The sequence below is a fragment of the Fringilla coelebs genome (assembly GCF_963513975.1).
Source record: "Fringilla coelebs genome assembly, chromosome: Z".
Taxonomy (NCBI): domain Eukaryota; kingdom Metazoa; phylum Chordata; class Aves; order Passeriformes; family Fringillidae; genus Fringilla; species Fringilla coelebs.
Genome location: NC_140031.1, coordinates 10,089,358 through 10,204,675, shown reverse-complemented (window position 1 = coordinate 10,204,675; position 115,318 = coordinate 10,089,358). Strand labels below are relative to the sequence as shown.

Sequence of the window (115,318 nt, the reverse complement as noted above, 5' to 3'; positions counted from 1 at the left end):
GAGGAATTAGTGTCTGGAAGACAAAACAGTCTAAATTCAAGTATAGACTAGCCATGTCCACTGCACAGTGAAGAATGTGGCAGATCCTTCCCAAAGACACTGGTGCTTAAGCAGACTTAAGTTTTCACACAGCAGTGTAAGCTCAGCTTCATGAAATGGAGCAGCCAGAGCAACCCCAAATTGCACTGGTGATTTGCAGTCACCTTTAGCCTGGAGCATATGACAAGCACAAAGCAGAGCTTTGTCTGTTGGGCAGAGGAGGGGAAGGCCTCCTTCCAGCAGGAAGTTTAGAAAGCCAGAGGGTATAATCCAAGCTGGTGTTTTTCCAAGGTGCTGGGCTTACCCAGTACCCCACAGCATCCTGACTTCTTCATCCCTGGACCATAAGAAGTGCACACATGCACAGATTTCTCATCTCAAGGGTGCTCTGTGACATGCTTGGTGCTGGAAGGCAGCTATTGCTATTGCACAATCAAACCTGCTGGAGCAGGTTTGGAGCAGCCTTGCTTGGAGAGGCTTTTGCTGAGAGTATGGTGCTTCCTCAGCCTGTTAGTGCCTCCTGCACCACCAAGTCTGAGTCATGAGACCTTATTCTGTAGCCAGGAGCACATGAGGCAGATGCTGGGCTCCCTGGGACACTCCCTAGCACGTGAGGTAGGATGTAAATCCCAGCAGTGTGGCTAGGCAGCTGCTGGCTCTCTGCTGAAAAACTCTTTCCTGGTTCCAGGGAAGCTGAAAACTTGCTGGTTGACAAGCCTTTGGGTTGCTTCCTTGTTCGGATCAGCCAGAGCCGACCAGGCTACATCCTGACATACCGGTAGGTAACAGGCAGAGGAGGCTCAGGGAAGACATTATTGGTCTCTACAACTCCTGGCAGGAGCCTGTAGCTAGGTGGGAAGTCAGCCTTTTCTTCCAGGCAGCTGGCAACAGGACAAGAAGACACAGCCTCAAGCTGTGACAGGGTAGGTTCAGGCTGGATGTCAGGAGGAATGTCTTCACAGAAAGGGATGTCAAGCACAGGAACAGGCTGCCCAGGGCACTGGTGGAGTCACCATCCCTGGAGGTATTTAAAAGATGTGTAGATGTGGCACTTGGGGATGTGGTTTAATGGTGGACTTGGCAGTGCTGTGTTAAGGGTTGAACTTGAGAATCTTAAAGGCTTTTCCATCCTAAGGGATTCTATGAAACTGAGCACTGCATGAAATTCTGTGATCCTGAAATTCTACAGTCATAGAATTCTTGAATTCTGTGATTCTACAAAACTGCTTGACTGGGGGGCATTACCTGCTCCACAGAGGAGTCCAGTGAGGATCGTGTTCAGCCTGTCCTGTAGTGGGTGCCTCAGAGAGTTTGCAGTAGCAGACGGGATACTGCAGAATCTGTCTCTAACTGCAAAAACAGACCTGTTTGTGGGTGGGGTGCTGTGGCTTCTAGGGCAGCGGTCCTGCTTAGGCTGTACTCTGTGGCTGAGAGGGCAAACCAGGTCGGAAGGAGATTGCAGCACCTATGAGCACACACAGTTAGTGCCCAGCACACCTCCTGCCCCTGTGTGGTACTTGTTACTGAGGATCCTGATCACAACTGGCTTCTGGAGCAGGAGCTGGGTTCTGGCAGGCCCCATGTCATGGCTGTTCCTGTCCATCCCTGTCCCCAGGGGCGAAGGGCGCTGCAGACACTACATGATCCAGGTGCAGCCCAACGCTCGCTACGTCATCCTGGGCGAGGGCCGGGCCCACGCCTCGCTGACCGAGCTGGTGCGCTACCACCAGAGCGTGGGCATCCAGCCCTTCCTGGAAAAACTGACTGTCCCCTGCGGGCAGGTGAGTGCCCAGGGTCTGCAGGGGGAAGGGAGGATGGGGATGGCTGTGCCTTGAGTCGGTGCTTAGAGACACTGCAGCAGCATCTCTTTTGTGTTCCTGTTGAGGGGTGCCCCGTTTTGGCCAAGCAGCTTGGCTGCTTCTGCATGCGCTGGGAAATGCTGCTAGCTGGGGAGTCCTGGGATGGGGGAGAGGCACTGGCAGGTGGATGACACCCCACTGGCCCCTGAATATCATCAGTGGACACAGCTGGGTATTTCTCTTTGTTGCGCTGTTCAGTGTGTGTGAGGGGTCTGCAAACCTCTGCTGAATCCACTCCTCCTTTCTGCAGAATAATAGTGAGAGCTTGAATTACAAAAATCTGGAGAACCTCACGCTGAGTTCACCAGCAGACAAGGAGGAGACCCCTCCAGAGAAGCAGTCCTGCCCCTCCATGCCTTCCAGCAGCACACCTGCTCTGCAGTGGTTCAGAAGGACCAGGAATTTCCAAAACCAGCAGACCCCAGAGAAGAGTAGAACAAAGCCTAGCCCTGGACAGGACAGCCAACAAGCCTTCCCTCGCCTCCGCTCTTCCATACGCCTGGCAATGCAGGAAATCCAGCAGGTGAGCTGGGGCATATCCTCTGCTAAGCCACAGTCCCTCTGGGACACATGGAATTTCCCTGCCCAGAGGCAAAAGAGAGGAGGGTTCCACAGCTAGCACTTGGCTCCCGGGTCATAGGTTTTATTTGATGGTCTTGGGATCAAGACTGTATTCCTTGGAATATTCCCTGCCAGCCTGTGCTCCCCCACCAATGCTGTTTCTCTGCTTCCCACCACAGTTCACTTCCAGTCCCATGGGCATGTCCAGAGAGAGGAGCTCACTGCACTGAGGATGTACAGCCCGGGTGACACGGTAAGAGGAGGCGGTGTACGATTGCTCTTCCCTGGGAAATGGAGAATCAAAGGAACTCTTCCTTTCCTGTTCCACCTGCTGCATCTCTTGGCCACCAGCTACATGGAAGTAGAGCAGGGAAAAGAGACAGCGGCAGCCAGCTTTCATCCCAGGCCTCCACAGAGACCAGGGAAACCCGGGAAAATCAGCCTAAGTTTGGTTTGCCAGCAGCTGTGGTGCACGGAGTGCTTGCAGTACAGTGGCCAGGCTGCTGGAGGGAGCTCACAGTTTGTTGGAGGGCTGGGGCTGGAAGGACGAGGGCTACCAGAATTCCAGCCACAGCAGTCAGCTCCAGTGGCTTCCTGGGGTGGAGAGGCAGTGGTGGTGGGGAGCCCTGCGGGGTGACAGAGGCAGCGAGCTGAAGGTGAGACTCAAAGCAGGGGAAAAGGCAGCAACTCTGTTGGTGTAAAGAGGATTTTCAACAAAGTCTCAGCAGTGGGAACACTGCTAGTGACTGAGATTGTGATACAGTGGGTGGGTGACACGGGTCTGGCGTGGGCCAGAAGAGGCCTTTTGGCTGAATTTGCCTTATCCAAAGTATCTGGTGGATGTGCAGCTCCCCTGCCCCACTCAGCTGCTGAAGGCAGCTGGGAGCTGTAGTGGTGCTGTAGTACACCTCTGAAAGAGTCTTGGTATGTGTCAGCTGAGCGTGAAGAGGGATCAGAAGACCATGCTTTTGGCTGCTGACCCACTGCAGGGCTTCCAGCCACACACCAAGATTGCCAAGTTTCCTGCATGGTTCTGCTCCCAAGCTGGAAGTCATGCTGGAGCAAAGCTTTTTAACTGGGACCTGTCTTGTCTTTCTCTTCATAGCTGAGAAAGACAGGATCTCTTCAATAGCTGCAAACATCCCCTCCCTGAAGTATTTGGTTTAATTGCTCAATTTCTCTGTGTCCCGTTCATTGATGTACCCAGGGGATGCTCCCTGTGTCAGAGGTTAGGCTGAAGAAAGATAAAACACGGGGATCTGCATAGATAACTGCAAGCTTGTTGTACTGGGATACCTAAATGGAATCCTTTTGTGTCCCCCAGTGAGCCGTGTTTCTTGACTGTCTTCCAGGTCCAAGTGGCTCAGACCTCTGTCCTCTTCCAGTGTGGTTGGGCCTTGCCTAACAGTGAACACATCCAGAGATACAGCAGACTTTTTCCTTTTTTTTTTTTCTTTTTTTTCTTTTTTACTTTTCTTTGCTTCACCCAGCTTGTCCCTGTGCTTTCAGACAGGGCTGATGCAGAAGTTCACTTTCCTCAGCACTGAGGTGTTTTGTGACTGCAGCATCCGGAGCAGTCTGACCCTGGCAGAGGGGAGAGGATGGGAGCAGTCACACTGCACAGACCCGCAGTGCCTGACAGGCTGTGTGTCAGTACTTAGTGTTCCTGGAGACTCCTCGCCTAGCTAGCACTGTGAATAGTCACAAACTGGGTATCTATCTCCCAACAGCCTGTTCTGTCACAAAGATCTGATTACCTACCTCTTTCTCTTTCAACAGTCTCTGTTTTGGTCCTGTGTATCTGCTGCTCTGGGAGCCAAGGGAAGTTGGGCTTGGGCAGTAAAAAACAAAACTGAAGTGTCCTTTTTGTCGAGTGAAGGAGCACTTGAACAGAAACTGGGACAAGGTCAAGAAAATCTTTCTTGTAAAGGGGATTCACTGCCCTTGCATCAGTGTGCTGGCACACTGCTCCACAGTCCTTAACCAGAGCTAAAGTCAGGGAATCGTTGGTGAAACCCTCTCACTCATCCTGGCTGAAATTTCTACAACTCCAGGCTGGACAATGTGCTGCTTTACACTGAGGGTGGGTAGAGAGCTTGGAATGTAAAGGACCATACTACTTGCTGTTATTCCTACCTTTTAAAATAAATTTTTTTTTGCCTGTGTGGAGAAGCTCAGTGTTTTCTTTGTTGTTGTTACCTGCAGTCAGTTCAGCCACAAATGACAAATGAAAGAGAACAGCTAACACCTCTGAGGGCAGATATGGGATCATGTGAAAGTGGAGAAGCTGAAAGCACATGGGGCACTAACCCTGGCATACAACTGCTACCTGTACCAGCCACTCCTCTTGTACTTACTTATGCCTGAAGTACTTCTGGAGTGCTCCTGTAACATCTCTCCTCTGAGCCAGCCTCAGTTCCCTGTGGCTCTGTTTTCCCGGCTCTGCTCCAAAGGACAGCCAAGGTGCCCACACCACCTGCCCCGTCCCTGGGAGCATGGCTGTGTCCAGGCTGGTGCTGTTATCGCTGTGATACAGGGTGTGGGTTGCAGTGTCTCAGCACTGCCTTTAGTCACGGGGCTGTTTCTGCTCCCTCCCTCTGCTCTGGTGCTGAGCTGTGCTGGATCACAGGGCAGCGCTGCTGGCTGCAAGACAGGGAAGCAGTGGCTGTTCCTGGCTCTCCCCAACACTGCCTTGCAGTTCTAACACTCCTTTTCTCTTCCTCATGTTGGGGTTTGGCAGCTGCTTTGAAGCTGTTCAGGAGAGAACTAGTCCAGGCAGCCAAAGGCTGCTGTTGGCAGATTGTTCCTGGCTGAGCCCAGGGGCATTTTGCTGGGCAGCCCTGGCTTCTTTTCCAGTGTTCTCCTTCGTTTCCTCCACCACTGGGCTGCTGGGAAGCCTGCCTTCTGGGCAGCACATAGAACCACTTGTGGTCAAAACTTTTCTAGGAACTCGTGCACGGAGCTGGGACATGTGTGAGAAATGCATGTCAGTAATGAAGTCCCTCAGTAACTCTTTCCTAGTTCCTGTGCCAAGAATATGGTGCACACCCAGGGCTAAGATCCAGCTGCAGAACAGCTCCTGTAGCTTGGCAGGGATCATGCTGAGCCGAGGAAGGTGGTGAAGAGCTCTTCCCCAGCAGTGCCTCCAGCTCTTCCTGGGTGCTTCTGCAGTCATGGGTCACAAGTGACACAGGAATGACATGAGGTGGGGGGATCAGGATGATTCCCTGGTAGACCTTCATGGCACATCTGGCAAGCGTCCCCAAGGCAGAGCAGACCAATCACAGATTTCTGTTGCCTCTGTTGCAATGGGTGCAAGTTGAATCACAGTGTGTGCAGCCAGGAGCCTGGCACAGACCCAGGCAGCACACCTGTGCTGGCAGGTCAAGTCTCTCTCACATCTGTTACTTCTGCTTTTTCTGTGACAAGGCAGGAGGGAACCAAGGGAAGAGAGGGTGAGAGGCTGCTGGTCAGAGGAGGTTATGCAACACAGGAGACATTGGCATAATTTCTGCAGGGCTCTGGTTTACACAGTCATTAGCAAACAGCCATTGCCCTGTCTACACACAAAGTCTAGCCAAGCTTCTGGAGAGTGGTGTGTCTGGTGCTGGGCTGTCATGGGCACAAATGTGTGCCAGCAGCTGGGAAAAAATGGAGGAAGAGCTGGGAATACAATAGGCTGCTGAAGAATAAAATGCAGATTTGATATCTCTACTGTGGTCTTTGCCTGCATGCCCCCAGCTCATGGCCAAAGTCAGCCCTGTGGAAAAGCTAAGAATTAATTTCATCTTCTCTCCGAAGATGACCTGTCCTATGAAGACAAGCTGTCAGAGTCAGGATTGTTCAGCCTGGAAAAGAGGAGGATCTGGGGAGATTTTGTAGCATCTTCCAATATCGGAAAGGGTTACAAGAGACTTGGAGAAAGACATTTTACAAGAGGCTGTACTGTTAGGACAAGAGGCAATGTCTTCAAACAGACAGAGGGCGGGTTTAGATCAGATATCAGGAAGAAATAATTTGCTGTGAGGGTGGTTGAGGCACTGAAACAGGTTTCCCAGAGGAGCTGTGGGTGCCCTATCTCTGAAAGTGTTCAAGGCCAGACTAGATGGGCAACCTAGTCTAGTGGAATGTGTCCCAATCTATGGCAGGGAGTTGGAACAAGATGATTTTTACGGTCCCTTCCAACCCAAGATTTTCTATGATTCTATGATCCATTTATTCATTGAAGAGCAGCAGGTACAGGAGCAGCCCTACCTCATTTCTCACAGCAGCATCTTACCTCATGGCACTAGGAAAGGAATGTCTCAGAAGTAAGCAAAGAATAAATTGTGTAAGCCAGGGTGGGAAGACCTTTTGTGATACATGATGCTATAGTTCAGCTAGCGTGTGATGAAATGTATTCATACATTTATAGGATTTATGCATTTGCTGTCCCACAGAGAGAGCAAATACCAGGCTTTACAGGGCTGAGTGGGCAGAGGAGGGTCAGGCAGCCTGTGGATCCCTTGATCACTGTATTTCATTCCCCATGGAACATAAGCTGAGCTCTGAGAGGAAGGATAGGAAAAGAAGCACAGGTGTGGGGAGCTGGGAAGAGCCAGCACACAGGAAGAGGGGAAGAGCAGCAAGAAGGATTTGCAATCCACAGGAGTGAGAACTGGAAGTGCTTTTCTGGGCCTGAAGGCTTGGGATGAATTTTATTTCATAATCTGGGCCTTAATAGTCACGCCCCAACACTCCTCCTCTATAACTAGTGTTTCATAGCATCCTTTAGAGAGCTTCCCTAACCCACTTCCTTGTTTTTGCAGAAAGATTCTGTACTCTTTGTTACCTCCCTCTGTCCTTTGCATTTGAATGATCTTGGCTGCAGACCTTTGAGTCAATCAGCTCTGGACTAAGATCTACTCCAGTTTAGTTTTGTCCTGTCCAAACTAAAACTGTCTCACCTTTGGCCCTTGAGGTGTCTGGCCAGCAACTCTCCACCAGGCTGGCTGAAACAATTTTCACTCTCCTTCCATTCTCAACCTTTCCTGTTCTTATTCACAGTTCTGTTTTTTTTCTCCTCCTCTCCTCAGTCTGGCCATCATCTCTATTGTGCATTTGAGTTTCAGGAACGCTTGTGACCCAAGCACTGCTATGGCACTTTCACTCTTTTCACAAAGGCAGCCTTCTTGTTGTTTGCTTTCTTCCTGGACATCTTTATAGAGTATGTTGACATGTTTCCTTCCCCAAATGTGTCTTAAAGACTGATTTGGCCTTCAGCCCAGACAAGGGCTACTCCACACTACCTTTAGCCTCACTCCACCCTGTGTCAAGTGACCATGGAATCACTCCAGCCTGTGTCAAGTCACCATGGAGTGTTGTGACAGCATCTCTTGAGATACAGTCTTTTCCTGTCTTGTAGCTGACTTTGTTACCCATCCCGAGTTCTTGCATGGTGTGACTTTGCTGTATTTAGGACTGGCTTTTTGACAAGGGCTTTGCGTATCAACTTCCTCCACCTAGTGCACCACAAGAGCACAGAAACCACTGAGATTCAGGGGACAAACCAGCACCAGATTCTGGCTGTGAAGCTGGGCAGTGGGGTGTGGTTGGAGCAGAGGGAGGAGCAGTGTAGGTGTAAAGCCATACTTTCTCCACCACAAGTTTTCAGCAATCTTTAATCAAGATTAAGCTCTGCTTAACCTTATTCTGACCAAAGCATCATTTTGTCTAGTGGTCCTTGCTGAGCTGTTCTTCCATAAGAGAATCTGATGGCCTTTGATCCATTCTGCATTGTTTTGCATCCCAGAAATCCTAGTTAATTAATTCCTCAGACTTAACAGAGTCACAGAGTGGGTAAGATTGGAAAAGACCACATTTGGACCAACTCTCCTGTTCAAGCAGGGTCATCCTAGAGCACTTTGCTGAGGATTGAGTCCAGATGGTTCTTGAATATCTCCAATGAAGGAGACTCCTCAATGCATAGTGAAAGAGTACTTAAGTTTGCTTCAACCTGCTATGTCATTACTTAATTAATGCACTTTTTTTTCCTATACTGTAAAACAAAACAAGTAATCATTTCCCTTTCCCCTTTTCCACTTCTTAATTCCACTGAACCTTCTCTGAGAAGGAAGGGAGAAAACCTGTAACTGACACCCAAGCCACTTTCCCAGTTGGGGATAATTGGTCTGAACACCTTTGCACAGTTGGAGCTTCTCCTTGTAAATTACACCTACCCACACTTTAATTTTTCATTTTATTTTATTATTTAATTTGTCATTTTATCCCCCAGCTTTCATTCTGAGGTCTTGCTCATTTTCACTACCCTGCATTCTTCAGCCTCACCATCAAACTTTTCCCCCTCACTGCTCACACACAGACCATTTATGAACACATCAAAAATCACAAGCCATAGCACAGATCCTGGTGGGACGCTGGTGTGCTCCATTTTAAACACTGACCATTTTCCATTCATTATCTTCTGCCTTGCTGTTAACCATGGGAATAAGCAGGTTGTGCAGGAGAGCAATTAAGGACATTTGGTGACGGATCTTTCTGAAAATGTTTTGGGCACCCAGTAACATCCATCTGTACAGCCACATTAATTAAACTGGATTCCTCACTCCTTTAAAGAGTGAGACATGACTTTCTTCTGCTAGAGTGGGATTCTTTCTTCCCGTTTAATCCCATTTCCCTGTGTGCCCACGGATGCTATTCCATGGCACTCTCTTGGAATTCCTCCAGAGTTCTCGGATAAATGTTGTTTGTATCATTTACTGTTTGTGCTATCAATTTCTTTTTAAACATACCCTGCTAACTGCTTTCACTTGAAGCATCTGTCCCTCCACAAGGAGATTGTAGGATGGAAATTTCCCGTCATTCCTTGTGGGTTACTCATTTTGCTTTTGGCTGGGCCTCTACCTTCTCTGAATGGTCTTTCACACCTCTGTTATACTATTTATGGCAAGCTTCCAGGGTGAAAATGTTGGGGTTTTTTTTTCATTTGTAATGGCTTGGTGGTTTGGGATTTGGGGGGTTTTATTTAGTTTTTCAGCTTATCACTCTAACAGACTGTTATGGTTTGTTGTGGTTACTCTTCAGAGAATTGCTGAAGGTGTTGAAATATCCTCAAAAGGGTGAGCTGGCTCTTCCTATATGTCTCATTTTCTCTTTTACATGCTAATTTAATTTTTCAGAATTTGGAGTTTCCCGGGAACCCATTACAAAATCCTATCAGCCACACATTTGCCAACCTTAAACACCACTTCAGATTTCAGTAGCTTCATCCTGAACTCTTTTAGAGCCAGTTTGGGGGAGGCTGGAACATGGAGGACATTTCACAAGGGCACACAGAGATAGGACTAAGGAAAATGGGCTTTAGAGTAAAGAGCACACATTTAGATTGGGTGTTAGGAAGAAATTCTTTACTGTGAGGGTGGTGAGGCACTGGCACAAGTGGCCCAGAGAAACTGTGGATGCTCCATCCCTGGCGGTGTTGAAGGCCACCTGGATGGGGCTCTGAGCAACCTGAGATAGTGGAAAGTGTCCCTGCCCATGGCAGAGGATTGGAAATAAATTATCTTAGTGCCCCTTCCAACCCAAACCATTCTGTGACTTTACAAAGCATGCAGAGAAGGTGCAGAATTAATGTCCCATGCAGCACCACGGACCTGAGTCCAGCAGCAAAGTTTTGGTAAGTCTGCAGCCCCTCCTGTGGTACGTTCATGCTTGCATGAGGCTTTGGGCATTTTTTGCTCTCATCACATGTTGGGAATGCTGCATGTTTCCAGCAGAATCTCTGGAGGAAGCACAGAGCATCTGAGGCTCTCAGCTGCTCTGGACAGAGCAGGGCAGGCTAAAATATTTTCAGCTTGTGTTTTGGTGTGTGCATTGAGTTTGCTTACTGTGTCTGGTCTCAGCTCTTTGTATCACAGATCCTGGCAGCTGACAGCCAGGGGAACCCCCTGCGTACCGCAGGTTTTGTTCCCAAAGCTGTGCTTGGCTTCCAGTCAAGCAAAAACATTTGACAAATTAGGATGTTGGAAAATTAGTAAGAAACACCACACTGTCAGGAGGCCTGCAAGAGAGTTTCAAAGTGTTTCTCCTGCTGCTTTTGTGCTTTGGAGGTGTCTGCCAGCAACTGAGCCCTGCTGTGGCTGGTCTGGCAGGCGTCAGCTCAGCTGCTCAGTCCCTGCCAGAGGCATCTCACCAAATACTGGCTGGAATGACAGCAACAGCACAGCTGAGGGCCTGCTGAGCTGAGAGTGCGCCAGCCTCACCACACGGCATGCACTGTGCTGGGAGGAGAGCAGGGGACAGTGGCAGGTACTCCAGGAGCTCTGCACAGCCCAGGCACAATGAGGTGGCTTCCCTGGAGGAACTGTGGCCATGATTTCATGCAGATCCCAGCTGGGAATAGGCAGTTATCACCCCATCTTAAGGCTGTAAGAGATATCTTGTGTCTCTGTACGCTTACGAGTTTGCTGTTATCCTGGGTGAAGATTGAGGTGGAATGAGCTCCAATCCTGATGAGTTAGGTAATGGAAAATATTTGCCAGTGCAAGACCCAGAAATGCTTCTGTAAAAACCAGCCTGGATCCAGCATTGTCACTGCTGATCCTCAGCTCAGTATTCCTAACACAAGCCATTTCCTCAGAGCTGGTTTGGAGTGCCCACTGTGCTCTCTAATGTCAGAGCTGGGGCGGGGTGTTGTTATCATGGGTGCTGCTCCAGCTCCGAGCCAGCTCTGCACCACACTGCTCTCATCAGCCTGGAGCTACCTGTGTGTCTTCACATCCACAGCAGGGTTAATTTACAAACTCTCCTCAAACAAGGGAGAGTAGGAGTTTTGGAGGGGACTTTGTATTCAAGATAGAGCTGGAAAAACACAACCCTGTGCTGTAGCCAACAGCATTCAGCAACGTTTGCCTTTAGCTTTCACCTGCAGTTCTCTTCTGATTTCATCCAAATTTGGGCGCATCTGTTCTAGTTCTCAGTATCTAAATGCAGGACCTCTATCCCTAGTTCTACTTCTCCTTAACTAAATTTTTCATTCCTCTCTAGCCTGTCTTAGCGAAAGAAGAAATAGAGATACTCTGGATTCATTTGATTTCTTTGATGAAGCACCTCAGGGCATAGGGAGAGGCATGTTTGTGCTGAGGGCTCCCAGAAGAAGTGCCATTTTTCCTCAAGATCAGTGCAGTCAGCTTGTCCAGGGCATGCATGATTTAACTCCGTGTAGCTCCTGTGCTCTGCTGCAAGCAGAGGCCATTCCTCTGGTTCTGGGGCGAAGGAAACCTGGCTGCTTTTCAGCCAGATGGCTAATGGCTGGGGCAGGGGACAGCACTGCTAACACTGCATCAAAGGCTTAATGAATTCCAAAATCATGTGCTCCACGTGACACCACTAATGCCTCCCTTCAGCGGCTCATTTGGGATTTGGTTAAAAACACATTTGCCTGACGAGTTCCCAGAGCCTGTTACTGCTCTTTTGATCCTGTTATTCCCTCCTGGTCCTGCTGCAGGAGGCAGCAGCTGGGTCTCCATAGGGCTGGGCACTCCGTGGGCCCCATGGTTGTCTCTGGGCATTAGCCTTGCCATGGGCACCAGAGCAAGGAGAGCAACACAAGGAATCACAAGGAACATGGGACTCCAGACACTGATGGGAGTTCCTCGGATTTTTTACTGGGGCTTGCCACGTCCAGTTTTTCTCTGACAGATTTTTGCCCTCTGTAGAAGAAAAAGTTTGAGAAAGAGGCTGCTTTGCAGTTTAATAATAAATGGCCCAGGTTTCCCTGCAGCATGTGCAGATGACTTTGCAGTTGTTCAGGTTTTGTAATAAACACCTGGTGTTTTCTGCTTGCACTGGTCAAACTCGGTGTCATATGAAGCTTTTCTACTTCCTCTCCTTACACATGTATTAAATATATGTATATATTTTAAATTATCACATTTTTCTCTGGTCCTTCAACAGTTTTGGTGATTTACATCTTCATTCAATGTTACCTTCCCATTGGTTCACTTCACACTGGCTTGGTACACTCTGTGCAAGGTCAATTTTTACTTGAACGAGTCTTTCCCTGCCTCTCTCAGCCCAAAATTGCCCAGTTGTTCCTCTTTTGCCTCATTGATGTAAACTCTATCCCTTCCTTAGGGACTGCTGCCAAAGGAGATGGTTGATCTAGCTGGGCTTCGGTGGGAGAGGAGAATCTACTGTTTGCAGAGCTTTTCTTTTGTAGCTGTTTGCAGAGCTTTTCTTTTGTCTTTAATTTGTAGCATGAGTTTTGACTTGGCAGAGTCCTGTCTATGTCATCCTCGTAGGGGGTGAAACGTGGAGCTTTTTGGATGAAAGAATGTCAGTCCAGATCAAATGCAAAGGGTCTTCATTGCTCTTGAGACCTTTAGCAACAGGAGTGGATATAGTGCTGAGGCAGGAAGAGGTAGATAAATTGGGGCAGTAAGTCACAGCCCTATGATTGTCCAGCTTAATGACTCTTAATGTGTTATTGCTATGTGTTTTGCTGACTCTCTTTTCCCTTTTAAGAAAATGGGATCTTATGTGTCAGACAAATAATATGCTGCAAGATTATGCGGGAGGAAATTATCTGCATCTGATGGAACTAAAACTGTACTCTCTGCATTCCTGTTGTAATTATACCTGTTAGAGAAGAGTCTCTGCGTAACATGAAGGTCTAATTAAACTGCAGCTAGGAAAGAACTTGTCTGCTCATGGTGTATCAAGTTCACAAGAGACCACAGAACCACTTGGCCAGAAGTCTGTGGTGGCCCAGGGGAAGGCTTTCATGTAGCCCTCACATCATGCAAGGCCTCCAGCCAGGTGGACTCTGAGGGTGTGTTGGCTTTGCTGCTGGATATACCAAGTGTCATTTTCTGTCTTCTCAGACCATCCACTTGAGACTTTGGTGGTGCATCGGCCTCTGCAAATTGCCTGGCGCTGCCCTCCCACATGGGGACAGTCTCCTTTCCTGGTGGCTCTGGTCTGTCCTGGCATCCCTTGAGCAGCAGTAGGAATTGATTCCTCTTTCCTGCCCTGTTCAGAACCTCTGCCCTCCTTCTGCTCCCTGGGCAGGCGGGAGAGGCTGCCTGCTGGCACCTCTCTCTGCTGGGAGTGCATTGCGAGCGCCTGCACGGACTTGTGGTCTGTCTGGTTTGGGCTTTTCCACTTTCCTGGCAGGTCAGGGCAGAGAATGGACACTGGTGTCATGCAGAGCTAGGGGTTTTCTCATGCTGCCCCCGAGGTCTTGCACTTCTGCCTGAGGCAGCAGAAATGGTTGCACTCCATGCTATGGATTAGTACATACATAGTCTGTGTACGTATTATGTTGCAGCACGCTCTGAGCCCAACACACAGCACATCCGCAGGAACTCATGGAATTGCAGGATAGATTAAATTGAAAAGGACATAATCAAGGTCATCTCTGCCATGGGCAGCGATGCCTTCCACGAGACCAGGTTGCCCAAAGCCCCAGACAGCCTGACCTTGAGTAGTGCCAGGGGTGGGGCAGCCACAGCTTCTCTGGGCAACCTGTGCCAGCATGCTTATTCTTAGGAACTTCTCCCTCATATCTAATCTAAATTGACTCTATTTCAGTTTTACACCATTGCCCCCTGTCTTATCACAACAGGCTCTGCCGAAAAGTTTGCCCCTCTCAGATCCAGCAGTCCCTCTAGCAGTGACAAATGATCCCAGGAGAGCCTGGTGCCTTCTGTTAGCTTCTGAACCAAGGGTTGCCTGGTCTGGAGCACGTCAGCAGCAAAACTGATGCTAAAAAAAGCCATGAGAGGTTATGAAGAGTTTCAGGCAAAAAAATACTGGGAGAATGTTGTGCAGAAAGCTGCATGGGGTCAGGTCCCCAGCTGCTAGATGAACATCTTGGGAACACTCCTGCTGCATTTTCCTGCCTGCATCACCTTCCTCAGCCACCACACGTGTCAAAAGCAAATGTGACTGAAGAGGAGATTCAGGAACAACTGGGTCAGAGATGTGCAAAGGCCAGCTTGCTTGATAGCGCTGGTTTGGTGAGCTGTTGAGGCTGTAGAAAGATTTGTTAGGGAATCCTCTATTTCTGCAGGAGGCAAAAATTATAGGTGGTCCGTAACACCACAGTGGGTTATAGGTAGATGTCCCCAGATTGAGCCGCTTGGCCCTGAGACACCCCAAAGTCCTCATGCTCTAGGAGTGCTTCCTGCATCTCAGGGGCAGTGCTGCTGAATAACACCCCTAAGCCTTGTGCTGTTGCCAGCCTAAGGCATGGATTAAGGTAGTGAAGGAACCTGGGGCACATGATACCAAGGTCCTGCCAAGAAACCCAGGGAACAAAATGACTTTGCCAGTGCACCTTCATCAGGCCCCGCTCCCCTCATGCTCCAGAGCTCAATGCAGAACTTAAACCCAGGAAAACCAGGAGAGGAACTTGCAGGGGGAGGCAGAACCAGATTGGGAAAAACAGCAGTTAACTAAGAGATGCTGTGGTGAATTGAGACATCTTTGCCTCCTTTTCACAGTGTCCTCCCAGGAGTCATCAGCACCATCTCCCTTGCACAGCTGTGAGTAGGAGCGACAATAAGGCTCACACATGTCCCTGCTGCCCTACACCTGTGTCCTGCTCCAGCTGCTATCCAAATTCTGGGCTGCCCCTCTGCCTTCTTCGAGGTAGGAGCTCTTCAATAGCTGTGCAAGGGCCTCCCCAGGACCTGGCAGCAGCACATTTCCATAGGCTCTCCCCACGCTCTTCGCCATCTCAGCTCAGACTGTGCTGCCGCTCACGTCCGCCCCAACACCCCGCTGGCAGAGCTATCTGTGGGTTTTATCGCCCAACAATGCGTGCAATGTTATTGTGCTAAAAAGAAAACAAAGCCTAATCCATTTTAAATTAAAACAGTGCCCCAGTGTCATGCATCTGATGCAGACATGGTCTGGCAGCACAGTCCTGCTGGCTCCCCAAAGGCTTCACCCGAGAGGAGCTGGGCTGTTCACTCTGTTCCCAGCAGACATCAGTCACAGCCTTCAGGCTGGGGGGGTTGGTTTTCCCAGGCCCCTCTGGTCTAAAGGCCCTGGGCTGGCCTGTCTCCTAAAATGCTCTGTCACTTATAGGTGGAGCACTGCCATGTGCCACAAGTTAGCAGCAGACAGAAACCAGGGGAGACAGAACTGGGATCTTCCTATGGAAGGAAAGGTTGATAGGACAAGAGGAAATGGCTTCAAGTTGCACCATGGAAGCTATAAATGGGATATTGAGCAAAATTTCTTAATTGAAAGGGTGATCAAGCATTAGATGAGACTGCTCAGGTTAATGGAATTGCTATATCCAGAAGTGCAAAAGCCATGTAAATGTTGGCACTCGGAGACATGGTTTAGTTGTGGATCTGTCAGTACTGGGTTCATGGCTGGACTCAATAGAGATCTTCTCCAGCCTAAATTATTTTATAATTCTATAGTGGTACAAGGCTACAACAGAGGCTTTGCCAGGTCTGGCTTAGGGTTTATGAAGTCTCAAATGGATTTAAGAGGGCATGAGGGTGCTGGTCCTTTCAGTCCAAGAGACCATTTTTCAGCTGTACTACTGCTGTTCTAAGAAATTAGTTTCAGTGATTGTGCCTCGCATCTGTGTTTGTCACGCAGCAGCATTTGGGGCTGCTCAGGAGGCAAGGATGGCTCTGAGGGTGCTTCCCAGCCACAACTCTTTCCCAGCCCTTCTCCACGGTGATTTTGTTTCCAGCTGATGTGTGCATGGATATTGGCTACAGATGTGCACAGCAGCCCCGTGGTGCCCAGATGGGGTTGCATGGTTGAAAACAAGGCTTTCTGGCTGTGATAAGCAGGCTCACCTCCACCTTTTCTTCCTCTCTGATTCTGGCAAGATGATTAAAGTTTCATCCCATTGTGATGAAGAACATGCTGTGCCCCGCTGTGAAGAGCTGTTTGGATTGTTTGATATACAGTTCTTTTATGTTTGCACTATTGTGCAGCAGTCACGGGTGTGAGCTTTGCTTCGTAGCCATCACGTGGCTGCAAGCCCTGCCAGTGGAAGCTCTGGCTGCACATCCCTCCTGAGATCCCTGCCTGTCTCTCCTCTGCTGTTTGTCACTGCGTGCAGCAGAGCCTAGTCCCCGTGTGCAGCTGTGGAAGATGGGGACTGGCAACTGCTGAGAAGACTTAAGACCTGTTTGACTTTTGTAAGCCGAGTGGCCATGAGTAAAACCCCTTCTGTTTGTGTGCTGCAGCCCTCTGCATCTGACCAGCGCCCTTCCGTGCGAGCTGCAGCCCTGCCCCGTGGCTGTGTGCGTGCAGCTGGCACTGAGGCACAGCGAGCTGCTGGTGGGCTGCAGCATCCCTGGGGGATGAGCTGTGCTCTGCTGGGCTGGGCTGCCTTGGGGGTGTCTCTCTGGCATATGCTAGAGCCTCATGATTTCCATGTGTCTTTCTGGTCTCCTCTCCTCTGTCACAACCCTGCAAGAGTCATTTGTGAATCTGACTTCCTTTCCCTCAGCCGATTTTGCCAGCTCATTTGTGACAAGGATGATTCTTAAGAACAGTGGCGAAAGAGTGCATTGATGTCCCTTGACCCTGGGATATCCTGCTCTGTGTTAAAGAGATATATTTTCTGTCTATGGACTTCCACACAAGCAGTGTCAGAGATGCTCAGGATGTGTGAACCCCACAGCTGACTTCCTGGGGACGTTTGACAGCTGAGAATTTCTCTCCTGCTGCTACCCAACCTGCTGGGGTGACTGTCAGGAGTTCTGATGAAACTGGCTCTGTGTGGGGGCAATCTCTAGTCTGGAGGTTAATACCAGGACCCTCTGGCAAAATCCCAGCTCAGTCTCTTCACCTCAAGGTGAGGATTTACTGTGAAGCCTGAGTGACAGGGTTCTCTTCAAAATCACGGCCCATGAAAGAAAAGCATGAGGATAAGGAGAAGGGCAAGCTTAGGAAATACTGAGTTTTCCCTTGGAAATCCAGATGTTAGAAAATAGTATTGAGTATGAAGCAGAGTGGTATGAATTCCTATCAGGATACTGTGCCAGAAGGAGCTAATGCTTTTCCAGACAAGGATGAATTGCAATGAATCACAGAATAGTTTTGGTTGGAAGAGACCTCAAAGATCATCTTGTTCCAGTCCTCCTGCCCTGGGCAAGGACACCTTCCAACCTGGATCTTGGATTAGTATGTGGGAACAGGGAAGGAAGATTCCTCTTCCATAAGCAGTTTTGGTGATGCTGTGGCTCATGTAAAGTGTCCAGTTCCGGTGTCCACAACTTTGAAATAACTTTGATGGAAAATTGGAGAACTCATAGGAAGAAATTATGGACTCTCAGGCTGGAAAAGGGTCCTCCAGATATTAGTTAAAAGGGCTTTGTTATATTAATTTATCAAGGTGGCTATTGAGGGGTACTTCAAGTGAGAAAACACAGGGACAGCTCAGAATCCTGGACTGGCCACACAGCAAAATGAGAAGCAGCAGCATGGTGTTAATCAGACTAATGAAAACCAAATACAAAGTATGCAATTTCAACATCCATTGGAGGAGAGTTCTAAGAAAAATCCTAAGTCCCCTGAAGGTTTATGAGCTCCGGCTATGTGTTTCCCAGAAGTGAACACTGGATCATGTGCAAGCTGCCAGGCTGGGTGCCAGGGTGATTGGGTAAGGTGATGCCTGGCAGAATGGTCTGATGACTCTATTTGCAGCTCTGTGTCTCTAACCGGCCACTGGGATCATCCATCCCAGGTACCTTTTATTTTATTTTAACTGTTTTAGGTCAATAAGACACTGTAACAGTTGTTGAAAGTGAATTTTTGAATGGCTCTTCCACGAATTCCCCTTTTTTTGTATATTTGTCTTGTAGTCTTATGGCCCTAGCAGAGGCTTTGCTACCCGATTCCCCTTTTTGGAGAAGCTCTTAAGGAAGAAAAAGTCATCATGCAGTACACCACACAGTGCTCCACAATGCCAGTCTGAGTAGTCCTAACCAGCATCGAGTACATCTCCTAAGCCGCGAAAATGTGTATGGTTTCTAGAGTATAGAGTTTACAGTGCTGGGGAAATTTCACCAGAAAGCATTTCACAATTTTCTGTAAGTTCCAGGCAAGATCCTCAACGCTGCTAATTTCTTATTCATTGAGACACTGTTTCTCTTTCTCTAATGCCAGTTCTCAGCGGGGGAGTAGCTTGGCAGCTTCCTGTGACTATAACACAACTCAGAGTTTGCTCTGGGGCTGCTTGCACCAGCAGGGCTTGCTCAATTTAAACACCAGCGAACTCGCCTGAGCGGGTGGTCACGGGCACTGTTTCTTATGTGCGTGGAAATTATGTATACAGGCTAGTTACAGAAAATAACCTTACATCCACTGATAAGCGTTTCTTTACAGCCAGTAAAAGGTTACAAATGTTTACAATTATGATACTTAATTTCAAGGACAGAACCTAGAGCAATAAATTGCTGGAACTTGTTAATGAAGTCACCGGGACTGAGGAACACGAGGACTTGGCATGGAACAAGGAGTGGCACGGAATTTTTTAGCTCTCTCGGTACAAAAAACATTTTAAATTTGTGACCTGAATAATGTCTAAATATTTTAGGAGGTGACTCCAGCCCTCTGTGGTTGTATATCTACGGTGAATGATATTGAGGATGAACAAAGAATCTGAGCAATAATAAAAGTGGTTAATAAAATTAACAAAGAATGTGGTGACTCGGGGATCAAGCTGTGCATGGAAAACCTCAAGTTGTGCATGGAAACCCATCTGAAAACCTGCAGAGGAAACTCCAAAGCTCCATGAAAGGGTCTTCAGTAGTCCTTGAAGGAGAACAGCAGAGAGGAAGGAAAGCTGTGTGAAGATTGAAAATCCAGCGTTAGGTGTGACTCCTCAACCAGACAAGCATCCACCTCCATGTTGTGAGACAGGAGAACAGAAAAAGAGGAGAAAGTAAAAAGCAAGTGTAAGGACATGCCACTCCATCAGAATAAAATCTAGAGGTGTTCTAAAATCCAAGGTGTTCAAAGGGCTTGAAAATTGCACCCTGAGACCTGAAAGAAGCAATAGCTGGCCTACAGGTCTGGTGTCTAGCAAGAGGCAGTGCCAGAAGCAGAGACCAAAAAAGTACTTCACTTTCAGTGGAGAAAAGGGATCTGGATGTCTTCAGAGGAAGAAAAGTTGTGGAATAAGCAGGAAGAAGGATTGAAAAAAAAGGAATGCAAATTTTGCTACAATGATTTTTTTTAGCTTACTAATCTAGATTCTTTCTGGACAAAGGAAATGTTCAGGGTTCCTCTACCAGGGTTTCAATGAGTTTTTAAAATAATTTCAAATGTAAGTATTAATTACAGTCAAGATGACAAGGAACGTAAAGATAGAATTTTAAAGGGGAAAAATAATGGGTTATCTTTGTTAAAAAAAGAGGCCCTGCATGGTAAAGAAATGCACTGAAGTGGATCTTAGGACCTGCACTCATAAATACTGTCATTAGGGACAGTAGGGGGAAGAACACCCCGATGAAACAAACTGGGAAAGACTGCTGTGCAGCTGAAAATCAGGTGCTTGCAGCAGAGGTGTGAAGACTGCCTGTCATGGAACCTTGTGTTATCAGCTGCTCATTAGAATTCCTGGTATAAACTGCTGAAGGAAAACAAAAAAAAGAAGAGCATGCAAAACACCTAAATGTATGCTTACTGTGAGTGGGTTCACATGTGGCAGGACAAGGGTTTTCCATGCAGGTTAAATGTATAATTTAATATGTTCAGAAAAGATAACTTGGACCTTGAAGAGGTGCAGTGGGTTAACAAGATCCTGAATAGAAGGGGCTTTTAGTCTCTGACAAGCTAAACTCTTTCAGACTTCATTCTAAACTTTCAAAACATGGTTTGAGAAAGGATAGAGTTGCTGTCTATAAATATACCAGGAATAAATGCTGCCAAAAGGACAGCCTTCATATAGAAGCAAATAAATTCACTTTAAAGGAGAATTCAAAGAAGATTCATAAATTCTGATTTTATAGTACGACCAAGAAAACAGAGCAAGAGGATGACCACTGCTTTCCACATGTGGCTTCATCAGCTTGTGAGGGAGGCCACGAAGCTGCTTTTTAAAAAGAGATATCAAACTCAATGCCCAAGCAAGGATTGTCAGTCATAATTTGGACACAGCTATAGGCAAACTCTTGTTCTGTTCGCTGCAATCAAAAGAATTGATGTATTGACTGCTAAAGAGAGATCATGGCACACCTTGGTGTTCTTGGAAGTGCTGCCAGTTTCAAATCTCCACATTTTTGTCCTGCTGGAACAACACTATAGCTGGTGCTTGCCAGCAGCTGCTGGGAAGATTGCTTTCCTACCTGGAACATACTGACATAAGGATCCAGAGGCTCCTATGTAGAGTCTGCCCAAAGTCAGACTTATTCAGTTTTAAGAAGTTTTGGTATTTTGAGATCTGGAAGCAAGCTTCTTAAAATAAAATTCTGCTTCCCATTATCCAAGTTATTTTTAACCAATAGGCAACAATGATCATGTAAATATTATACATTATAATTGTGTGTAGAAACATAAAATGTGTAATTTAAGCCCACCTCTACTACAGCTGCTAGAATGCATAGTTTTAAGCAGCTGCCATATCTCAGGTTGGCCCAAGTCCAGGAGCTCTCAGGCCAGTTTTTTCCCCTGGCTACCTGCTCCCTACAGTTTGGCCACAGAGAAGAGCAGAGCAGGATCTAGACTGGGTCTAGAACCCCACAGCACAGGTGCTGGGCTTACTCTGAATCTAGGGACTATTACTCTAGACATCCAAGGGAAAGCAACAACCTAATTAACGTCCTTGCCTCAAAATACCCCTTGTCATCCTACCCTCAGGCACTGGAAGTTGGTTATGGGCTGGAGACAAGAACTGTGTTGGTGCAGGGCTTGGGCAGCTGATGGCACCGGCACAACAATTGCACAGATGTGGAAATGACAGTAAGGATACCTGTGAGGAGACACTTCCTGCAGCTTTTGCAATTGCAAAGCAGACTAACATCACCTCAAAGGAGTGACTGTTGTTTAGGCAATTCTACCCAAATCTCAGTAATGAAATACAAACTGCAGGTGCTGGTACCTGGGATTCACTTCAGTAGTGGCATGGATCAGCCTGATTTTGTTTGGAAATCATCCAGGGAACTTAACTCTTAATTGTGAATAGGCACAACAGCAGCACTGATAAAATAGTGTCCACTGTTTTTGCATTAAAAGTAACAAACAAAAAGCCCTCAATAAGCTCAGGAATTCACTAGTATATCCCGTGGGAAAGGATTACTGGTACAATTTTGAATCAGGCCCAGAGTGCCAAAATTCTTCTAGACATCCGAGCCTTTCCTTAACATGAGTTAATTTTCCTGGGAATGACATCCTTTTCCTGAGAATAAACCCTTTTACAAGCATTTAGAGGTCGTCCCTGCCTACAGCACTGGAGCTAAAACAAGACCAGCCAGTGTTTCCAGAAGTACACCCACTCTATCTCAGACTGGTGCATCTTGTGCTGCACAGGACTGGAGAAGTTCCCTGGTACGCCAGTGCTTTGTGCCTGGGGCTGGATCCGTGCTGAGCTGAGCACAAGTTTGGTGCTGCATATTTCCTGATAGCTCACAGCAAAGAAGGGCACAGCGCTGGGCTGTTTGCAGGGGCTGAATTCCTCTGATCAGATCTCCCCTGACATAATTCTGGCAGGGAATCCCAGGGGACAGCTTTTGGTGAGGATATAGCACTGGTGTGAACCTTGCACAGGACGACAAGCCCCTTGTGCCCTTCCCTGTGTGGCCTGCAAGGCTCACGGAATGTGGCTGTGATCTACAAACTCCAGCATTCCCAGGAGGCACTATCCAGACCAAGTGCCCTGATGATGGAGTTACCTTTCATTCTAAGTGTTCACAGCTGCCAAGTGTCATCTCTGTAAAAGAGCTGACAAAGTGTAAGAGATCATAGGTGGAGAGAGGACACGTGCAGTTACAGTGGCCGTGATATGATATCCTCATCCTCAAAGAGCAATAGAGAGGAGGGACAATGAAGCCTAAGAAAGTCAGGACAGCAAAGAGAACGCAGGGTATCCTCCCTGAAGAAGCAAGCAGAACTGAAAAACTTAGGTGTGAGGTGGGAAACTACAGGGTCTTGTCCTGAAAAAAGGGTGGACTGGCATTCCTCTGCTGTACAGAACTGCCTTCTTCATCTCCCTTCAGGATAAAGGCTGTTTAGATAAACCACAGGATCATGAGCAGGAGAGAGCACTGGAATTACAGTTTATGGCTTGTTTTCCTCCCACAGCCCTGCTTCCTTGAGCCTTGACAAACGAATATCTTCTTATCCAATGGTTCAGTTTATGTGGTGTGGGAAGGAACAAGGTGCATCAGAATAATTGGCATTGATCCTACCTGCAGGTCACCCCTGGAGGCAGAGTTCTCTGTCAAGGCCTTCTAGAAGAGAGGGACCATCTCTGGCACAGCCCATGGCAGAAGCCCATACTGCCAGGTAGCCAAAGGCCAGCAGCTTGTGTTCCCAGCTGCCAACTTTTTGGCACGTGTTCCTTCTGCTCCAGAAGGAGCAAAAGGAAAAAATCAGGCCCCAGACAGATCTTCTGTACCGCTTGATGGATCTCGAGCCTTCTTGCAGCAAAGGCAATCCTGTGGATATGGATGTATTCACACAGCTATGCTGAGCACATTCTTAAAGGAAGGTGTTGGGTTGACCAGTGATTTGGGCTGGGAAAGAGCTGGGCAAACTGGTTTAGCAGAGGTGTGGAGCCTATGGGGCATGGCACAGAGCTGGGACTCTGTCAGTGCCACAGAGCAAGGCACAATATCCCACTAACCTGTCCAGTACCTTTTTGTGTATGCACAAATTACATGTTGACAGAAAGGATTTTCCCATTCCCTTTTGCACCACATGAAAAAAACCTATTTGCTGGTTGGACTCAAACTTCCTGCTGGATGATTTTCATTGGTTGTGCTGTAAATCTATCCTGAGAGTAAGTGCTCATTCCCTGCTCTCTGGTGCGATGCAAGCCAGGGTGCTATGGGCACAGAGCTCACTCCACCAGGCAGGGCAGCCATGCCTGCTTTGCTCCTTCTTTACATGAAAATCACTCTCTCCCCCCAAACAGCCCTGGGGCCCCATACATGCTGTTTCTGTTCCTGACCCTTTTGTGATGGGAGAAACAAAACCATGGGCAAAAAATGAGAGGAGGTTTCACCCAAGATTTATTCAACAGCAGGATGGGGTGGACTTTTTGTTTTGGTTTGTGTTTTCTTTCTTTCTTGATAATCTCTGATCTTACTTCACTTTTTTCTTAGCAAGTGGTGAGCTGATATCCCCACAATTCCCTGGTGTCTTCTAATGTGATTCATTAGCTGATTAAAGTTCACTCTCATGTCTTGCATCCTTGATTACACCACGTGTGCAGCACTTTGCATCTACCAACACAAACCACAGTCTGTTGTCCATGTGCTTGGTCACTTTTGGTGCAGGACCTTGTTCAAAGTTTTTGGTATCCAGGTACATTGTATATGTAAACTGAGCAGCACCCAATTCTTCCTGCCACCTCTGAGGAGCAGGAGAAAGACTTCTGCCCAGACTGGAGTTGTGCCATTGTCTAGCCTCCATAGAAATGTTTTTCTTAACTATACATCAGCAAGCAGAGGGGACATCCACCACTGAAGAGTCCCTTACCCACCATTGAGGAGAGGGGACAGTCATGGAGGGGTCTGCACCTCAACAGAGCAGGGTCCTTCTGCCATTGCTGAGGAGAGTGGACAACCACCACTGAGAAGCCCTCTGCTCAGGGGTCCCAACACCATTAGTGAGGACAGGGGACAGACAGCCACTGTTGAAGGGTTCTTCACTCAACTCTGAGGACAGAGGACATCCATGATGGAGGGGTCCCTGACTGACCACTGAGGAGAGGAGACAGTCATGGCCAAGGGGTGCCAACTGCATTGCTGAGGAGAGCAGACAACCACTGCTGAGGAGAGTGAAAACCCATGGCTGTCTGAGCAAAGACTCATCACCGAGGAGAGGGGACACCGACTACTGAGAGCCCATTCACTCATCCCTGAGGAGAGGGGATACCCAATGGCTGAGGGGTCTTTCACCAACTGCTGGGGAGAGGGACCCCCACCCGTGAGGGGTCCTTGAACCATCAGTGAGGAGAGGAAACACCCATAGCTGAAGGGACTGAGGAGCCGACTGGGCTCCCCCGCCCCGGCTCCGCCGCGTGTCCCGGCGGGGGACTGGGGTGCGGTAGGGGCACCCCGGGGGGAGTACCGGGTTCGAGACCCGCGCCGGGCGGCTCACCTGCCTGGACCGTGCGGCGGCAGACTTTGGCTCCAGCCCCTATAAAAGGTAACGGAGGCGTGAGTCAGAGCCGCCTCCTCCTCCCCGCCCGCTCTCACTTACGTGCGGCCGGGCGGGCGGGCGGGCAGGCACGGAGCCGTGCCGTCCCGCACCCGCGCACTTGCCGGAGATGAACCGCGCCGCGCTGCGGGTCTCGGTCCTACTCCCGCTCCTGCTCCTACCCGCCCTGGGCCGTGCCGGCTCCGACCAGGAACACGGCGGCGAAGAGACCCCGCATTCCGCGGGGAAAGGTGAGCGGGGTCCCTCGGTGCGCCGGGCTCCAGGAGGCGTGGGGCACCCCGCTGCTGCCTTTGGGGTCCCCGTGCAGGAGTCGCCTCGGATCTTAGTTTGGGATCGCCAGTGCTTCAGCACCCTGATGCGTGCAGCACCCCAATACTGAGTTTGGGGGTCTCTGATACATGGGGGGGTGGGTGTCCCGATGTACAGGGTTCCCTCCCTTGCTGGGCTGGGGGTCTTTGATGAGTGGAGCGCCCCAGTGCAAGGGGTGCTGGCATTTGGGATGTCTGATGCTTTGTGGAGAGGTATCCCAAATGCCAGGGAGTTCTCCCCTTGCTTGGTTTGGGGGTGGAGGGGCTGCTGTACCTCCTGCTGCGCCCGTGTTAGGGCTCCAGGTGCGCCCCAGGATGAGGAGATGCGTCCCCACAGCATCGCCCAGCTGCGGGCGCTGCACCCCCCAGCACGTCCCTGCCTTTGTCCCTGCTCCCGCCAACTCCCGTGCGGCTCTACTGGCCCGACCCCTGCCCAGGGGCTGGGCCTTCGCTTTGTCCGCAGCCCTTTTCCCTCGCTAAGTCCCTCTTGCATCAGACTGAGGGGCTCAGAGCTTCCTGAGATGGGGCTACAAGGGCTGTGCACCAAGCAGACCCTGCTTGCTCCCGGGGACCTCCCCGAGGTTCCAGCCCTGCACCCGGCGTGGTGAACGGCGGCCGGTCCCCTTTACCCTGAAGAAAGTCGGCTGGGCTGCCCGGCGCCCACCTTGTCCCCCCGCGGCCCACTTAGAACGAGGTCTGGCCCTGCTGCAGAGCTGGAGGGGGGCTGACGATGGGGGACGGGGGACGTGACAGAACGCAGGGCTGCAGGGCTGTGTGCCCCTCCTCCTCCTCCCCATGAGATGTCTTGCTGGTGTTGTAGGGGCTTTCAGAGTTACAGGTTCAGGGAAAAAGTCCTGGGTCTTTGGTCTTGGTCCCTTTCCTGATTGGAGGCTATGGCACTGCCAGCGCCCTGCAGAGATTTTGGGGGAGTGCTGTGGATTTGCTTTTCTAGGGCTGAGTGCTGCACAGGGACGTTGTTGTCCCTGTTCATGCTCCTTGTCCCTGCTTTGCCCACAGGTTTGTTTCCCGGGCTCAGCCTCATAGTGCGTCCTTGGTTTTGCCTCTGGTAAGGAGTTGTCCTGACCTGTGCCACAGGACAGCTGCCCTGTGGTAAGGACCAGGAATTGTTTTGTGCCAGGAGCTGCTTTTGTTATTCCAATGAATCACTTTTCTTACCAGAGACGCTCTTGTGCTCTTGTGGGGCTGAGCCCTGGACAGAGATGGGGATGCAGACAGTTCTTGCCACAGAGATTAAGTAACCCAGGCCACAGGGTGGGAGGGTGTCGGGCGTTCAGCATACCGGTGTGCTGCGCTGGCCAAGGGGCTGACACCGTGTGAGGCTTGGGATGGCTGGGTGGGAGGACTGGGATGGAAAAGGGGAAAGGAGGTGGTCAGGAGGTCAGTAGGGAACAGGCAAGTTAGCCCGTGCTATACCAGTGTTAAGAGGCTGAAAGTCTGGATGAAATCCCGTGAGAAGCAGGTCATGGCTGGAATCCTCCAAGACTCCTACCAGCTGCCAGGACCTGCGTGTCTCAGCACCTCTGCTGGGTGGTGAGCTGGTTCCCTCTTCCTCGAGGCTAGTGCATGAGGTAGGGCTGGTGGCTTCCCAGCCCATGGATTCAGCACATGCTCAGGGATTTGCCATGGGGTTGTTCCCTGAGAAGACTCTGCCTTGCCCAGAGACCTAAATCCCATGCTGAGCATGTCTTTGGGAAACAGTATCTCCCTCTCCCAGTTTCCTCTCCCTCTTAGTCAGATGTGTCTTGCTCTCAGTGTCCTCTTCTTGCTCATTCTCCAGTGTCGTTTTTCTCCAAGTGAACCTATTTTTCTTGCTTAATACTTCTTATTCATCTCTGTCCCCAGCTTCAAGCACTGGTCTGTCCTCTGGGATTTCCCCATTTTTATCCCTTTTGTTGGGATGGCCCTTTCTCCACAGCGCTCTGATTGTTTCCTCTTTCCCCCAACACTTGCTGGGGCAGCTGGGTTTGGAGAGAGCAGGAACACACCCTGGAGTAAAGCCTGTCCTATGTCTTCCTCCACCCAAACCCTTGCCCCTCCTGGGGGGAGCTGGCACAATCTTGGGCTGCACAGCCCAAGCAGTCCTCCACCATGAGAACAAAGAACAATCCCTGCAGCAACCTGTGCTGCCAGTGACAGATTAAAGGCTGATCCCAAAGGCTTACAGTGGGTCAGAGTTTATAAACACAAAGGGGCTTTAATGCAGCCAAGCTTGGGCAGGATCAGTGTCCCCATGGGCAGCACATGGGGTGGTGTCCTGGGCTGAAAGTACATGGGTGCTGCTGCATGGAGGTGGGTTTGGATAGAGAAACCAGGGAGAAGATGGGGCTGGGATGGCACAGCCCTCCCATAGAGACACTTGCTGGGGGGCATGGCAGAAGGATGCTTGGGTCATGCACCCCCATGCCCAGACTGTATGCCTGTGCCGTGTTTGCCACAGACTGGAGAGCTGGCTTTGGGCAGCATGAGCACAGTGGCACAGTCAGCATGAGCACAGTGGCACCGTCCAGGTTCTGCAGTCAGGTCACTGCTTTCAAGGGACATGGTGTTTGGATGTATTTTATAGGCTGGGACCTGGCTGCTGTGCCTGGTCCCTACTTTGGGACCTGCACTCTGTGCATCTCTGCATGGCCTGGTACCTCCTGGCCTACTGACCCTCAGGAATAGCACTCCACTTACTCTCTCTTCTGAGCCGTGAGCTTCACTGATCCCTTCATAGCCTGGGACAGCAAGGTGGTCCTGGTCTGGCATCTGTGAGCTGAACTCACTCCATGGGACTTTGAGCCAGGTGTTGCTCAGGATTTGGTCCCAGTGGGAAGAGGAGGCTCTGGCAGGATGCCAGCACTCCCTGTGGCTGAGCACAAGGCGCAGTGTGCCCAGCTGATAAAAGTGCAGGATGGAAGAGCTAGAAGTGAGCTCACTGTCCTGCGAACTACACAAGAGCCATTGAGCTTCTAGAGTTCAAGGCAAGCAGATAGCACGAGTGGCTGTGCTGCTGTCAGGCAGCATCCACGGTGTGAGCAGCACGTGTTTCAGTGTTATCAAGTGCTCTGCATCAGCCTCGGACTGCATAGACCCTAAACCATGAAAATGTCAGGATGGGAGGTGCAGACCCATAGGGCAAACCCTTGGTCTCCTTCCTTATCGTTTGGCTCTGCTGCGGGTTGCCTCCTGGTCTGTGCAAATGATCCTGAGTCCTTTGGGTGCACAGTCCATCCCTGTGTGCCCTTGGTGAGGTCTCCTGGGTGCAGCTTGCTGCATCAGTGCCTTTTCTACGTGGAATTCGCAGCAGCCAGTGGTTGAGCTGGCTCCTCATGCTGCCAAAAGCTGCTCCTACCCTTCCTCCCGGACTGCAGGACATGCGGAGCAGCACGCTGGTAATGGCAGCGTCTGTCTGAACTCGGCGGGAAAGTGTTGTCGGATGGTGTTGGATGTCAAGGAGGGAAGGGAGCTGGCACTTGCAGCAAAGCCTGTATCCCAGAATGGGAGGGCTGAGTGGGAGCAAGGAACAGCAGGAGAAAGCACAAAGGGAGGGCGTGAAGGGGGGAAGCTCGTGGGAAACTTGGCTGGATCGCGGGCCGCTGGGGAAAGGCGGGCGGCGGGCGGCACTCAGGTGAACCGGCGGGCTCTGCGCGGCTGAGAACGGAGGCGTTTTTCCTTGCAAGAGCAGGCAGATCCTACTGTGTTCTCCTGCTGGAACCCCTGCAAGGAACTCTCTTCTTGCACGTTATTTCCCGCTGTGCGTATCGCACCACCAGGGCTGTATCCCCCCACGTTTTTGGGAGCGCTCTGCAGTCCCTGCCGGGCCAGTGGGTGCTCAGAAGAAAGGCACGGCATGCAAAGAGCTGCAGCACCCGCTGCCGAGGTGCAGCAGTCTTTTGTGGTGAGCGGCAGCAGCCAGCAGGAGGGAGACCTGGCATCCCACGGCTTTTCGAGGGAGAAGACGTGCTCCGGCGGGAGGTGTGGGAGGCAGACTGAATTATGCAAATCGTCACTTGGGCAGGGCAGTGGGTTAATGTTCACGGCAAAGGGATGCGAGATTGCAAATGCCCCCAGGTGGAAGGGATCGGAGTAGTTGGTGCAGGGCTCCTCCGGACCGTGCCGAGGCAGGGGCTGATGCCGAGAGCCTGACCCAGGGCTGGCCTCGGCGCTCTCCTGCAGCGCTCGGTGCGTGTGCCAGGGGGGCCCAACCCTGCACAGCTGCGCTTGAGAGATGCCTGCTTGAGGGGGCAGCTTGGCTGTGCCATCACTGCACCCAGATCCACGGGATGGGAAAACACACTCAAGGGGGCTTCAGTAGGTGGATAAGAGCTCATGGATCCTTTTGGTTTTGATGCCGAGACATTCCTGGGGAAGTCTGTTGTTTTGGGGTGGGTTGAAGTGGCTCCTGGGTGCAGCTTCAGCCTTTGGGGTGTCCAAAGCTGCTGAGCTGAGCTGGCAGGAGGCTGTGAGGAGGGTCCAGAGTCCCCTCAGCTGTGGGAATAGGCATGTGCTGGGATATGTAAGAACCTGAGGTAATTGGTACAGCGCTGACACAACAGGGCAGGTGTCAGCATGGGGCTATTGCTCAATTTGTGATACGATGTTTGAGCTGCTTTCTGTCCAGGCAGAGTCCCTGGAGGTGAGCAAAATGTGGGGTGTCAGGGCAGGCTGTGCCAGCAGAGGCATGTGCAGTGAACCATGTGCCAGCCCTGGGGTGCTGTGCTTGCCTGTGCCAGGACTGCCCCAGTGTGAGTGTTTCTTTGTGCAGGTAGTGCCAGGAGAGGTAGGAGAGTAGGAGCAGTGTGAGAGAAGATATACAGTGTTTCTGGAGAAGGGTCCATGTTCTCTGATTTTGTGCAAAGTCAGTGTCTGGGTAGCAGGTATCCTTTGTGTGAGCAAGGTGTGCAGAGTAAATGAATCTCAGCTTGCTGTAGCACAGCTGGGTGCATCCCTGGGCAGTGCCATGCAAGCAGACATGGAGACGGCACTGCAGTCTGTCTCACAGCCCACATGCCCTGGTGCACACAGCTGAGGTTGCCCAGTCCTCTGCTTGCTACTCCTTCTTCCTATGCCTTTGGGAATACCAAAGAGATTCCTAAGCATTGCTCCTGAGCATCAGAAATGTGACACAAGTGAGTCACCAGTCACACAGGACAGACCCCCAAGATCTGTTCCCTTCTCTGCAATACACAGTGCCCCTGAACACCCTCCAGCCTTTTCCAGCCCAGCCTGGCTGTGATCATCCACTCTCCTGAGCGGCAGATGCACCAAGACCCCCAGCAGTGCCCATGCCTGGATCCTCGCTGAGTGCAGGGCAGGATCCTGCTGGGCTTAGGGCCTTGCATGGGACATCTGGGCCTGGGAAAGCTTGCCTCCTCATTTCTCACCCCTGAGCTGGAATCCACTCCTATTAATAGCAGCAGCGTGTCGATAAACTCTTGTCAGCAGCAGGGATGGGAGCCGGAGCAGCCCCTGCTGAGACCCTCCTGCATCCTGGACAGGCTGGCAGACCCCCACCAAATGGCCCCACCAAGGGACAGAGATGATATTTGGGTTCAACTGTACCTCTCAAATGCTCCTCCATATCATTGCTGCTGTATGAATGCTCCCCTTTGCCCCAAACCTGTCCCATCCTGGCACACCCTGCTCCTGCACTCGCAGGCTGGGAAGTGCCAACAGCCTGTCTCCAGTGACAAGCTTGCTGGTAAGGACAAATCAGAGGAGGAGCCTATGAATTACTGGTTGTGCCAGCCAGAGCAGGCACATTATCCTTTTGGGCCATGTTTTCCTTCTTGGAGCAAATTTGAGCCACACATCCGTTTGCCTGGGGCTGGTTGTTTAGAAGGGCTGGTGATAGCTAAGGTGTTTGGTCAGGGGCATCTGAGAAGAGGTCCTGGTGCACTTCTAAGGCCAGCTCCAGTGATGTGCCAAGAATCCAGGCATTGCTGGCAGCCCTGGAGGAGAGTGACAGTGCGAAGGCCAGCCTTTTAAGTACCGGGTACTCTCAGGACCTTCCCAGGAGGGCTTTTTCCCCTCTAGATCTGCACATTAGATCTAGAGATCTGGTACACCATCAGCTGTGGGAAGCTCAGATCACATCTTGCCCTGCTGTGGTCACAGTGTGACCCATGGGTGACACAAGAAATGCAGAGGCCCTGGCATGGGATGCCCCATCCTCCCTCCTGCTTTTCCAAAGGAAAGGGTTTTGCATGGTAGGACCTTATGAAGCTCTGTGTGGGCATTTGGATGGTCATATGAACTAAAACTGGGGACAAGGGCTGAGCATTTGGCCTGGCACATTTTCCTGTGAAAGTCCATCCCCACTGCAGGGGCACTCGCTGATGTAAAGAGGTTTTGATGCTTGTTTCCTTCCTCTGCTGTCATCCCAGGGCAGCTTTCCCAGGCGGGAGGAGGGTGTCTGCATGGTGCAGTGCATCTTGCTGCCCAAACTCCTCGTGGAGTGCGAGAGCTGCACTTGTGAAGTGCCTTGTCTTTGGGCAGTGGGAGGTTTTGGCTGCTCTGGAGCAGCAGCTGGCACAGCTGCACGGTAGTGGAAGACAGTGTCTCTGATTTTTCTTTCTTAAGGATGATGACAGAATGTCAGCCCTGGGGTTTTTCCTCTGACTGACAATTGCAAGAGACCTCCTACACATGCTCTAAGGAGGAATACCCTCTGGGAACATGCTCTTTGCTGGGACAGAGGGAGAAGTGGGAAAGCAAAGGCCGGGAGGGGAATGGAAGGCAGTGGGAGCCCAGAGACCGGCTGCCTGGCAGAGGTGTGTTTGCTGACAACCTTTCTCTTCCATTCATGTGGTTCTTTCTTTTCTTTTTTTTTCAAGGCCACAGCCACTGGAGCTATGAAGGTAAATACCCTGCAGTTACTTCTGCTTTTTTTCTACTACCTGGAACTGACCCAGCTGTGGTTAATTATTACAAGGCTTCCGTGCACACTCCACAACTCACCCTTCCCTCCTGCCTGACCCTGACACAGTGCCCGTCCTCAGGCATGGGTGGGCTGAACAGCCAGAGGTTGATCTGATTTCACCAGGAAGCAGCAGCTCCAATGAGGGCTTTCCCGGCCCCGTGGGTGTGGGGGGATGACCCTCAGGGAACGGCTCCCCCTGAAAGAAAGCTCCCTGACCCTGTGCCAAGTGGGGGAAAAGCCTGCTCTCCCCAGGCTGGACTTGCAGCCCATGCTGGGACTTTGACCAGCCCAGAGATTAGCTTGTCTTCACCTCTGCCCTCTGTCACCCTCCCTCCCCATCCTGCCTGGCCCTGCCCTTCCAGCAAGGCCTGGGGGGCTTCTGCACAGCACCCATGATGGGCATCACCACAGTGCTATGACAGATACACCCTTTACTACTTACTGCCCCATCACTCTGGGGTTTGGCTCAGCTGCTAACACTCAGCTCCATATTTACAGGGGTCCTGCAAGGGGCTGGCCTGGGGACGAGCCTGGGTTTGTGCTGGCCCATGACATACTAGTAGCAGCCCTCTGTAGTGCAGAGGGAGGTTTCTGAGGCATCAGCCATGCTTATCCCAGCTGTGGCACTGGGAAGAGGTGGCCATTTCAGCATCCAGCCCAGCCATGTCAGCTGGCCCTTTGCCACAGAGCCCAGGAGCACTGTGGTACCTTGCTCTAGCAGCACTGGGGGTGATACCTGCCAGAGGCCAGGCTGTCCAAGGCAGCCAGTGTGTGATGAGCTGCAGGGCAGCAGCTCCTCAGCTTGCCAAATCCACTTGTAAATGATCTTCTTGCACTCTTCCTAAACACCCCAAAAATAGACTTTCCTGGCAGCTCACCATGCTCTGAGACCTTTCCTGATACAGCTGCATTCAGTCACATGTTGCTGCTCCCATAAAGCTGCTCCCAAGCTAATTTCATGGAAGCTAAACTTCTGTGCATGGCTACTTCCCTGGCCAGTGCAACTCCCCTTCCCCAACACCCCTTCTTTCTGGAAGTCTCCTCACCCCGAAGATCTCGCTGACAGTCCCTCCCTTCCTTCTCACACCAGACCTGAAGCACTGGAGTACGGACTACCCGGAGTGTGGGGGCACCAAGCAGTCACCCATCAATGTCGACACAGCTCAGGCCATTTTCACCCCCGACCTGCGGCCGATACAGCTCTCTGGCTACAGCCTGCCCGCCAACGAGCTGCTCAAGCTGAAGAACAATGGGCACACAGGTGGGGGCAGAGGCAACTGCAGGGGCTGGAGCACAAGGAGAGGATGCTCAGACTCTCCCAGCAGAATTGGGCTTCTCTGATGCCCTTCCCCTGGGCTCTGGGAAGCAGATTGTCTTGCAGGCTGCAACCCTGTTTCTCCCTAGGCCAAAAGGGAAGCAACAGGCTGTAGAAATTTTACATGTCCATTTGTTTTCCTGGACAAGGTGAGAAGCCCCAAGGTGTCCAGAGTCTTTGGGAGCTGGGTCCTGAAATTTTTTAACTCCACATTTCCTTTAAAAGTGTGTCCCTGATATTTCTGATGTGCATTTTCAGCCACTGTTTCCTCCCCTGCATTTCACTTTCAAGGGACTCATCAGTCTCTGGATGTGGCTTAGACTTTAAGCTACTTAAACCTGTCTTTTAGGGCAGAACATTGACCACCTTCCTTTGTCTGTACTTAAGGATTCTATCTCAAATCTTAAGAAATTTTCATAGGTTTTTGTTTTCCCTACTCCAATACTAGAACGTTTTTTGTAAACAACTTTTTGGACACGACTTATTCATGTTATTTTAGTATCAGCCTCGGTATTCCAGATATGGAGGAAAACCACATCTTTCCATGGCTGAGGATGGTTGGACCTGGTTGTTACCAGCTTTTTCTTGGAGGAGGCAGAATGTTTTGTGCACACTGGAGTCTGCCAGCCCCTGAGCTAAGAAGGGGTTATGGAGAAAGGGACTTAAGAACTTGCTGATGGTGCGATAAGGCACCTCCTTGCCCTGGTAGCCAACGAGATGGAGCTGACCTGTGTGTACAGCAAACTTGACAGGTCAGGCTTGCTGTGTATGGTCAGATCAGCTGCGTGCTGCATGCACAGAGCTCTATATCATGGCCTCCTGCCCTAATGTGCCTGCAGAGTTAAACTAGTTGAGCTCAGTAGTTGCTATTTTAGACACCCTGGCATCTGGTGTTGCTTGGTGTTTAGAAAAGCAGTGAGAGCATTTTCATTGGGGAGAGGGGAAGTGCAAGTACTTTCTCACAAGGCTTTTAAGACGCCTATTTTATTGTGGCAACCACTGGTCTGCTTTATGAAAACCCATAAATAAATAAAAAGTTGCAAGCCTAGTTAGATATTTGCACAGTTACTCATTTTGGAAACAAAGTGTATATGTTATATAAGCTTTTTTCAGGGCCTGAAAATGAGTCGGATAGATAGGAGAAAGAAGACAATGGTTTACCTCTACAAAAGAAGGGTAAAAGCAGATAAATTCATAGGGAGGGAACAGTTTCTCACTTCCTGTATTTGAGTTTTCTATCTCTGAACCCAGTGGCAGGGAACTTGAGATGGCCAATGACTCATCATAGCCCTGTTACGTGGTTAATCCCAAATCTGTGCCCTATTAGTGATGTTACTAAGGGACCCCCCATTTAATAAAGGAACGAGGAAAAGACCTTACATTAAAAATTAGGAAAAGGTCCTTAAAAGGATAGGACAGCCTTTCTCAGGGTCTAGGCATGCTCCTGATATTTTTGCCACATGTCCAGGTAACTCAGTTTTAGATTTGCCACATTGCTGCATAAGTCCAAAATAGCTGGGAAAACCACACTAAAGTAAAGAAAAAACAAAGTATGAATTTAGGGTATCCAAAGAGGCAAAAATTTTAGCTCTATGTACTTTCAAAATATTTAATGCTTCTGTGCCACTAGCTCCAGTGCTGTCATACACTTGCAGGCTGCTTTAGTTGAAAGGTCCCAGCTCACCAAGAGTCACAGTTCTCTGTCCCCTTGCCCTGCTCTCAAAGATATTCACCACTCTGCCAGTATCCTTCTCTATGAATTTTGTTCACGGTCTCTTTATATTATTCTCACTTACTGAATAAATTGTTGGATAACATTTGGCTTGGAGCTGGCCCCAGGAGTCTTTGTGGAGGGGCTCTTCACTTTCCAGCATTTTCATAGCAGCTCTTTTTGAAGCTGACATATTTACTGCAGTATGCTACAACCTTAGGTCAGAAGCTGAACCCTGCCACATTGGCAGGCTTGCCCACAGCCTCGTGACAAATGTAAAGCAAGGTCTTCTGTTATGACCAGCTTCTAGAAGCCCAGAGCGACTGTTTCCCTTGAGACTCCTCCTTTGCGTACCTGTGGAATGGACTGGGCTTTTTGTTGTATTACTGACCTCTTCCTTCTGCCTCTGCAGTTGTCCTTGAGCTGCCCGACTCCCTGGCCCTCACTGGAGGCTATGCCCAGCAGTACCGAGCTGCACAGCTGCACCTGCACTGGGGCTCCCCGTCAGGACCCGGCTCGGAGCACACCGTCAATGGGCACCGCTTTGCTGCCGAGGTGAGGAGCCCTCGTGGTGCTGGATGCGCCTTTTCCCTCATGGTGCTGGGCACAGAAGGTGCTGGAATGCTGTCGTGCTCCTTGCCCATGGCTCTAGCTGTCACTGGATGTGGGCTGTAACTCCTGGCCAGGATCCTGGGCAGCTCTGCAGCAGTGGAGCTCAGTGTAGCAGGCCACGCTTTGGTGCTGAGCCAGACTCACGCAGAAGCCTGGTCCTGGGCTGATGGAGCAGGAGCTGTGGCAGTCCCCAGGCTGTGGAAGCCAGCTTTTCTAGAGGCTGTGAGCCTGCTTTGGGAGCTACAGGGACTGTTTACTCTGTACACACTGTCCTTTTGCTCTGCCAGCTCCCATCTGGTTTTATCCCTCCTTCTCTAGCTGCTGTCCTCAAAATGAGCCTGGCTCTGCAGTATTAGCCCCATTATGCAGTTCAGAATGCTGATTTGCTGTTCCTGAGCAGGGAAGTTCCTGCAGGCAGAGCTTCATGCTGGCTGCTTTGCACAAGAAGATTTTCTTGGACCCACCAGCATTTTCCCCTCCCTGCAGTGGTACTCATCACACCTGCATATGTCTCACAGCCCTTCTGTCAGCAGGCTGTAGCCCCGTGGGAGTGAGCATCTCCCGGTGGCATCCATCGAGCACTGGGATTGCATTGTTCCCTTCCAGATCCATGTGGTCCACTACAATACCAAGTATCACAGCTTTACAGAGGCAATGGTTCACCCAGATGGCCTCGCTGTACTGGGAGCCTTTCTAGAGGTGAGTTTCATGGATCACCAGGGAGAAGATGGGATTGGGGTGGGCAGAGTTGGACACAGTTTTGGGGACTGACAGAGGCACAAATGTACTTTGGAAGAAGGGGGGAGAAAGGGCAGGTCAGCCCTGATAAGAATGAAGGGGTCACTGGGATAGGGTGCCTCTCTCAAGGAGCAGTACCTCTCTGTTGCCATCACCGTCTTGTCTCCCTTTGTCCCGTGACCTTGCTGTTACCTTGGCATCCTCTGTGTTGCAGGTTGGGCATGGGGAGAACCAATACTACCATGAAATACTTAAGCATCTGTATGAAGTCCAAGAAGTAGGTAAGGTCCTGTCCCACCTCGTACTCTGCGTCAGGGGCTGCAGCCCAGCAGAGAAACCAGCTGCTCAGCAGAGCAAAGCTGCAGAACATGCAGTGCCACACTGCCCATGATCTTCATGCTGTTGTCCTCCAAGGGGTTTGCACCAGTCTCACTCCCATTATGTTTCCTCTCCCAGGACAAGAAACCTTAGTGCCCGGATTCAACATTGCAGGTCTGCTGCCTGCCAACCTGAAGCTCTACTTCCACTATAATGGCTCTCTGACCACCCCTCCCTGCTACCAGACAGTGAAGTGGACAATCTTCAACCAGACCATGCTGCTCTCTCATCACCAGGTGTGTCAGGGCAATGAGCTCTGCATCGGGTCTTTCCCAGCCTCTCCCTGTAAGCTGGTGCAGGTGTCCTGTGCCAGGGCTCTGCAGCTCATCTGCTTGCAAACGCGGGATGTTATTCCCACATATATTATATGCTATTCTGCTCACACTGTTCTCCTTCCAGATGTCAATGCTGGTTTCGACCCTGAGAAGCCCTGAGGACGAGCTTTTGCAGAACAACTACCGGCCAGTGCAGAACCTGCACGGGCGACGGGTGTTGGCGAGTTTCCAGACCACCCCTCTAGTGAAACACACTCCTGGTAAGGAGTGACTGAGTGTGCTCAGGCTGCTCCCAGCGATAGGAGTCAGTGCTTTGTGTATCTTACAGAAACACATCATGGGTTAGACCTGCCTGGCAGGTGACATGTGGCAGCTATGGTCTTAGGGTCCTGCTGTCTCCCATTTCTGCACTTCCTTCACCCTGTCTGGGGAAGACTGGTTTATAGAAACTTATTTTATCCTTAGTCTTGCAGACAGAACAGTAGCAGGACTAGAGGATGCATGGTCAAGAGCAAAGAGGCAGGTCCTAGCACTGCAGCTAGCTACTTCAACCCCAAATGCAATACATAAATTCAGTGGGAGCTGCCAGAGATTCCAGCTTGCAGTGAGCACCCCTCCCCCAGATCCTGCAGGATGGGCAGTGCTGGGGCCCCCTCCTGAAGGCTGTGCTCAGTCAGCATGGCCTCACAGCCATCCTGGCCAGGCACACAGTCCCCGCCTGAGGGGTCCCTGAACGCCCATCCTTTATTTCTCCTTGAAGGTCTTTCTTGCATTGGTGATTTCCAGGCATGAGTAGAAATCACTATTAATCATCAGGTGTGACTATTGCTCTGCATCACTGAGTTTTTGCCCATTGCTGCTCCCTGAGGTCACTGGGGTTTTCTGTTCAACATCCTGTTCCTTTTCTGTTCTGATGGCATTTCCTACACCTTCTGCGAAAGTGACTAATAGGAACAGCACAGGGTTGGTCCCAGGCCTCTGGGCAATGCCTCAATAACCACACAATGTGGCGCAAGGCACTTCCCTCACCGTTCCACCTGCAGCCTGCTTGCTAATGGCTCTAGGCTTTTAATCACTGTGGTCTTCAGCCTGGCTAGCAGTTTCCCATGTGGCACTGCATCAAATGCTTCACTGAAACTGGGAGAGATAAAATCTACCGCATTTTCTTTGTCTAGAATATCAGTTATCAAAGAAGGATATCGGGTTAGGCTGGCATGCTCTATCTTTGGTAAACCTCTTAGATACTTTATCATATTTTCCATTTACCTCCAAGCCTTTCTTTTACTACTTTCTTACAGAAGCTGTTCCAAAGCCTCCCAACACTGGGGCAAGGGGGGAGTTGACCAGCTCTACTTTTTTTTTTTTTAATTATTTGCTATTTCTATACAAAAATCCCCACTGTAACAAAAAGACAAAGGTCTTGTTCCAGAAGTGCCAGGAAAATGTCCCAGTACTCTTGGATGAGGTTACTGGTCCCCTGCCTTGCACGCACAGGATTGTTGTGGGTTTCTCCCCATGTCAGTGATAGGTGCCTGCTTTAGCCCTTGGGGCTGCAGAGCATTGAGATGGAGAGCTGTGGCGTCACATCTTGTTTTGCTCGCTGCTGCACCTTCTGTGCCATTGCTTGTTGATCTTTTTGCCAGTCACCTCCAGCTCAGGATAACCACTCCCGTCCCCAGCTGCTGGGTGGAGGTGCCAGCTTTTCCTGCAGCAGCCATGTAGCTGGATAGAGCCCATAGATAGTGCCACTCTGTGCACCATACCGAGCCATGTACAGATGATAATGCAGCTCTTTAAAAGCCACGCTTTCATGCTGGGCAAACATTTGTCCAGCACAGCTCCCTCCCAGCACGTAGGGCCACCAAGCCATCCCCATGCCAGGTGCCCTACCTGCAATGTGTGGCTGCCTCCTCCCTGGGAGCTGCTGACCATCTCACTGCAGGCAGCCGTCCCCATGGCTGCTGCCTGCTGGGCTCTGCCCAGGTGCCTCTCTGGGGTCTCCTGTGCAGCCATGGGGTGCTGCAGTGCTCAGTGCCCTGCCTGCTTCCTTGGCTGTAGCAACAACAGTGGGGGGAGTTTCTGGCTGGGGTCAGTATGGCTCAAGTGTGAGCTGTGGTTCAGGGATCCTTTTTTCTCCCCTTTTCTTATGCTTCTGGCAGAGTCAGGGCTAGGCTTCCTGCAGCAAGGTGCTGTGAGCTGCTGGGGATGTGGCAGGCAGCTCTCCCCTGCTCAGGGGAGGCTTGTAGGCAGCCCTACTTTGGAAGTGGAAGCCAAAAGCCTTCGGGCTTGAGACTTCCCTCCCCAAATACTTCAAATGCAACCCCCTGACTGTGTTGTCTCTCTTTACAGGTACCGATGATTCAGCAACAGCAGGTAGGTGAGGGGCTGGCATAAAGCAGGGGAAGGTGGGGGCATGGAGTGTACCTGCCTGGGAATCGGGGCCTTGTGCAAGCCACGTGCTGAGTTGGAGGCAGGCAGCCACAGTGGGTTTGTATGGCTGCTCTAGCATCCACGCTGCTGGTTCTCATTTTCCAATCTTTGTCTCCTTTTCAGAAGGACACTCCAGCTCATTTCATGCAGGTAAGCGTGCTCAGCCAAGGTTGGTCCTTTGTGTCCCCTCTCACCCTGGGCTACCAGCCTGCTCCTGCTCCCCTGCAACTACTGGCTCCTCTTACTCAGCCAGTAGTTGCAGGGGACCCCCAGTGTGACATGGCTGTGCTTGGCTTGCAGGAGATGTACTGGCTGTGCTCTTCGGGGTGCTCTTTGCTGTCACAGCACTGGCCTTCCTGCTGTACATCTATAAGCACCGCAGCCACAATGCACGGTGAGCAATGGGGAGACAGAGGAGGACAGTGTCTGGGGGCATAATGGGCCCAGGGCCCCCACAAGAAGGTGGTTTCAGGCAACAAGACCTCCCACTTGGTCTAACAGTTCCCCCCCTCTTTCTTTCCCCACCAGGCTGGACTCACCGACCAAATCCAAGGTCATCTACACAGCAGCCAGCACCGAGAACACTGCGTAAACTCCACACCTCTGAGGCAGTCCCAGCCCCACTGGCTCAGCCTGTCACCCCACCTCCCCTCACACCCACCCCAGGTCAAGGGAGACCAGTGCTCCAGCACGCCTTGGCTGCACAGGCTGCCCACATGGACTGTTTGTCTGGGGGGCAGCATTTGGCCCCAATAGATATTTTTGTTATAAAAAAGGTAAAAACTTAAAAAAAAAAGTAAAATCCTCCCATGGTACCAGCTGTCTCTGCTGCCTTTGTGGGAAGCTGTGGGGCAGGGAAGAGCACCCTGATTCAGCTGGAACCACAGTGGAGAGGGGTGGGCAGGGACCCCTTCCCAACCGGCAAAGACAGCATCAGCCTCTGTGCACCGGGCAGAGCTCCAGAGTAAGCAGCACAAGGCTTCTTCTACAGCCCAGCCCTGCCCTCCATCACTCTGGGACTTCTTCCTCCTCTTATTTGTGCAAAGCATTGGAAAAACATAGCTGTGGCTTGGTAAGGCTGAAGAAAGGCAGAGTTGAAGGTGGCAGAGCCACCGCTTGCTTGCTGGACAGTCCCCACCCAGCTCACCTCTGGCTTTATCACAGCTAGATTAGCCAGAACAACCCTAGATCTGTGGCTACCTCCCACCTTTCATGATGGCTCCTGTGGAGCAGGAGTCAAGTCCCAGGGAGCTTTAGGGCTGTGACAAAACCGAAATAAACTGGCCTTGTTGGGGAGAGGAGAGGAACCTGCCAATCTCCAGCCCTCAGTGGCCTCCACCCCAAAGCTGTAAAATTAGAGCTCAGCCACCGTTAGAGCAGGAGCAGGACAGAGCAGGAGCAAGGCCTGCAGGCAAACAGGGTCTGCAACTGCCAGACTATCCCCCTCCAGCCACACCACCGCAAGCCATTGTTACCACTGCTTGTACCCTCCCCATGAGGGCAGCGCTGCTGGCCACACAGAACCCCGCTTGTCTGTGGTACTTAATTTTATTGGTATAAAAGCCCACTGTGGATAAAACTGCCTTTTCAGCCCGATGGCAGTTTCTCCCTCCCAGCCCTGTGGCACAGAACCAGGGCTGGTACCCGCCTGAAAATCCCCAAGAACAGGAGAGGGCAATGATCCATTGGAATGGTCCCTTGAACCCCCTCCCAAATCTGTGCCGGCAACAGCTGTGGCATTGCATCTCCTCCCAAGCCCTCCACCACCCTCCGTGCCCACTGGGTCCTTTGGATACTGTCTATCTCCCTCTCCTCCTCCCATCCTGCATGGTGTCAGTACCCACGGGTGCCTCAGCACCATCCTGCTGCACCAGGATGCCAGCTCAGCCCTGCCAGGACCGTGGCTCCTGGGGCAGCAGGATTGGGCAGAGAGGTGGAGAAAGGAGCACTACAGCAGTCAGCCACAACCCACGACACGGCAGCACTTTGCAAAGCCCCTTCCTCCACCCTGCAGCGAGGAGGCAATGCGGGCCCCCTGCCCTGGCATGGGGGGCAGCACATCTGTGGCAGCGGGGGGAGAAGCGATGGGTTTCTTTGGGCTCAAGCCTCCGGCAGTCACAGGCAGGCTAACTGGGGCTGAGCTCACAGCAGGGCCAGCAAAGTTGGGTCCCCCAAAACAGAGGTGTTTTATGGGGACTCCCAAAGGGGCGTTGGAGTGAGCCAGTCTCAGCCACACTGGTCGGCTGGCTGCCACAGCTGGACCCCAGTGCCTGCCCCACCAGGGCTGGCCAGGGTCCCCCAGTCCAGGAGAAAAGATATTGCAAAGAAGGTGATGGCCGATCCTGCCGCCAGGATAGGAGGGGAGGGGAGGGGTGACTGGGGACCGGAACATCCTGCAGGGCCTCAGGATCCTGGTTGGGGGCTGGCTCCGCTCCGTAAACCTGCAGGAACCAACAAGAGAAACAGTGAGTTTTCACCAAACTCTACCCCACTTCCCTCAGGAGAGGCAACACCCTCACGATGGCCTCAAAAACCACCTCCTCCTCTACTCTGGGAGACAAGAGGATGACGCCCTTGCTTGAGACATTAGGACAACCTCTCACTGTCCTGGCACCCCATGAGACCCAAAGTGTCCCCCATCCCCTCTCTGGAGAAGCACTTACAGAGCAGGAAGCGACGCAGGTTCTGCGCGGATCCCCCCGAGAGTAGGTAAGCCCAGGCAGCAGCAGCAGCCATCAGCAGGTAGGAGGGCACCAGGCTGCCCACGTACAGGGGGTTGCAAAATGACTGCAGAGAGAGGCACAAGAACAGAAGGGTGAGCAGGCAGGAGAGGACAGGGACAGGATGTGTGGCAGTGTCATCACCTCAGCGAATGGAGTGGGACAGGTGGGAGCGGGACCAACCCCAGGATTTGGTTTGTGAAGGGCCAGCTCCTTTACTAGTGCCAATGGCTATTCCCTCCCAGCACAGGGACCAGTACTCCAGATACAGACCCCAGCAGAGAGCCCTGCTCCCAGTTACTCACCAACCCCGAAACAGTGAGATGCATGATAACGACTGCTGCGATCTCCCACCAGCGCCGGTGCTCGCAGCCATGAAAGAAGAGGATCCCCCAGAAGGTGTGAAGGAAAATCAGCACCATGGTCATAAAAGCTGCAGGGAAAAGCAGAGGTGTCACCAGGGAATCACCCACTTGACCAAGCCAGCAGACTTGGGGAAGGGATGGAGATGAATCTGTAAAGGGAGGGTAGAGAAACAGTTTGGCTGGACTGGGAGGTGCTGGGCCAGACTCCACGTGTGGGAGACATGAAAAGAAGAGCAGGGAGGGCCACAGGGAACAGCAAGAAGGGCTTGCCACAGAGATATGTGACAGGGGACTATAAGGGGCTCAGGTAGGTGAGGGTGCAGCATGGACAAGAAAACGTTAAGAGGGAAAACTCCAGCAAGTCATCTGCTGCATCTGAGGTGGGCCAGAGATGTGAACAAAGGGTGCTTGTTACTCACCTGAGGTCAGGAAATACAGCTGTGAATCCCCATGGATGCCCACAGTGCCAGGCCCTAACGCATCTGCCAGGAGATTGATCATGGAGAAGGCGCCACTCATGAGACCAAAGCCGACGCCAGCCACTGCCGGGACAGGGACACTGTTAAACCCTGAACCTCCCAAGGGTCACCCCATGCACCTCTGAGCAGGATTTGGCATGAGAAATCTCCCTTTACTCCCAGTACCATCCTCAGCCCCACCCAGCCTTGCCCCCTGCCCCAGGGTCAGGGTGTTCTACTCTGCACAGCACTCACCATATGCCATTTGCTGAATGGAAATGGGGGAGCAACCGTCCTCACTGAGGGCCACCAGCCCCTCAATGGCCTTCCTGTGGAGTGAGAGTACACTGGAGCCCAGCACAGCCAAGCCACCTCCCGAGGCATGGTGCAGTGTTCACTCTGCACCATGCCACCTTCCTGGCAACCTCCCCCTCCACAAAACAACACCCACCACGGAGACTGTCTGTGTGACTGTACCACCAGACAAACCAGGCATGTGAAAATCATGTGAGGCCACAAAGAAAGATTTTCCACAGAGGAATGTAGGTGCCAGCCAGCCCGGGAGAGCAGGGCTGGTGTGAGCAGGACGTTGGGTGTAAGGCAAGCAGCACCCCCGCATGGAAAGCAGCCCCACTGCAGGCGTGGGAGGCTGTACCTGATCTCTGCACTTAAAGAAGATGTTGACTAACAATGGAGGAGATGCAGGGAGAGCCAGAAGAGTTAGAAAAATTCAATGGGGAGAGAAACTGTGAGAGGAGAGGCTTCATAATTTGTACTAACTAGAGGTGTGACAGGTGAGGGGGATGCCAGGCAGGTCCTCAGCCTAGGCAGGACAGCAGTGCTTGGGACCAGAGATCCGTAAGGCAAAGGAAACGCAGTGGTTTGATGTCAGAGGCTGCTCCGTGGAGCTCTGCTACCCTCTGCCTGCCTGCCTCTGGCAGTGCCCTGCCGCAGGGAGCCTGTCGACACGGCTCCCCCCCTGCATTCTCCCAGGAAGAGTATGAAGGACACCTCCCTGTGCCTGCCAGCCCAGCCCAAGCACAGTGTCTGTCCATTCACAGGACAAGGTGCAGCATGTGCTCCCCCGGCAGCAAAAACCCCTGCACTCCAAAACAACGGAAGGCTGGAAGCTGCCCAGGCTGCTCTGAGACCATGACCTGGGCTGGTCAATTAGGGCACCAGATCCTCCAGACCTTAGGGCTGCTCTGCCCCACCACCTGAGACTCACTAAAGTCAACACAGTGAAACAGGTGCCACCCATGTGCTCAGGGTAAACACTGAGGCAGCTTCCCACCACACTTGGCACTGCCCCCAGGCCAGCAGCTCACAGGCAAAACCTGGCACCACCACAGCTGGGAAGAGCATCCAGCAGCGCTGGCAGTGGGGGAGATACCATTACCTGAGGAGCTTGTAGTAAAGGAAGCGGAAGGCCTCCTGCAGCAGCACAGAGAACATCACCCCAAAAATCAGGAGCCCCTTCTGCAGCCGCTCATCTTGGGGATCACTGGCTTTCACTGCGATAAACCAGATGAGGGATGAGAGCAGCAGTGACACCAGCCAGAAGAAAGCCCTGTAAGAGACAGAGCTTGCTGGCACCAGTGCTGTGCCAGAGCCCCTGCTATGCAGGGACTGGCACTGGCAGCTGTGCCCCAGCCTTGCCCACTCTCCAACCAGCACCAGTGCCATTCTGGTACCGGCGCTGGGCAGGTGGTGCCTGGATGGGTCTCAATGCTGTGCTGTGCCTGCACACCTGCCCCACTGGTCACCAGAACTGGCACCAGTGCCCCTGTTGTGCCCACAGCAGCACCAACATCTGTGCCAGGCTCATATCCATGCCAGTACAAGTTCCAGTACCACATCCTTCCAGTCCCACAGTGGTACTGGTACCAGTTTCCCAGCTGCACACACGCACCAGTACCATTACCCACCCTACACTGGTACTGTATGATTTCTCGTGTCTATGATGTGCTGTGACAGTAAGACAAACAACACTGGTCCTCCTGTCATGCAAGCAACAGCACCAGCACGGGTACTGGTGACTCCAGCGAACCCACAACAGTGTGAGTACTGGTGACTCCAGTGAGCCCACAACAGCACCAGTGTGAGTACTGGTGACTCCAGTGAGCCCACAACAGCACCAGTGTGAGTACTGGTGTGCCTGCTGCAGCCACGACAGTGTCTCAGCTAGCACCAGTCACATGCCTATCACACCCCTGATGCCACCACCATCCTGTCACACCCATACTGGTACCAGCCCTCCTGTCACGTCCAGACCGTACCAGCACCGCCACTGGTACCAGCTCCCCTGTCGCGACTACAGTGATCGTGCTGATGTACTGGGACCAGCAGCCCATTACATCCGAACTAGGAGCAGCACCAGCAGCAAAATCAGTGCCCCCGCCACGATGGTTCTGGTAGCAGCACCGGAGCTGGTCCCAGCGCCCCGCCACACGCGCGCCGCTCCCGGAGCCGATCCTGGTCCCGCAGCCCGGCAGCACCAGAGCCCCCAGCGCTGACTGACCCGGCGATGAGGATGATGATGCGGAGAGGGTCGCGGGCGATGGTGAAGATGAAGAGGCCGAAGGCGGGCCCGAAGGCGATGAAGGTGCACCCGAAGAAGACGGCGAGCGTCATTTCGGCGGGAGTGGGGACACGGGACCGGGGTCGGACCCGGAGCTCGGACCGGACGGGCCCCGCGGCCCCTTCCCCCTCCGCCGCCCTTCCGGGGCCGATGACGTCACACGTGCGCGCGCCGCCGCCGCCGGAAGTAGCGTCCCGGGGCGGGCCCGGAGGGCGGGCCCAGGCCCGTCAGTCACGGCAGGTGTTGGATGCCGGGAAAGGCCCAGGCGGGGGGGTCGGGCACTGGCACGGCCTCGCCACGCCAGGGGTCGCAGCATCACCCTGGCAGAGCTTAAGAAGCGTCTGGTGAAGGCTCTCCGGCGCACGGCGTGAGCCTCGGGGTGGGCCTGTGCAGGAGCGGGAGCTGGACTCGATGGTCCCCGTGGGTCCCTCCCAGCTCGGCATGCCCCGTGATGCTGTGGGGACGCAGCCTGCGCCCCGGGGAGCTTGGCCTCGTCCCCACGGCCACCTCGAGAGTAGGGCCCTGCGCGGCCCCCCAGGAGCAGTGGCTGGGCGAGGTGTACAGGCTGTCCCACCCTCGGTGGTTCTGTGCTCCCTCCGCTTGGGACCGCCAGTCCAGCCCCATTTCAACGAGATTGACACTGAAAGGCACTTCAGGGCGCTTCCCTCTTACAGACACCCACACCCCAGCACACACCCTTCCTGCCTCCAGGAGACTTTGGACAGGAGCGCTGGGTGTAGAGTTCTGCTGACCCGGCAGAAACACTGCGCCCATGTCAGTCTTAGCACACATGCAGCAGGGTCAGAAAAGGCTTTTGAGGGGTCTGGAAAGGCTTTTGTTACATCATGGAAAACAGGTGCTGTTTGTAAGAGGCCCAATTCACAGCAGAGCTCTCCAATGTGGAGTACAGAGGGTTCTCCTGAACCTGGGAAACCCCAGGGGAGCAGTGAGATGGGTCCTGGCGTATCCCCACCAGCTCATGGGCTTGCCCTCGTAGCCAGCAAGTTGGTAGCTGGAAGTGGGAATGACGGGATCTTTTCCACTTGTTCCAGGGACTGATATTTGGCTTGATTACCAGGGTTTACAAAGCCAAGTCATGCCCCCAGCACAAGGGATCCCAGAGGAAGAGAGAGTGGAATAGTTTTGTCCCAACCTAAGATTTCATAACTTCTTGGCAAAACAGCCCACCTGGCCCAGAGAAAGTCACATCTCACTCTGCAAGTGGGGGGACATCCACTTACAACCCCTGTGCTACTTACAGTTACAGCCCCAGGGTTCTTCCTGCTTGGCAAAGAGAGCCTCAGGGAGCTTGGTGAGGATGGCCAGGACCCACTGAGGGGTGGAGATGAAGGCTGGGGCTTTCCAGCTGGGAGCTGTGGCTCTGGTGCTCTCCTGCAACATCAGGGAGTATGGGTCGCAGCAGAAGGTGTCACCAGAGACGTCACCAGCCCCACCACACCTGGATTCTGGTGACAAGTGAGCGTACATGCAGAGGAATGCGGGGCTAGACAGGGATGGGGGCAATGCCCATGGTGTTTCTAATGAGAAAAAATGCAAGTGCCTCAGGTCAGGACAGGCCACAGAACTTTGCTTGGGCTGGAAGAGGAGTTTAGAGCTCTCAACAGTGGCAAGTACTCAGAGAGGCTTTGGGGATATCCTGGGTGTTTCCAGGCCCCTGTTGCCTCCCAGCCAAACCTGATAAGCTCCCTTTCCATCCACAAGGTCTTGGCTCCAAGACTTGTGTTCCTGGCTCTGCTGGCCATCCAGCTCAGACTGCAGCACTATGACCAGGCCAACATGGACACAGCCAAACGGATAGAAGTGTGTGAGGAATATCTGCATCATGAGATGACTTGGCTGCTGCAGGTGATAGAGTGGAAGAGGGGCACCATGGAAGACCTACTCCTTTCTGCAGTGCAGCAGCAGTGGCTGTTCTAAGGTGCTGTATCAGCCCTGGTCCTGGTCACTGTGGGCTGCTGGCTCGACAGACGAAGCATGCCTCTGCCAGCTACAGGGAGCAGGAGAGCTCCCGCAGCAAGGAGGAGGACAATGACCAGAAAAAGTTCAAAGATGCCCACAATGGTCTCAGATCTTTGTGATCACCACATCCATCACCAATGGAAACATTCAAGCTAAGGCTGGATGGGACTGTGCGTAACATGATTTGGTTGAGAGAGCCCCTCCTCATTATGGCAATGATCTTTAGAGATCCCTTCTGACCCCAGCTATTCTGTGGTTCTAAAGCAGGACCTGCCCAGCACTTGAAGCATGGACCAGAGTGATAGAATCAAGACCAGTAATTTTATCATCTTCTAAGGCAATACTATGAAGTTCACCAAAATGATGATCCTAGCCCAATCCACAAAGACAATAAACATCAACATAGGGGAGACATCCTGCAAGAAAGGCATTGCATAACACAACCCTGATAACAAGTGCTTTTTATTTATTTTGTTTTGCTCTGAAAGGCAATAAATCAACCCTTTCACCAACAACTGCTAAACCTATGCAATTAATTGTCCCCAAGAGTCCCTTTCTGCCTGTCACCCTATCGTGGGCCTGTCTTGCAGCAGAGGTGCTGCAGTGCTACCTCCCAGATCCCCTGAGCAAGAGGAGCAGAGGCCACATGTCCTCCTGTACTGCACGCTCCACTCTCCCAGGTAGCACAGCCCCAAGCACTGCATATGGGGCACACTCATAAAAAATTGAGATGGTGCCAAGTGGTCATCCATGCTTCCCTCCAGCTGCCTTGTCCTCTGCTGCCTTTGACAAGTCAGTAAAACAGATTTGGGGACTGGGAGATTTATGTGGCACTTGGCATTAGGGGGCCTGACCTGTTTTGAAATCCACCAGAGCTTTGCAAAACCCTCACAATTTGGCAACACAGTTTTTCTGGCCCTCTCTCCAATGTCTTAAGCTGTAGATGCAGGGAGAGACTGAGGGGTGGCAGTAGTCTGTGCCTAGCTCTGTGCAGCTTGACAAGTCTCATCAAGGTATCTCAGATGCTCTTTGTGTGGTCCTCCCACTCCACCATGTAGTTCAAGGGCATTGAATGGCAAGAATTCAGAGATGAAATGAGGCACTGGAGAGATGAGAAAACTGGAGCAGAGAGCAGAGGTGAGAGGCTGCTGAAAGTTCATGTGCTGGATATCAATGGGGTGGCAACCAACAGCAGGGCTGAAAACTCTCTGGGGAGGTCTTCAGTCTGCCAGGCCAAAATAAAGATATCCAAAGATTGAAATTCCATGGGAGAGATGGAGAGAGAGGAAGGGAGGAGGGCAGAGACAATTTGGTCCTCATCGTGAGGCTGTGACACCTGTGGGGAGATATGCTCCCATGCCAGCAGTTCCACAGTGCCCCATGCTCCCAGAGTTTTCCCTGGCACACCTATTTCTCCGTGAGGCCACAGGGGAAAAGAGACAGGTGGAAGAATGGAGGAAAACCAAAGCTTTGCTGAACCATGATGTAGCTCATGTCTTTCTCAGGCTGAGCATCGCCTGGGAGCAGCAGTCAGGATCTCACTGCCAAATCACAGGCCATTCAAAGGAATAAAAAGCCCCTTGCAGTGAGGTGTAAACAGTTAAGTCAAGTGGACTGGTCCAAACCAGGAGGCAGCAGCAGCTAATGGGGAAAAAACAGTGGGTGTTAAAGGGCTCTTTGTCCCAGCAGGAAGGCGAAGGGCGCCCAGAGGCTGGGCACTGGGATGCATCCTGACCGGGGCACAGGGCAGGCTTGTTTGCAGTGCAAGGTGCAGGCTTCCAGAGAAAAGGTGCTTTTACATGATGGTTCTTTTTGAAGCCAGACAACCCCCTGCCTGGAGGGTGCTTTGACTAAACAATAGAATTGTGGAGGAATGGTTACAGGGTAGAGATCACGTTGACATTCTCTTGTTAGCTGACCAAGGACTGGGAAAGTACCGAACCCAGCTAATCTGAGTTCTTTGCACCTGCAAAAACATTGTGTTCTTGAGCGTAGCTTTAGTAGGATAACAGTAATGAGGATGAGACGTGAGAAACAGAAATGTAAGTTCTCAAGAATGAGGAAGAGTTGATATTGTAGTATAACCAATATATTGCTTAAGCTTACAGAATATGCATGAGCTTATTACTTGTTGTGTGTAAATGTTTGGTGCTTATCAATAAATGTGGAGCTTGCTGATTCTCACATTGAGTGTCCCAAGACTTCCCTTACCGCGACAAATGGCGCCCGAACAGGGACCTTACAGAAGGCTTAGAACCTGCAAGCCACGGTCCAGTGCAGTATCTGTGTCGGTCCCGAAGCAGTGCGGGAGGCAAAAAGAGCAGGCTCCGTTGCCCTGAGCGACCTTACAGAAGGGCTCGGTCGATGAAAGCCGCCGAAGTCTTGCAAAGGCTGCAACAGCGCTGGCGATTAGATTAAAAGGTAATAGAAAGACAAGCGGCTTATAACCTTTTTAAATGCTTTTTAGAAAAGCGGGGATTACAGGGTATAGACCTAGCAAAAGAACTTCCGAGATTGCTTGCATAGAGAGTTGCAAAAGGGTGTTTTATAGATCCTAACCAGGTCTTTGAAGAGTTAGAGGAGCATAGGTTTAGAGATAAATTATGGGAGGCGGTGCTAGATGATTGTGAAACTGAAAGAAAGTTGTCTAAAACGTGGCCGATAGTTGCTGATGCCTTAAAACAACATCAGGCTGAGCAAAAAGTTGCTCAGGCAGCCTCCACTTGCCATGGGGGATTGCTTTCCCCCTGCTCCCTCCGCACCACCGCTTGCCACGGGGGATTGCCTCCCCCTCTGCTCCCTCTGTGCCTCTGCTGGCCACAAGGGATTGGCCCCCCCTTCGGCTGGAGGGGACAGCAGGGAAGATCTGCTATATGGAGTTACTGTAGAGGAGCTCATGGGGGTGGGGGCATACATAAGGACAGAGGCGCAATCATGAATCGGACTCGAGAAGCTGAGAGAGGCTATGAGGTTGGCCCGGGTGGGGCTCGATAGGGTGAAATCCCCAGGGGGTATTCCCTCATACATGGGAATTAAACAAGGAAAAGAAGAGCCATTTGGATTGTTTATTGACAGAGTAGCAAATGCTATTCAGACAGCAGGGGTCCCTGAATATATGCATGAAGCACTATTTAAAGCAATGTGCCCTGCAAAATTGTAACCCTGCCACTCGGAGTATACTTGTCACACTCCCTGGTACCTGGACTGTAGAAGAAGCTTTAGAAGGAATGGCTCGGGTACCGGTGGGGCCGCAGGCCATGTTAGTAGAAGCAGTAAGAGAATTAAGAAGTAGTTTAAAGGAACAGGCGCAGGCGACACAGAATCAGGTGTTAGCTGCTCTTGCTCCCTTGCAAGGATCGGTAAATCGGCCTCAAGAAAAAAGACCGTCACCGTTCCGATGCTTCCACTGTGGACTAGCTGGCCATATGGGACGGAATTGCACAGTGGGAACTGTCTGGTGCCGGCGCTGCAAGTCCGACACACATAATGAGTCAGCCTGCCATCGCGTGTTGGGAAACTGGGGGCTCAGTGGGAAGGGTCACCCCGCATTGACACAAGTGGCTGCCCAGGACCCAAGCGCCTTCCCAGCACAAGTGCCTCCTCCCTCCGCCCCGCAACCAGCGGAAGCCTCGGCTTGGACTTGGCAACCTCAATAGACTGCACCTTGATAGACTGCTAGCCGCAGTGTATCCCCATGGGGATTAAGGGCCTTGTTACAGCACGCGGACAATCAGTGGGGGCTTTATTGATTGGACGCCCATCTGCCAGCATGGTGGCACTTACTATTATTGTTGGACTTATTGATGCTGATTATACAGGAGAAATACAAATAATGGCACAAACGTTATTCCCTTTGTTCATTCCGGCTGGATCACTAATTGCCCAATTGATTCCTTTGCCTCAATTAACCGGAGGAACTTTACCACTGGGTGAGCAGCAACGTGGTGAGGGTAGTTTTGGCTCTACAGGAACAATGGCATTGTTAACAGTGGAGTTAAAGCATCGTCCTAAAAAACATATTGACGTTCAGTATCGAGGTCACACCATCACTCTGGTTGCACTCCTAGACACCGGCACAGACGTCAGCATCATAGGGACAGAGAAATGGCCACCTCAGTGGCCCACCCATGCAGCAGATGCTACAGTGGCAGGAGTAGGAGGACTCACACTTGCACGAAAAACCCCTCTGCTGAAAATTCTTATAGAAGGAAAGACTGTCACCTGTGCAGTTTCTGTAATACCACTCCCTGAGGGTGTCCACGCTTTGCTGGGCCGCGACATGTTGGCACAATTGGGAATGGTCCTTACCACAGATCTCCCTTTATAGGGTCGGCCATTGCATGGACTTTCCCGATGCCACTTCGATGGAAAACAGAAGATGGGTTTGGCAATGGCCTTTAAAAGGGGAAAGTTGGTTTTAATTAGAAAAATGAGTTGAGCAATGGCCTTTAAAAGGGAAAGTCTCATTCAAGCACACAAGCTAGTACAGGAGCAGTTTGACCAAGGACATCTTCGGCTATTTGTTAGTCCTTGGAATTCTCCTATTTTTGTGATCAAAAGGAAATCTGGCTCCTGCATGGTTTACGTGTCATCAATGATCAGATGCATACTATGGGAGCCCTGCAGCCCAGACTGCCTAAAGCTGCAATGCTCCCTGAAGGATGGTCCCTCCTCATTATTGATCTAAAAGACTGCTTCTTCACCATCGCCTTGTATGAGGCAGATAAGCAAGGCTTTGCCTTTACCCTGCCTGCGTTAAATTGAGAAGGGCCTTGGTGTTGATGGATGGCTCAAATATTTAGGCCTAGGATTATGGCTACGCACTATTGCTAAGGCTGGTATTATAGTAGGCAGTATAGCTTTGTTAGTAGTGTTAGTTTTGCCTTGCTTTTGTATATGTTTGCAAAATATGGTGCAAATGATGATATCTGCTGCATTTAATCAAACCTTGCTTGTGCAAAAAGAAAACAGGGGAATTGTGGAGGAATGGTTATAGGGTAGAGATCACGTTGACATTCTCTTGTTAGCTGACCAAGGACTGGGAAAGTATCGAACCCAGCTGAGTTCTTTGCACCTGCAAAAACATTGTGTTCTTGAGCGTAGCTTTAGTAGGATAACAGTAATGAGGATGAAATGTGAGAAACAGAAATGTAAGTTCTCAAGAATGAGGAAGAGCTGATATTGTAGTACAACCAATAGATTGCTTAAGCTTACAGAATATGCATGAGTTTATTACTTGTTGTGTATAAATATTTGGTACTTATCAATAAATGTGGAGCTTGCTGATTCTCACATTGAGTGTCCCAAGACTTCCCTCACCGCGACAGAGAATGGCTCAGCTGATGCACTGCAGAAGAGGAAGGCGGGCCCAAGGAGGAGCTCCAGCCCTTGCACAGGAACAGCTCAGCAGCCCAAGATATCCTGTACTGTCCTCCCCTCCAGCTCCTCCAGGCCGAGGGTGGGAGGCTGCAGCTCACAGCAGACTTTGCAACCTTGGGAAGATGAACTGAAGCTGAGCACTCCATGCACAGGGAGCTTTTTTTCCCTGCTGTAGAAGGCCTTAGAATCACAAAACAGAATTTCTGGGCCATGGAGAGGGCGGGAGGCCAGCAGCACCTGGGCAGGAAAGAGATGCAATCTCAACACCCTCCTTTCCTGACCCGAGAGGCACAGCAAATAAAGGAAAGCAGATAACAAAAGCTGTCCCTGTCAGGCTCTTGCTGGGTCTGGCTCGACAAGGGGTCAGCATGAATTGTGTTTCCTGGCAGTATGTGGATGTGCTTTTAGAGGGATATCCGCTGGGTAGCAAGGGACAACAGGGCTGGGTCCACATCATGGAGAGGCCCGAAGTGAAGGGCAGGACTAGATAATGGCTTTGAGCATCCCCAGGAAACCCAGCCCAATTTGGTAACAGCAATGATACACTTCCAGCTGCTCTTCAATTTGTGTTGGAGAAAATACAGCAAGCCAGGAAGAAACTTCCTGAACACTTTGTCTGCTGCAATAATATTTGCTAGCGTCTACAGCTGTCCCTTAGGCAGGCATTCAGTCACTGGCAAAAGAAATTACAACTAGTACAAAGGGTGAGCAGGTAATCCCATACCTGGAGAAGACCCTGACAACTACTAATGTGTGCATGCATGATCATGTGCTTGGTGTGTTTCCTCATTGTCATGAACATGAACCCTCCATGGAGACGTCAAGAACATTGTGTGGCTTCCCCAGCTGCCAAGCCAGTAGCATGCAGACTGTGGAAGGGGACACCCCAGTGACATGGTTTATCACTGTGTACTTGAAGAGGATGGTGAGTTTGAGCTTGAGACCTGGAGGTTTCCTCTATGTTCCAAGGAAGTGATGGAGATAAGGGAACACAGTCCAAACCATGTGGTTACCATTCCCAGTCCACCACAGCCACAGAGGTCCTGCAGAAGACCCTCCATGCATGAACTGGGGAAGGAGATCTACACCTCCTCTCCCTGTACCTACCCCAAAGGACCAAACACAGCCATCCATCTTGTCAAACTGCTTTAATATTTGGACATAAAGACAGGACAGAGCCAGTTAGGCTGTGCACAAACAAGATCCCCTTGAGCAACAGTGCAAGGCTGCTGAGCTTCCCTTCTCAATGGAGGTGTGGGTTTGGCCAAGATGCAGTTCAGCTGATGACTGCATCCTGAGCATGCCAGTGGGGTGCATGTGTTGGGTAGGGAAAAGGGATAGGGGCTTGCGAGGGCAGCTCAGAGGTTGTTCAGCTCCAGTAAGGTCTGGTCCAGGACCTGGTGTATCCCCACGTTCTCCTCTTTGGCACTGGCCAGGCTCTCTGTGAATACAAGGGACACCCAGCCACGCACACAGACACAACCCAAATGTACCCAGGTGCAGTAGGACCCACACACATCACACAAGCACACACACACACACACACACACACACACACACACGCACACATACACACACACACAAAGATGGACATTTCAGTACAGCAACAGCCCCCAGTCAAACGGGGCATCCCCTGTGGAGCATAGTCCACACAGGTAGCCCCATTTCTGGCAGGGATGAGTCCAGCCACTCTGGGATCTGCCAGGGAAGCCAGGCCAGTCAGGCTGGTCACTGGAACAGGCAGTTACCACTCTTCAGCATTTCCATCTTCCCAGGCTGCCCCGTTGCCCATGGCTGAGCACTCTGCAGCACAGGTGCCACTGGTGAGTACCATTATTTGGCCAGACACTGGGGCATCACCACTGGCCAGCTGCAGGCACGTGCACAAACCCTTGGCCAGCAGAAGCAGAGAACCAATGCCTGCTGCATGACCCAGCAGTGCTTCGTGAAGAAAAGAAGTGAGAAAGCAGCCCATTAACAGCCCAGGAGAGTGGGCAGAGGGCAATAGAGAGATAAGGAGCAGAGCTAACAAGGCTGCAAGGATAAGCTCTGCCAGGCAGCCCTCTGCCAAGGCAGCCTCCCTCTGGTGCTCACTTCCAAATGGCATCTTGCTTCCCCCAGAGATGGGGATGGAAAAAGACTGCTGTCCACTCAGCCCCATCTCCCAGTGTGCCCTTGCTAGCCTCTTCCCTGTCCCTAGTTTGGGGCAGCAGGTAGCAGGTGCTGCTGGATCCCCAGCTCTTTTCCCAGCCTTCCCAGCACCCTCCAAGGACCTCTTTCTAAGGGGATCCATCCTACACAATTTGGGGTGACCAGAGTGAGGAGGAAGAGGCTGCCCACTGACTCCCAGGACAAGGGAAGGAAGGCAGCAATACAAACCACTACACCCTCCCCAGCAGAGCCAGGATGATGCCAGAGGACAGCCATCACTACATGGGCATGCCCAGGACATCCCAAAACCCTTCATATCTCTCCCACAAAAACTGATCAACTCCAGAGGGGAGCCCTGTCCTGCCCAATTAGGGTAGTTACCCCTATGAGAATAAGGCAAGGCTTCACACCCTGCCTCACCCCAGTGGGGAGGGGCTCCCAGCCTGAAGCCAGCCTGGCCAAAATGGGGCAGGGAGGCTGGGCCAGGGCCAGGAGCTCTGGGCAGCTCAGTTGTTAAGTTCAGTAAGGATGACCCGCAGCTCGTTAGTGAGAACACGGTTTTTCTCGGCCTCCTGCTGAGAGCGTTCTAGAGAAAATGGAGACATCAACGCAGCACAGGAAAGAGAGAGAAAAAAGTGAGTTAGTGAAAAGAGATAGCATTTCTGAAAGCGTTCGCTGGAAACACCACAAGCCACCCAGCCAGTGGTGGAATACAGCTGGACTGGCAGGAGGCAGCCAGTCTTTGTGCAGGGACAAGGCTGTAGTTCCATCAATTTGGAAACTGGGTTCTGGGACAGGGTAGGGTGTTGAGGAAGGAGGAGGTGGATCATGACCCATTTAGAGATCACAAAAGATCACTACTGAAGGGCAGCACCAGCCTTTTCACCAAGAGAAGGTGATGCAGGAGCTATGACAGGGATGAGATTGCTGCTTGTAGGCAATGTCTGAGAGTAGAGACAGGGAATGGACAGCACCAGGTCTAAACCTGACATTTCATGCCAAAAGACTCATGGAGAAGATGGCATGAGATGGGGAAAGCTGTGTACGAGAGTCAGGGGGTGGCTGGGGTCAGCACAATAGCCCCGTCCCACTCAGCCTGGCAGCACGGGAGCCTTTTGGGTCTCAGCCGTAGTCAGCCTGGGGGGCCTGTGGCTGTGAGCTGCCTGCAACCACCTCCTACCACACTGCTGACAGCACCCACATGAGACAGGCAGGAGATGAGGGATAGAGTGGCATGAAGAAAACAAAGGAGAAACCAATGTTAACATTTTATTGATATCAACTCATTAACCCAGAGGGACAGAACACAAAAGAAAAGTCATGAGATGCAAACTGAAGAGCAATGTGCAAAGGACAGAAGGGTGAGGGAGGAGTGAGGGTTGCCTGCCTGCCGGGGAACAAGGTGTCTGCACAGTTGGATCCAACCCTCTATCCCCCAGGCCTGAGCTTTGGCAGTGGAGGTGCCGCTTCCCCAATGCAGGTCATCCCCATGCTGGGGCCAGCAAGCAGCACCAGGGGACTTTGCTAGAAGTATATGGGGGGGGAAATGGCCCCCCAACCCTGGAGCTGCAGGGTCCCCAGTGCTTCTGCTGCTGGGGAGCCAAGGAGGGAGCTGCTGGAACAAAGGGCTTCTGGGCACAGTCCTGATCCCCAGGGCAATGCTGTGGCATGGGCCTACAACTACACTGTCCAGTCAGTATGTGGGGCTGCTCTCCTGCCCTGAACAAACAGCTCTAAGCACCTACACCTTGTCTCCCCAAAGAGGGGTACAGCGGGAACACCCTGGGTCAGCTCCTGTCCCAAAGGAGCTGATGGACAGGCACAGGCTAGGTAGGACAGAGGAGGATAGAGAGGGTAGGGAGAGAGGTGGGATGGCCAGGCAGGCAAACAGCCGAGCTGGGGAGAGACAGGCAGGGAGCAGGTGCAGTGCTGGTGCCCAGCGTGGGGCTCAGAGGGAGGTGATGTCATTAAGTGCATTGTCCAGCTCCTCGCTGATGGCTTTGTACTTCATCTTCTGCGCATACACTTCATCTGCAGGTGAAGGCAGGCAGGGAGCAGATGGTGGAATTGAGTGGAGGACACAAGGTGGAGAGAAAGAGTGGCTGTGAGCAGCGGGCTGAGGGCAGCAGGGGTGTGTGGGCACAGGCAGCATGGATGTGACCCTATTGCCTACCCGAGGGCAGGGCCCAGACCCCAGGAGCTCTGTGCTCCCACACCAGATGCCGCAGCATCCAGCCATTCTGCTCCCAGAAATCCTGACCATCCCTCCCTCTGGCCAAGCACTATCCAGCCCCACCAGGGGCATGGTGTGTCCAGTGCCACCCCAGGAAAGAAGGACATGGGGCTGGCAGGGACATTTTACCTTCTAGGTCATCAATGGTTTTCTCCAGCTTCGCCACAGACCTCTCGGCAAACTCCGCCCGGGTCTCAGCCTGTGGGAAGCACAGCGGGGAAAGGGTGAGCTGCAGGACACAACAGGTGGTGCAGGCTGCACTGCACTCCAAATCTGCCCCACTTGCATCTCTAGTACCCTTCTCCAGAAGCCCTCCCATTGGAAAGGCAAGGGACAAGAAGTGACTAAGGCTCCCTGAGGCCTCACACCCTAAATCAGAACAGACTAATGAAAGTCATCCCAGACTCAGGTACCTGCTATGATGCTGCGTTGCAATTTAGGAAACCGTGAGAGGACATAGGCATAACGGGGCCAAAACCCATTCAGGATGCCAAGCACTGATTCTGTGGCAGCCCTACAACTCTTACCTCCTTCAGCTTTTCCCCTAGAAGCTTGATTTCCTCCTCATACTTATCCTCCTTGGTGGAATACTGCAGAGACAGAGAAAAGCACCTGTGAGTCCCAAGGCATGCTTCCAGCTGTCCTTCACCCCAGCAGGAGACCGCAGCATTTCCAGACCCCAAGCATTCTCCCCAACCCTAGCAGCCTCCCTGGGTCCTACCTTGTCAGCCTGGGCCTCCAGGGACTTCAAGTTGTTGGTGACAATTTTCAGCTCCTCCTCTAGGTCACCACATTTACTACATCCCAAGCAGGGCCGGCAGGAGGGGGGGAGTGGGGCCAGAGGGCAGGAGAGAGGCAGGAGCAGAAAGAACAGGCACGGGGAAGCAGGAAAGAAAGAGAGAAAACAAGTTGAGAAAGGAGAAAACTCAGTGCAGGTGGACCAGGAGCAGAGCCACTGTGAGCAGGAGCTGCCAGGACGCATCTGTTCATCCGTTCCTTGTGCTTCCTTGTATGGATACCTCGTGCATCACCACCAGCCAAGCTCTCGCTGGCCTTGCCAGGGAAGCAGGAATGGAGGGATGGAGGAGCGTGCCCAGCCTGCACCTGATGGAGAGGGAGGCGAGGGGAGGCTGGTGCTGGAGGCAGTGGTGCAGAAAGGAGAGAGGTGGCTCGCATGGTTCGAGAGACAGCGACAGAGAGAGGGGGCTGCTGCACATCGCCCCGCGCCCCTGCCCCAGTACCTCTTCCTCTGAGGCAATGAGGGATTTGAGAGACTGGTCCATGGTCCGCAGCTCTTCTTCCAACTGTCTCACTCGGCTGGGGTGGAAGAGGGGCACCCCGGGAGGGGGACAGCAGAGAACAGGGTCAAGGATATGATGCCAATGGGTTGGCACACCCCTACCCCCAACCTACAATCTCAAAGACCACCCCGTGACCCCACTTCCAGGGATGGACATCCCCATCCCCATGTCTGCCAGGGATTTGAGAAAAGGGCTGTGTGGAACCCCTGCATGCTGCCCACCAGGAGTCCTGCTCACCTCTCCGCCACCTCTGCCCTCTCCTCTGAGCGCTCCAGCTCTCCCTCAAGAACGACCAGCTTGCGAGCAACCTGTTGATGGCAGCAAGTGACTCATGTTAGCCCTGTGCCTGCCCCAGCTGGGGGCACAGGGCTATAAAGAGATGGCTCTGGGTGCTGCCAGGGTGTCAGGACTGGGGAATGGGGTACACACCTCCTCGTATTTGCGGTCAGCCTCCTCTGCTATGTGCTTCGCCTCCTTCAGCTGCATTTCCTGGAGTTCCATCTTCTCTTCATCTTTCATGGCCCTGTTTTCGATGACCTTCATGCCTCTGAGGAAAGACCATGCCAGGAGATTTTACTGCTTGTGGGTCAAGGTGTCATCTGCACATCCTGCCTGCCCATCTGCACATCCTGTACCCTAACCACACCACCCTTTAGCTTCAGAGACACAGGACATTGCTCGGGGAAGATGGCACACAGTAGGATCACATCACCAGTATCCCAAAAATGTTCCTGTGCAAAATTCCAGTGGAGCTGGCCCCAGGGCAATGTTCCAGAGTGAGGTATGGCTATGGTACCCCTCAAGCAGGCAGGTTCTGGCCCCATGTTTGGGGGGAAAAAGGTGTCCAGCCCAGGATGAGCCTGCCACAACCTCCACAAAAACAGCCTCACAGGCTGGAAGCCCTTAGGAAATATCAGAAAACATCCTGTGGCAAAGCCTTTCTCATTCAGGGTGATGCTCACAAACAGGGGTTTACCAAACCCCCACAGAAGGAGCTCCTGGAGACTCTTCTCCTCTCACTCAGATGCTGTTGCTCAAACTGATCTTTGACAATGGAGGGAAGAGCTCACATAACTGCCAGGAACACTGTGACATGCTGGGTGCTCCCACACAACCTGCGTGCCGTTGCCTGCACAGCTCCAGTCTGGGAAACCTACTTGCCCTGAGGATGGGGCAACATACACCCTCTGGAAGTCTTTTTGAATGAGGCTGTCTTGTCCTCAGATCTGACCTTAGTTACCAGCACAGAGGCTTCCTCTTATTTTGTCCTTGAGCATCTAAAGCTGCTCTGGGGAAAAAAACATGCTCATATCGTCCTTTGGCTTTGCTTACAGTCTGGTACTTTTATAAATACCAGATAAAAATTTTCAGGATATTTTGTATGCTCTGGAAAAGAGTGTCTCTATCTGGGGAACTTCTTTGCATTGTGGCTTTGCTCTCTCCCTTTGAAGTCTGCAGGAAAGTGAACTGAAACCCCAATAAGGTCACCTCAGAGGGACCACACTGCAAAACTAAGGGGGCTGTCTGCAATTTATGGTGACCTAATACCAGTCCCACTGTCCCTTTCCATCCCACCTCTCGCTCTCATCAGCTGCCTTCTCAGCTTCCTCCAGCTTCTGCAGGGCAGTGGCCAGACGCTCCTGGGCGCGGTCCAGCTCCTCCTCTACCAGCTGGATACGGCGGTTCAGGGAAGCCACTTCAGCCTCAGCCTGGGGGAACAGAAACCCCTCAGTCATCCCATGTCAAATACATATACTGGAAAAAGCATTTTCAATGATTACTCCTATTTACCATCCAGAACGCTCCTTGGCACTGTGCCACAAGCCCATGTTCACTGGAATGGCATGCCTGACCATGCATTCCCTCACCTCTCTATAGGGTTATCTCCATCCCTAGTGGCTGTTTGATGCTGGCTTCTCCCAGCCTTGCCATGTGCAGCCCCACCATGTCCTCACACTTCCAGCTCCCGCCCTGGAGGGGGACAGGGCACGTTTGCTGGGGCAGCCGTGCCGTCATGGGGATGGTATTTGGGGTTTGCAGAGCAGTGAGTAAAGGGGGAGGAATGCCCTGTGCGGCTTCGCTCCCGAAAAGGAGATCGGAGCTGCTTGTGGATTTCCTGTTTACAGAGGCGGTGGAGTGAGCCGGGAGCTTCTCCGGCAGGAACCCCCAGGGCCCTGTGCAACAGGGCAGCCTGAAGCCAAGCACGGAGCCCCCCCAGCTGATGCACAGCACAGCGCGGGGGCAGTGGAGCGAGTCGGCCTTGGCAGGCTGGCGCCTGGCCAAGATGAGGCTGGCAGGACCAGAGCCCTCCCTTTCCCAGGCTCCCCACGCACAGGGCTGGGAGCTGGGACTGGCCAGGAGCAGTGGCCCTGGCCCTCTGCCAGCCTGTTGACGCCTGGCCTTGCACTCTTTCCATTTGGTAAAGGCCTCCTGCTCCATTGCCACAGTCAGGAAATGCTGCCTCAGCAGCTCTCAGCCCCGCTTCCCACTAGGAGGATGCAAGGAAGACAAACCCCCGAATATCAAGGGATGGGTGGCAGTAAGACCTCACTGTGAGGAACAGCTCTATGCACCAACCCAGGAGACAGAGGCTTCTGCTTATTCACAGGCTGCAGCAAGACTGGCTGGCTGCAGTGCCTGGACACAGCCGGCCTCATGCTCCAGCACTGGGAATGCCCCAGGGAATACTAGCCAAGCACAGGGACTATGGGAGCAGCAAGGGGCTGCCACCCTGCATGGCCCTACTGAGCAATCCCCTGTGGGGAGTTGGCGGGGTAGGGACAGGCACAGCCGGCACCTCTTTGAGACAGCTGCCAGCCCCACAGCTGCATGCCCCACAGGCGCCTCCGCCCCATGATCACCCTTTCTACAGACAGAGAGACCCTGTCCCTGGCCAGACAGCCCAATGGGGAATGGGAGCTGGTGCCCTCAGGGCAATGCCTGCAGCATCAGCCTCACTGCGTCGGTAGATTTTTTTTTCCCAGGGAATCACCCCCAAAGTGGGTCAGAGCTGCCCGGATGGACACTTGGGAACATGAGCTCTCCCGGCAGCTCCCAGTGACCAAGGAACCCGATCTCAGGCTGCAGGAAGGGGCCATTTCCTCCGCACACAGCCCGAATGACAACAACCCGGGTACCGCACCCAGCTCTGCCGCTCCTGATATGGTGAGAATGTTGAATGAGTGGACATAGGAAAAAGAAAGAAAGGAAGAAAACAGAAAGCTCCAACAACTACAAAGACAAACCAGGAAAAAGCTGCAGCTTGGGCACACCATCCCGCTGCCAAAATGGAAATTTTGGCCTGAGGCAGTGTGAAGGGGTGGCTTGTCCCCACGAAGGGACAGACTGGAGCTAAAGCTCTGCGGCCCGAACGGCAGAGTCCGCTGGAAGCCGGACAAGAGCCTGGGCGTGGGATTCTGAGCTGTGCACGCCGACCTCCGAGGGAAGAGATCCGTTCCCAGGAGGCATCCGATCCCAAGACAGGGCTGGCCGCTGCCCGCTCCCAGCGCCCGGCCAGCCGGGAAGCCCTGGGGAGCTCCGCTGCACGCAGCATCTTCTCTCGCCAGACCGACGGAGGAGGGAGGCGGCGGGCGGAGGCCGCCCGCAGGCAGGGACTGCCCCGAGCTCCCTGCCCCGGGCTCTGGCCAGCTGGGGGCAGCTCCCCGCGGCTCCCCGGGAACCTCCCGGCGCTCCTGCGCCCCGGCAGCAGCCAGCCCGGCTACCGGAGCTCAGGGGGCCGGGGCCGGCCCAGCGGAAGCGATGCCGGCAGTGGGGGATCCCGAGGAGCTGCCGGGGTGCCCCCCACCCTCCCTCTTCCCATTCCAGCGGCCCTTACCCGCTCCCGGGCCTGCCGCTCGGCATCGGCCTCCCGCTGCAGGTGCTCGGCGCGCTCCTCCGCCTCGTCGGCCACCTGCTGCAGGCTTTGGATCTTCTTCTTGACGGCATCGATGGAGCTGGCGCTGGCCATGGCGGGGGCTGCCGGCGGGGAAGCCACACCGCCCCGAGCCCTTTGTGGGATCCGCCCGGCTCGGGCAGGAAGCGCTCAGGCAGCGGCCGCTCCCGCCGCCCGCCCTGCCTCCATCCCTTCCTGCTCCTCCTCCTCCTCCTCCTCCTGCTGCTCCTGCTCCTGCTACTGCTGTGCTGCCTCCGGCCGACCTGCTCCGCCGCTCTCCCGCCGAGGCATGCGGTGCTCGCCCACGGCAGGAGAGAGCTCCCATGCCGGGAGGGATGCACAGTGCCCCTCATCCCAAACAGAGGACAGAGGGTGCCCCCGGGCAGGGTGCGTGGTCCTCCCCAGGCTTTGGTCACTGTCTCTACATCCCCGCTAAGCCAAGATGCACCGTTGCTTCTGGAGAGGGCACAGTGTCCCCCCACCGTGGGTCACACGCACGGTCGCAGGCAGATGCATGGTCCCCTGAAGGGGCACATGGTACTCCAGAGAGGGCACACAGTGGCCCCAAGGCAGGGCACACACTTCTCTCTGTGCCCAGGATGCATGCTGCCTCCCAGGCAGGGGTGCACAGTCACACTGAAATCCCCCAGAGCAATGGAGAGAAGCCCAGGTTATTTTCCAGCAGTCCATGGAGTCTGTGAGCGCTGGATTCTGTCCTGTGGAGCTCCCATGGCCACAGGAGCAACGTACCCATGTGTACTCCCTGAGTGCTCCCCTCCCCAGCCATTGCTGCAGAGCTAAGGAGGGTTATGGGAAGTCAGTAACAGGCATGAGCAGAACCTGCTCCTGGGCATCCTCCGGGGTACCTGGGCTGCAGCCAGCTGCCCAGCATCCATCCCGTTCAGTCCCTTGGTATCTGCTCCCCGATGTGAAGACCTGTCCTGCAGCCCCACAGAGACCCATGGGGCCCATGGAGACCCTGGCACCTCCTGCCTTGGCGACTGTGCCCTATGGGGGAGGTCAAAGCTCTAGCTCCTGGCTCTCTGTCCTGGCTGGGGCACATGTCTTGATCCATCAGAAGAAGTTGGAGCTGCTGGCACTCAATTCTCCCTTAAGATGTACTGACAGCTCCCTGGCTGTACTTCACACCTGCCTCCAGGAATGCCAGTTCCCAGCTGACCTCACCAGCTGGCATCAGCTCCAGGGCCAGGGGTCCTGGGGGTGACTCAGCCCCACTGCTATCTGCACCCTGCAGATCCGTGTCCCCTTGCCAAGAGGCAGTGGAAGAGGCGATACTGTGGGTCCCCTGGAAGCACACAGCCTTGGGCTTGGCTCTGGGCCTAGCTAGTCCTGCCCCTTCCCAGTCCGACGCCTGGATGTCAGTAATGCACAAGCCAGGACATGGAGGCCCAGAGCAGAAACAAGGGTTCCTGGCAGCAGTGGGGCAGGGACGAGCCAGCTGCAGGCAGAAGGGGCACAGGTTAGGGAGCAGCCATCCTTATCCCCTAGTAGCCAGTCTAGGTGCCTCCTGCCGTGGCCCCACCCCGAGATGCAGTCACTTCCCAGCTGAGTCCAGTTCCCTCCCACCAGCTCAGGGAATCGCCAAATAAGAGCAAAGTCTTGGCTGGGGAAAGCAGCTGGGGCGGGAACACGGGTGAAGCTTTTGGGATCATGTCCTGGGAACGGCAGAGTTTCCCTAAGGCCCCTCCGGGGTGGCTGGGGACAGGCCAATGCTGGGGATGTGGGGGCGGTGGAGAGGGCTGTTCTTGCCTAAGCCTCTTGTCCTAGCTGCACCGTTTCCAGCAGCCCTTGCCCATCCTGACCTGGGCACCATGGGCTGTCCCTCCTGGTGACAAGAGGTTCTACGATGACGACCTCAGTGGGCTTGCAGAGTTTCTGGGAAGCTCTGTGGAGTTGCTGATCAAGAGTCAGTCATCCCCTGCTCTGTGCACTGACACCTCTCCAAGTGCCTGGGGCAAAGTATTTGCTCTCTTAAGTGCAGTCCCCATGGCTTTCCTGCCCCACCATCCAGTGCCAGCAGCAGGGCAGGGCCATACTGAGGTGGGTGTTTATTCTTTTAAGGCAATGACATTTTTGCCCAGAGCAGGAGGCTGCCTGGATCACTGGTATGAGCCTGAGCCGTCTGAGGAATTGGGACACGCTGTGCTCACAGGCACCCACCGTCCTGGCAGCCAGGGAGGACACGGGGGTGCCTGGGGTGAGTGTGCTCTGAGGGTCCACCCAGAGCTTCCCCTGCTGGAAGCAGGAGCTGTGCTGCACTTCGCACCAGGGAGGAGGTGACACCAGCCCGGGGGCACTTAGAGCTGTCAGCACATTCAAGGTCCCTGGCACGGAGGGGTGACTCCCACAGCCCTACACATGGCGCAGCCTGTCCAGGCATTGGCATGGACCTGGAAGGGCTGTGCTGGTGATGGAGCCCTAGCTCTGATGCCGCCAACCTCCAGGTTGACACGGCTCCTTCACCATGGCTCCTGCTCTGGCCCTTTCCCAGTGACTCCCATCCACTGTATCTTTTGGTATGGGACTCTCCATGCTGAAGCCCACAGATCTGCCAAATTGCTGTGGACCAAGGTCAGGGAAACACCCTCTCTGCCCAGGATGGCATTGCAAAGCCTGCTGCCAGCAGCAAACGACTCCACACCCACAGCTGACATCTGCCCAGTACCTCTGTTTGCCCCTTCCTCTGAGCCCTGCACTGGGAACATCACCTCTACTCTCAGCCATGGTGAGTTTGCCCTGTCCCATAGCAGCACAGAACCATTAGATCAGTGTGAACCCTACTGCACACAGCAGCCACCTTGCCCAGCTTGACATGCCTGCCCCCCTGCTAGGTTAAACATGCCCTTCCAGAGGATTCTCAATGTTTTAAAGGAGAGTCATCTGTAGGATCAGCAAAGAGCTCTGAGGAGACCCCTGGCTGCTGCCCAGGGGCTCTGGGCTGCCACAGGACTGGTGTTGCCATTGCTCGTCCTTGTCCACTCACTCCTGTCCTTGGCGGCAGCCTCAGAGATTTGACACATCTTCCCCATTTAGCTCCATAAACCAGCTGGGATTGAATTTTTTGTTCTCAATCCTGAAAAGCCTGGCCATGCCCTGCTGGCTGTGGTCCAGACGGCTCTCCTTTAGCTTCTCCTCCAATTTCCAGGGTTGGTTTTCATCAAAGAGGGGCTGGCTATCAAAAGGAGTATTTATTTATAGGGTGTCAAATACCCTGTGTGGCACCACAGGTCGTTATACCCCATTCCCAAGCGGCCCCGTGGCTGCACACAGCTGTTCCACCCTTCATCCTGGCCAGGCACAAGCCAATTTCAACACCTTCCTAACATCTCCCCAGAGGGATCTATTTCCCAGGAGAAACATCAGTCATGGCACTAAATAAAACTCTTCCTGGCCTTGCCCTTCTCAGGGTACAAAGTAGCCCACTGGACCCCAAATCCACCTAAATCCCCTTCCATACACCCCAAGCATTCTTCCTTGCAGCCAGCACTCAGCAGCTAACCACAGCAAGAGATTTTTCTGTTTCTCTGATCTGCCACAGTTTAGCAAGCACCACAGTTTTTCCTAAGAGCATTGAGGAGGTGTGTGCCTGGGGACTTGTGACACAGCTTGGGACACTTGTCCCCATTAGCTTTGGGGAGCCAGGCTGTAGGCTACCCCACAAAGTTCAAGACAGGACCAGCAACCAGCACTGCTCACCACAGCTGGCCTGCCCCCCCACCCCACACAGGACCCATCAGCCCGGTTCAGTGTCAACATCGAAGGAATGGGATCCTGACAGTCTTCCCTCGGATGCTTTCCATATAAGGGCCCCCTCTTCCTTTAACCCCCCCCGAGGTCCAGAGCCTGTGCAGGGGAGGAGCTGTTGGCACTCCTACTTACATCTGTAGCTTTCTTCTCCGCCTGCTCCAGCTTCTCCTGGGCCTCCTTGACAGACTCAGAGTACTTCTCCACCTCATCCTCAGTGCCCTTCAGCTTCTTCTGCAGGCCCTGCTGTTCCTCCTCCAGCTGGGGAAAGGACAAAGGGTGGGGTTCAGGGAGGATGGCAGTGTCTGCAAGGCTGGAAGAGGATCTGTCCTCCCATTCTCCTCCTGAGGGCACCCAGCCTGTGTGGGGCACAGCAGGAAAACATGGACATGGACATGTCCTCTGACAGCTTTGGGTCTACGGGTCCTTGGGGGACTCTTGGTGTACAGCAGCCTCCTGGACCCCCATGATCCCTGAGCCTGGTGGAGGTAAGGGGGTAGTGGTCTCCTTCCCTGTATAGGGGACTGGAGAGCTCCTGACTTGGGGATACAGCTCTGGGGGACACCAATCTGTGTTTCCATCTCTGTGGTTGTGGTGGGAGTACGCAGTCCCCTGGGCTCTCCCTGGCACAGGGACAGGGAGGTGGAACTGGGGTATCCCACTGAGATAAGACATGGGGGGACCAGCGTAAGGGGTCAAGGGAAAGAGACTGAAGTGTTGGTTCCTGGGGAACATGGGGTTCCTGGATCCACATAGGGTGACGTCCCTGGGGACATGGTCGCAGAGAGGGAAGGTCTTAAGGGCTGTCAATCCCTAGAGCTGGCATCCACAAGCAGGACACCCAGTGGGGCAAGGTCCTTGGGCCAGGACATCAGGACAGGGGACTCCAGGCTGGAGAACCAGTGTGGGGAGCTCGGTACAGGGATTGCGTGATCCTAGAGAGTGCAGTGTCCCCAGGATCAGTGGGATGGCATCCCCAGGGCTGGGCACCCAGCGGGACAGGATTTCCAGGACGGGACAACCCTAGGGTGGAGGGGTCCCCAGGCTAGACTCCCAGAAGAGCAGGGTCCTGGGGCTGGACACCCCTAGAGTGGAGGGTACCCAGGTACTGCCACGGGGAAGCCCGTGGAAGACCCACCTGCTTGCAGCGATCCTCCGCCTGCTTCTTATCAGCCTCCGCTTGCTCGGCGCGGTCGATGGCATTCTCCTTGTCCAATTTCAGCATCTGCATCTTCTTCTTGATGGCCTCCATGGTGGCGGTGTGTCGGCGGCGAGGCGCGGGGCGGCAGAGGAACGCGGAGCACCGGGAGCGGCGGGAGCACCGGGAGCGGAGGGAGCACCGGCACTGCGTTCCCCGCCCCGCCGAACTGCCTAAAAGCTGGGGAGGGGCCGTGCCGGGCGGGGGCTGCCCCGGTACCTCCCCCGCCGCCCGCCAGCACCTTTTAGGGACTGGCTCGCCACCGGCCCTCGCACCGAGCGGGACGGGGGGGCAGCCCCCCGGCGGTCATCGCCGCAGCCCTGGCGCCCGGCACCCATCGGGGAACAGGGCGAGGGACGCCCCGGGTCGCGACGCTGGGGACAATCCGGTGGTACTGGGCAAGAGACGCCCCCGGATAACGTGTTATGGGTAGCCTGGTGGCACAGGGTGATGGATACCCCAAGGCAACGCTGTGGTGGTACCGCTGTGGTACTGGATGAGGGACACTCCGTAGCGCTGTGCTGGGGTACCCCAATGGCAGCGGGCAGGGAACATCCTGGGGCACTAAGTACGGGAACCCTGGTGGCACTGGCCCCAGTTAGAGCAGTCCTCATGCTAGTGCCCTAGGTACACCACATGCCCTGTCACAGCACCCTGGGACCTGAGGGACCCTGCTTGCTGGCGCTGGCTTGGGGACACCTCAAGGGCTGGCATAGCTCTTGGGAACACCAGTGGGCTGGAACTGAATTGTAGGGGACACACTCAGGCTGTGATTGCACTGAGGGACATGTTTGGCTGGCATTGCCCAGATGGGGAAAATCCCCCAGGAGAGAAGTGAGCAGAGCCCCTGACTTTCTCATCCAGCAGCTGCTGGTGGGGCAGGAGGGCCAGAGCTCTGTGCAGACTTCTTGGCACCCACCTTCCTTCTGTCTTGCACCTTGGTGCCACTGTCCCTGGCACCCACAAGGACACCTGGCACATGCACAGCCCCTAGAGTGGCACTTTAGAGTGACACAGGGCAACTCACTGCCCCTCTTCATCTTTCTGCTCTAAATAAACTGTATTCCACAGGCAAAAAAATGCAAACCCTTCAAATCCCAGCTCCTCCAAAAATAACCTGTACTTTAATAACGATCGTAAATGCTTCTGGCACATTCCCAGCTGCAGGGTGGGCTGTTGGTCCGGGGGGGCGGGGGGGCGGCTGGAAGTTGCTGGTGGAGGGGCCATGGGAGCCGTGTGGCATGTGTGGAAGGCTGGGATGGGATGGGGATAGGAGGGGTGCGCAGGCTCCCCCAGCCCATTGCCCCTGGGCTGCAGCCAGTCCTTGCTTGACGCAACTTCTCAGCACCAGTACTCCAAGAACAGAGGAACAAAAAGTTTTTGACAGCTGGAGAAAGTGCCTTTTAGGAGCCCTCAGGCCCGGATAGTGGAGGGCATAGGAGGGGTGGGAGCAGTCAAGGACCAAGAGGCTGCTGGCTCCATGGGGAAAGCAGAAGAGCCACTGCTGGACTCTGGAGAGAAGCTATTAGTACTGATAAATTAGGCACATATTTGGACAAGGAGAGTCTGTAACTGCCAGCGTGTGGCTTCTGAGGGGAGGGGGAAGATTCATCTCCCATCATTCCTGGGAGAGAATAATTGTTTTTCTGCGAGATGTTTCAGCCTGGAGCAACGTCATGGGCTTGAGCAGCTTCACGTGCTCAGCGCATGGGGCAAATATAATGATGGGCATGGTGCAAGCAGCAAGGGACTTGCCCTGGAGCCAGGCCAGCCCTCAGACGTGCCCCCAAAGGATGCTGTTCTCCCTCTCTGCTCTCTTTGCTCCAGGCATCATAGCCATGTCTGATGGACACTGCTGGAATCATCCAGGAGCCAAGGTCCATGACTCAGCTCTTAAGCCTGACCTCTGTGGTAACCTGTGGGAGAAGGGAGTGCAGAGAGGTGTGGGTGCATATCCCTCTCATTGCTGCCCCATGCCCAGGCTTATCCTGGGCTAAGGTCTCCAAGGATGGCAATCCCCTCCATATTTCACACTAGGGTCAGACCTTACTTCCAAGGAAAAGCTTGTTCTGACAACTAATGGGACCTTTCCAGGTGCAATCCCCAGTCGCCCCATCCCTGGGCTCCCCAAAAAGTTGGGATGTGGTTTGCCCACTAACCTCCAAATTAGCTGATCCCTGCGGTGGCCTGGTACCTTATGACTGGGTCATCCCAGCTCCTAACCTCTGTATGTGCTTTCCTGAACCTGCCTGCCAAAATAACCCTTTGATCAGTGTGTGAGATTGAGGGGCAGTGGTTAATCACACTCCCGTGTCCCTCCCCTGGTATTTATGCCACCACCTCTTGCTTGTACCCAAGCTGGAGGACACAGAAGTGGATATGCTTACAGTCCCGCACAGGGGGTGCTGGAGCTCTTTTGTCCCCAGGATGCCAGGATGAGGCCAGAGCTGCTGCCACACTGTGCCTGCTCACTGTCCTTGCTGGACACTCTGAAGGACCCCATGTCCAAGTTGGTACCTGGGTGAGTGCCTGGGTCAGGCCAGCGCAGATTGTCAGGGGACAGCTGGGAGGACTGGGATGCCTGTGAGAGCCACAAATCCACCCTGGAGCCTGGCCAGGGGTAAGTGTCTTAGGAGAAACAGCCCCTCCACACCCCCAGGGACGTGACCACAGGGGGACAGGGGTTGCTGTCCGGGATACTGCAGGATGCTGCCCTTGCCACAGATGTTTGTAGCTTACACTACCAGAACAGCCCCAGAAGCAAAGGACACATGCCAACCTGCTTGTACCCCTGTTGCACCCCGCAATGTCCCTGTTGCACCCCACATCACCTTCGCCTGCCCTGCCACTGCTTAGGCCCCCCAAATCCCTGCTGAGTGACAGGGTGGGAACAGGTGGGGACACACTGGGGCAGCTGCTGCCCGCACAGGTTGGCTCTGGGGGGCTATTTCGGGGCGTGAGATCAATGCTGGCAGCCGGGAAGGCTCCGGCTGCATTCCCAGACCCACACCACAACAGACTGTTGCTTCCCTACTGATGGCCCACCAGTGACTATGGGGTGGGAGTCACCCCACCTACAACCCTATTGCACCCTACCTAGGAGTATATTTGGCTGGTAGCAGGAATGGGGCCAGGAGCTGAGCTCCAGACACAAATACCCCCCCTGCCTTCCCTGAAGCCCAAATCCCCAAGAAACAAAATCCCCAAGATCCCCTCCTGCAGTGGTGGCCCCCCGGCAGCACCTGCGAGGCCAGCACATGGCTGGCAGCGGGGGTCCGGCCTGCCGGGTGCCTGGGGCTGGACGTGCCTCAAATATTTTCCATGCTGTATAAGCACCCGTGGTACACTCCCCCCTCCCTTTGCTGGGAGGGAAGGCGCTCAGGCCCCCCTGCCCTCCCCTTCTCCTGGAGAGGCCCATTGATACCCAGTTGGCAAGAAAGCAGGAAAACCAGATTTTATTGATGAATGCGTCTTTCTGAGGAGACACTGGCATCCCCCACCCCACCCCGGAGGCTTGGGGGGGAGCTGGTTTCCTTCAATCTTTAATATGGGATGCTTAAAGTATCAAAATGGTGAGAGAAGCCTCAGCGAGTGCAAAGGGGAAGGGACGGGGGTCCCAGAGCCGAGGAGGGGTGGGATGCTGGGCTACGGGACCCCGGCGAGAGCTGGGTGTTAGTGTGCAGGGCATGAGCAGGCAGGGAAATAAATGAACTTTGGAAGCTGCAGGCTCAATACTAGAGAAATGGAAAAGTTACAAAAATACTGCAGATCTTGGAAAACAATGCAGGCACTTGGGAAGGAGGAGGAAGGCAGAGCTGGCTGGGGCCGCAGTCAGGGGGAAGCCCTGCAGGAAGGCAAAAAACAGCTCTGGGGGTGAACTCATCACATCATCCCCCATCCTGAGTGGAGGCACTGTGGCTTCCAGCCCTGCTGCCTGCTGCCCCAGAGGGGCCTGGGCTGAAGAAGATACTCATGGGGCGGACTCAGGGCCTTCCAGGGTAGCTGCAGAGGAAGATTCAGCCAGCAATAAGGCATTGGAGGTGAAAGGCAGCTCCACGCAAGAGCTCAGCGAGGGGTGGCTGCTCCCTGCATGCCATTGCACAGGAGAGGGCAAGCCACCCGCCTGTCCCCATCCCACGTGGAGAAGAGAAAAAAAGGGGCACGAGAGGGAAGGAAGAAGGCACAAGTAAATATCCCCTTGCAGTGGAGAGCTCTGTGGGCCCGCACCCCGGGGCTGGCGGGTGAGCCCTGAGCCAGTGCAGCCCCGGCTCCCACCCCAACCGAGTCCCTCCGAGCGCTCTGATTGTGCCTTGGGTGTGCATGGGAAAGTGGGCTGAGCAGCGAAGCGGAGTTGCTGGTGCAGCACCGGCTTGGAGGGGCAGCTGAGTTAGTCCTGTTGCTCTGGGTGCGGGCAGAGCTCTGGTCTAGCCCAGACAGCCCTTCGCTTGTGGCGGGTCGTCTTAAATAGGAGCAGGCAGGTGGGCAGGCGGGCAGGCAGCAGTCTGTGCGGTGAGCAGGGGGTGTGAGGCTCAGTTCTGCTCCTCGTCCCGCAGCTCCGAGGGCAGGAACTTGTACTGCTGCTGCCGGATCATTGCCAGCTTCTTCCGCGCCTCCTCCAGCTCCCGCTCCTTGCGCAGCATCTCCTCCTGGGCGGCGATAATCTGCCAGGAGAGAGCCCCAAGGTGACAAGCGCCTCCCACAGGGATGGCCAGAGCCTCTGCCACAGCAGTGCCAACCCTAGAGCTGCGTTCTGTGGCTGCTGCTTCCCTCCCATCACAGCCACTGCCTCACTGGGCATGAGGACTGTTTGTCCCTGGGGTGGGAGCATGGTACTCTGGACATAAAGCAGAACAGCACAGCTTCTGAGCTCTGCCCCATGTGCTGTGTAGAGGGCCTCAGCTGCAGGGAGCCAGCACTGGGACTGTGACACTCCACACTAGGTAGATCTCACCCTCTACACACTGCTCTGCTTTTTCTTGCATCACAAAGGATACTGTGGGGTCTGCACCAAGGAGAAGCCACGGCTTTACACTCCTGGGAGCATGTACCCAATGCTACTTGTGGTGGGATAAGGTGAGGCCTCATTGTTTAACTGCTGCTCAGGGGTGTGGCAGCAGCTCTCTGGGCCACAGAGTGAAACATGACTTTCCCAGGCATTGTTCTGGGAAAAGTCTGTGAGAAGATCACAGAAAAGAATGGGAAATTCTTAACTTGCTGCACCTCATATTGTGAACATGTGGAGTGTGTTATGGAGATTTGTTCACCAGAGGGTGGTTTCTTAATTAGCCAGTGGTGATGGTGTTTGGACTAAAGGACCATTCAAGTACACCTGTAGCGAACTACAGTATAAAAGTATGGATTTCTTAATAAGGATATATTAATCAGCCTTCTGTAATACATGGAGTCTATGCCAATTATCACCCGGCCAGGGGCCCGTTGCAATGATACAGTGAGACAGGTGAACTCACAGCATTTTGTGAGGCTCTCAAGACATGACTTGTGCTGGTGGGTGGTAGAACACCCACCAGCTTCTGAGACTGGCACACACAGGTTGTGGCAACACCTAGAGCTGCTCCTGCCCTGAGCAGCCTCACTCCTCACCTGTGCAATTCCTCCGACCATCTTCTCCTTCACCACCACCGTTTCATCATGGTCCTGGAAGGCAGCTGCCTTCTGTGCTGCCTTCACCAGATTGTCTGATGCCCTCTTCACGGCATTTCCAGCAGCCTGCAGCAGGGAGGAGGAGAGCATCAGTGTGAGTCACAGCCCCAGAGGATGACTGCTGTCCAGGGGTGTGAAGGAACTCCTGCCCCAGGCTGGGCAGCAGGCAGGACTGGCTGGGAGCTGCAGGCAGGGATTGCTGGGAGCCAGGAGTGCTGGGAGCTGCAGGCAGGGATTCCTTTACATGGCTCGCTGCCTTGTCACCCGCTCATGACCATTTCAGGCACTTCTGCTCCCAACCAGGCTCTGGCTCCTCTCTGAGCAGCAGGGCAGGGACTAGGAGGCAGCCCTGCTGCCTCTCCCCAGCCCTTGGCCCTAGTGCTGAGATCCCATGTTAACCCTCCAACACATGGGCACTAACCTGTCGTGTGCCATGGCCTCTAAGGATTAACGGTGCTACAGAACATGCCCCACCATACATTAACCTCTTGAATGCCAGTGAGGAAGTATACCCATTTCAGGTATTCCTGTGCCAGGTCATTATTCCTGAGTGCTGCCAGGCTGAGCAGCCCAGCATCACTCACATGCCTGGCACACAGCTAGCAGTGGAATCCAAGCAACCTGGAGCCTGTGTTCCAATGAACTTCCCACTGATGGCATACAGGCAGGGAGCACGAGCCCCGGAAAGCATCCACGTGCCCTCATACCACTTCCAGCCACCCTTCAAACAACAGGGGCTGAAGAGGAAGCCTAGGACTCACCTGGAGCCGCTTCATGGCCTCGGAGTCATGGTCAGCCTTCACCTTGCAGGCCACCAGGAGCTGGGCTGTGGAAGCAGCCACCTGCTTGGCAGAGGAGATGAGCTTCTCCTCACTGGCATGGCCCTGCACTGCGGCATTGGCGGCTTCACACAGGTTGTTGGTGGCAGCAGCCACCATGCGTGCCTGTGGCAAGAGAGGCTGTCAGGGGAGGTAAAGGAGCCCTGATCGGCTCCAGGGACGCTGTGGGGCACCGGATAGAAAGAGCCAGCTTCCACAGCAAGTGGGAGAGGGAGGAAGAAGCATGACTGCCTCTTCCACTGAGGACAAGCAAAAGGGCAGAGCATCCTTGTGTTTGCAGCAGGAGTCAAGAGGAAAGTTTCCCCCTCAAACCCTGAGCATGACCTTGATACTCACGGCTGAAATGAGACCCTGGGACCACTGTCCATCATCCACTGCGTTGGCTGGGATGGCACCCACCTATGAAGGAGGGGAGGAGTAAGGGTCACCACCTTGCACACCTCTTGTCACAGGCATGAGGGTTACAAGCAGCCCCAGAAGAAGGAAGAACCCTTCTCTACATTTTCTTCTTCCCCTCTTACGGCCTTACTTTTCCTTGGGCCACTAATTCCCGCTGGGCTGCTGAGGCTGCCTTCACCAGGGCACTTGTGGCTGCAGCAATGGATTTGGCAGCTTCCAGGATCTGCTCCTCAAAGTTCAGGCTCTCGTCTGCTTGCTGTGGGCAAAAGCAGAGTGTGAGTCCCAAGCAGGAGTGCTGGGACAGATGGAGCAGAACAGCAGGATGGCTGCAGGGGGCTGAGGGCAAACATATAAGGCTGGATTAAGGGCTATGGGGTGCAGCGGGACATGGGCTACCCAAGGAAAGCTCAGGTGGGGATGTGGGTGGTAGCAGGAGTACAGGAAGAGGGACCAGCTGTCAGACGGGCCTGCAAACCTAAAGCACAGACAGGGGAGCCCCAGCCCACCCCAAGCTGAGCATGAAGGTCAGACAAGGCTCAGCACTGCTACCTTGGGCTTGGCTCTTGGTTTCAGCTGCTCCAGCTTCTTGGCTGCAGCCTCAATGGCAGCTGCTGCCCCCAGCAGCTCATTCTCAGCGATGACAGTGGGGTCTTCTGGGTCAACCCACTCTGTCCCTAGGAACACCAAGAAGCCAGGCAGGTTACACCTGCATGCAGTCTAATTTCTAAGTTTCCCTGCCTCCTCCAGCAGCTGCTGAGCCCTCCACCCTAATCCCAATCCTTGGTTTTACCCCTCTGAGCAGGATCTCTCCTTACCTTTCATGGCCTCGGCTGCCTGGATGAGCTCAGTGACAGAGCTGGCCACGCGCTTGGAGAAGCCTGCCAGCTGCTGCTTCAGCTCGTGGGTCGGCTTCTGCAGGATCTGGGGGGAAGGAACAGATGTAAGCACCTGGAAAAGGGGAACTTCATAGGTCTGTTTGGGGTGCGCTCCCCAGAGAAGTAGGGTGGGATCCCCCCTCCCACATGTGTACATGTCAGGCACTGTCTGAGATGCTTTCTAAAGTGAGTCTGGCTATTCTCTTTGTGCCCCAAGGTAGGATGAGCTTCCCCAGGGCCCTTCTGCATCCACAGCTTCTGGGACATCTTACAGACACAACACCTTCAGAACAAGCCTTTTTGCACTCAGCAGCTACCCACACCAAGATTTCTCCCCTGCAAATCATTTCAAGTTCCGTATCTCCTTTGCTGTCCCCATTTTGGAGGTTTGTTTGCAAACACAAGCTGGGCAAAGGGGCATATCCTGGAGTGACATCCCAGCCAAGGAGGGCTGGCCCCGTCAGGATGAGGTGGCAGCAGTGCCCTAAGGGTCCTCTCCTGGGTTGGCGGGACACATGCACACACCACAGCACACGTGTGCACGCACACAGGGTCTGTATGCACAAGCAGAGCTCACTGCTGGCCCAACTTGCACCAGACAGGCAGCAGCTGCCCATCAGCTAGAGCAGGGGTGAGTACACAAACACAAACACATGGACACCAGGGTCCCTGTGGACACACGCAAGTCCCACCCCAGCACTGGGCTGGGCACACAGACACGCCATGAGCAAGGCTCATGCTGAGGTTAGAGACCAGCAGGCACCCCAGTGTTGCCTTACTCACCGGCTGACAGAGAGGAGGGAGAAGAGAGAAAAGAAAGCAGTGAACGCCCCAGCCAGAAGGAGGGGAGATAGGGGAGGGTAGGGGAAGGTGGGTGCTTTTTGGTGAGGAGTGAAGGGCAGCCAAGAGGAAAAGTGGAAACAAAGGATCAGAGATCCTGGGTGGGGAGCTGTGCTGCCATCATTAGCTCTTACTTCAGTCTTGCAGGGCCAGGCAAGACAGGGCACCTGGATGAGGCTCCCACAGCTAGAGGAGTGACCTACTCTCAGAGTAGCCATGGATCCACTCTCCTCCTCACACCCTCTGCACCTTAGTTCTCCCCACCCTGAATTGCTTCACTGCAGTTTTGAGCCACAGAATCTCTCTGCTTTTGGAGGGAGAGACCTATTGTTACCAAATACAAATCCCCATGGAGGTTCAAATTCCTACCCCTCCCCAGTGAAATATGCAGGCTTTCCACTCCTCTGCCGGGAGCCATGTTTTTCAGCCTGAGACAAATAACCCTTATTCTTGAACCCTAATCATGCTTGTTCATGCACTGCAGAAGACACTGGTTCCCTTGGGGACAAAGTGTACAGCAATGACCTTGCTGCTGCTGGGGAATGAGGCAGCACCCCATCTGCCATCTGCCATCTCCCCTCCCATTCCCCTAGATCCTTCCTGCTTGTGGTTTCCCAGGAACCTGCTGTCCTTTGATAAACATGACCCATGAGCTCCACTCCTGCCTTTGCAGATCAGAGTACTGTGGAGACTGAGGTGAGTCATGGCTTTTTCCTGGCCTTTTGTTGGGCCATCCCAGCAGAGAGACTAGAGCAGCATGAGGCTCAGAGTACTCAAGCTGATGGCCCACAGTGACGGCTGGTTTGCTCTCATGGGGACATCTAGTTTAAATGCTTTATTATTAAACCCGCTGCCTGCTCTGACAACGTGTTTAAAACTGCTAAATGATCTCTGTCTGGAGCTGAAGGCACCCCAGAGGCTATAAGCTTACTAAGAGGCACCTCCAGTAAACATTTTTAAGGATGTTCCAATGTATGATAGTCAAAACATTGCACGGCAGCAGGATGGTAACACCCAAAATACAGTGGAATGGCGTGTTCCTGCAAGTAGGCTGACCTCGGGCATTGCCACACTAAGTCATTAGCCTAATCATCTGTTAACAACAGGTCAGCCAGAGAATTTCTACTCAGCACTCCAGCCTTGGCTGCCATGATTCATGTGTGCCTGAAGCATCTTCCAGGCAGACATTTGATCTAGATGCAGAGGATGGAAAACTCACTGCTCCCCTTGGAACTGTACCCCAGTGGTTACCTCCCTTGAATAAAACCACCCTTTGACTTCTCTATGCAGCTTTGATTTCTAGCCATCAATTCCTGTGCACCTCTCCCTGCTGCTGCCAGTGCTGGTTACCCTCTGCCTAAGGGGGCTTTCCCTGCAGGAACCATAGTTTGGGCTCCACCACTTTGTAGCTGGTGGTCCCAGACAGCAGACTCTCACTAACCAGCTTAGTGCAACCTTGACACAGAGCTGAATCCCTGTCAGTCTTTGTCCTGTTTGAGATCTCACAGCACCATGGGTTGAGTATGCACATCCCCACAGTGCCCCTCACTCCACTTCTGTGGTCTTGCCAAGAATGCAAGCTGTTGGAAGGACTTCACTGGATCTTTCCTACCATGCTAGAGGCTTAATTTACTTCTTGTAAACTAATGTTGCAGCTGAAGTCCTTGGGAGGATTCAGGCAGAGGGAGACTGGATCAAAAGGGTGCAGTGGGTGCTTCTAGTCGTTATCTTTGCTATGGCAGGCACAGTCCGTCTCCCACACATAGTGCTGTGGGCATGACACTTTGTATTCCCATTGCCTGAGGTCTATTATTCCTATCACTTTTACTGGAAGCTGTATTTTTACAAGATTATGCTACCATGTTATTGATTCCAGCTTCCATCTGTTTGCAGTCAGTTAATCGCCATCTGTTGTTAGCAAAATACCTTTCTTAGAGCCCATTGAGCTCTCTGACATCTGCTTCCAAGGCAGGGGCATGGACACACGCTGTGCCAGCACAAGCAGCGACGTGGGCTGTGCAAAGGCCTCAGTGGGAAGAGGTGAAGAGCCCAGAGGACCTTGGGGATCTGGGGAACACCCAAGCAATCCACGGTCAGCCTCTGCCCACCCTGGGAACTGGAGTGGGGATACTCACCACCAGCACATGCTCCAGCAGCTCCAGGTAGCCATCTGCACACTCCTTGCCGAAGCGCAGCGCCCGATGCCGCACGTCCCCGCTCACCTCCGGGTGGTAGGCTGCTTCCTGCAACCCGGACACAGGGAAACCCCTATTCACATCCAGCACCATCCCCCTCCACCCACAAATCCAAGCTAGAGATCCACACCCACTGCCTGCCCCACCTTGCAGGAGCGCAGCATGTCTGCGATGGCCCGGCGGCTCAGATTGGCCGTGGCGATGACATCCTCCTGCCGGCATGAGTTGCCAGCAGCCACTGCTTTGGCTGTGGCCATTGTGATGCCTTTCGTCATGCGGATGAAGTCCTCCGGGGTGGAGACCTTGGCAGGAGGCACTGGGGAGGAGAAGACCTGCGAGGCGAGAAGCGGCGGTGAGGCACAGGGCGGCAGGCACGCAGTACGGCAGCCATAGCCCTGCGGCCATACTCACCGCCAGCTCCTGGCGAATGTGCTCGATGGTGGCCTCCAGTGCCCGTGTCCCCTTTGTGGCCTCATCCTCGACAGCCTTCACTGTCTTCAGCAAGGAAGTGACATTTGTCACCATCACCTATGGAAGGAGAAAGAGAGCCAGGTGAATCCCCACACAAGCTCTGGCCTGTTGCCAGCACCTGTCCTTCCCCTATGGACTGGTCCAAAACAACGCCATCCCCCTACTCCACTCAAACTGGCTCAGTTGCTCCTCTACAAGTTATGTTCCACCTTTTATGTGTCCCTTCCTACCCTTTTGTCCCGACTGCACCCCAGCTGTGTTCCTGTGCCCAGACAGACAGAAAAAAACTCTTCTTTCTCCAGCCCCACTGCCTCCTCCCCTTCTTTCCATCACAACCAGCAGAGACCTTGGCAGAATTCTTCAGCTGGTAGACAGCAGGGTCATCACCAGCTTTGCCAGCAGCTGCTTTGGTGGCACCAATCAGGTCTCCAAGTGCCTTGGCCACATCCTTCACAGCATTGATCAGGACCACCTGGGGAGAGCAAGATCAGGGGAATGGCTGAGCTAAAGTCACACTTAGGCTGGAGGTGGTGTGGCTCAGCAGTGAGAGATTTGGGCACCACAGGGCACACAGGGAGTCCAGCTCAGCTAGCACCAGCCAAAGCCCAGCCCCCTCTCTCCCCAACTCTTGGGATCCAGCCTGAGCACCAAATGACATCTGCATCCCTCAAGCCCTTCAAGCAAGCTACCAGCAGCCTCCACTCAGCCCACACACCCAATCACACCTGGGTTTCTGGGTCTTCAGATCCCAGGCTGGCAGCACCCAGCTTCACCACCTCTGCCAGGCGGGTGATGGTAGACACAGAGGACTGGGCAGCCTGGGCTAGCTTCTCCTGGCTGGCTGTGGCGTTCTGCACCAACACCTTGGTGTCCTCCACCAGTGCCTTGGCTGTTTTCAAGATGCCCTCCCTGGAGAGAAATGTGCGTCAGGAAGGACACAGCTCTCTACTGCACACATGGTCCTTGGGGTACAGAGAGACTGTGGATCCTGGTTTTCCCAGGTACAAGCTGGAGTTTCAGGAAACTGAGCCAGCACGGCCTGAGCTTGAAGCTCTCCTTGAGGCTGGTCCATAGCTCAGAAAGATCATGGGACACAGCTTGGCACCCCTGTCTCTGGCTGAGCAGAGGCTGGACAGGGTGCCTGGGTACCTGTGGTCAGCAAAGGTCTCAGAGTTCTCCCGGTTGAGGGTTCCTGCTGTAGCAAACATGATGGTGGTGTCAAGGTCAGCGATGATGCCGGAGACAGCGCTGGCTGCTGTGATGCAGGCTTGTGTCCCACGGTTCCCGGCCTGAAGAGCTGCCAGCACATGAGACACCTGTGGGGTACGAGTAAAGTGACTGGGGGAGCACAGCAGGTTCAGGGAACCCTCACTGCACATATCTCCAACACCCCCAAGGGTGGAGCTGTTTCATACCAAGGAGAGGAACTGGGAATATTTTGGTCTTCTTAGTTTCTAGTTATTTACTTTTACCTTGCACCGATCATGTTTGGTGACGTAAGAGATGCTGGACTCAGCTAGTTTTCAAATTAGTAAGATTTGCAGATGCCAGGCACAACTGACCAGTGTTTACTGTTGTGTTTTTGCTTACAAGCACTGCTGCTTTACCCGTAGCAACTAGACTTTTTAAGCCACATTTTTCCATCTGTTCTTCATAAGCATGCTATTTAGACTGACTTGATGGACAGGATGCCAGCAAAAGGTGAAGGGGAAACTGATCACTGAGCGTGAGCTGCAAGCATTGCTTGCAGATGCTTTGCCAAACTCTGCAAGAACTGATCTGGAGAGCCCTGGCCTGTCACCAGTGTGCAGGTCAGTTTTCCCAGGCAGGCTGCAGCACCTGGTCATCACACTCACCCACCAGCCGCCATTACAGTGTCTGCAGAGGGGGATCCATCCTCCACCCCATCAGCTGGGCAGGGGGAGTGTGGCCAAGAGAGCCAACAGATTCCAACAGGACCAGGAAACCACCACTCCAAGGGCACATGGCTGAATCCAGTATTGCTCCCACCTCACCATCAACCTCCCAACCACCTACCTTCTCAGAAACCTTGCGTGCACTCTCTATCAGCTCCTTCTTGGTGTAGGCATCGCTGGGGCTGCACTGCAGGGCTCCAGCCTTGGTGACCAGGGCAGCACAGCCATGACCCAGCTCCTGCACCCGGCGCTTGATGTGGGAGCCGATCTGCAGAGGAATGTGTGTGTGACAGAGTCAGCAGGGAACTAAGCCTTGCATCTGTGATACCCGCTGGGAAACACCCGCCACCCAGCTCCTCTTTCCCAATCCTCCCACTCAGGGGAAGGAAAAAGGAAACAGAGCTTTGCTCCTTGTTTCTATGTCATGTTTTACGGAGGTGTAAAAGCTGCCTGTCCTTAGCTCGAATGGGAGGTTAAAAGTGTCCCTGTCCTCTGTTCTCACTCCAACAGCCCCTGCTCTGCCCAACATCACACTCCAGCACTTCCCCCAGACTCGCACCTCCTCATTCTCAGCAGTGAGGGCAGCCGGCTTGGCCTCTTGTGCCAGCTGCCCATAGTCATGGGTGAGTTGGTTGGCCAGTATGCCCAGCTCATCTGGGTTGGTGGTAGATTTGGTGACCTGTTGATGGAAGAAGAGCAGGAGTTGGACAGGGTAAGGAGGGCAGTAGCCTGATTCAGTGGCAGGCAGTGCATTCTACAGTGTCAGGCTTGCTTGCACCCACCATTTCCTGCACAGTCACTGCAATAGCCTTGGCTGTCTTCACCATCGTGGTCTGGTAATCCACAAAGGTACCTTCTGGCTCACCCATGGGCCCCTCGTCCAGCTGCAAGAGACCACCAAGATATTCTGGCTCCAGCTCTGACCCACAAGGTCTTTAGCTTGGAGAGTTTGACCCTGACTCTTCCTGTCTTCCACATCCAGCCCTGTCCAGGTCCTCCCACTGCTGCCCTCACCTGGTTGATGGCTTGGGTGATGGAGTCCACCATGCCCCCCACGACACCTGCAGCACTAGCTGCCTCATTCAGGGTGGTAGTCAGGTCCTCCACTGCTTCCTTCATCATTTGCACAGCCTCTTCCAGAGCCTCCTGGGTGTGGGCAGCTTGCTGCAAGGAGAAGCCAGAGTGAAGACAGGCAGTGGCTCCCCTCCCAACAGGGATGCTGCATACTGACCCTGGGTTTTCCATGTCTGGCACATGTGTGTGCACCATGCAGCACCCGTGTGCAAAGGAGGGCACACCACTGACACATGCCCCTCCTGCTCACCTTGGGGTTCCCACCAGCCTCCTTGGCAGTGTACAGCATCTGCAAGGCGGATTCAGCCAGTGTTTTGGTCTGGTCCAGGAGGTTCATCTGCTGCTGGTGGTTGGGTGTTTTGGAGGCAGCACCAACAGCTGCCATAATGAGTGGCTCGAAATACTGAGCCATCTGGGACACCTAGGGAAGAGCAGTGTCAGCACCAGCAGCTTCTAGCCCCAGCTGCATTGTACCTCTCCTCCCCAGGCACCAAGTGCTACACCCCCATTACCTTGTGCCCCAGCTGCGAGGCCTCGGCCCGTGCCGCAGCAGCCACAGGCTCAATCAGGTTGCTGATCTCCTGGACAGCTGTGATCATCTGATTGTGCAATGCCTGCGCAAAGAGAGGGTGTTGCATGAGGCTGCAGCAGGCCTGGGGTCCCTTCATGCTGCTGAGGGCCTGGGGCCCGGCTTGCCCCACAGCATGTCCCTGACCCACCTCCTGGGAGATATCTTGTCGGGGGGCCAGCTGCTGGCTGATGGCAGCGAGGGATGCCTGGTCCACCTCCCGCAGGCATCTGTTCAGGACCTCAATGGCCTCATCACACTCCCGCTGTCCTGGAGCTTTGTCCCTGAGTGACAGATGAATCAGCCAAGCACTGGTAGCTGCTGCACCACCCCATAACCCCCAGCCTTGGCTGGTGCCAGTGAGGGGCAAGACCCCTCTCCCAGGCTTTGGGGCAAGCCAGTGCGATAGAGCCTGGGCACATCAGTGTGTGTTCCCATCAACCCTTGTGAGAACTGGAGGAACAGCTCCCAGGAAGCACAAAAGGGACAGTGTCTTCCATCCTGTCCCTTGCTTGCCTGCACCAGCTGTGTCCAAGGAGAAGATGAGCCAAAACATCCCCAGGAATGCTTGCTCAGGGCAGGGGTATGTGCCAGCAGGGACAGAGCCACAGCCACAGAAGGACACTGCTCACCTCATGTTGGTGATCAGCTTCTTGATGGAGTCTGAGACTGTGCGCGAGTGGCCAGCGAGCACTGACCACTGCGGTGGGTCCTTGGGGTTGACAGCCAGAGAGCGAGCAGTCTGGATGAGGCCAGCAGAGCTCTCCAGCATGGTCTTGGCTGAAATGACAATGGGCTCCATGGCTCTGCGCCCCTGCAAAGGGAGAAAACGGGTGAGGTAAGGGAATGTGCATGGGAAGTTGCTCCCTCTCCCATGACCCTTACCCTGGAGCCCCCCCTTGAAGCCCAAGGCTTGCTGCCACCTCCCCATCACACCCCCTCAGTGCAGGCTCCCCAGGCTCAGGGAAGGAACAGCTTCTCTCCACCCCAGAGCAGAGCCTGTCACAGCCAGACTCCATCCTCCCTGTCCCAGCAGCATCCCACCTCTGGGCTGATCTGAGCAGGAACGGTGGCGAACTCTGGGTTGGAAGCGAAGGCTGTCAGGTTATCCACAGCCTCTATGAGAGGGGCGGTGGCAGCACGGCACCGCTCCCGGTTCTCTTCGTTGAATTCGCCATCCAGGGCCTGGTGTGGAGAGACCAGAGCAGTTACCCAACCCCTGCTGGACCCCAAAACCCAGCACCAGCACACTGCCTCAGAAGGGACTCCACACCTTGATGGTCTTCACCAGGTTGGCAGTGCTGTTGGCCACCTCCTTGGCTGACTGGACAAACTGGCGCTTGGCCACAGGATTGGCGGTGCGGGAGGACGCCAGACGGCACGTGTTGCACAGGGCTGAGGTGTGTTTTGCTACAATAGTGGCTGCTGACAGCACCTGCAGGGGAAAGCACAGTAAGGCAGGACTCACCTGCTATTCCTACAGCTCTCCCTTCTCAGCCACCCTGTGTAGGGCACCAGTGACCACAGGCATCTCTTTTGGCACCCAAGAAGGATCGCCAAGATCCTGCATGCTCACAGAGCATCTAGACTATCACCATTGCACCAAAGCTGCCAGCTGGTTCCCAGCGCAGCTGATGGGGCCTGATGAGACACTAGCCATCATCTTGGCCAACTCTTAGGTTGCAGCACTTCCAACTAGCTTCATATTACTTTTGATGCAATCAAATGCCCGTAATGGAACCCCACCCCACACTCACCTGGGACTGAGTACAGGCAGGGTCCACCAGGTTCTGGCAGGCCATCTGGATGGCTTGGTTAGCTCTAGCAAACTGAGTGGGATCCACCAAGCCCTGCTGTCCAGCCTGGCTGTTGGGGTCTGAGACCCCCACAAGGTAGGCAGCCTAGAAGCATGGGAGATGTGGTGAGAGAGAGCCTGCACACTGCATGGAGGCTCACAGAGAGCATGGGCTGCTGAGGAGTCTGGCAGCATTTCCCATTGATTTGGAAAGGCAGGGGTGGGGGTGCATGCAACAACTATATCCCTGGGGTAAGGCTCAGGGCTGGGACTGAGTGTGTCTCACCTGGGCAGCTGCCTCTGTCAGCCCACAGAGAGCTTTGGAGGCAGCACTGATGGAGTCGCCAAACTCGGGCAGTTTGCTATTCTTGGCATTCTGGGAGATGCCAGCCATGGACTCTCCCAGCACCTGCAGGACACACCACACATTGATTATGGAGACCACCTCTGACTCCCACAGTGCTCTCAGGATCAGAGTTCACTGTGTTTCATTGGTAGGGGAGGAATCACCTTTCCCTTTGTTCCCATATTCTTCCCAAGCCCTCCCTGTTCTTCCCTAAACCTCCATTCAGGGCTTACCTTGGAGTTCTCCATGACACTGTCAAGGCAGTTGAAGTAGGACATGTCATTGACAGTCTGGGTGGGGTTCTCCAACAATTCCTTCACTGTCTGCAGGGACACAGGTGTCACACCCAGAGGAAAGTTCTGCATCTTGCACCTGCCCCTCCTCCTCATTCCCTCCTGTTCCTTGCAGTGGGGTGCAGCTCCCCCCATACGCAACATCTCAACCCCTCCTGTGCCTTGTCAATACGTGGCTTACCTCCAGCTCTCGCAGAGCATTGTCACACTCCTTCTGGCCTGGGGCCTGCTGGGTGCACATGGTGATCAGCTGGTTAATGCTGTCAGTCACAGCCCTGACAGGGACATGGGAGAAAGATACAGATCAACGCATGCCCCACCACCTAGTCCCACTACTATCTATGGCCAGCAGCTCTCAGAGAGCAGTTCCTCTTACCGTGCTGCTGCTGCCAGCTGATTCTTGAGGTTGGGGGCAGCAGGGTCAGCAGAAAGAGCCTTTGCAGCCAGCAGCAGCTTGCTGGAGGACATGGAAATGCTCTTCAAGTTCGACACAACCTGTGCCTGGTCCTCCTTATTCTGCAAGGAGCCAAGATGAGTTTTCTGCAGCACCTTTTAAAGTCCACACCCATCCTGGGTCTTCTGTGGGGATTTTCAAGCTGAGCTAGTTCCCTTCATTGAACTTGTCCGCCAACAGCAAGGAATCATGAATTCTTGCCGAACTAACCTAAGCCACCTTCTCCCTTTTGCTGTGGTTTTGCACAGCTCCAGTCCCCATCTCCCTGGCTGCATTGACCACAGCCACCCTAACTGCCACTGCCTGAACACACTGCCTTTGGTCAGCTACCTTCTCAGATATCTCAAATCTCTCCCTTCATTCAGGATACCCCAACAGGCATTTCCTCTCACCGGGGACTGGCTGGCCATCTCCACTCCTGCCTGCAGGAATTCATTGAAGTCATGTCCAAATTTGCCAGAGGACTTGGCCAGGTCTTGAGGGGTGCCACGGGATGCCTGAACCAGCTCATTGGCGGACTGATTGAGCCCTGCTGCTGCCTGGTTCAACTGGCTCTGCGCCTCCTGGAAGCTCTTGGTGCTGGGAGGGAACTGGAAGGAAGGAGAGAGGTAAGGAGAGGCAGAGAGATGAGTGGAGATGTCAGATGAAAGTCTGGCACATTCTTGGGGATAGGCAAGAGTAACCCAATGCAGTTGGACCAGCCTGCATTGCCAGGTTTTTCCCTTCCCCTTCCGCCCCAGTTCAGCTCACCGAATCTGACAGCAACCTCTTGCTGGCCTCTCCCACCATGCGGATGGCAGCGTCCACATCCCGCTGCCCTGGCAGGCAGTTAACACAGCGGTTCAGGGCCTGTGATACTGCCTTGGCCACCTGCAGGGAAGCAAAGAGAGGTCACCACCTCCCAGCCAGCCCCACATCCTTCCCACAGCCTGATGGGGCACACTGGGGTACTCCCTGTCCTCACCTGCGCCAGGCGCTGCTGGCTCTCTGGGTCACCAGGCTTGGCTACTGCTTTCCGGGCCTCCTCAATGAGGTTGTTGGCTTTGTCCATGACATCACTGGCGCACTCCAGCATGGCACTCTGTGCCTGCGGGTCGGAGGTGTTGGCTGCCACACCACGGGCAGCCTGGCTGAGTGAGCGCAGGGCTTGGGCCACTTCCCGGGCAGCAATTCCTGGTGGAATGGAGAGGTCAATGCCTGTCAGCTCAGTGCCCCGCCCCCCAGCCCTGTTGTGGAGGCCAGTACCTGTGTAGTTTTCATTGCCCTGGGCCACCTCTCCCAAGAGGTGAGCAATGGCAGAGCTGACAGCTTTGGTGCTGTTCCCCAGGTCCTGGGCACACTTCTCCATCTGCAGGGGGCCAAGTTGAGACATGCTGGTGAGCTGCACCTGTGGCAACTCCACTGCCCCAGCGTCCACCCTGAGCCACCATTCCCTGCACCCTCACCGTCTCTCCTGGAAGAGGCTTGAGCTTGCCATCCCGGGCAGCTGCCTTGGCTTCCTGCAAGTCCCTCTCCAGGCTCTGCACCAGACCCAGTGCAGAGTCTATCTCCAGGGGTCCACATGCCTCCTGAGCCTGTGACAGAGCAGAAGGGAAAGTGAGCAGATGACCACTGAGCCCAGCTGGCTGTGGCGGAGAGCAGAACATGCCACCAGGCTGTCCCCACCATTCCCAGCACTCTGCACAGCTGGTGTCCCACTGCAGGATGGGACTCAGCTGGTGTCTCACTGCAGGATGAAACTCAGCCTCTCACCTTCTGGGCTGCTGTGCGGAGCTCAGCCAGAGCTGCAGCCAAGTTCTTGGCACACTGGCTGAGCTGCATAGCAGAAGCTTGGTCTGTTATGGTGGGGACAGTGGCCTTGGCTGCAGCTACCATCTTCCCACCGGGCTGTTGGGCCAGAAAAAAAAAGCAGTGAGAAGGGAACAAACAGGCAGCATCTCAGCTGCCTGTGTGCAGAAGATTTCCCAGTGCCTTAACAGGCATGGTAGGAAAGCTGTAATGCCAGAGGGAGGCATGGGAAGCTCTGGGCAGCATGGGTACCTGCAGGAAGTTCTGGCTGGCAGCAATGAGAGCCAGCTGGGTGCTGGGGCTGTCTGGCTGTGACTGGCTTCCTCGCACACCTTGCACCAGCATCGGGATCTGCTCTGCCACCACCTGCCAGAGAATAGGGTCACTGAAGAGGATCACACATGGATTCAACCCAGAACCAGTGATCGAAAGACTAGCTCCTACAGGACCACTGTCTGACCACTGTGGTGGAGCAGGAAGCACCAGCATAGCTAACGGGAGATGAGATAGGGAGAGAGAGCACAGGAGATTCCAGGATCAGGCCCAGGCCCTTACCTTGCAGCTCTGCACCAGCTGCTGCTGAGCAGCAGGGTTCTTGTTGGAGGATGAGGCATGCTGTGCGGCGGCGATGGTCTGCGTGGCTGAGGCAGCGGCCTGCTTGGCTGCATGCTGGCACAGGGAGGCACAGGTTAACACTGGCAGTCTGCATTGAGCCTCCCCACCATGATCAGGGCCCAGATTCCTCAAGCAACTTCTCCTTTGCCTACTCCTGAGGAACCCAAGCATCCCCAGCACCCCAAAACAACACAGTGCACACAAGGGAAAGGAGATCTCTCTGTGATGCAGCACGGACACTGTACTTGAAAAGGACTTTACCCCTCTGAAAAGAGGAGTTGTATGGGGGCTCCTGGACAGGCCTTGCTCACTGACTGTGCTTGCTTGCCCTTTGCAGATCCTTGCCCAGCATCTCACCTCCAGCTTGTGCACAAGCTTCTTCTTGATGGCGTTTTGGGCTGCAGCATTGGTTGCCATGCGGAGCCCTTCTGCTGCCTCACGCAGCCGCTGCTGCTGTTCCTCGCTGTCCGGGTGGGCTGCAGCTCCCTGGAGAAAACAGAAAACCCATCACACCTCTCAGGGACCATGGAGTCCCTTTTCCTCCTGGAGCAGCATCTCTGCTCTGGCCCCCACAAGACAGCCCTGTTTATGGTACTTGGAAGATGTTCACAGCCTCTCTGTAGGAGTCCAGCAGCAGGAGCAGTAACAGCTTTTCTGCTACCACGCACAGCTTCCTGAAGCTCCTTCACAGGAGGAGCCCACACCACAGGTCCCTGGCTCAATGCAAGACCTTGCTCAGGGAACTGCTGCTCAACCAGGGGCTGCTCATCCCCTACCCAGCACTGAACCAATAGCATTGGACAGGGCTGGGGTCAAAGCCAGCATCCACCCTTCCCCACACACTGACCTTTGCAGCCTCCACCATCTTGGCAGTGGCATCAGCCAGGATCTTGGCTGCACTCAGAAGCTTGCGTGAATTCTCCAGGTCTGTCTCTCCCTCCGCATCAGCTTTGATGGCATTGACGAGGTCAGAGGTGGCCTGGGCTAGAATACGAGCCTGACGCACCATTTCCCCTGGAACAGAATGGAAGTGTGGCCTGTTAGCAAGTCCCAAAGGCTCTCTGATACCTCCCTATCCATTGTGCTGTGCCCTGGGTCTCTCACTCTCACCTGCATCACCCATGGAGCTGAATATATTCTCAGTGACGTTGAGGATGGTGTCAGTGGCCTGGTCATAGCGCCCGATGGGCTGCCCACCCAAGGCATGCTGCTTGATGTGCTGCAGCAGGTCGTTCAGGGCCTGGGTGACAGCCGTGGCTGCCACCCCTACCTGCTTCAGGAGCTGGTCATCGCTGGTGGCTGCCTTAGAGGCCTCCACACAGCCCTCAGCCGATTTGGCCACCAACTTGCCAGCCTCGATCAGCTGCTCCTGGCAAACTGGGGAGCTAATTGTAGGAGCCACAACCTGAAAGGAAGAACAAAGGCTGGGCAGCAAGCATGGTATGCTCCATGGAGGAGCCACCCCAAACTTCTGCTCCTCCAAAGAGGATCGTCATTGCTTGGGCACAGTGGCAGGGCCCCCAAGAACAGGCGGCCCCCACTTCCTGTGCCAGATTCCCAATGTCTTGCCTTAGGACATGTGGTCCTGGCACACCTAGGACCCTACTGCAAAGCTGCCCCCCAGCCAGGTGAAGCTCACACCCATGCTAAGGCATGGGGTAACCTTGGCTGCTTACCTTGGTGCAGGCCACCAGCTGGGAGGTGGAGAGGGCGCACTGGGTGGCCGCTGCGATCACCTGTGTCTGCAGCGCGGCATCCTCTGTTTTCTGAGCCACATTCTTGGCTTTGAGCACCAGCGCAGCGGCAGCATTGGCCACCGCCTTCGCCAGCTGCATAAGCATGTCCTGGGAGGGGACAGAAAGGGTCAACAAGGCAGCCATGGCAGTGGGAGCAGCCGCAGCCATCTGCAAGGCTCTCGTGAAATATTCAGATGGGAAATGTGAGCCCTTGGGGCTCTTTCATCCACTCTGTCCCAGCACCAGCAGCACTGAATAGCCTGAAAAGCTGGCAACACCCTGATCCCATCTCCACTGTGTTCTACAGCTGGCAGTGAGGCTGTAGCCTGGCCCTGAGCTGCAGCCTGCACTGCCACGAACACCACCCACAGGAGCTCGGGCAATGCTCAGCATCACTGCAATACCCACGCCCCAGACAACCACCCACCCCGATTTTACCATAGCAAGAACCTGCTGCAAGGCATTGCTGGTACTTCCTGGATTTGATTGGGTTTGCAAACATTTCAACACAGTGAAAAGATGACAAACCCTTCCGGCCAAACAGCAGGCACAAGCCAGCCTTGGCACACCCACACCATGGGCAGCTGCCAGCAAGAGGCAAGTGGGAGATGTGGCCATGCTGGCCACCTGAATTGCAGGTATGCCAGCTATTTTTATTTTGAATTCTAACTTGTTGGCTGACAAGCTAGAATACATCTCTGCTGTTATTCCCAAAGCTAAAAGAGAGGTGTGACAAGGCAACCAGCCTGCTCTCTCCTGGGTGCCAGGACACAAGCGGTGCCAGGAGGCAACAGGCAGTGACCAGCACACAGTGAACTGCTTTCCTGCAGGGCACCAGATATGACAGCAGGCTGCAGCCTTCAGGATTAGCCCCTGTGGCACACTGCTGGTGAAAAATGGTAGCACCACCCCTAAATAGCAAAAATCATGGTAGGCAGGGCAGGGCTCTCTGCCTACTGCAGCTGCCAACCTCCTGCTGTGTGTATGATCACAACAAGCAGCCCTGCACCCCACAACTAGTAAGCCTCCAGACACCAAACCAGAAGAGTCACAGCATCCCCTCGCCGCCTGAAAGCCAAGACTACTCCAACTGCAATCCATGACCTTCTGTGACAGGAGGAAAGACGGGAGAGCGCATGCATCCAATTCAAGAGTCCCCAGACCACTGCATCTGAACCCATCAAAGGAAGTACGTACACTCGGGTCTGACAACTCTGAGGCAGAACATCTGCTGCTTGACTGCAAATTGTCTTCCGGGTCCAAAATCTGACCTTTGGGGATATTCTATCCTGGCACTGCTGCATGGCCAAACATGGCTTTCTGCCCTGCTCCTAACTTTTCTGCTCCCCTTGGATACCTTTCAAGGCATCTACTCAGTTGAATCTGTGTGGCTGCCATGAACAGAAATCCCTTCTTTCTGGCGTATTTTGGTCTATAATATGTCTGGATTGTCCTCCCCAGCACAATGCTACCTCCTTTGTGCTGGCAGGAGCAATCATGGGAAAGCAAGCCAGCTGGCAGTCAGCTCATCTAAAAAAAACTGCCACACAAGGCTCCACCCATACTGTCTCTCTGATGGGGGCAGGCAGGCAGCTCCCACAGGCAGGGAGCAGGAGGCAGGAACTGAGACATCTGCAAGGGGTGATCTCCAGAGCAGCACTTGCTCCAGCAGCAACCCGAGTGCATGGACTTCTGAGATCCAACCACCAGAAAAGCAGAATTTTGCAAGAGCCCTTCTCCAAAGATTTCAGATTATAGTTCCCAGAGGAGCCCCCTTCATACTGGAGATGGCAGGGACCACCAAGCCAAGCCAGGCCTGTTTTACCGTCTTTGGTTCAGAGGAAGGCAGGATCCAAGCACACCGGTTTTCTGGGATCTACATAGAATCCACAAGATAAGAGTTGTTATATCACTCTAGAGACAGAGATGGGCAATGGTCTGTCCCCTCCCTCACAAAGTCACCACTGGGCACTGGCAAATCTTCAGCTCGGACTCCTCCTGTGAGGTCCTGTGCAAAGGCCAATAGTTTTATGGAGTGGCTGTCCTTGGTTGCTGCTGGGTGCACTCACCTGGAAGCGGGGGTCAGTGTCACTCTCCCCTATCTGCTGCAGCAGCTCCCCGCTGGTTTGCCCCACCAGGCCAGCAGCCTGCAGGAGATTCTGGCGAGGCTGCAAGGAACAAGGCAAAACTGACACAAGGCTCATGAGCAAGCCTTAAAACTTCCCTCAGTGGTTTCCCTTGGCTTCCCCCTTCCTCTTAGTTCCACAGCCCGTCCAGCTCCCCACCTCAGCGCTGGCAGGCTGCGCTGTTTTCAGCAGGTCTGAGACGGCGCTCGCCAGGTTCTTGGCTGCTTGCAGAAGCTGCCGCCCGTTCCCTCCCTCATCCTCCATCAGCGCAGCCAGCAGCTTCACACCCTTAGACATCTCCGTCAGGTTGGAAGAGATGGTGGTGACGGCGCAGCCCACGGCAGTGTAGTCTGTGTCTGCTGGATCCCCTGCACAAGGAAGACAGGAGTCAGGATAGGATGTGCTCCGAGTGATGCACCAAGAGCTTCCCCACACCTGCCACTGATGTGGTTTTCGTTTCAGGGGCCAGAAGGAGTCTTTCAGCCAGACAAGGGAGACCAAGCATTTTACTGAACTGGTGCATCCCTCTACTCCAGCTCTCCATATACCTGCAGTGAGGTTGACGACTGAGGCTGTGCCAGCAGTTATGGCATCCACTTGGGAGTGGATCTCATGCTTCGATTCATCCATCTTGTTTTTGCGCCATGCTTTTGATGCCTGAGTGGGGAGAACAGGATTAGGAGAAGGTGGTACAAGTGGTGGGTAGCTGCACACATGCTCACACAGAGAAATGCAAGGAAGAAAATATAAAAAGAGTGGGAAGACCTGTAACCACCCAAATTCGCTAGTCCAACCTGAACAAACAACATGACCAAGTGTCCCCTCCATGTCTGCCCACAAGGTGGGATACAACCCCATCTCTTTTCAGGCAACAGGTCTTCCCAGGAGCTGCTAACACTTCTTCTGGGAATGTGGCCAGCCTCACCCAGCCCAGCTTCCAGCAAGGTCCACCCCCAGCTCCCCACCTTCACCCAGCACTCACAGCATCCTGCCCGAGAGGTGGCAAGGTCTCAAAGTCGTCCAGTGTGGCCTGGGCTGCATGCACAGCCTGCATGCTGGAGTTGATAGTGCCGGTCAGGGCTTGCTGGGCTGAGGTCTGCAACATAGAGACGGAATCAGTGAGATATGCCAAAGGTTTGGAATCTAGGATTACGTATTTGGCTCAAATGCTCCCCTGCAATGTGCTGCTGATGATACCGCTCTAGGTAGGTCTCCACAAAGTGGGGTGCACATAGCAAAAAGGGAGTTTCCCCTCTGCAACTCCCACTGGAAAATGCCTTATCCCACCATGGTTACAACTAAGTCTCACAGCTAAGTGGCTCTCGAGGAGTGGGGAGAAGATGCTGTGAGATCACAGCAAGTGTCCACAAAGACTGCATGGGGCAAAAGAAATCGGCCTCCTCATGGCCTTTTCCAAGTGCTCCTCCAGCTGTACAGGAGTTGTGGGCGTCAAAACATGGCACTGGGTTCTGCTGCAAACCACAGACCTAATGGGGCTGTCCAGTCATGACCTGCAATGAGAGGCTGCAGTCCTTAGCCAGACTAAAACGCTGGGTTGCAGCTCAAGTTTGCAGAGAAGGTGCAGGAGGACACCAGCTCAGCCAGGCCAGCAAGCACACAAAACCAGTGGCACAAAACCCCTGCTATTCACAGCAAGACAATGCTTGGTCATGGACCCAAACAGATTGGTCAACACAAGCCTGACAGTCGTGTCTCAGAGTTTGTGCCCTATGGTGAGCGCAAGAGCTTACCAGGGGAGGCATGTGCCCTCGGTGCATCTGGCCACTGGTGATTTGCAGCTGAGGCTGTGGCATCGTGCCCACTTGGAAGTTTTCTGGCCCTCCAGCCCCAGTCCGCATGATGGCCGGCAGGGCCACTGAGCCCAGCTCTGCCTTGCCTACACGGTTAAACTGCTGCTGCACGACTGTAGACCTGAAATGGAGAGAAATACCAGGTAAAGGAACACCCACAACGCTGGTACCAGGCTCTGTGGGCATGGCAACTCCTCCTCCTTGCTGTGCTGCAAGCTTCGCAGGAGCACACTCGCCATTCAACTTATGTTTGGCAGCTGCCTTGCTCCTGGAAGACTTACTTCTTTGGAGACACAGAGTCTTCCAGCATGGTGGACTCCTCATCACCCTCCAGTCCAAAGTGATCTTTGCTCTTTTTCTGCAAAGGGAAAGAGAAAATGATACCCCCAAGCCCTCCCCTTCTCTGACAGCCCAGACACCATACCAGGGTCACAGGGTCCCCCTGCCCTGCCTCCAGCTTTCTCAGCAGTACTGTCTGCTAACGGCTGCTTGTAGACAGCTGGAAGGCACATTCTGTACGCCTCTCAGGAGAGGGGCTGTCAGTGCCCTTCTCAGGCACAGCCTCACTCACCTTTTTGAGGATGATATCGATGTAGCCAGCAATCAGCTGGGCAATCTGTTCCCCTTCCGTCGTCTGCACTGAGTAGTAACCATCCTGGTAATCCCCAAAATCCTGCAACAGGAGGGCACAGGGTAGCACCGGAGCAGGGCACTGGCAGCCATCCTGAGCCCCTCTGGTATGCACTAAGCACCTGAGCACCAGCCTTCAAAGGCAAGCGCTGAGAAAGGCACCAGAGGAGGGCAAGGCTGTGCCACCATGGAGCAGAGAGACGGGCTGGAGTGAGAAGAGCCCCCCTGCAGGGGTACCAGCAGGAAGGAGGCATGGGAGACCAGTGCTGGTCCCTACCAGGGTGAAGCTCTTGGGTGAGGCTGCCCAACGCTTGATGTTGGTCAGGCTCCACTCCTGAATCACTTCCTTCGTCTTCTCGTCCACGCGCATTACGCACTCCTTGGTGATCCCCAGCAGCCGTGGCACCAGCTTGTTCTTCCCCTTCATCTTTTCCTGTGGGCCATAACAGAAGGTTGGTGGCTATCCCCAGGATGGATCCACAGGGGCAGAAATAACTACCATAGCTACCAAAACACCCGCAAGGCCACACTTTCTACTGGTGACAATCACACGTAGCTTGACAATGAGAAAAAGCATGAACCAAGGAGTAGGAAGGCAGTACACATGGAAATACAACAGGGGAGATGCAAAAAAACCTGGAGCAACACAGCCTGGGGGAAAGCAGCTGTAGGCACAACAGATGGATGCTGAAGAAGCAGAACTTTGGTGAGTCTGAAGTGGGACCAGGGGGGCTGCTGCTGTACCTTGACCAAGAAGAAGGAGACCCCGTAGGTCTTGAGGGAACGGGCAAGTTTCACATAGCGAACCTTGGCTTCGATCTCACTCATGTCCCCACAGTTCTTGTGGGCCTACAACAGCAAACACAGAACATTGCACCAGATCCACAGTCCTGCCTTGACACCATTGTACAGCCCTTCCAAGCTCTGCCCACCCCACCAGCATCTCCTGCACCAGCTCTGATCTTTGAGACCTTAGGAGCTGCCTTGTCTGCCCACCTACAGCTCCTGCTCCTGTTTCTCACCCACCAGACTGGTGTGTGCTGCCTCCTCAGAGAGGAGGGCCTCAACCTTTAGTGAGGAGGAACAAAAAGTCCAGATCTCAACCTCCCCACTGCACATACCATGAAGATCTTGCGTTCTCCTTTCTGCTTGATGTACTCCTTGGGCAGGAAATCCTTGAGCCTGCCAACAGACAGCCAAGTGAGTTGTTAGCAGCAGAGCCCAAAGCCAGTGTCTGTCCTTGACTATGAACAAGTATGACTGAAAGCTGCAAACAAGCCCCTGACAGGGCATAAGCTGAAGTTTTTGGAAGCAGTAAGAATGTAGGAGAGATTGCTGCAGCTATGAAAGCTGTCCTTGGAGTTCCCCTAGCTAAGACTGGGGTAAAGGTGCTGATAATGCAGCCCTTTGTGTGGCATCAAGGCAGGCCAGGGAGTGGGCTGGGACCACCCCCATAGCAGATGACTGCATGTCCCTATAGGGCTGCCAGAGGATGGGTGGCTGGTAGGAATCCCTATGCTTGGGCACTGTGCTGTGGAGAGGAGAGGGGTTGGACGAGGGGCACCCTAACCCCCAGAGCCCCACAAGGCAGTGTGGCACTGGGTGCTGCCAAGCTGCCCCAGCTGCCTCAAGACAAGCCCATGGGCTCCTCAGGACACTCACTCCAGAAAGCCTGGCTTGTGCTTCTGCTCGTTGTATGGCCCAAACTGGATCTGGCACTGGTGGCCAGCAAACTCACAGGCTTTGTCAAAGGAGACAGGGTGGGAACCGTTCAGAATGTCGTCACGAGCCTGTTTGGGAATAGAAGACACCAATGTGGGCTGGGCAGCCACGCAGCCCTGTCTCTGCTCTCCTCCATATCAAGCACGACATGTTTTACAGACTTAAAAGAAGTGGCTCTGAAAAACAAGCATATGTAGGACCAGGCTGTTCCCTACAGGCATCAAACCTGGGAGAGGACAGCAGCAGGATTTCAGGATGGTTCCTACCAGACAGAGCTGACTGGGATTCCCTGGAGTACACAGAGGCCAGGGCTGAGATTGCCAGTATTGGCTCTTACCCAGGACATAACTGGGTATCCCAAAGTACCTCTCCTCATGGCTCCTGACAAAACCTTCAGCCACCAGACTTGTCAGGGGCTGTCAGGAGGAAGTGAAACCAGGTGCTCTGGGAAGCTGTACCTGCACATAGAGCAGGTTGAGCTGCACAGGATCTCTTGAGTCCACGTTCTGATCAGAGTAGAAGAACTTGCGCCGCAGCAGCAGTGTTTCATTGTCATCGATGCCTTGTTCACGCAGGGTCCGGCCGTGATCCAGCCAGTTCACTGCAAACAATGCCAGGTGTGAGCAGGGACAGGCACCAAGGCACGGCTGGTCCTGGTCCTGCCCATGCTGAGTGAGAAACGGATGCCTGATGCATCCCAGCTCTCACCCGTCTGCCCTGGGCCCCCAGGCAGGAGATATTCTAGGAAGTGTGGACACATGTTCCTTCATTCACAGCTTCTCTCCACATCCTCTTCTCCTCACAGGGGTCCCTGCTCCCCTCCCCCAAGGCCGTCGGCACAGGCTGACCTCACTCCCAGCACACCCAGGCACCTACATTCATCATCTGTGTGCAACTTCTGTTTGAGCTTTTCCATCTTCTTCTCATCTCGCAGCAAGGTCTTGTCCTTCTTGAGAGTGCCAGTAACCTCTTCCTTCTTCTCTTCCATGATCTCTCGTACAAGTGAATACTCATCATAGTTGGTGATGCCTGCAGGAAAACAGAACCAAACTCAGGACTGTTCTCCCAAACACAGCATGAAGCAACACAGGGGTGCAGAGCAGTGTCCCGTCCCTAGTGTCACGCACCCCTCAGGTACCCTGCTGCCAGGCCATCTGCCACAGAGCTGCTGCTGCTCCCCCTGAAGCTTGTCAGATTCTGCAATTCTTTCCCCACCTCCCTTCTTCCCCCCAACGCTGTCCTCTCACCAATCCGGGCACATATTGTCATGAGCATGTCCGTGACAGTTTTGGAGTCATCCACCATCACCGTTTTCACTGTCCCATCCAGCATGCGGATCTTCAGGGGCCGCTGCTTCTTCTTGTACTCCATGGTATCCTGCAGGCACAGCGGAGCACAGCTACCAGCAGCAGCACCAGTGCAGGACACCCACACCCCACTGTCAGGCCAACAGCACCTCCCTGCCCAGTGCAATAGTGGGAGTGACAGGGCATGCTTCAGGGCACAGTGCAAGGCAGCACAGCAGGCACCCACACCACCTCCACGCTGTGAGCAAGACATCCAACCACAGAGTGAAGGATGCAGCTGGAAGGATGTGGGATGGATACTTACCCCATTGCGAAGCATGTAGTAGTCCAGAGCCTTCCCAGCCTCCAGCCAGATCCCTTTCTTTGGGTCTTCATCCGAGAGGAAGAGCCCAAAATCATTGGCTGAAAAACAGGTACAGTCTCTAACAGGGTAGTCCTGAGCAGCATAGGGCCACTACAATGCCACTCTGTGCCCAGGGATATGCACTGGTGCAACCTAGTGTGTGAAGCACAGCAGCCCTGTGAAGGCTGGAGCCCAAACCTAATGACAAACAAACAAAGCTGGCACGCAAGCTCTGAGGTTTTACTACAGTTATCTATGGAAAAAATCATCTGCAGCATGCCTACGCAACATTGAACTTAGAACTGACAGACACAACAGAAGGAAGAGCTTGCAGTTGCAGCAGACAGCTCTCTGAAATCTTCAGTGCAATGTGTAGTAGTAGTGAAAGTAAGATAGTAAAATGCTGGGAGATCACCAGGAAGGGTGCTGAGAACTGATCTGTAAAATCTAGGCAATCCACACTTTTGAGTAGGGTGGTGGGGTCTCTCTGGTGGTAGGGTCTGCATCTTCTCCAGGACACAGTACAGTTTGAAAAGATACAGAGAGACAACTTGAATGGAACCTAGAGCAGCTGGGACTCCCTTTTTTTTGCAGAAAAGGCGGCTGAATGAGAAAGGGCTCAAGGCTTACAAGGTCTCAGAGGTGGTGAGTAAATATCAATCACCAAATCCTGCTCCCTCAGGGTGGAGTACTTGGTGAGAAGGCTGCTGCTGGAGCCTGGCCAGTGGCTCACCAGCTCAGACCCACAGGGATAGGCCCATTTTTATGTAGCAAGAGGCCAGGACCACGCCTGGCTTTGCCCTGGAAAGGTCCTTCTCCACCTCTGCAACAATCCTGCGCCGCAGGCTGTCTTGGTTGGCTATGTTTATAACTCGTCATCTTGTTGGCAGCTCTCTTTGGGGAGGGACAAATTCCTGAGCCGCCCTGCGCCTGCCTAGCTAACACTGCTGTTAGGATCCTACTAAACAGGGAGCAAAAAAAAAAAAAAAAAAAAAGAAAGCTTGCCATTTTATTTTTGAAGTAAAAAAAGAATAAAAAAAACCCAAACTGTTTTCAAAGCAAATTCCAAGAGGATAAATCCAAAGCACTGAAAGCTGAGCAGCTTGCCCCAGATCCATGGGTTGGGCGGGGAGAGGCACTTCCTGAGACAGAGCAAGAGCAGAGCTGGAAACTTACACCAAAGCTCCCCCAGCCCAAAGGTGACAAAAAACCAGGGCAGCTCAAAAAAGGAGCCCGAGTGTCCATGTGTAAGGAGAGCAAAGAGAAGTAAAAGCTGCAAGGAACATGTAGGAAAAGAAAGGCTGTGAGCAACTGAAAAGGAACGCAGGAATAAGAAGTTCCCTTTAAGGCCTTCCCCTTGCTGCTTTTTTTATAAACAGGCTGGCTCACACCCAGGAGCAGGAAATGCAATGCTCCTTCCAACACCACTATAGCCCTGCATATCCAAAGACATCCAGTCCCTTGCTGAAGCTGAAAGCCATGGTTTGCTGGACTGCTGACCAGCGGGGCATGGTGTGAGAAGGCATTTCCTTTCAACCTCAAGGAATGTGCTGCTCCCAGATGTCGCTGCACTCCCCCTCCTCTTCCCACGACTCTTGACATCCACTTTGCTGTCTCTCCTCCACGGCACAGCCGCTTTTGGGGGTTGCAGGGACTCAGGAGAGCCCCTGAGACAGCGTCCCAGAGCTCCGACCCACCATCCATGATGGGGACAGGCCACATCCGCGTGGGTGTGAGTCACATCATGAGCTCATGAGCCACAGGCTAAATTGTGAGCCTAGCAGCAGCAAGAAAATACTGGAGCTGAGGCAGTCTAGAAAGGTAATGGAGCACCAGCGGAGATCTGGCAGAGAGCTGCCAGTGGAAGACAGACGCAGTGGAGATTATATATAGCCCAAGAAAAGAAAAATTAACTCAAATGGTTTATTAATGTTTGCTATGACCCCTGCAACTGTTTAAACCCACACAGCCCTAGCTAGTGGCAATGAATGTAAGTAGGACAGATGAGCAGAGACAGAAAGGGCAGCGGACTCAAATTGCTTAAAGAGTTATTTCACTTCCAAATGTGGTTTCCTAACTTCTAAACACACAAACGTTCTTCTGGAGTGTTGAGGAGGGAGTCTGAGAAACTCAGACCCTCACATCAACTAGGCAAGAGGATTTGGAGCCTGCTCCCCCCACCCCATCACTTCTCTGGCAAAGTTCCAGAGAGGCACAGACAGAAAAGAAAAGGGAGACAAGTGAAATGCCAGGAGCTAAGCCAAGGCAGCCCTGGCATGGCAGCCAGTCCCACCACAGACTTACACTGTCCTATCTGTGCCTCAGGCACCCGCTCACGGATCATCCGGCAGGCGTCGTACACCATGGTGGAGGGCTCAAACTGCATCGTCTTCACCACATTGCCAATGCTGATCTTCAGCGAGAGGGCAACCATGGCGGCGGCTGGGCTGTCCCCACTCCTGCGTCACCTGCCAGAGGAGACAGACGGGTGAGCTCTGACTGCTGACCCCACCAGCATACACTGTGCTTGCTCCTTCCTCATTCGGCAGCACCTGAAAGCCAGGATTCAGCTTCCAGTGGCAAGCAAGGGCTGCAGCCTGTGCCAGGGAGGCTGTCAAGAGGTCCCACCTTCCAGACCCTGGGACCTGAGACCGGCAGTGGGACCCCTACCTCCTTGTCCTAAGATTCTAAAGCCAATTTTACTGGCCTTGTGGGAATGACAGAAGCTGGTACCCCACAAAGATATTGCCAGGGAGAGGAAGTGAGCAGAGGCAGCATGCTAGATAAGCTGTGAGAGCATGATGGAAGGGGTTATAATTAAACCTGCCATGACACAGAAGCCACAAGAGGAAAACCAAGCTTTGACCCAGAGCTGGCAGGGCCCTGCCCCAGCTATCAGGACCCCTCATGTCACCAGCAGACGGTGCTGAGCTGACAGCCTGAGCACAGAGGGACAGAAAAGCCTGAAACTGCATGGGGAGGCAAGATAAGGGCACCAGGCATTGAATTCACACATTAAATGCAATTACCTGGGAAAAGCACCACTCACACCCAAGGTGTGCTCATGAGATCAGGGTCTATGGCAGCGGATATCACACCAACCTAGGGCACAGGACAATGCACAGGAGGGCAAGGGACCACCTGTGACAGGGAATTCTCTTGTATACATGGGCATACAAGAGCCACACCATGCCACCTGAAAAACGACTCAAGCAGGGTCCAGCTTGAAGGATCAGCTTCATAGAACAGAATCACAGAATGGTCAGGGTTGGAAGATCACCCAGCCCAACCACCCACACAGCACTACCACAGTAACCCCTAAATCACTAGATCATATCACCCAGCACCAGATCCAGATGCGTCTTAAACACCTCCAGGGATGGTGACTCCATCATCTCCCTGGGCAACCTATTCCAATGCCTCATCACCTTAACAGTAATTTTTTTTCTGATATCTAATCTAAACCTTCCCTTTTTCAACTAAAGGCTATTTACTCTTGTCCTCTCACTGCAGGCATAGCAGAAGAGACTGGCCCCCATCTCCCTACAACCTCCTTCAGGTAGTTGCAGAGTTCAGGCTTAAAGGATTGCATAGAGCAGCTTCAGAGCAAGCGTCCCTCAACAGAGCTCCAATACACCAGAGCTTTAATAACACCTAATTGGAACTGCAATATCTGTATTGCAGAGTAAAAGCTGAAAGAAGTAACAGAAGTAAAAGGAAGTTGTACGTAAGTGCCCCACTTGCCTGATGCAGCTTTTAAGAGCCCTTCCCTTCAGATCTACCCACTGTCAAATAGCTTTCAGTGCTTTTTCAGATTGCCAAACACCTCAGAGTCCCTCCCAAGTCCTTTGCTCCTGCCCCACTGCTCCATGCCCTTCTCAGAATTCCCTGACCCTGTCTGGCCCCAACCTGATGCTCTCCAGCAGTGACATGCCTTTTCCCCTCCTTGAGTGCTGCTCACACAGAGCGAGTCCCCTGCTCTGCTGACCCAGGCTGCCTTGTCCTTAAACTCCAGTGATGGGAGGATGCAAGAGCACTGGTGGGATGCACATCTGCTTATTCTCTTTTAGATTCATTTGCTCCTACCAGACTTCCTATTATGGCTGTCAGGGAAAGCTGATCTTGCATCCTCAGCCTGGCCTGGAAGGTTCTTGGGTAAAATGTGCTGGCAGCCTTCCTCACAGTGCAGCAGAACTTGGTGAGTCTGTGTATCCCTGCCCGGCACTGCCAGCTCCAGTCCCCCTGGAAGGGGGTACACCAGCAGCAGGCTGCTCTCAAACACAGATCTGAGCAGCCTAGGGGCAGGATCTGTGTCCAGTTTTGGCCAGGAGCAAGTCAGAGGGCAGGGGCCATGCTCCTGCAGAGCCATAAAGCCACGCTGGTGGTGCAGGGTGGGAGGCAGGGACCAAGGAGCGTGCCGCCTCCGCCAGCACATGGAGCGGCTCCAGCTCTGCATTCCTGAGCCGTTCTGCAATGTTTCTGCGGAGGCCCGTGGCCCCCACTGTCTCCGCTGCTGAGGAATGAAATGCACTTCAGCTCCAGAGCGACAGAGCCCATCGGCAGAGGGAAGGAGGTGGCAGAGGCACCCGCCCGTGCCATTGCCATCTATCCGGAAGCACTAGCAAAGCTGTGGACAAGGAACACCCTGTCATGGAAAGGGTTTTCCAAGTATTTTATATGCAGGGCAGGCTGCTGCGGTCACCAGGCCAACTTCTCTACATCTAAAAATATTCTCAAGTTGAGCATAAAGCTGCTTTCCATCCCTCTGCAGGAAAAGGAGAACATGCCACTGACAAGACAAGGTCGGAGACCATGGAGGAAGGAGTGGAGGACGTCGGACAGTAGAGGAACTGAGAGGAGCCAGGACACCTGCCACTAGTTCTGCATCCTCTTCTTGCCCTCACAAAGCCACCCAAAACCAGACACTGAACCAGAGGCACCCCCTTAGCACACCCTTCACAGGGGTCACTATACTTCTCAAGACCCCGCAAGAAGATGACTGCTAAAGCCTTCCCACTCCCAAACACAAAAAAATAACAGAGCTCAGCAGGGAAGATGCTGATGACATCAAGGAAAACCTCAGAGAAAAGGGAGATGGTTCACTTCAATTTCCATATTCTATGGGAAAAGTCAAGACTCTAGCAGCTGAACTTGGCTGACAGCAGTGTGTAGAGCAGAAACATTCTCTGCTACAAAAGACACCTTCTCAAATTGGGGTGAGATTGGTCAGCAAAATCTAGCAACTAATCACACAAGGTTTGCAAATCTGCTGCCCGGTGCGAGGGCATCAATGCAGGGCTTGGCTCCTACAGATCTCTCCCCTCTGCAAACCATGTGGAGAGAGAAAAGCTGGACTGGATGTAACAAATGGGACAGCGTGGGAGCCTGGCACTGCAAACTAGAAAAAAAAAGGACAGTGAAACTCAAGCTGTCCCCCTAGAAAGAAGGAAAACAAAAAACCCAAACAAACCAAGTCTCGATGAACACACATCAAATTTTTGCTGGCTCACCTCCAGAGAAAGCAAACCCATTCTCAGTCAAACCTATTCTCAATCACGTTGTCAGTATGCAAAAACAGATAAGGCACCAGACCAGCCGGATTAACACACTTCTGCATTTTATAGCAAGTTGTGTGCAACCCTTTTTGAACCACGGGCATGCTTCTGAGCCAATCCCAAGATGACGAAGGGGAGGGGTTAACCTTGGTGGGGTCCCACCACTTCCCCCAGGAGCTGCTGTGGCTTCCTCCATCTCACCCCACACAAGGTGAGCAAAACCAAGACAGCAATGGAGGACTCCAGGCTCTGTCAGAGGTCAGGGTCAGTGCAGACAGGGCTGCGGGCAGATGGGACCTGTGTGGCCCAAGACCACCATGTCATTGCTGGGGACCACTGACAGTGAGTTTTTAGTCCCATGATGGAATTACTGTATTTTTGTCGGAGGAGTTCACTGCTGCAGTAACAGTTACATGGATGGGTTTGTGTCTTAAAAGACAAAAAAAAATCAAACAAAATTCAACTGCGGACAGCTGGAACACTTGTGATGAGTTTCCAGAACAAGCTGCAAATCTTCAGATGCAACAGTTCTGCTATTTTTATTACATTCTCTCTTAAGGGATACTCCAAAAGAGGTTTTGTAATGGGGTTTGGATTTTTCCTTTTTTTTTAATGGGAATACCACATTTCACCTGAGAAAGGCCCCACTGCAGACCCTCCCCTGGACTGGGAGCTGGCTGCAGGAAGCTTTATCAGTCGTAAACTGCACCAGTGCTGGGGTTTTCCACAGGCACAGCCCAGTCAGTACAGCCACTGGCACAGCAAACAAGATACCAGTCCACGAAAACACAATGTCTGCAGCAGTGGCTTGGCCAGCACATCAGCATCTGCACTCCAGCAGCATCAACAGGTTCAAAAATTAAGCTGGTAAGAAGCCAGAGTAGGCTCTGGCTGGGTTCTCCAGTGCAGGACCAGTATACACAGCCACAGCAGGCACTGAAGTAGACAAGGCTCAGCCCTGCACCAATGGGAAGGCTGAGCCAGCAGCCCCAGCTGGTTTAGTGTCACACGCTGCTGAGACTGTTCAGCCCAGTTCCTCTTTCCCAGCTGCATGTCCACGTCAGATGGGAGGACAGTTTCTTCCAGCTGAGGCCGAGCTTGGTCCTGGGGCGCATGAGTGGCTGTCAAGGCCAGACACTGCACCCCTGTGACCACTTCGCTGTTACCCATGGCTAGCACAGGAGCATCCTCTCACTCCTGGGAGGCAGGAGGGAGGGTAGCCCTGCTCTACATGGGAAATGGGCAGGGGCCAGGCAGCTGGGCTGGAGGATCGCAGCTGCAGCCTGCCTGCCTGCCCACATGCACTGAGCTGAAGTAGCTCCAGCTATTGACTGCCAGCATTTCGCACACATCTCACATCCTGTCTGCTCCTGCTGGGCATCCCTTGACCTCCAAAGGAATGGAGCACAAATCATGGCACCTCTAGACTGCCCATGACGAAGGCAGGCATGGGGACCAGCTGCAGCCTCTCCTGCATCTTTAACAAGCTGGCCCTCTAGCAAAGGACCTCAAGAGCAGGGGTTGAGGGGCAGTGGATGCTGTCATGACCTCTGGAAAGCACTGGGTGCCCTGATCCAGTCACCCATGCTTCCTACAACAAGCAACTTGCCCAGCACTGTGCTGCTGGACAGGCAGAAAGGTGAAAGAAAGAAGAGAGCATGGTTGCATTTTGGGGTCATTTCACCCAACAGCCAGCAAAGCTGAGTTAAATGAAGGGCACCCCACAGGACCCTCTTCCCCTTTCCCCAGCCTTCCCACTCCCCCTTCTCTAAATCTAATGAGCTGTGTAACTTTGGGAAGCACCAGATTCCTGCCGCTGCCATTCAGCAAGGAATCAAGAGTGCTTTACTGGTGCTTCCCATGCACCATCACGGATTCTCTTAGCACTTGGGCTCTTTCGCCCTATGACCCACGGAGAGGCAGGTGGTCTGAACCCTTCACTGGGCAACTCACAGATTTTGGCAAAACTAAAGATCCCAAAAATATGTGCCCTCCCCTTCTCAGCAGCGAGGCTCAGAGAGAGAGAGAAGGGAGTAAACAATTATCGCTACCAAATATGGGTCTAACAGCCAGCGATGAAGCCACGGCAGAAGCATGTAGACATCCTGCCGGCAGATTCAAAGGGATGGGGAATTTGCAGGGGCTGGGGCAGGATCCGGCAGGGAACAGGCAGAGGATGGGGCAGCATTTCCCCCTGCTTGGTTAGCGGCTTCGGCCGGGACATGGTGGGGACCCACGCCTTCCCCGATGGGGGCCAGTCCCACCCTGCATGGCAATCACCCCAGCGCCCCATCCCGGGGCCTATGGCCAGCTGTGTGTCCTGGTGGGAACTGTTGCAGTGACCTCCCTGGCTTCGGTACGGCCATGGGAAGCGCTGTGCCCTCGAGTCCCCACCCAATACCGCGCAGCAGGACACAGACACCCTTGCCACTCGCTTTTCCCCACGTCCCGGCAGGGTGAGCGGGGTGCCGGGGGAAAAGCTGCGCCTGGCCTGCCCCCAAGTCCCCACGGTCCACGGACCGTCGGCCACGGCCAGGCTCGTCCAGTTCGGTCCCCAGGGACCCCCCGAGGTGAGGATGCTGGCCCGGGCCTCGCCACGGTGGCCTCCCGGCCCCAGCCTGGTGAGGCAGGGCAAAGGCAGGGCCGGGGATAACGTGGCCGCGGATAACGTGGCCGCGCCAGCCCGTGCTGCCCCGGAGCCTCCGGCGGGCGTCGGTGATCGGGTAGCGCCGGCTCTAGGGGCGATCTGAGCATGCCAGAGTGAACCCCGGAAGCCCTCGGGTCACCACAGCCCCGCGGGCAAGCCCCGGTTGGAGCAGGGAAACCCCGGTAACCGGAAAGCTGCTTCCTCCCTGCCTCCCCGCCATTTACCGGGCGGGGTGCAGGGCAGGGTCCCCGGGACATCCGTTTCCGGCAGCCCCCCGAGGGCCAGGGCGCTGCCGGTCCGCAGGACCCCACTCTGCAGCCCCCCCTCCCCGGTTAGCGGGACACCGTGTGTCCTCCGTCCCCCGTCCCCGTACCTTTGCGCGGGCAGGAGCAGCGCGGCGGCCCCGCGACGCTGAGGGGAGCTGAGCGGGCGGCACCGCCCGCTTCCCGCCCCCCCCGCTGCGCATGCGCCAGAACACGGCGCGCTGCCGGGTGACACGGCGCGGCGGCGCATGGCGTCCCGGAGCTGCGTTCCACCCGGACACCGCGCCGCGAGCATCCCGCTCCCACGGACAGCGCTACTCTGTGCCCGCGCGGCCCGGTCCGACGCCCCGGGGCTGGGCACGGTTCCGCGCCCGCGCAGCGTGACCGTGCTCCACCTGCTGCTCGCACCGCACCCCCAGTCCCCCACCCGCCCCAGGACACCCCCGGGGCCCCACATAACCCCGGACCCACCGCCCTCCCCTCTACCCGTCTCTCCCATCCCCTCCTCTCTCCTCCTTTCCCCGCCCGCCCCACGCTCCCGCCGCCCACACGCACCAACCCCCCTCCCCCTCCCCAACCAATGAGCGACCGGGGCGTCAGCGCGGGAGGGGCAGGGGCGGTACGCGCGGGGCCCGCCGGGAGGCTGGGTGACGTCACCGCGGTGCGTTGGGAGCGGCGAGGCTGAGGTGAGGGGCGGGAGGGCGCTGGGCTCGACCGGGGGTTGGGGCTCCACTGTTAGGAGGGTCCAGGAGGTCTGGGGAACAGGGGATCCGGGTCCGGCCCACAGCCGGGGCTGAGACGGGCTGCTTGGTTCTCCTCCCGTGGGTGTCCCGACCCCTGCCCTACGGTCACCCTTCCTTCTGCCGCACCTGCTCCTCCTGTTCCTGTCCTGGCTCTGCTGCCTACCCGTCGCACACTCCCTGGGGGGAAACTACTCCGAGTCTGTGGAAGCCATGGGCCCTGACATTGCCCGGATTTGCCCAGCTCCTCTTCCTCTTGTTGCTGAAATTTCTCCTGACAGCTCTCCCCTGAATCAGCTGGCGCAGCTGCCCTGGCTGGGGACTGCCCTGACCCTCTGGTTCTGGGTGGTGTTTCAGGGTTTTGGTGGTATTCTATTTTTTCTGGGGTTTTTTGTTTTTTTTTTTTTTTCTAGACCGTGGCAATTGACAGCTAGATGTGAAAGCTTAGCAGTGCTGATGGAGAGGTGCGATGGGTGCCTGCGCTCTGACAGCCTGAGCGGTGCCTCGGCTCAGGCATCGCCCACGAGCCGGCCGGGCTGATCCCGGTGAGAGCCATGCGAGGCCGCATCTCCTCAGGGACCGAGGCTCCTGGACCATGTCTTGTCAGGACATAACAGCAGCAGCCCGAGCTGGGACCAGACAAAGCTGAAGCTGCCACAGCCACACAGGTGCACAAGCGCCAGGCAGCGTTTGGCTGCAAGTCCCTCGCTCTGCCCTTCGCGTACCTGTGGCGCCTGCAGCCGCTGAGCTCTGCTGCTCTCCTGCTGCCGGGCCCTGACATCCCTGGCAGCAGGAACAGCTCTCCAGGTCACTCCTCAGGGCTGACAGACTCTTTACCAGTGTCTGGTCTCTACAGCGAGGTAAGGAGTATTTTACTTTCAGCCTAAAGGTATATTGTGTGCTAGTGATGTTTATATATATCCATCTATTTATTTATTACAATATCCACTTATTTATTACAGCTATGGTAAATAGTATAGTGTTTGACAGTTGTCTGAATTGCTAAGTCATCATTTAGGTTTGTCAAATCACTCATTAATTACTGTTCAATGATCACTTAATCACTCTTTGATTGCCATTTAATTTTTGTTTAGTCATCGATTACTTAGAATTTGATCATAATTTAATCATTAACAGAATCCCTTTAGTTAAAACCTTAGCAATGACTGTTCTTAATTTTCATGGGACAGGAAGTTCTCCCTGCTGGCTGCACACCAGGGGGTATGGCACCTTCAGGCTTCTCTGGAACAGCAGAATCTTGCATGCTCTCTACACCATTAAGTCTGGGATTGTTTCACTTTTCCTCTCCTTCCTGCAGCTTTTATGCTCTGGGTGGAGTGTGGCTCCTGTGGCTGGATCTCAATAATCTTGTGGGGAAAATACTGTATTGTTGTCACTGGTGGTGCTATAATAGTGTGGCTGGAGAGGTACATGTGAACTGGCCATCCCTGCTGTTGACATTGCATGGGGATACTTTGTCTGTAGGGTCTGAGGGACACTTAAAGCAAGGCTGGTGTCTCCTGTTGTGCCTGTGCTCACTTTGGGTGTCGTGCTCAGATGTCGTGCCCAGAGGAACTGGATGCGTTGGCAGATGTGGATCTGCTTGACTTTCTTCTGAAGGATGATGCTCGCTGCCCTGAAATCCCAGGGGAGCAGAATGGTCTGCTGGAAGACTGGGGCCTGCCAATGCCTGAGGTGGGTTTTTTGTGAGGCATTGCTGCTGAGCTGAAGTTTAGGAGGTTTGTCTCCCTGCTGAGTAAAAGCTGTTCCTCTGCAGCTCCTGGACAAGGAGATGGATGACTTCATCAGCTCACTGCTGAGCCCTTTAGAAGATGAACCAGACAGGCTCAGTTATTTGCCTGCCAACAATGACAGCAGCATTTCTGAGGATCAGCATCCGTCCCATTGCCTTGGTAGCAATTTTGCCAGCCGAGACATTGTGCAGGTTGATCATAACTACTCCCTTCACCAGGACTGGCCTGCACTGGAAGGTGTGAGGTCTGACATGACAGAAGGAGATGTTACCATTGAGCTAGGTAAGTGATGAATATGGACTCTTTCTGCCCTGGCTGCAGGCAAAAGAGAGAAAAGCAGTCCCGTACTGCTTTGTTTTGGTGGGTGTCAGGCAGAGATGGAGAGAGCCAAGAGTAGAGGCTTTCTGCTGTTGTGAAATTGCTATTTCATGCCACTCAAAGCTGGCTGGTTAGGTGCTGCCTCATTGAGGCCCAGAATTTGACTTGTCTTTCCTTCCCCAGGGGCATGGGTGGGTTTGGAAGGCACAAACGAGGCACTGGAACAGACCACCACTTCCCCTGTTGCTGTTGCTGTGGAAGATGAACCCCAGCTTGTGCCTGGAGCCGTGGTACAGGTACTGGCTCCCATGCCTGTGGACCCCAGCCTTTGCTTCTCACATCTCTCCTTCTCTTCTGACTTGGCCCCTATGAGGGGTATCTCTGAGGGAAAGCCTGACATTTCTTTCACACAATTAATTTCAGTTCTTTGTGTTTGCTGCATGCCCTCGCTAGCCCAGCCTGGACTCCCTGTATTATGCATTCTCAGTAGGCTTATTTTTGCTGTTTTCTAGTCTGACTTCCCAGAGCTGGTCCTGACAGAGGAGGAGAAGCAGCTTCTGGAGAAAGAAGGTGTTACATTACCAACCTGTCTGCCACTGACCAAAGTGAGTCTTCACTAGAACCAAACAAAATACTCAAATCAGGTAGTGTAGGGGTTTGAAACTGCAAGACAGTGCCTTGATGAGAATATTGCTGTCCAGGTGTTGCATTCAGGGCAGTGTTCATCTGGGCTTGGTGTCCTTTTCCTTCTTTCGAGTCCAGGGCGTTGCCATGGGCGTAGCCGCTTCTGGCTGCTGTCAGTCTCCCTACTTAGGTCTGTTTGCAGGAGGCAGTTACACCACAAGTGCCTCCAGCTGTTTTTTTCCTGCTTGCCTAGTGGCTTGTGGTCTGTGTGCTTTTCATTTTCCTTAGGTGTGCCTTACTTTTCCAAGTCATGGAAGTTGCAGGTTGCATCAGCAGGCTGGGGATTGCCTTGCAGTTTATTCAGTAGTGTGAGAAGGACAGAGGACACAAGCACTAGGGCTGGGCACTCATATGTGAGGGTGGTCTGAGAGGGTGGGATTGCCAGAACCCTGGGATTGCTGTTAATGAGATGATCTTGCAGGCTGAGGAGCGGGTTCTGAGGAAAGTGCGTCGTAAGATTCGGAACAAGCAGGCAGCTCAGGATAGTCGTCGCCGGAGGAAGATCTATGTGGATGGCCTGGAAAACAGGTATGGTCATGCAGCAGTGTCATCCAACATTGAGGGAACCCTAATGTTCTTTTAGGGATCCGTGGCAGAATGACGATGGCACTAAATTGTCATTTCAGTCAGAATCTCATTTTCCTATCATGTTACAATTAGTACAGCAGAGGATTTGGGATTAGAGTGATGCAGATTTTCTACTAGCAGAATCAATGTAGTACAGTCTATAACCAACGTAATACAGGATCTATCATATAACTTAAAATGTTTAATCACCTGCATTCTAATACATCTCAACTTACAATTTCTAGTCACCCAGGCCCTCTGCAGATTGGATCAGATCTTAATAGAGGTTCTGTGTATTAATATAATGATCATACCATAGATTCAAAAATTATACAAATAGTACAAGTCTCTCCCTCAGTCATGGGAAGAAGCAGGCAATGGTAGATGTGTCCCTGAGCAGAAGAGTCCTGAGCTGTCCAGCAGAAATTCTACTCCCAAGGTGCCCTTAGGACTTTCTAATTGCTTGATTTTGTGGACAGTGCACTCTGTGCTGTTGTGCTTTCCTGCTCTGTGATAGGGCTGTCAGCAACACAGAGCTGGCTGTGTGCCTGCAACCTTCAAGACTGGTAAGGGAAGGGCCTGGTGCCCAGGGACTTTCAGGCTGGCAGGGAGAGGAAGAAGAAATCTGTTTGTTTTGGTACTTGGTGCATAGGACCTTCGGTGCCTGATAACAAGGGGAAGGGGGTTCCTGCAGAGGGTTCAGAACATCAGGGTGAAGCCTATCTGGTGCTCTTGTGCTTGGAGATGGCCCAGAGCTTTCTCTGTTCAGGCCAGGTAGCTGACCTGCAAGGACCTGCAATGTGTTTTCCAGGTCAGGCTGGTTAATAATACAGCCTGATATCACAGATCTGCAGGACTGGTGTGCTGCTAGGAGTGAGCATGCAGAGGGGTCAATCAGCTGCTTCTCTGCAGGACTGGCAGGGCTTCTTTCCTCCCCGTATCTGGTATGAGGTGGTGCTCTCTGGGCTTTGCTGCACATGATACCAGGTGGACCCCAGGACCAATTTTATCTGCTCCAGCCACCCAGAGGTGGTGACTGATGTGAAGTCTGCACTGTTGACCAACAAAATCTCCCTGTTTTCTCCCCACACCTCTCATCCTTCCTGGGAAGGGTGGCAGCCTGCACAGCTGAAAATCATGAACTGGAGAAGAAGGTGCAGCAGCTGCAGAAGCAGAACATGTGAGTTTGTCTTGTTTGGTTTGGCAGGAGAAGTGGTGGGGAAGGCTGTTCCTGTTCTCAGGACTGTGGCCTGTCCCTGGCTGCAGAGGGTGGAGGGAAGTGTGCAGTGTAGGTCCACCTGCTGTGCTAACCTGCATTTTGTGCTCTGCTGCAGGTCGCTGCTTAGGCAGTTGCAGAAACTGCAGGCCTTGGTGAGACGGTCTGCCCCCAAAACTGCCAGAAGCAAAACCTGCACCATGGTAAGTGGCTTCAGCCCCAGTGTCTGTGGAGTCCCTGCTGTCTTCACAAGTTTGGGAGAGAGGGATTTATTGTATTTAGTGATGCCTGTCCATCTCCTTTGCTGATATTGTGCTGATCTTCTGTTTTCAGATCCTGGTTCTGTCCTTCTGCCTTGTTCTGTCCCCCAGCATCCGCTTGCCCGGGAGCGTAGAGCCACAGCGGGAGCTCAAGGGTGAGTGCCCAGATTGGGGCTGAGGTGTGGCTCCAGGTGAAGTGCTGCCCTTCAGAGCACAGTGCCTTCCCCAGAGACAGCCTGAACTCTGGGGCGCTTCCAACTCAGCATCCACTTGCCTGGTGTGACCACTAGGTTTGTCTTGCTCTCTGGCCGCAGCTCTGGACTCTTCCTCAGCCCTGTTGCAGAGGCCTGCCTGAAAGCAGGGCCCTGTGCCAGAGGTGGTGCAAGGACAGGAGAATTCCGGTCCCTCTTGGAGCACAAACTGTGCTTGTGCCTGGCAGCTGTGCAGCATCCTCTCCCTGCCTCCGCTGGGAAGAGGAAGTCCTGGTTAAACAGTTTGTCCTCTCTCCTGGGTTCTGTGGTGGCTCCATGCTCAGCACAGGAGGGTGGGAGGCTGGAAATGACAGGGTTGGCTCTACCTCTCTTACAGTGCTGTCACGGCAGATCCGCGAGTTTCCTCACCAGGGAGCACCTGATGTGCAGCACGACACTGAGCTGGAGGGCTTCAGCCCAGAGCCTGGAGACTCCTTGCTGTCGGGCAACCTCAGTCAGTCATGGGAAGAGGGGCAGAGGCCACTTAACTCCAGTCCCAGATCTTTCAACAGCAATTCATCCTCTGACCCTCCGTCAGCAGCAGGCTCCAAGCCGGGCCCACACCAGAGTGACCCTTTGCCAGCAGCAGTGCTGGTGCCATGGAAATCCAAGGGTCAGGAGTGGGTAGAGCACCCTGACAGAGTTCTCATCCAGCAGCACCATGCCAATGAGATGTGACCAGTGCTGCATCCTGCTCCTTGGGATGATATTGGGCATCCCATGGAGCAGGGACAGGTCTGCACTAACAGATTATCTATTCACCAGTTTCTTCTGAATACTCTCCTCATTGCCAGTGACTCAGAGGGTTTACCAGGGAGGACTAGATCTGGCATTTTTTATCAGACTCCATCTGAGATGGGACAGGAAATTCTGAGAATTTCACTATGGCTGCTGATGTGGTTTGCAGCCCAGAGTGCACCTTGTGGCTTGTGGGGATGAGCTGTGGTAGGCAGAGTGGAGGCAGTCAGACTGAGGTGCCAGTACTTGGTCTGATTGAACGCAGCTGGCAGTGGAGGCTGCTGCCCTTCTTCTTTACTGCCCAGCTGGAGATAAACAGGCACTTCTTAGTCTGTGTTGTAGCCCCAAACATATGTTCCGTGTCAGTGCCCCTTAATCCTGCAGTGCTGCCTGATTTCTAGGTGTGAGGCAGCAATTTCACCATCAGTGCTCTCACAGGAGTAGTCCTGCCTGCTGCTGCGACAGACCCAGCATGTCGCCTGTTCCTGCTAGCTTTTGAGCCATGGCTACAGCTCCTAGCCTGGCTAGAGGAGGTAATTTGGAGTCCTTCCTGAGCCATGTGTGCTGTTTGCCTACCGTAAGGGCTGAGCCTTTCATCTCCTGCAGGCTTTTGGGCTTCAGGGAGCAGGCATGCCTTGAGCCAAACTGCTGAGGCAGCATGTTCAGAGAGCAGTAGAGCTGCTGGCTCTTCTGGAGGCTTTCCTGGCCGCAGGACAGTTTAAAGCCATGTCCTTGTGTGCCCAAGCCTTACTGTGCTGGCTGGTGATGCAGTCAATGGTTCTGGGTTGAACAGAAATACTTTGAGCTGGTGAGCAGTGTCTTTGCCAGAGTGCAGCTTAGTGGTACCTGTAGAGCTCTCCTTGTCCTACTGCAGGACAGTCCATAGAGTCATATAGAATGGTTTGGATTGGAAAGGGCCTCTAAAGGTCATCTAGTCCAGTTCTCCCTGCAATGAGCAGGGATAGCTTCAAATTGGATCAGAATGATAATGAATAGCTTCCTTATTAATAGAGTCTAAATAAATATTAATTGTGTGTGACTGTGTCCTCTCTGGTTGTTTTGGCGAGCTGCTGGGCTGCTCGGGGCTGTACCTGGGGCTGGGAGCCTTGTGGGAGAAACCCGGGGAGGCTCGGGGGCAATCCCTCTCAGAGCGATGCAGGGGAAGTCCGCGTAGCTGTGGCCGTGCACAGGGGCTTGTTGAGGCTCAGCGCGGGTTTGCAGGGCTGCTGCTTTCCTCTCACCCCGCTTCAAGGGTGCAAAAGCGCTCTTGGAGGAAAGCGTATGTGGTGAGCAGCCAGCACCCACCACGCACATGCAAGCCCCCAGCGCTGCGGAAGCGAGCAGCTTCCCCCAGAGGAAGCGCGAGGAGCCGGTGTCAGCCCCCACCACTGCTTTCGTAATGGGAGCTGCACAATCGCAGGAAGTGGAGCAGAGCCAGGGTGCTGCAACAGCCACCGGGTGGGTCTTGCCTGCTGTGGGGTTGCTAAATTCAGCATTTTCTCTGGGACTGGTTGGGGTCACTGGATCCACAGGAGGCACTGGCAGACCCTGAGCTCAGGCTGCTGAGCCCAGTGTAGGATTTGGGGGCACGGGAGCTCAGCAAGGCAGGGGGTGCAGGAAGCTTCACACTTGCATCCCACCCAGAGGGCAAAAACAAACAAAAACAAAATATGAGACAGCGTTGTGTCCAGAGGGAAGGCAGCCAAGGAGAGGCTTGTCCAGGGCCTCTGCCTAAGGACCAGGTAGCAGCATGCTCCCAACAGGGCTGGGTCACAGCTCTACCCCGGCCAAAACTGACAGCCCTTGAGCATCACCAGGGAACCACTGGAACTCTTTCCCCAGGATGTATGCATGGCATCTGGAAGGTCTAGGACCGCATCTATGCTTTGATTTAATTTTCTGCAGTTTGAGGCCAGGGTGTGCAATCCCCCTCCACGCTTTAGTTTCATTTTTTTGCAGTTCCAAGCCAAGGTACGTAATGCCCTGTTCCCACCATACTTTCATTTTTGCAGTTCAGGGTCAGTGTGTGTAATGGCGTGTTCCCCCTTTAGTTTCATTTTTTGCAATTCAAGGCCAGAGTGTGTAGTGTCACAGATGTTAAACAGTGTTCCTGACCCAGCACTAATCAATATCAAATGAGCCATCTGAAGTAATATATGGTGGTGTTGCCAGGAAAGTTGGGAGCAAGCCACGTGAGCTGGTATTTGCCTGGGTATGATGGGGTCAGTATTGCTCTTTGTAGCAGTCTACCTCGCTTGGCCAGACGTCAGGAAGGGAGATAACTCTGGGAGAGCAGGCTGGGAGCCAGGAGCTGGGAGTTTTGGGGAGGACTGCTCTATAGTCTCAGCTCATAATGGCCCAAGTCTGCTATTTTTCATTGCTTTCTGTGTTCTTGTGCCAGTCCCACAGCAAGCAGCTCTGACCTAGGGAGAGAAATGAAGCTCAGCCAGGACCTCATGCCTTGGGCATGAGGTTAAAGGGCAGCAGTGATTAAAGTGCTCATATTGAGTCTTTTGGCTGAGGACTTGATTATATCAAGCAGAAGAGCAGGAGCCAAATGATATTCTTGCCACCCTCCTTGTCCTCTTGCTGCAGATCCCTGCTCTTTTTCCTAGCATGCTGTGGGGTCAGAACATGGTCTGCATGTGCACTGGGGCTGCTTGCATGCACATAAGAGCCCAACACTCTGCCTTAGATCAGTGGTATGGCCCCAGCTTGTGTCCCCACCTTATTCCCTCTGTTATGCCCAAGGCTGACCTGTGTCTCTCTTGTGTCCCAGCAAGTGCCTTTGTCAGCATTCTGGGACTACGCTGGCAGACTGGAATTATGAGTTTTTCAGGGCAAAATATCCTGGATAGTCCCACATGGGTGCTGCCAGATGGAAACAGAATCTTTTTTGCTTGGTGACTCCTCAAGTATTAGAGTATTTTTTCCTTTCTGTGATAGTGATGTACTGAAAATTGTGAAAACATAAAA

General features: G+C 53.7%; 5 protein-coding genes across 13 annotated transcripts; 2 read left to right on the top strand and 3 right to left on the bottom strand.

Annotated features, from left to right (window-relative positions):
* Positions 1–24,873: 24,873 nt before the first annotated feature.
* Positions 24,874–40,398, top strand: LOC311164953 (carbonic anhydrase 9-like). The gene is made up of 12 exons (XM_084224643.1): positions 24,874–25,060; positions 31,978–32,001; positions 33,154–33,324; positions 35,502–35,644; positions 36,308–36,400; positions 36,654–36,720; positions 36,896–37,053; positions 37,217–37,352; positions 39,442–39,465; positions 39,646–39,672; positions 39,823–39,916; positions 40,051–40,398. The coding sequence occupies exons 1-12, from the start codon at positions 24,940–24,942 to the stop codon at positions 40,112–40,114; spliced, it is 1,122 nt and encodes a 373-aa protein (XP_084080769.1). The 5' UTR covers positions 24,874–24,939; the 3' UTR covers positions 40,115–40,398.
* A 663-nt stretch (positions 40,399–41,061) lies between these two features.
* LOC311164909 (gamma-secretase subunit Aph-1b-like) lies at positions 41,062–45,797 on the bottom strand. Of its 2 annotated transcripts, XM_084224581.1 has the most exons (7): positions 45,587–45,797; positions 44,465–44,635; positions 43,321–43,394; positions 43,027–43,149; positions 42,548–42,675; positions 42,186–42,309; positions 41,785–41,963 (listed from the first exon to the last, which is right to left on the bottom strand). In XM_084224581.1, exons 1-7 carry the CDS (start codon positions 45,697–45,699, stop codon positions 41,926–41,928), a joined length of 771 nt encoding a protein of 256 aa, XP_084080707.1. In that variant the 5' UTR covers positions 45,700–45,797; the 3' UTR covers positions 41,785–41,925. The 2 variants fall into 2 exon arrangements, with proteins under 2 accessions (XP_084080706.1, XP_084080707.1); XM_084224580.1 differs by lacking the exon at positions 42,186–42,309 and having other exon boundaries at positions 41,062–41,963.
* Positions 45,798–54,138: 8,341 nt separating this feature from the next.
* On the bottom strand, positions 54,139–67,683 carry TPM2 (tropomyosin 2). 8 transcript variants are annotated; one of them, XM_084225491.1, is made up of 9 exons: positions 67,486–67,683; positions 66,483–66,608; positions 60,266–60,399; positions 59,120–59,237; positions 58,928–58,998; positions 58,631–58,706; positions 57,917–57,979; positions 57,519–57,588; positions 54,139–54,446 (listed from the first exon to the last, which is right to left on the bottom strand). In XM_084225491.1, the coding sequence occupies exons 1-9, from the start codon at positions 67,597–67,599 to the stop codon at positions 54,364–54,366; spliced, it is 855 nt and encodes a 284-aa protein (XP_084081617.1). In that variant the 5' UTR covers positions 67,600–67,683; the 3' UTR covers positions 54,139–54,363. The 8 variants fall into 8 exon arrangements, with proteins under 8 accessions (XP_084081617.1, XP_084081619.1, XP_084081621.1 ...); XM_084225493.1 differs by lacking the exon at positions 58,631–58,706 and adding an exon at positions 58,111–58,186; XM_084225492.1 differs by lacking the exon at positions 54,139–54,446 and adding an exon at positions 54,472–57,187.
* Positions 67,684–70,983: 3,300 nt separating this feature from the next.
* On the bottom strand, positions 70,984–106,032 carry TLN1 (talin 1). The gene is made up of 57 exons (XM_084225490.1): positions 105,925–106,032; positions 99,654–99,817; positions 97,311–97,408; positions 96,947–97,076; positions 96,576–96,728; positions 96,158–96,300; positions 95,640–95,767; positions 95,099–95,159; positions 94,722–94,826; positions 94,255–94,410; positions 93,919–94,020; positions 93,629–93,705; positions 93,288–93,468; positions 92,519–92,632; positions 92,085–92,193; positions 91,696–91,904; positions 91,480–91,578; positions 89,351–89,518; positions 88,785–89,079; positions 88,522–88,688; positions 88,032–88,160; positions 87,615–87,728; positions 87,312–87,425; positions 87,024–87,158; positions 86,717–86,845; positions 86,517–86,619; positions 86,236–86,444; positions 86,022–86,141; positions 85,664–85,861; positions 85,194–85,333; positions 84,999–85,092; positions 84,758–84,847; positions 84,465–84,587; positions 84,141–84,284; positions 83,657–83,818; positions 83,428–83,568; positions 83,016–83,197; positions 82,535–82,667; positions 82,328–82,429; positions 82,066–82,236; positions 81,756–81,905; positions 81,524–81,625; positions 81,301–81,420; positions 80,863–81,009; positions 79,975–80,141; positions 79,551–79,734; positions 79,172–79,297; positions 78,766–78,882; positions 78,501–78,686; positions 78,295–78,402; positions 75,260–75,365; positions 74,994–75,118; positions 74,575–74,700; positions 74,382–74,444; positions 73,968–74,150; positions 73,147–73,272; positions 70,984–72,206 (listed from the first exon to the last, which is right to left on the bottom strand). Exons 2-57 carry the CDS (start codon positions 99,781–99,783, stop codon positions 72,075–72,077), a joined length of 7,626 nt encoding a protein of 2,541 aa, XP_084081616.1. The 5' UTR covers positions 99,784–99,817; positions 105,925–106,032; the 3' UTR covers positions 70,984–72,074.
* A 415-nt stretch (positions 106,033–106,447) lies between these two features.
* On the top strand, positions 106,448–113,349 carry CREB3 (cAMP responsive element binding protein 3). The gene is made up of 11 exons (XM_084225607.1): positions 106,448–106,500; positions 106,968–107,414; positions 108,112–108,249; positions 108,332–108,590; positions 108,810–108,922; positions 109,139–109,231; positions 109,732–109,838; positions 110,989–111,057; positions 111,212–111,296; positions 111,427–111,508; positions 111,942–113,349. The coding sequence occupies exons 3-11, from the start codon at positions 108,112–108,114 to the stop codon at positions 112,280–112,282; spliced, it is 1,287 nt and encodes a 428-aa protein (XP_084081733.1). The 5' UTR covers positions 106,448–106,500; positions 106,968–107,414; the 3' UTR covers positions 112,283–113,349.
* The last annotated feature ends 1,969 nt before the right edge of the window (positions 113,350–115,318 follow it).

What these genes read in the sequence shown, in the direction of transcription:
- LOC311164953 (XM_084224643.1), top strand. Translation starts at nt 24,940, where the DNA reads ATGAACCGCGCCGCGCTGCGGGTCTCGGTCCTACTCCCGCTCCTGCTC. An exon ending in GTATGAAGTCCAAGAAGTAG is followed by an intron (nt 36,721 to 36,895) that starts GTAAGGTCCTGT and finishes TTCCTCTCCCAG; the next exon opens with GACAAGAAACCTTAGTGCCC. An exon ending in CACCGCAGCCACAATGCACG is followed by an intron (nt 39,917 to 40,050) that starts GTGAGCAATGGG and finishes TTTCCCCACCAG; the next exon opens with GCTGGACTCACCGACCAAAT.
- TLN1 (XM_084225490.1), bottom strand. Translation starts at nt 99,783, where the DNA reads ATGGTTGCCCTCTCGCTGAAGATCAGCATTGGCAATGTGGTGAAGACG. An exon ending in ATGCTCTGCGAGAGCTGGAG is followed by an intron (nt 84,848 to 84,998) that starts GTAAGCCACGTA and finishes GTGTCCCTGCAG; the next exon opens with ACAGTGAAGGAATTGTTGGA. An exon ending in CTGAAGACCCAGAAACCCAG is followed by an intron (nt 79,298 to 79,550) that starts GTGTGATTGGGT and finishes TGCTCTCCCCAG; the next exon opens with GTGGTCCTGATCAATGCTGT.
- CREB3 (XM_084225607.1), top strand. Translation starts at nt 108,112, where the DNA reads ATGTCGTGCCCAGAGGAACTGGATGCGTTGGCAGATGTGGATCTGCTT. An exon ending in CCTGTCTGCCACTGACCAAA is followed by an intron (nt 109,232 to 109,731) that starts GTGAGTCTTCAC and finishes ATGATCTTGCAG; the next exon opens with GCTGAGGAGCGGGTTCTGAG. An exon ending in CAGCTGCAGAAGCAGAACAT is followed by an intron (nt 111,058 to 111,211) that starts GTGAGTTTGTCT and finishes GCTCTGCTGCAG; the next exon opens with GTCGCTGCTTAGGCAGTTGC.
- TPM2 (XM_084225491.1), bottom strand. Translation starts at nt 67,599, where the DNA reads ATGGAGGCCATCAAGAAGAAGATGCAGATGCTGAAATTGGACAAGGAG. An exon ending in CGGAGAAGAAAGCTACAGAT is followed by an intron (nt 60,400 to 66,482) that starts GTAAGTAGGAGT and finishes CTGTTCCCCCAG; the next exon opens with GCTGAGGCTGAAGTGGCTTC. An exon ending in GCAGCTGATGAGAGCGAGAG is followed by an intron (nt 59,238 to 60,265) that starts GTGGGATGGAAA and finishes GTCTTTCCTCAG; the next exon opens with AGGCATGAAGGTCATCGAAA.
- LOC311164909 (XM_084224580.1), bottom strand. Translation starts at nt 45,699, where the DNA reads ATGACGCTCGCCGTCTTCTTCGGGTGCACCTTCATCGCCTTCGGGCCC. An exon ending in CTTTACTACAAGCTCCTCAG is followed by an intron (nt 43,395 to 44,464) that starts GTAATGGTATCT and finishes CTCACTCCACAG; the next exon opens with GAAGGCCATTGAGGGGCTGG. An exon ending in GCTGTATTTCCTGACCTCAG is followed by an intron (nt 42,676 to 43,026) that starts GTGAGTAACAAG and finishes TTTTCCCTGCAG; the next exon opens with CTTTTATGACCATGGTGCTG.